This window comes from Dromiciops gliroides, chromosome 2 (genome assembly GCF_019393635.1).
Source record: "Dromiciops gliroides isolate mDroGli1 chromosome 2, mDroGli1.pri, whole genome shotgun sequence".
Taxonomy (NCBI): domain Eukaryota; kingdom Metazoa; phylum Chordata; class Mammalia; order Microbiotheria; family Microbiotheriidae; genus Dromiciops; species Dromiciops gliroides.
Window position 1 is genome coordinate 658,171,555 of NC_057862.1, and position 131,521 is coordinate 658,303,075.

The 131,521-nt window shown below is 40.7% G+C and overlaps 2 protein-coding genes and 2 non-coding genes across 13 annotated transcripts; 3 read left to right on the forward strand and 1 right to left on the reverse strand.

The window, feature by feature from the left end:
• Window positions 1–4,524: 4,524 nt before the first annotated feature.
• Window positions 4,525–102,654, forward strand: CNOT1 (CCR4-NOT transcription complex subunit 1). 9 transcript variants are annotated; one of them, XM_043981414.1, is made up of 49 exons: window positions 4,525–4,754; window positions 20,152–20,426; window positions 37,138–37,245; window positions 38,080–38,178; window positions 39,001–39,069; window positions 39,159–39,213; window positions 40,637–40,840; window positions 43,350–43,518; window positions 44,857–44,983; window positions 45,093–45,203; window positions 47,124–47,294; window positions 47,733–47,860; window positions 52,127–52,367; window positions 54,794–54,913; window positions 55,818–55,940; window positions 56,182–56,333; window positions 63,747–63,897; window positions 65,046–65,247; window positions 66,613–66,759; window positions 68,077–68,201; window positions 68,496–68,782; window positions 69,312–69,390; window positions 74,333–74,563; window positions 74,665–74,805; window positions 76,211–76,390; window positions 78,271–78,387; window positions 78,955–79,065; window positions 79,541–79,618; window positions 79,878–80,055; window positions 80,840–80,970; window positions 83,578–83,874; window positions 84,387–84,527; window positions 84,630–84,734; window positions 85,393–85,512; window positions 87,101–87,292; window positions 89,069–89,211; window positions 90,214–90,322; window positions 90,436–90,605; window positions 90,883–91,135; window positions 93,990–94,238; window positions 95,247–95,410; window positions 95,665–95,782; window positions 98,396–98,497; window positions 98,915–99,088; window positions 99,331–99,480; window positions 100,267–100,447; window positions 101,283–101,415; window positions 101,828–101,962; window positions 102,319–102,654. In XM_043981414.1, exons 2-49 carry the CDS (start codon window positions 20,325–20,327, stop codon window positions 102,395–102,397), a joined length of 7,152 nt encoding a protein of 2,383 aa, XP_043837349.1. In that variant the 5' UTR covers window positions 4,525–4,754; window positions 20,152–20,324; the 3' UTR covers window positions 102,398–102,654. The 9 variants fall into 9 exon arrangements, with proteins under 9 accessions (XP_043837349.1, XP_043837353.1, XP_043837351.1 ...); XM_043981418.1 differs by having other exon boundaries at window positions 90,883–91,114; XM_043981416.1 differs by having other exon boundaries at window positions 66,613–66,744.
• On the forward strand, window positions 64,198–64,333 carry LOC122745085. Its single transcript, XR_006355375.1, has one exon. It is a non-coding gene; the product is annotated as a small nucleolar RNA SNORA50 (small nucleolar RNA).
• Window positions 77,529–77,669, forward strand: LOC122745082. The gene has a single exon (XR_006355372.1). It is a non-coding gene; the product is annotated as a small nucleolar RNA SNORA46 (small nucleolar RNA).
• A 1,412-nt stretch (window positions 102,655–104,066) lies between the features above and the next one.
• Window positions 104,067–109,515, reverse strand: SETD6 (SET domain containing 6, protein lysine methyltransferase). 2 transcript variants are annotated; one of them, XM_043981424.1, is made up of 9 exons: window positions 109,417–109,515; window positions 109,144–109,230; window positions 108,739–108,883; window positions 108,517–108,658; window positions 107,358–107,552; window positions 106,741–106,861; window positions 105,431–105,611; window positions 105,134–105,276; window positions 104,067–104,985 (listed from the first exon to the last, which is right to left on the reverse strand). In XM_043981424.1, the coding sequence occupies exons 1-9, from the start codon at window positions 109,441–109,443 to the stop codon at window positions 104,674–104,676; spliced, it is 1,353 nt and encodes a 450-aa protein (XP_043837359.1). In that variant the 5' UTR covers window positions 109,444–109,515; the 3' UTR covers window positions 104,067–104,673. The 2 variants fall into 2 exon arrangements, with proteins under 2 accessions (XP_043837359.1, XP_043837361.1); XM_043981426.1 differs by lacking the exon at window positions 107,358–107,552.
• Window positions 109,516–131,521: the final 22,006 nt, after the last annotated feature.

Sequence of the window (131,521 nt, forward strand, 5' to 3'; positions counted from 1 at the left end):
GGGATCCAACTTCAGCCAATATTTTGAATATACTGACAGAATCAAAGTCTGGGGTCTTAGTTCAGCTGATTCCAGATTATGCTCCGCATTCTGATTGAGGATGCCTATACCTCTTTTATGATGCTTATTATAAGCAGATGGGGGGCAAAGTGAATGGGATTGTGGATTTGGAGTCCTGGAGACATGAATTTGAATGCTGCCTCCGACACTTTAAATGAGTGAGCTTGGATGAGTCACTTAACTTCAATGTGACTAATTTTCTTCATCTGTAAAATGGGCATGATCACAGCACTCCCCCCACCACCGTGGGCCCCCCCATTCCCCCCCATTGGCATGAGGATCAAATGAGAAAACATATGTAGAGCACTTTGCAATCTTAATGCATTCTAGAAATGGTGGCTACTCTTATTCTCTTGCCTACTTCATTTTTTGCTGGAACAGAGTTGCTTGTATCCATAGCTGTGGGACTACTAGGTTCTCTCAATGCATCTCACTCTCTCCTGCCTCTGGGACTTTGCTCATGTCTTTCAGCCCCTCACCCATGTCTTTCAGCCCCTCACCCCTCTTTCCTTCTCATTTCTATCTCTTCTTTTTTTTTAAATTAATAAAGTATTTTATTTTTTTTCCCATTACATGTAAAGATAGTTCTCAACTTTTGTTTATACAAGCTTTACAATTTCAGACTTTTCTCCCTCCCTCCCCTCCCTCCCCCCTCCCCTAGACAGCAGGTAATCTGATATAGGTTTTATATATATATATACACACACACATAATAACATTAATCCTATTTCTGAATTAGTCATGTTATAAGAGAAAAAACATCACAGCAATGATGGAAAACCTCAAAATAGAAAAAAAACAACAGCATCAAAAACAAAAGAAATAGTATGGTTCATTTAACATCTATACTCCGCAGTTCTTTTTTTTTTTCCCCTGGATTTGGAGATCCTCTTCCATCACGAGTTCCCTGGAACTCTTCTGTGCCATTGCATTGGTGAGAATTTTTATCTCTTCTTGCTAAAATCCTTCCCATTCTTCAAGGGCCCACCAATGTACCCAGCCCAGATGCCATCTTCTCTATGAAGACTTCTTAGGCTCGTCTGCCTTCCTGTGAATTCTTGTCATAGTTTAGGTCCTTTTCCCACTGAAACTTATCTCGCCTTTCTGTTATAGTCATTGTAATTTATTCTTTTGCTTTTATAAAGGGGATCCAGCCTTGGTCAACATCTGCCACATTGGATTATTCTCCAAACTCTACCAAACTGTGTGTTCCCTGAAGACAGGAACCTTGCCTTATTCTTCTAGGTCTCCTTCCCCTACACAATCTTGTCTATATTAGTTACTTAAATCTTTGTTAAACAAATGTGTCTTATCCTTTCTACTGTTTAATTTATCCATCTATCTATCCACCCACCCATTCATCCAACAGATATTTATTGAACACCTACTGTGTGCACAACAGGATGCTAGTTGTTGGGGGAGATAAAGTTGAGATTCCATGAGGTTTCTGTTTTCTTGGAGTTCACCGTCCAGTCATAGGGTAAGACACCCACTGGGAAATTAGCTTATAGGATGGGCGGAAGGATCAAGAACTCAGGGGATGAGCTTTATCCTACTGAGCTAGACTGGTCTTTGGACAACAAATACTGTCCATCCCAAGGCTCAAACTGGAAGCTTCTGCCTCTTGGTAGAGTTTCCTACAACTTGTGTTCCATTCATTGGTCTAGCTCCCAAGGGCTCAGGGTCACGTTCTGCCATTTAAAGCCCTTTACAAACTGGCATCAAGATGGTACAATGAGGGGTAGTTTGGTGGTACAGCAGATAGTGCACTAGCCCTGGAGTTCAGGACCTGAGTTCATAGCCAGCCTCAGGTACTAGCTCTGTGACCCTGAGCAAGTCACTTAACACTGCCTCAATTTCTACATGTGGAAAATGAGCTGGAAGAAGAAATGGCAAACCACTCTAGTATTTTTGTCAAGAAAACCCCCAATGGGGTCATGAAGAGTCAGATGCAACCAATCAACTAAACAACAAGAATAACAAACTGGCATCTTGTTATTTTTGCAGGCTTCTGATACTTGCAGTTGGCTTCATGCAGCTGCTGAGCTAGCTCCACTAAGCCACTTGCTGTGCTTTAGAAAGGACTGTCTGGCTTTTGCCCATGCCTGGATTGCTCTCCTAAGGGCTGCCTCTTATCTTCCCTTGCTTTCTTCCAGATAGCTCAGATCCCACCTTTTGCAGGGGGCTTTTGCCCACCCTCCAAGCTGATAGTATCTCTTCCTCTGAGATTACATTCCATTTACTCTCTACATAAGTTTTATGTATCTAGTTCTTTACACATTGTCTCTCCCCCACTGGAATGGAAGCTCCTTGGGACCAGGGACTGTTTCTACCTTTGTTTGTATCCTCAACACTTAGCATAATGTCTAAAGCATAGGACGTGTTTAATAAATACTTGTGGACTGACTCTTGCCTCCACCCCATGATGAGACATCAAAGAGTCATAGTAAGTACTTGATAAATATTTGTTTGAACAATGATTGTGTACCATAGAACTATGAGCAGTTGTCCATTAATCAATCTGCTAATTAGCCTTCCCTACTTCTGAAAGGTTTGTATATCTGGCTCACTGTATAGTTTATAGAACACCGGACCGGGAGTCTGGAAGACCTGAGTTGAAATCCAGCCGCAGGCATATCCCTAGCCATGTGACCCTGGTCAAATCACTTCACCGATCTCTGCCTCAGTTTTCTCATCCGTAAAATGGAGATAACAGCATCTACTTCTCAGGGTTGTTATGAGGATCAAATGAGATAATATCGGTAAAGTGTTTTGCACATCTCAGAGCACTATATAAATGCCATCTCTTATTCTTGTTTCCAAGCAAAAGACTTGTTTATAACACAAAGGGGGAGGGAGGGAAGACGGGGTTGAAAGCAAGAATTTTCCCCAGTGAAGATGTATAATGAAGAGATTGTACCTGGACTTTGCGGGAAAAGGACTTTTGGAGTGAGGTGTTGGGGAGGAGACAGAACACTCTGTACTCAGAACTGTTCCTTGCATAATAGCCTGGGGATGGATGCCTACAACGACCCTAGCATCTACTATTAATGATGTCAGGGTAGGAGTTATTTCTCTGACACTTCCTTCTCGGGGACAGAAACGTTTGGTGAACACCGTCTCACAACAACTACTCATCGGAACGCCGGTTTTGCAGGGGGATGGAAGACCTGGGGCTCACCCAGGGAACGGTAGAGTCACGGAAAAGAGTCTTCGGTTTGACGTCAGAGGGTCTGAGTCTAAATACTAACTCTGGCCACTCGCAGCTGTGTAAACCTGAACAGGTCACCTCATCTGTTTAAAAAAAAAAAAGTGGGAGGGACGGACTTGTTGAACTGAACTGGATTTAGGGGGTGTCCGCAGCCCTCCCCAGTTTTAACTTTCCATATTCAAAAGGTCCCTTCCCACTCCGGGGGAATCTGGGCAGATCTCTATGAACCTCGGTTTCCTCTTTTGGAAAACAAGAGGCTTTGATCAGCTGATCTGCAAGGTCCCTTCTACCGCTCGCAGTCCTGGGGTCACATTATAAGGTCATCCAACCCACCTAGACTGGAGACGGGGAAGACCCGGGTAGGTCCAAGGAAAACTCCGGAAGCCCGAATTCTTTCTCTTTAAAGGCCAGGTGTAAAGCACAACAGACCACAGCTACCAGCATGCTTCGCTCCGAGGACTACTCCCCCTACAACTTTTAACCTCTGAGGAAACTACATGTCCTAGAATGCAACGCACAAGTATGAATTCCTCAACCCGCCCCCGCCCGAGGTGGCGTTGCACTATGGGAAATGTAGTCCGGAGGTGTGTGTTGGGCGAGAACTGTCGAAAGAAGGTACTCGTAATGTGGTTGCTTGGAACTGGGGATGTCTCTCATCACTCCAAGAGGAGAAGAGGAAGAGGGAAATCCAGACTATCATTCTAGTGTCTTGAAGGGGTCACTTGAGCAGTGTTACTTTTGAAAGAAGTGAAGAGAGAAAAGTGCTGTTGGTGCAGAAGAAATTCCCGCCTATGGTCACTTTATTCTCCCCATATCCCGCCCGCTTCCCCCCCCCCCCTCATTTATTGTTGCTCGGGGTTGCAGTGCCGCAATCCTATTGGCCGAACCTCTCGAGAGCAGGCGGGATGTCCGCGAAGCCCCAAATCGAAGCATAGGCGCACTCTGATTGGCTCGATTCACGAGCGCAGGCGCGAGCGGCGACTCCAGTTCCCTAGGGACGGGTGAGCGGCCATTGGCCAAGGTCCGCGAAGAATTAGTTTGGATTGGTAGTTGGTAGAAAGAGCCGGGCTTCTTCCTTACTTTCCTCGAGTGATAGCATGTGATTGGTTTAAATCCGCGATCCCGAGTCGCTGATTGGATATAAGTCACAGATCTGGAGCCGTGATTGGTCCAGGTCCAGGACCTCCCGCCCCGTGCAGGCAGCGAATGGTGAAATGGAAACGGGGAGGGGAAAGGCCGCGACGTGAGCGCGCGACCTCCGGCGCCATTTTGTCGAGAAACAAGCGGAGTTAACCGAAGAAGAGGGGGAGAGAGAGAGAGAGAGGAGAGGAGAGAGAGAGAGGAGAGAGGGAGCGAGCGACCGAGCGAGAGGCGAGAGAGTGGAGAGAGAAAGAGAGAGAGAAGGCAGGGAAGAGGGACGAGGAGAGGGAGAGCCCGGGACCCAGGAGTCTGCCTGTGTCCAGCGCCCCCGGAGCCGCCTGAGGTGAGCCCGGCCGGAGCGGGGCCCCGGCGAGTCGCCCGCCGCGTCAGCTCCGGAACGCGGACGCGGGCTGGGGGAGGGGAACGGGAAGGGGTGGATGTCCCGTGGCCATAGGAGGCGCCTCTTCCCGGGCCGCGGAGGGAGGTCGGCGGACGGGCGGGCGGGGAGGCCCCGGGGCCCGGCCCGCTCCTCCTCCTCTCGGGGCCCGGCGGGAAGGCCCGGGGGCTGGAGCTCCGGGCCCGGGCCTGGGCCGGGCCGCGCCGCCGCCCCCGGCCCGGGAAGGAGGGGGGCCCGCCGCGCCACGCACGTTGTCAGCGTCGGGGGCCCGGCGGGCTGAGTTACTCTGGAAAGGAGGGCGGCCCCCGCCTCGTCTCGTCCTCCGCGACACCCGCGCGTCCCCACGTACACGCGCGCGCGCGAACACACACACACACACACACACACACACACACACACACACACACGTGCCGCCCCCTCTTCTCCCCCCCCACGCCCCTCCCTCCCTGCGAGCCGGACACTTGTAGGCCTAGGTGCACTCGGAGCCTCTGCTGCCCATCCGGGGCTGAAGCGCCTACTGTGTGCCGATCCTTCAGGCCCCTTTCCGGACTTTGCTTTGTAGCAGACAAGCCAACCGGCACTCAGTAAGTGCCTACTGTGTGCTGATCTTTTGGGTATCTTTCTGGACTTTAGACCAGTCAACTGGCACTTGGTGAGTGCCTACTGTGCGTATCTATCTTTCAGTTCCCTTTCTAGACTTTGCTTTATCGTAGACAAGTCAACTGGCACTTGGTGAATGCCTACTGTGTGTATCTTTCAGGTCCTTTTCTAGACTTTGCTTTTTATAGTAGTCAAGCCAGCTAGCACTTAGTAAGTGCCTACTATGTGCCAGGTCCCTCTGTGGACCTTTTTAAAGTAAAGCCCTGGCACTGAGTAAAGTGCCTACCGTGTGCCGGGGCTTGGGAATACAAAGAAAAGCAAAAAAGGGAAACACTCCTGAAACAAAGCTGCTTGTCATATGACTGAAAGGCAGCTTTAAACACCATTGCCAGGGAACTTTATCCCCTTTTCTTCTAACACCTGAGTCAGGTAAGGGGAATCTCAAAACCTATCAATCTTCTCCCCCCTCCTCTTTACCCCCTCCCTTGAATCCGAGTGATAGCTTCTTTTTTCTGCTTACCGTGCCATCATTAGGTTGTTTGGGTTTGTCTGAGAATTAAAAAGAAATAGGAGATACTTTGGTTACAGTGAGTGAGGATAGGATAACTTAAGATTTTTAAACTGATGAGTTTTGGAGAGACTGGTTTTCTGTGATCTATATTAGAATTATTTATATTCCAAAGACTGGTCGTACATAGTATATTAGCAGTGGGTTAATGTGACATGGCAACTGTTAATAGCTCACATTTCAGGAGACTGAATCTTGTTACATTGTTTTTCTGAGGAAGATTGAAACTAAAACTACCTATCTGTAGCTCCATTAGGTTTAGGCCTTTCTAGACTATCTCAACTCTAATGTGGTAGCATTTTGATAAAACTAACTTACAGTTCTTTTGGCAACAGCATTTTGGGTCTTGGGCTCTTTAAAGGAGGTTTAATAAGTATTAGGTACCAAAAGTGAAACATCTGCAAGGGGTAGCTGAAGTGGTTCTCTTGTCAGCTTTGGATCAAAAACAGTTGAAACACAGACATCCCTTGAATGTTTTACCATTTCAAAAATGCCAAATTTTCTGTTATTTAAAATATACTTTAAATGTAGTAACCACCTAAAACACATCCTCACCCCCATGCCCATTCACCCACGCCTTGACTGAATTTGAAAATATAGCCTCTTTTTCTAAGTGTTAGTTCAGTTTTGTTAAGGCAGATACTGAGTTCTGAGTCTTACTGCCTAGTTTCATAAAATTTGTGACCTCTCAGAATTTAGACAAGGAAGGAAATCAGGAAATCTGTAGCATTCTTTCAAAAAGAAAGAAATTTATTTGCTATAATGCTAGCACTGTGCTTGTAGGCAGCTTTCTTTAAAAAAAAAAGTAAAAATATTTACACTTTTTGAAGTAACGAGTGGTAGGCTTCCATTTTGAAATGGTACTCTTCAGGAACTTGGTATATTTATGGTACAAAATGTGGCTTTTGAGGAATCTTAGAAAAATGTATTGACTAATCTGCATTTCTGCATTTACTATGCATTCCTGACCTTATTCTAAATCTTCAAACCAATTTGAATTTCTTTCTGGGAAACTTCAAAATGGCATCTTACTGAGACTTGAATCAATCTCAGCTATGAAGAAAGAAAAACCAGTAATGCTCTTTCTACTTAAATCTTGAATCTGTGGTTAACTTTTTAAAAGCAAAGATTAGGTATAAAATCAACTAAATCTTCATATTTGCATAGACTCACAAGTGTTCGTTATATTTTAAAGTAAAAGCAAATAAATTAAACCTGGCCTTTGAAAAGTGTCCTGTGTAACGGACCTTGTAGTTTTTAAGTTGACTTGTAAGGATTTTTGAGCAAATTGCTACAATTGAAGGATAGCAGGAATGTGAGGAAGTTTTGTGTCTATAGTATAGTAACTGCTTAAAACTAGAATCCATATTTCTGGGTTCTATCAATGATTGTCATAGTTACTAAAAATTCCTAAACTAGAAAATGGATCAAAGGATCTATAACTAACATGGCAGCAAAGTTTTTTTTTTTTAGTATCAGAATTTCTATCTGAAAATTACCCATGTATTCTCAGTTTTTACTTTCTTCAGCACTTACCATTCTGCACAAATGTGTTTAGGATTAACAGCTAAACATTTTTTCACCCAGACAACTAATTTAGTTGTAGGTTGGGGATTATTTGTAACTTAATAAGGATATAGTGGTTTGGGGAAAGACAAGAGAAGAGGTGTCAGCTTTGGATCAAGATAGACAGTTGGTAGTTTTGAGATGCAATGCTACTTTAACTTAATTTAAATTATTTTTGTTTAAAATTTGCCTTTAAGTTTATTATTTTAATTTTTAATTGGCACCTGACACCCCCCCAGAGTCTTTCTATCATTTTCTTAGGAGCAGATTTGTATTAAATTGTAATTGCACCGAGCCTTTATTACTGCATGTGGATCTGTGAACTTTTATCCATGTGAGTACTTCCTTTTATAGTGAAGATTGAAATCCCTCCCTACCTCCACCTTCTCAGCCTGTGTAACTCTTGTCCCAGTGTTTTGGTAAATCCTTTTGGAGAGGTTGAACTGATGTGATGGGGCCTTCCTGTAGCTCCCTTGACTCTTGGGTTGCTTCCACCGGGTTATTCCTCAGTTTTATCCCCTGCACTTGGCATGGTGCCTGCCACATCACTAAAGTGCTTCATGACTTCTTGTTGATTGATTGACCTGCCTCTTCCCTTCCAGTCAGTGCTGACACCCTTTACAATTTACACTAATGCTCCCTCAGGATTCCTTGGTAATATGCTGCTGCTTACCCTCACCACATGCCTCCTCTTTACTCTTTGGATGACCTGCAACTTTAATACTTCTAAGGTAGTGATCTAAAGTCATGGAGTTGTGTGGCATCACTTGAAGTCTATTGATAAAAAGATGGGCCTTTGTTTGAAGTTGTTTGCAGTTTCCCAATTACAATCCTGCTTATCTCTTTCCTCTTTAATTCCGGGCCCATTTCATAGTGTTTGTCCCAGAGGTATATACTGTTCCAACTGCTCGTTATAATCTGGACAGTAGATGTCCTTCTTGTATTGATAGTTAGAACTCTGAACCATCATGGATCTGGAGTTTGGCATAACTAGCACAATGTGATATTTGTAAACAAGCAATTGTATCTTCCCATTACATAGACTATTTCAGATACTTCAGTTTGGACTCTGGGTATTTGCTGTTGTTCTCTGTAGTGTTTTATGTTTATTCTCTGAAATGCTGTTCTGGAATAATGCCAATTTCCCATACCATATCCCTCTCTTTTTGTCATTTAACTTCACTGGACCCAAGTTTCTTTATCTGAAAAGGAAGAGATTATACGAGATAACCTCTAAGCCCCCTTTAGCTCTAACTCTGATACTATGTTAGTCCTTCATTCTCCAAGAGGAGGACCCACAGGTCACAAGGGTGATGTTTTGACTTGTATGTGAATTGGATTTAAGTGAGGCAGAGCTTCAGAAAGGCCTTGCAGCCTCTCTCTCCTCCGGTCATTGAAGTGTAAGGGCAGGATAAAAGTCAAGATGACTGGTGATGGATAGAGCCCTGGGCCTGGAGTCAGGAGGCCCTGAGTTCCAGTCCAGACTCAGGGTGATCCTAGGCAAGTCATTTGATTTCTGCCTCAGTTTCCTCTACTGTAAAATAGGGATAGTAAAAGCAGTTACTAGGGTGGTGTGAGGATAAATGGGTTAATATTTGTAAAGCCCTTGGCTCAGTATCTGGCAGGTAGGAAACACTGTATAAATGCCAGCTGTTGTTGTTAGCCATTTCATAAAAAAGAGGCTAAATACTTGGGTCCATCAAAATTATGTCATACTTCTCTCCATTTTTCTCTTGGATTATGGTGTTCCTTTGATTAGATAATCTTCAGGACCTCTCTTTACTTAGCACACCCAGCTCAAATTCTATCTTGAATTTTAGACCAGAGGTTCTTAACCCTTTTTTATGTGTTTTAGACCCTCTTGGCTCTCTGGTGAAATCTGTGAACCACTTCTTAAATAATGTTTTTAGATGGATAAAATAAAATACATAGGATTACAAAGGAAGCCAATTATATTGAAATACAAAATATATAGTTTTTAAAAGTTCATGGACTCTGGGTTAAGAACTCCTGCATTAGACCCACAAATCCTAAGTTGATCCTAATTCTAGATTTAACTCCTACTACTCTACCCATCACACTCTGCTTTAGCTATACTTTTTCCTCCCAGCCATTATTCCTATTATTCTTTCTGCCTAGCATGTTCTGCCCACCTGTTGAAATCCTACTGATCTTTCAAGTACCAGTTCAGATACAACTTCCATGACCAATCTTGTTCCTTCCTTGTCTCTTTCAAACTACAAATCAGCTCTGCCTCTGTATTATTGTAGCACTTTGCTTGTGTGTCTTTTGGCCCAGTCTGTGTGGAAGGTTCACATCCCCTCTCCCTGACCCCTTGAAGATAGGGTCTCTTTTCTTTTTTTCTCTGCCCCTGGAGGCTATATAGAAATGACGGAGTTTGAAAGTTTAAATCCTCTTCATCTGGGCAATCGTGTAACCTTACCTTCCATGAACATTGCTTCCTGTCTGTAGAGATCTTACTCCTTCCCCTCCCTCCCCCCAACGCTGACTTCAGTTTGTAAACTCTCTGAGAGCAGGTCCCTTGCTCAAGATAAGGGCTCAGATGTTTGTTGGATATTGTTCAAATTTTGTGAGAATGGTATTCTCTCAGAATCGGTGCACTTTAGTATTACCTGGTTATGAATGGCTTTTTTCCTCATGTTGTGGTATTGTAAACTTATTGATGGCTTTTTGAATAGTCTGTCTCTGGAAGGAGTTTAAAGTAAGAATTAATGACTTGAGTTGTTGAATGGTCAAAGAACTGATCATAAGGCAATTTGTCTAGGTTGCCACCCAGACAAGAAAATGTTTATCATTACCAAACTAAAAAGTTCGGAGTATGTGGAGTAGGATGATTAATTTGTATGTCAGAAGCAAGTTTTGGAGAGGATGCTTTTATGTTACTGTGCACCATAATGCTTGGTATTGTAACACATTCAACTAACCACACAGTGAATCCTTCCATATACCGTGGAGAATAGAATTAGCTGGCATTGACATTGTGTGCATTCTTAAAATAAGATGAGAATTAATCTTGTTATTTTCCCTTTTTTTGAGTTCTATTGTAACAGCTGCTGATCTGGTACTATCCCAAGTCCTAGACTTTTGCTAGATAGAGGTTCACAAACATGCTAATGTATGAAAAGGCAGTCTTTTCAGATGAGTATGAGCGTGTAATGCTTAATTTTATTATAATTTGTGACTTCTGAGAAAGGCAGTAGGTTAAGGTAGAAGTTACTTAAGGGAGAAAGGATTGCATTAAATAATAATAGTAATATAACAACTTAACAGACAAACCCTTTGTGAGGCAGACTAATAATGTTTCCTTGATTCAAATCCAGGACTCCTGACTAAGTGTTATTTATTTTCTACAGTTCTGCCCTGCTTCTGTTTCTAAGTGGATTTCTAGGTTGACCACTTTCTTGAAGAATACCCTACAGTTATTGACATCTTTCAGTCTTATACATAATATGTTGTTGGAAAAGCTAGTATAAAAAATAAATGCTGGAAAACATGCTTTTTAGATATCCCCCACTCATCTTAGAGGCAGGTCTCTTAACCTTTCTGGCTTCCTCATTTCTTAATTTACTTAAGTTTCCTCACATTTTAAAGATTATCTACTATGTTAAATAAAACTGATTCCTAAACCGTGTTTATTAGTGCAGATACAGTGATCAGCCTTTTAGGCTTTTTTAGTTGTCTGCAGCACTGAAAGGTCAAATCACTTGCTGTATTGCTTAGCCATATGTGTCTGAGGCAGGACTTGAACCCAGGTCTTAACTCTGAGGCCTGCTGTGTCATCCTCGACCTACTATGTCATCTTGCTGTGTCTTGCAAAAATATGTTAAGATACACAAAGTACCACTAGATTGAATAATTTTCTATCCAATTGTATAACCTGGTGTTAGAGCTTAAAATTTAAAAAAAAATACTGGTTTGTATTTTTAGTTGAGTAAAACAAAATGCTTGAAGTGGCGTATTCTCTTTTCTATAGAACCATTTCTTGCTGGCAAATTCTTAATTTCATGTAAACATTTATCTACTTAAGCATGTTTATTCTTTTTTTTGCAGGGCAATGAGGGTTAAGTGACTTGCCCAGGGTCACACAGCTAGTAAGTGTCAAGTGTCTGAGGCTGGATTTGAACTCAGGCCCTTCTGAATCCAAGGCCATTGCTCTATCCACTGTGCCATCTAGCTGCCCCAGCATGTTTATTCTTTATAGTTCCATCCCCCATCTAGAAAAAAAAAATAAGCCATTTAGGGCCTTTCACCTATGAACATAAATTATTCTTGGCCAACCATGTTTGAGTTATTCATAATTATCTCTCCGTTAGTAATGGAAAGTTAAATATAGGAACCACTTTGATAGCCAGTATGCATTTAAAAGGGGAAAAAAAAGAATGGAAACTGGGGATTGTAGTGTTTAAAGTAGTTTTGTGCAAGACTAAAAAGAAAGTTGAAAGTGTCAGTTACTGCACTTTTTAAAAGCAGTACAATTTTTATTTCCAAAGTAGTAACTTGTTTTACACGTTTTTAGGAATTTAGATAGAAACCTTTACTTAAGTAGTCAAGCCTGACTCCTAGCATCTTACATCTTTTGCCTTTTCTCACAGCCTTACTGCCTTAGTCTACATCCTTATCATCCGTGGATTATATCTTCCAGCATCCAGTTTCTCTTCTCTTTATAATCTGGTGTCCATACAACTGTCACATTGTTATTCTAAAGCACAGGCCTGATCATGTCACTAACCTGCTCAAGAAACTTTTGGGGTGCCCTCTTTCCTCTAGGAGAAAATAACACACTCCTGGTATTTAAAGCCCTTCACAATTTGGCTCTAGCCTTCCATTCAGACTGATTATACATTTATATCTCCCTCCACTCCCCCAGATCCAGACAAGCTTGATTGATACTCCTTGTATATGATATTCCCTTTCTTCTTGGCACTGTCTGTCCCCCATGCTTGGAATACTTTCCTTATCTCCACTTGTAGCTCCCTGCGAAGCTTTACTCAAATATCACTCTAGTTTTACTAGTTCCTGCCCACCCCTAGTCACTTTGTATTTATTTTGTATATATATCTTATCTGAATGTGGATCTCACCAACTGAATGGCTATTTTCACTTTTGAATTTATATGTCCAGCACCTAATAGTGCTTGGCCGATCGGCATTTAGAAAATGCTTGTTTATTGGTGCTTTGTTTGAGACCCAGGACTTTAGTGGTAACTGTAGGAATGAATGGACTGATTAAGAGAAAATTTTTGAAGAATATGGTATATGAAATGGATTAATCCATAAATAGACATTAAGCCCTTATGAGGTAGCAGGCACTGTTTGGAGCTGAGAATACAAATTCAAAGGTGAACTGGGTCCATGCTTTCAAGGAGATTTTACTCAGGGTGCCTAGTGCAGGTTGGTAGTTGAAGAATACAGGATGTGTACAGAATAGAGTGATTGGGAAGGAAGTCTCTAACAATGGGAATCAGTTAATGATATTCGAAGGAGTCACTACTTGAGTTGCTTGTTTAGAATGGAGGCAGCAGTTGTGAGACAGCTGCACTCATGGCAATGATGAGGAGCTAGCACATTCTAGCTTTGGGGAGTAGCTGGTGTTAATTCCTCAAGACAGGAGATGAAAGTTAAGTGCAAAGAGGGGAGAAATGACCAAGAAGAGGAAGGCCGGAACCAGTGTGAGGTGTCTTTGAATGCCAAGTAGAGGAAATAGGGAGCCCCTGGAATTTATGGAGTAAGGAGGGGAGTGTCATCTGGTGAAACACACACTTTGAATGTTCTTGGCACTTGTGGAGAGGGTAGACACCAGATCAAGATTTTTGTTTGGGGTAATAAGGAGAATAGTCTCCTGTTCACTGAACAAGGCAAGGGAATTGAGGTGTTTGGGGATTAAAAAGTAGAAATATTTATCTCTGACACTCAGTGCTTACTGACTTTAGGAATTTGTCCTGTCCTCACCATCTTCCCCCCGATGCAACCTCCCCAACCCCCCAACAACATTTTTTGGATAGATGAAAACCGGGACTTTAGACTAATTGAGGCAGCATGGGATAGTGAATAGGGTACCGGCCTTTGAGTCAAAAAGACTGGGTTTATATCTCTTCTCAGACACTAGCTGTGTGATCCTGGGGAAGTCAACCTTGTTGTGCTTCAGTTTTCTTAATAAAATGGAATGTTGTGGTTGGTAACCTTTAAGATCCTTTCCAACTTGAAAGCTATGATCCTATGGCCAAACAAAAGATTTTATCCTAGATTTTCCTCCCCCACTCCAGTTCCAAAAGTGAGGGAATGAAGGAGAGAAATCCATTTCTCTGGATGAGTAAGTTTCTAATTAGCACATGTGATTTGTGAGAGTTAGAGTTTTATGAACAATTATGTACCCTAGTAAGTCGTAAATGAAACTTGTGAGCAGAAATCAGAAAATAGCCTGGATGTTTAGGCTAAAGATGAATTTTGTATGTGTGTGGGGGAGTTTGGGGTAGGAAGAGAGTTAAAATAAAGGTGTAAGGCCAACTAGATTTTGGCCCCACCAGGAAGAGAACAAACAGAACCTGCTGTAATTGTTGATTGTTCTAATGAACTAGAAATATGGATAGCCCCTGATTTTAAAGGTTAACAATGATATCTTCAACTTCATGACACATGGTACTAAATGCTAGTCTTTACCCAACTAATGTAATTGTTGCTTCTGGTTGAGGAAATATTTTTCAGAGGTTTAGTCAGTTCTTTCAGTCATATCTGACTCTTTGTGACCCTATTTTGAGGTTTTCTTGGCAAAGATACTGGAGTAGTTTGCATTTCCTTCAGCTCATTTTACAGATGAGGAAACTGCTGCAGACAGGGTTAAGTGACTTGTCCAACATCACACAGCCAGTATCTGAGATCAGATCTGAATTCAGGTCTTCCTGTGTTTTTTTTTTCACTGTGCCATCTAGCTGCCTTTTTCAGAAATTACATCCATTCTTTTGTTGAGTGCATACAAGTATAGGTTGGGAAGTCCTAAGATGCAGTTAGCAGCTGTCCCTTATATAAAACATGTCTGTTAAGGAATGTCGAGCATTTCCCTGATGTATTTTAATCTGGCGTGATGTAAATGCAAATAGGGTTCATTGTCTTGGGTGTTCTTGTTGAAGGAGACACGTTTTCAGATGATCCTATATCAAATCAGTTCTAAAAACATAATGTCCTGTGTCCAAGTTGAATGCTAACAGTGTCTTAAAAGGGTTATTTAATTTATTATTGTTTCTAGTGCCTGCACTGACTGGGTGGCTGAGTAAGGGAAAAAAGTAGGGAAAAAGTAGATAAAGCTGCTTGAAAAACTGTCTTTGCCTGATTAACTTCAGTGTCATGCCCACCTACTTCTGTTGCCAGTTGGCTTCCTTGTCCATACCATATGCTCAAACTATCTCAAACGTCACCAGTGACTTCCTAATTCCTAAATCTAATATCTTCACATTTCTTTTTGACTTCTCTATAGCTTTTGACACTGTTGATTATCCCTTTCTCTGAACTCTCCTTCTCTCTCCTCCCTTGGCTTCAGACGCATTACCCTTTTGGTTTTCCTCCTCTCTATACACTTCTCATCTTTAAGTTTTTTTATTCCCTTGGTCTTCTATATTTTGTTTTGTTTTTGTTTGGCAGGGCAATGAGGGTTAAGTAACTTGCCCAGGGTCACACAGCTAGTAAGTGTCAAGTGTCTGAGGCTGGATTTGAACTCAGGTACTCCTGAATCCAGGGCCAGTGCTTTATCCACTGGTCTTCTGTATTTTCTCCAGTGACTATGTCAGTAGCTCCTATAGCTTATTTTTCATTTGTCTACAGTTGATTGCTAAAACTTTATCTTCAGCCTAGTCTCTCTTCTGAGCTCCAGATAGATTTATCCAGTTATCTACATAAATACTTCAGAGTCCACTGTCCTATCAAACTCACCATTCATACTCTTAAGCTCACTATACTTGTTACTGACAACACCATTCACTCATTTTCTTGTATTTAAAACTTTGGTGTGATGCTTCTCATAATCAGTCTGAGCTCTATTTCTTTTCATTCTACTATCTCCTTGTTACTTGAATGTCTTTTTTTCTATTCCTACTCTTAATGCATTGCCTTCCTTTACTATACCAGGTTTCTAACATCTTCCTGTCTCTTCCCCATCTTATTTATTCCTCACTCCCCATTGTACTAATCTTCCAAATATAATTTCTAGTTATTCTGGTGAAATATCTCCAGTGGTTCCTTTTTGCTTAACAAATAAAAAGTTCATTCAAGGTTCATGTCAACTGGAAGCAACTCTAATACATTTATAAACTATGGTTGTATATGTCATATTCTATTAGACTAAGTTTCATTAGGGTAGGTATCTTATTTCCCCCAGTACACGATAGCCTTTGTACACGATAGGTACTTAATACATGTTCTTTGAATTAAATTGAATAATCACTAAAATACAGCTTTGCTAACATAGCATGGGCACAGCTAGGTGGCACAGTGGATAGACATCTTTCTGAGTTCAAATCTGAGACATTAGCTGTGTGATGCTGGGCAAGTCACTTTTTTTGTTTGTTTTTATTTTTATTTATTTTTATTTATTTTTTTGTGGGGGCAATGAGGGTTAAGTAACTTGCCAAGTGTCTGAGACTGGATTTGAACTCAGGTCCTCCTGAATCCAGGGCTGGTGCTTTATCCACTGCACCACCTAGCTGCCCCCGGGGGCAAGTCACTTTTTTTTGGGGGGGGAGGTGAGGCAATTGGGATTAAGTGACTTGCCCAGGGTCACACAGCTAGTAAGTGTTAAGTGTCTGAGGCCAGATTTTTTTTTTTTTTTAGTGAGGCAATTGGGGTTAAGTGACTTGCCCAGGGTCACACAACCAGTAAGTGTTAAGTGTCTGAGGTCGGATCTGAACTCAGGTACTCCTGACTCCAGGGCCAGTGCTCTATCCACTGCGCCACCTAGCTGCCCCTGAGGCCAGATTTGAACTTGGGTCCTCCTGACTCCAGGGTCGGTGCTCTATCCACTGAGCCACCTAGCTGCCCCTAGGGCACTTTTAACCCTGCTTGCCTTAGTTCCTCATGGGTGAAAGCTACTCTTAGTGTTTCTACCAAGAAAAACCCAAATCAGGTAACAAAGAGTTGGACATGACTGAACAACATCAAAGCATAACATAAACCCTACATTCCTCCTTTTCCCACTCTCTGGAAGCAATCTGTTCCCTTGAGCTGGCACTTTTATCTTTCTCATACACTCTATTCTGTATTATATTTATTTGTGGACATGACTTATATTTCCTACTAGATTGTGAGCTCACTGAGGACAGGGTAACACACCTTAGTACCTTGTACACAATTAAGTTGCAAAAATTAAAATGAGTCTACCTCAATATAAGGAGTCTATCCTTGTCCCATCTTATAAACCTGTATTTTAGATTCAGTGAATTATATTAAAGGACAAAAATCTATATTATAGACTTCATAAGCCTCTGTCCATTTAGTAAGGAAAATACTGAGTATCTCACTTTTGGTATGGTACCTCCTTTATATAATAATTGTATTGTCTGTATAGTGGATGTTTTAAGAAAAAGATATTTCATTAAAAATATTGAACTGGTGATTTAAAAAGTATCTTTTGTAAGAATACTTCTTATCAGGGGGCAGCTAGGTGATGCAGTGGATAAAGCACCAGCCCTGTATTCAGGAGGACCGGAGTTCAAATTTGACCTCAGACATATGCCACTTACTAGCTGTGTGACCCTGGGCAAGTCACTTAGCCCTCATGCCCCAAGGGGGGGAAAAAAGAATACTTATTATCTGTAGATAAACTATCAAAGCAGTTTCTTAGTGCTGTGAATTATTTCGTAGGGGAATTGAGATGTGGATTAGAGAGAGCTGGGGAACATGACCATTTTAATTTGTAGGAAATGACAAGATAGACTCGCTTGTCTGGCAAAGATCTGATTTTAATACTATTGCACACTTAAAGGAATCTTGACCAGGTGGTTTGTTTGACCTATCATAGTCTTTGCTTTGAAGTGGCTTGGAGCTTGAAGTTTTTTATTAGGTTGAAATTTCATGAGCCATCTCTTTCAAAAAATGAGTCCCTTCTACACAATATAGACCCTAAAGCATTAGTGGATTACTTTGAACTGTTGCCATAATTCTATCTTCATATAGATGTGGCAGTTTACAAAGCATACTACAGTGCACACTGGTTGTCTATTTATATCCTTGTGAATTTGGTAATCTGAAATATTTCTTCCTCTCTACTTATTTTAAATAATTGGATATGAAGTTTCAAATGTAATTTCCCATAGAAACATTGTACCACACAGTAGTTAAGTTTTACTGGTACAATGCTCTATCCAGACTTTTGTGGACTGCTCTGAGAATTTAACTACCATATATAACGTTTCTAGAGATATATCTGAAGTTTCACAATGGACCTAAAACCAATTTCTGAGCACAGCCTGTGTTGGTGTTGCTAATTTATACTACTGATATTTTTATATTAGAATATCTTGGGGCAGCTATAGGTGACACAGTGGGTAAAGCACTGGTCTTAAAGATGGGAGGACCTGAGTTCAAATTTCACCTCACACACTTACTAGGGGTGTGACACAAGGCAGGTCACTTAACCCCAATTGCCTTAAAAAACCTTTGGGGCCATCTCCAGTCATCCTGATGTGTATCTTGCCACTGGACCCAGATGGCTATGGAAGAGAAAATGAGGTGGTGACTTTGCACAGCCCTCTCTCACTTAAATCCAATTCAGGGCAAATCATGATCTCACCCCGGATGTCATGGTCCTCTTTGAGAATGGAGGACAAACAACCAAGAAGACTACAATTTGGGTATCTTATTGCCTTCCAGTTAAAGAAGTAACTAGAAACAGCAGAAATATTTATCCCCTAAGGCAACGGTGCTTTGTACACCACTGGTCATTTATCCTTGTGCATATCTTCCCCCATTTCCACCCTTTACTCTTTGTAAACAAACATTTGCTTTGTGTCCACTGAACAATGTACTCTTTATAATGCAGCAGTAGGCATTTATTATGAAGCTTGGGCAAAATTCCTTTGAAGGGATTTTTTTTTAGTAATCCTCTACTCGCTCCTAACTCCTGACAGTCAAGAAAACTGAGGCCAGAGCCTTTAGGTGACTTGTCTAAGGTTAAACTGCTAGTTAGTGATAGAACTAGGTCTGAAACTCCAGTTCTGTGTTCTGCTTCGTTGTCTGCATTTCTGAGTTGACGCTTGATCAGATTGTCCCCATGATTCATTAAAACTGGATTCTACCTTTTTGTCTTTGAACTAATTATTCAAAGTAGTGTGTAAAACAAAATCAGGGAGCAGAGGGAACAGAGTAAGCTCTCTAGAGCCCGGGCAGCTCTGTATAGGGGAGTTTCTGTGATGCTTCAGGATGGTGTGATTAAACTGATGGGCTTCCTTTCATTTGAGCTGTTTGACTCTGTTCTTCCACTGAATAGCTTCTACACAGCTAAAAAGAATGTGATTCTAACGGTCCCGCTTTGCTTTTCAAATAGGTATTTTACTAACCTACATATAACTTTAAGCAAAACAACAATCAACTGACTCTCTTAGGAAGTGCTTGGGTAGACAAGTGAATTAAGTTGTGTATTTGTTGCTTTGCAAGCTATGAATTTTGAAAAGTTGAAAAGAGGCTTAAAATGGAATAAATGGGTCTCTATATTTTTTAACCTTTAACTGAGTGGAATAAGTATTTTCCTATTACATGTGAATTGTAACAGAAATGAGTTAAATTGTTAACATAATGGAAAACAATAATCTTGGTGAGTGGTAGGACTTTTGTTTGGTAGAACGCTGGAGTTATTACCATTATTCAATGGTATTGCAAATTGTTTATGTCTCAACTGAGTCCAGAGTGCTTAATGCTATCATTCTGCAGAAATTTAGTGAATCCTCTTTAAGAATTGAAAAGAAAAGCTAATTTGGTCTCATTTCTATTTTCTTTCCTTGCACCTACCCAGTCTTTGTATCTTTTATCTATATGTATGAATTTAAATAGCATGTAAGTCCCAAGCACAGTACATGTGACGAGGATACAAATAAAAGGAAAACTGTTCCTACCCTCTGTAAGAGAGTTTTAATTTTAAGAGTGGGATTCTATACACATAGGGAAGTGGTACCCAGGGTAACGGCATTTGGATTCACTTTGCAGGGATGGTGAATGGAGTCACAGGGCAGTAGATTAAGATACTGTTAGGAGGAACAATTTGGGAGGAGCAATTTGATCCTGATTCTAAAACTGAAAATGGGGCTGGGAAACAGCTTGGTAGCTTGCTTTTGAAGAAGACAATGTACTCTCAATTTTTCCCCTTTGTGTTTTTTTTTGTTTGTTTTTTGCAGGGCTATGGGGGTTAAGTGACTTGCCCAGGGTCACACAGCTAGTAAGTGTCAAGTGTCTGAGGCCGGATTTGAACTCAGGTACTCCTGAATCCAGGGCCGTTGCTCTATCCACTGCGCCACCTAGCTGCCCCCCACTCTCAATTTTTAAGATTTTTTTTTGTGGGCTACTTTTATTTCTAAAAAAATAAATATCATTTGGAATTTTGAATCTCTTTCAGGTGCCATGTTTCAGAACAGAATAAGATCCTTGGTAAAGAAGAACTGAAGAAATTCTACAGAAATCAGATATAGGCTAATTACAAGAAAGAATTAACCTGTCTCTGAGGTGACTAAAGGGGAATAATGGTGATTTTGCGCCGGGCTCGGCCGCCTGCTTCCGCCCCAACCAGCAATGAATCTTGACTCGCTCTCGCTGGCCTTGTCTCAAATCAGCTACCTGGTGGACAATTTAACCAAGAAAAACTACCGAGCCAGCCAGCAGGAAATACAGCATGTGAGTAAACCCACAAGAGAGTATGCCATGTGATAAATGAGGGGGAAGTTGAAAAGCTCTTTGGGTCTGCTTATTTCACTGTTCTTATGTATCGAAGGGTACCACTGCTAACTTTTTTCCTAGTTTGCTACTTAAAATTCAGATTGTCTGAGAATTCAGTGCTTGAATCTCCTTTTTTGCTTCAAGGGCCAGCCTACTAACTTTGATTTGAATAGCAGTTTACTTGACAGAACTCTTAGTAGAGGTTAGATCATGAATTGTTTTTAGGGGAGTTAACCTCTGTGTCTCAAGATATAAAGCGTAATAGTTTTCTTCAGGTACAAATCTTCTAAAATTTGTTTTCTAACTTAAGACTTTTGAATTTGCCTTATTCTCCATTAAAAATCCCAAAATGACACTTTATAGCTGATGTTTGTTATGTAATTATTACAGACAAAAGTACAAGAGCTTTTGGGCTTTAGTAGTTACTTTGGCTGCCAGAATCATTTTACTCTTTGGCAGTATATGGGATGGGGGTCTTATTGCTAAAGCAATAAGATTGAAAAACTGCTGTTGAGCTATATTAGTTTTTAGAATTGGGATTAGTCACCTATAACTGTATGTAGCACAAAAATTATTACTGCATTTAGTTCAAGAATGAATTACACTTAAGGTGACACTTGTATGAACATCTTGTTTTGAACCTTATGGATGTAGCAGGAAAAGGTGAAGTGAGTGGCATTTTGCTAATAGAGCTCATTTTAATTTGTGGACTTTTCTCTGAATCATGCCTATACTGTTCTGTAATGAAAGTATTTTCAACTTGTTTCTGTTTGCAACTAAATTTTTGTTGGGGTAACTAAGCAGATTATAGCTCTATTTTCTTGATCCTGTGTATATCTAGTATTAAGGGATGGGGTTATTCCATGTAAGTGACAAATGAAATATTCTTTGAGTGCCAAAATATTTTTTATTGGAATTCTTTCTAAAATTTTCCTGCCTTAATATGCTCAGTGTATGTTGGCTAATTTTTCTTAATTTTTTTGGTTTTAGACTGAGTTTCCATTATAAATATCTATTATTTTCATTACAAATATCCGTAATTAAACTGTCCTATAATATCATGATACCTTCAGAGCCTGTTGAGATATACTTATATACACACACACACACAGAGTCTTGCAGCAAAGGCTAAATATCACTTGCCTGGTAAGATGTAAAGGCAATGCTTAGTCAAGTATGGACTGGATTAAATGCTTCTTCCAATCTCCAAATACTGTGTGTGTGTGTGTGTGTGTGTGTGTGTGTGTGTGTGTGTGTGTGTAGTTCATGTTGTTTGGGACTATTAATTAATAGTAATAAACTAGTATTGATATCTACCCTTTGGGTCTGGCTACTCAGCCAGTTCCAAATCTCCCTACTTCTATCATTCCTGAAGAGTGGGATGAAAGACTGTCAAATGCTTTGCTAGAATCTAGGCAACTCAGTAGACTGTAGTAGAAGGACGGCCGGAGCTTCAGGCTTCAGGTACTAGTTTTCCTGATTATTAGCTGTGACACTGAGCAAGTCTTTACTTTTCTGAGACTCAGTTTCCTCATCTGAAAAAAGGGGGTAGTAGACTAGATATAGTCTCTGAGGTTCCTTCCAGTTCTAACCCTATAGCCTTTTATCTGCAGGATTCTTCTGATTTGTCAGTCAAGTACCTTATCCAAAAAGGAAATGAGGTTAGTTTCTTTCTTGACTCTGCAATAATTTCTTCCTTTTGAAGATGTTCACTAACTATCCCTCTTATATGTGCCAGAATTTTTGTCACAAATTCAAGTCATGGTTACCAGTCTAGTTCACAGACCCCATATTTCATCTTTCCCTAGTCCTTCGGCCCCTCTCTAGTTCTACATGATCTTTTGGAGGTCATTGACAAGGGCCCAGGAGTTAGACTAGTTCTCCAGGATACTGTAGTGAGGGGTTCATAATGTGAATTCATTAAGGATAACTGAATGCTCTCTTATATGTAATGAGAGGTCATCTGTGGATGAGCCGTTTTTGTTGGGTTCTTCCCAGACCAGAGTAAGGATTGAGCACTTGTGCCTTTACTCTCATCTATTTTAATTGCTCTGTCTGATTTGGGCAAGATAGCTTTTCAAATTTGTTCTCTGCTTCCTTTGCCAGCCTTGTTTTGTTTTGAGCTTGAGTGCTGCTGACTTTCCTAGGCTTTATTAATTCTATGTTCTTTTGCAGCTTTTCTGGTCTGTCTCAGTCTCAGTTCTTAGTGCTCTCCTGTGTCTTATTTTACCACCTTCTTGGGGCTGAGAAGAATCATTGAAGTGCCTTCCATCCTAGAAAGTGTGGTGGAGGCAGGAAGGCTATCAGTGAAAGTTGAAGTGAATGGTTTGATGACAGTTATTGTGGCTTTTTGTCTGTTTAGTGGTAGGGCAACTCTTCCCAAACTTCTCCTCAGTACTCTCGAGGCCAGTCACCAGCCAGTTGCACAGAAATTAAATGGTGTAGATCATGTTTTCATCATTTTGCTTATAGAGCTCTCTTTTTTTATCTCTCTAGTCTATTTTTCTCATTCGTGGAATAGATCAATACTAGTCAACCTAATAGAGTTTTTGGAGGAAAATGCTTTAATGTTAAACTTTTCTCTCTCTTTTTTTTTTTTTTTGGCGGAGCAATGGGGGTTAAGTGACTGAGGCTGGATTTGAACTTAGGTCCTCCTGAATCCAGGGCCGGTGCATTATCCATTTTTTCTTTCTAAATTTTTTTTTCCTTAAAATAGTATTTTATTTTTTCCAGTTACATGTAAAGATAATTTTCAACAGTCATTTTTATAAGATTTTGAGTTCCAAATTTTTCTCCCTTCCTACCTTGGCCACATCCTGTCCCCCTAAGCAATCAGATATAGGTGTTTTATATATATATATATATATATATATATATATATATATACACAATCACATTAAATGTATTTCCGCATTTGTCATGTTGTGAAAGAAGAATTAGGAAAAGGAAAAACCTCAAGAAAGAAAGAAAAACAAAACAAAATAAAAAGTAAAATAGTATGGTTCAATCTGTATTCAGATTTTGCAGTTCTTTTTCTGGGTGTGGAGAATATTTCCCATCATGAGTCTAAAGGGGGTATTATTTCAAAAAGGAACTTATAGAGACAAAGATAACACTAGGCAAAGTTGAAGAACAAGACACAATTCCTCTAACTTCCTTGTCCAAAATTGAACTCATTAGCTTTCGCTTAAAACCTTTTCTTCTTCCTAACTTCCCCATACTGTTGAGCTCCACCATTCTCCCAGTAACCGAGGCTCACAACCTAGGTGTCATTCCTTTACTCTCTCTGGCCTCCACTCTCATATCCAATCTGTTGCCAAGGACTCTTGATTTTACCTTTCTGGCTTGTGTCTTGTGTCCTTTTTTATTCTCTGACACTGTCCTCATTCTGGTGCAGGTTCTCAACACCTTACAGCAGGACTATTGTAAAAGCTGCTAGTAGGTCTGCTTGTCTCAGGTCTCTCCCCACTCCAGTCTGTCCTGCACTCAGCCATCAGTGATATTCCTAAAGTGCACGCCTGATAATGTCATTCCCTCCTCCCTCTCCATTACTTCGAGATCAAATATATTGTCATCTGGCATTCAAAGCCCTTCATAAGTTGTCCCTCTCTCTAACTTTCCAGGCTTCTTATATCTTTCTCCTCTTCCTTCCCCCCCCCAACACTCACACATTCTGTAATTCAGTGACACTGGTCTCCTTGCTGTTATTTGAACAACATACTTCTGACTAATGGCCATTTTCACTGGCTGTCTTCCATGCCTGGAATTCTCTGCTTCTTTATCTCATTTCCTTGCTTCTAGAAGTCCAGCCTTTTGCCAGGAAGCCTTTCCCAGTCTCCCTTAATGCTAGTGCCTTTCCATTCTTGATTATCTCCAATTTATCCTATATATGGCTTGTTTTTACATTATTGTTCTCTTGTTTACTCCATTAGATTGTGATCTTAACAACAGGTACTTTGTGCTTTTCTTTGTATCTCTAGCACCTAGCATGTTACCTGGCACATAGTAGGTGATTATTAAATATTTATTGACTAACAAAACACCATCTCCTGGTCACCACTTCATCCAAGTGTGTTATCTTCCCCTATTAGAATATCAGCTTCTTGGGGGCAAATTATCACCAGTGCTTAGCATAGAGGGGGTGGCACATAACAGTCACTGAATGTTTTTTGTTCATTCAATGTAGAAGAAAGTGTCTGGATCAGTCTGACTTTTCTTGCCTTTGAATTTTATTGTGCAGTTGGTCACAGTGATCCTCAAATGGCATTTTACATTCACTTGGGGAGGGGTGAGAGCATATAAAGACATAACAGCTAAACTTTATCAGAGAATTGTCTAGTTAAGATCAGTGCATAATTTCTGGCAGTCATTTAGGAACTAAATTTGAAAGAGCTCTGTGGTCTGTTAGGCTGTTGGCTAAGCTCACCAATAAACCTGTATCTTATACATGACATCTTAAACTGCTGTATATTCTGGTGTTCCATGAGAATGGTAGGAAGAAATGGGTTAAGGATCAATGAGATAACACAGTGGTTTAAGTTATTGAGAATAGAAGAATGATACTCTTTTTATTTTTTATTTTAATTTTTTTTTTAAGTGAGGCAATTGGGGTTAAGTGACTTGCCCAGAGTCACACAGCTAGTAAGTGTTAAGTGTCTGAGGCCGGATTTGAACTCAGGTACTCCTGACTCCAGGGCTGGTGCTGTATCCACTGCACCACCTAGCTGCCCCATGATACTCTTTTTAAACTATTTGAAAGCCTAGCTATCCTGGATAGATAGAAACCTAACAGTTTTGAACTGGGTTCCTTTTTCCATGAATAATTTTACATGTCCTTGGACCCTGGCCACCTCTTTCAGAGCTTCTTGCAGCCACTGCGCCCCCCCCCCCCAGCTTCTTCATGTTGCTTTTTCTTGCTACATCACTTTTTTAGGGTGGGCGGAAGATTTTTGGAAGCATATATCATGTCAAACGCTTTGTATTTGTAGCAGTTAAAATAAAATTCAGCCAACTTGTAGGCAAATGGAAGTTGGTAGGGAGTGCTTTTATGGGTAAGAGTGGTAGAAGAATGTATTCATATTCTGTTACCTATATTATTTGCTTGTGACAATATACAGTAAAACGAGAAATTTTAGTGCATTTTTGTTAGGGATAATACATGGATTCACTGAAGGATTTTTATTTTATTTTATTTTATTTTTTTGGGCAGGGCAATGGGGGTTAAGGGACTTGCCCAGGGTCACACAGCTAGTGTCAAGTGTCAGAGGCTGGATTTGGACTCAGGTCCTTCTGAATCCAAGGCCAGTGCTCTATCCACTGCGCCACCTCGCTGCCCCTCACTGAAAGATTTTAATGAAATAATCTTGGTGTTTTGGAAGTTACCATAGGTTTACCAGTAGAGTATAGCCCTGAAACACTGTAGGATAATGGAGCTGGAGCTGGCATGGGGACGTCTAGTTATATAGCTGTGAAATGTCGAGTCCTAAAGAGGTTAAGGATCTTCCCAAGATCACTTAAAGTAGCAAGCAGCAGAGAGAGAATTTTAACTTTGCCCTTTGACTCCAAACCAGGCTCTTGCCTACACTGCTCCCCTCAAGTCAGGGTGGGGAGAGAAAGAGAATGAGAACGAATGAGTTGTTATGAATGTTGTCTCTGTTCGTAATTGCCACAGATTGTGGAAGAAGCACATAGTACAGGGAGAAGAGTCCTGACTGGAGACAGTAGACCTGGGTTCAGATTCCATCATGGACACTTATTACTTGTGAGACCTTGGGTAAGGAACCTTTAGGTCCCAGTTTCCTTATCTGAAAAATGAGGGGGTTGGACTAGATGACTGCTGAACTCTTCTCGTTGTAAATTTGTAATCCTCTGATTTAGAAGTAGAAAGGAATTTTAACTGTCTTGTTGAGTTCCTCTTATTACATACAGGAAATGAGGAAATAGGCTCAGAAAAGTCAAGTGTCTTGCATGAAGTCACACAGGTGATAAATGTGAGGTCCTCTCAATACAAAAGTGGCATTTTGTGTTTGGCATTGAGTTGAATAAATTTTTGACACTCTTTAATTTTTGTCATGAAACTACCTTTAGCATATGAGATTAAACATACTTTGACTAGTCCATTTCCCCAAATTTAGCCTTGATTATATAATCTATAAGGTTTTCATTGGTGTTTAAACAAGTTTCTATGGCCATTGAAACTTGCTTTGCTCTATCTCTTGGGCAACTTAACCATTTTATGACCTGTGGCTAGATCATGTTGCAGCATTTCCCCTCCATTTGGAGAAGGGAACTTCTCTAATTTTGGAACAATCCTGCTTTACAGTATATTGGTATAGTTATCAGAGTTTATCATTTCCTCAATGGGGACAAGATTTCCAGGCTAATGACAGTTGAAAAAAAATTCCCCAAACCTTTTATTATTATACCTATGTCTCAAGGACAAACCTGTACTGACAATGCCTTGAGTGAAAAACTGAGTTTCATCAGTAAAAATTACTTTTCCAGTCTTCAGTATTCTAGTCTTTGGTTCTTCTAACTATAAGCCTACACTGCGTTGTAGAAACAGCAATAACAATGACTCCAGAGGCCAGAGCCCTTTTAAATACTTTGCTTGTTTTCTGAGGATTAATTAGGCTGTTTGCAACAATAGTTTGTTCTTGGCACGTTTTTCATTTTCAGCTGGACTTTACTTTGTGCTTTGGTGTGATTGATCCTGCTTCATTATGGGCTTGAACGATCCTTGAAACACTTGGCTTCTCCCCTACCCACAGTCAGTGTAACACCTTTAAGTCAATGAGGTGTGCTCTCTAAGAGCTGCTACCACTTTTGTAGTAAAAATGCAAAAATTTGAAGTAAAAAATCACAAGAATTAAGATACTTCAAAAGAGAACAATGAAACGTATGCACATTGCATGATACTCACCATTGAACTGATAGAATTGACTAAAACTGGGAAAACTAGTTTATTCTAATTTCATGCCCTCAGGTTCAAGTCATTCTCTGTCAGCCTCGTGTCAGAAGTACAGACACCATGATCATCACTTTAAGATAGTGAAATCAGCAAAATTATTGCTTGGCCCCGGTAACTTGCACACTGGTGTACCTCTGAGACAGGGTACAGATGGACAACAGGATGGGTCCAGCATTGAACAGAAGGAGGGGAGTGTGCTTTGGAAAATTGGAGGACTTCTATACCGACAGCAAGCTTCTCACAAAGTGAAGCCACATTTTGATTTTATTTGTTTAAAACACTCTGACGGGCAACCATTTGCTCTACAACCATGAGACATGGAATACAATTGCCTCAGAAGAATTAAAAGGAATATCATTCTGAGGGCAAACGAGAAGTGGGTGTGAACAGGCTAGATTATAAGCAATAAGGAGCTCAGAAAAACAGTTGCAAAAACATTATCAAAGATTATATGAGAGGAAAAGAAAATGGGCTGATTACATGGTCAAGAATAAGGCATAGGTGGACAGTCAGAGTGCCTCATCACTAACCTCCCAACATTGGGAGAAAAGGATGAAGGCCTTCTGTTTGTTGGGTCAACCCCCTCTGAAAAACTTAGTGGGAAGCCTGGAAGAGTCTCTTAGGATTGGCAGTCCAATCGCTCTCTCTTTTTTAAAGATTAAATTATAAATAAATTATAGCAAAATAATGAATTTAAAATAATAATCCTCACATTACTCAAAGCCAAACTTTCTCAGAGCTAATTTTAAACTTTAAAAAAAAAATTCCTTAGAGGATCTATACTAGATATGATATTTTATATAAATCAGTGATTTACTTTATGGCTATGGCAGAAAGTAGTTTTTAAAAAGTTATTTTCCAAGAAAAACTAAAACGTGTCATTGGGAAGTGAATAATCAATCATCAGTTTAGCAGCTTACTCGTGAATGTTTGGGTAATATATTTTAAAATCAACCATCAAAAATACAATCACTAGGGGCAGCTAGGTGGCGCAGTGGATAAAGCACTGGCCCTGGATTCAGGAGGACCTGAGTTCAAATCTGGCCTCAGACACTTGACACTTACTAGCTGTGTGACCATGGGCAAGTCACTTAACCCCTATTGCCCTAAAAAAAAAATACAATCACTGTATATACTGCTCCCTCCCCTTGATGAGGGTGTGGTAGTATTTAAATAAGGGAAGGGCCCTTAGACTAAAGGCTTTGTCTAATATTTTCCAAAGGAAGAATGTCATGCTGGATAGAGGGCTGACTCTGGCCTTCCAGAAGATTTGGGTTCAAAGTCCTACATCTCACATAACCTAGGTATATGTCTTTATGTGTGTTCTACACAACTTTTATTTTAAGCAGTGTTTCCCAATTGACACCAGTGGAATATCCCTTCACATACATATATAGACTTTAAAACTAAACATTAAATATTTTGTGTGTGTGTGTGTGTGTGTGTGTGTGTGTGTGTATCCCTAACTTGTTAAAATCAGTATTTGTTGTTGTAAAATGTCCAGGATAAAAAAACTAATAAATTTTTAAAAATTACTTATTTGTTTCTATTTCATGGTCTTCATCTTACTATTTAGAGAATAGGAGGTACCTAAAATTTGCAAGTGATTTCTAATTTTAGAATGAACCAGTCCATTTCTTTAAAAAAAAAAAAAAGAATTAATTTTTTCTCAATTACATGTAAAGACAATTTTTAACATTCATTTTTAAAAAATTTTGAGTTTTAATTTTCTCCTTCTCTCCCCCCTCCAGATTGGTAAGTGATTTGTTATACGTTGCAGTCATGTGCAATCATGCAAAACATATTTCTGTATTAGTCATGTTGTAAAAGGAAACACAGACCAAAAAAACTGAAAAAAATAAAGTGAAAAATAGTATGCCTTGATCTGCATTCAGACTCCATCAGTTCTTTCTCTGGAGGCTTTTTTCATCATAAGACCTTTGGCTAATTGGCTAATTGTCTTAGATGGTTGTATTACTGAGAATAGCTAAATCATCACATAGTATTGCTGTTACTGTGTACAGTGTTTTCCTGGTTCTGATCACTTTGTATCAGTTCATGTATGTCTTCCCAGGTTTTTCTGAAAGGATCCTGCTCCTCATTTTTTATAGCACAATAGTATTCCATCACAATCATATGCCACAACTTTTTTTAGCTATTCCCCCAATTGATGGGCATCCCCACAATTTCCATTTCTTTGCCACCACAAAAAGAATTGCTATAAATATGTGTGTACAACTAGGTCCTTTTCCTTTGATCTCTTTTGGGGCACAGACTAGTAGACTAATAGTAGTATTGCTAGGTCAGAGGGTATGCATAGTTTTGCCCTTTGGGCATAGTTCCAAATTGCTCTCCAGAACTGTTGGATCAGTTAATTTCTATAGGTACATTTAATAAACTGAATTATTACTTTTGTAATACCAGAGGAATCAAAGTATTTAAAGGACTTTGACCAGTTTACTTCTGTGACTTTGAAAACTCTTTCATAATCATTTATTGAATAGTAACTTTCAGGTTAGGGCAGAATTGCTGATTGTATTTAGGGATAGGGATTGACCCTGTCATTTTATTAATATAAGGTGACAAAATTCCCTTTAGCTGTTCAAGTTGGCATCTTCTCTGCAACAGCACAGACTAATTAAAGTGTAATTAGGGGAATATTTAACAAAATAAATAAAAATACTATGAAATGGTAATATGTGGTTTTCCAGGCCAGTCAGTTTTGGTCCCCAGGTATCCTAACATAGGATTTAGTGATCTTGTTTCTATTTTTTTGAAACCACCAGCCTAGATCGTTGAGTTTAAGTGACTTGTCCAGGGTCACACAAAGCAGTATGGGTTAGAGGTGGGACTTCAGTGTAGTTCTTCCTAGTGGTGAGGCCAGTTCTCTATCTCCTGTGAAATAGATGTCCAAACATTTTGGCTATTAAGAATTGGCCTTGGCAGTTTGCTGATGAAGAAATCAAAGCTATCTATTGCCATATTTTTAAAATGCTCTAAATCACTATTGATTAGAGAAATGCAGATTGAAACAACTCTGAGGTGTACCACCTCACACCTGCCAGATTTGCTAATATGACAAAAAAGGAAAATTATGAATGTTGGAGAAGCTGTGGAAAAATTGGAATCCTCATGCATTGTTGGTGGAGTTGTGAACTGATCCAACCATTCTGGAGAACAATTTGGAACTATGCCCAAAGGGCTATAAAGCTGTGCACATCCTTTGACCCAGCAATACCACTATTAGGTCTTTTTCTCAAAGAGATCATAAAAAAGGGAAAAGGACCCACATGTACAAAAATATTTATAGCTGCTCTCTTTGTGGTGGCAAGGAATTGGAAATTGAGGGGATGCCCATCAGTTGGAATGGCTGAACAAGTTGTGGTATATGAATGTAATGGAATTCTGTTGTGCTGTAAGAAACAATGAGCAGGCGGATTTCAGAGAAAGCTGGAAGGACTTACATGAACTGATCCTGAGTGAGATGACCAGAACCAGGAGAACATTGTACACAATATCAACAACATTGTGTGTTGATCAACTGTGATAGACTTGACTCTTCTCAGTAATATAGTCCAAGATAATTCCAAAGGATTCAGGATGGAAAATGCTCTCCAAATCCAGAAAAAAAGAACTGTGGAATCCAGATGCAGATTGAACCATACTATTTCTGCTTTTTTTGTTTTTCTTTTTTGAGGTTTTCCCCTTTTGTTCTGATTCTTCTTTCACAGCATGACTAATGCAGAGATAAGTTTAATGTGATTGTACATATATAACCTGTATCAGATTGCTTGCTGTCTTGGGGAGGGGGGAGAAAGTGGAGGGAGGGAGAAAAATTTGAAACTAGAAATCTTATAAAAATAAATGTTGAGGGGGCAGCTAGGTGGCTCAGTGGATAGAGCACTGGCCCTGGAGTCAGGAGTACCTGGGTTCAAATCTGGCCTCAGACACTTAACACTTACTAGCTGTGTGACCCTTGGCAAGTCACTTAACCCCCATTGCCTCACTTAAAAAAAAATGTTGAAAATCATCTCTACATGTAACTAGAAAATAATAAAATACTTTTATGATTAAAAAAAAAAAGAATTGGCCTTGGAACTGCCAAGTTGTTGAGGGAATTAGCAAGAAGTAGTGTATGATGTAACCTATTTGCAAAATGTAACCAAAATTTACTTGAACATATAATATGCAGTAACATTAAAAATTAAATTTTCTTTTCCATGATGATATCTATTCAACTTTAACATATCTTGGCAATCTTCATTTTTTTTTAAAGTATAATTGTTTTTTTACATTTTATCCATCCTAACATAGTACTCAAATTGTTTTTGTCAGCACATTAAGAAAATACTAGGTACAAGTGACTTGTAATTAGTTCTAATCTGACTTTTAATTGACCTTTTTGTAGCTTTGTGTAAATTGCCTAAATTTCTTCACTTATTAAGAGTAGCAGTAAATGTAACTTGTTTATAAGCCAGATGTGTACTGTATTTGGATAATGAATGAAGGAGTTGTCAGCAAGCATTTGAAAAGTATTGTTTATGCCACAGCCACTATGTTAAGTGCTGGGGATCCTAAGAAGGCAGAGAAGTCACTCTCCTCAGGGAGGGGGACTTGAATGGGGAAAGGCCTCTAGAAGGTGGGGGAACTGAAGCAGTGGTTACAAAGAGGGAGAACAGTCCAGGCATGAGAGTCAGCCAGATGTAAAGGCAAATGGAGTGTTGTATGGGAAAAAGTGCAAGCTGGATCATAGTCCATGAAGGGCTTTGAGGTATAAGGAGAGAAAGGGGCCAGGTTATAGAAAGCTACAAATGCCAAACAGAGAATGTGATATTTAATCCTGGAGGTAAAAGGGAGCCACTGGACCTTATTGGGTAGAGGATGTCAGGTTACACTCCATTTTAGGAGAATTACTTTGACAGCTGGATGAGTATAGATTGAAATGGGGAGAGACTTGAGAAAGAGGGACCACTTGGAAGACTTTGGCAATAGTCAAGACTGGAGGTGGTAAGGGCTTGAACTTAGGACGATGGGTGTATGAGTGGAGAGAAGACATGCACATGTCTAATACTCTATACACATATATGATGTTGTGAAGGTAAAAATGGCAAGATTTGGCAACAGATTGGATTTGTGGAGTGAGAGTGAGAAGTTGAATATGATATTGAGACTGACGGCCTGGGTGACTGAGAAAATGGTGGCACTCTTGCCAGTAACAGGAAATAAGTTGGGAGGGTTTGAACATGTTCCATTTGAGAGACCCATCAGGGCATTCAGTTTGAGATGTTCAAGGTGTAGTTTAGGAGGGAGGTTAAGGGTGGTTATGTGGGAATATAGATGGTGGGAATTACTTACCTAGAGGAGGAGCTGATGAGATCACCCAATGAGGTAGCATGTAGAATGAAAACAGAAGGGACCCAGAATAGAGCCTTGGAGGGCACACATGGTCTGGGATAGAGATCAAGAACAAGCAGAGGAGACTGAGCTGAAGTTCAGGGATTTGTCAGTTACTGTGTAGGATTCAAACTTGGGTCTTCCTGATTGCAAATTGAGCATTCATTAGTGTATCACCTGACTCGGCTCATTTTTGCTGTCCTTGTGTCTTAGTGCTCCTTGGACCTGTAAGTGAGTGAGATATTAGTGACGTCTTTGTCTGTGCTGAACTTCTCTATGCTTGTCAACTGCCAATGTATGAACAGTAAGATTGAAGTTTTTCTCTTAAGGTCTTATTCAACTTTTAACTTGGCACATCAGACCAATGATTAGGCTTCCCCTTTTAAGCCAGAATATTGTAATGATTAGTAAGCTCACAATCACAGAACACCTTCTGGTCTTTAGAAACTCTTTGCTTATGATGGCACAGTGAGGTTGGTAGTGCAGTTATCTTCCCTTTTTTAGAAATGAGATTGACTCAGTGAGGCAGTGATTCGCCTGACACACAACTAATCAATGTCAGTTGAGTCTTAGTTCATAGGATTGTAAGTATAGAGGTAGAAGGATCACTCTCTCTCTCCTCCCTCCCTCCCTCCCTCCTCCTCCTCTTCCTTCTTCTTTTCTCTCTCTCATATACCTATATATCTCTATATATCTTCGGTATTCAGTTGCTTTTTAGTCCATGTCCAATTCTTTGTGACCCCATTTGGGCTTTTCTTGGCAAAGATACTAGTGGTAGTTTGCCATTTCCTTTTTCAGCTTGTTTTATAGATGAGAAAACAAACAATTAAGTGACTTGCCCAGGGTCATGGAGCTAGTAGGTGTCTGAGGCCAGATTTGATCTCAGTCTTCCTGACTCCAGTCCCCGCACTATCCACTGCACCACCTAGCCGCCTGGAACAATAACGACATATACACACACATGCATACATGCATACATGCATGCACACACACATGCAATACATAAACATGCATACCTGTGCATATATCCGTGTTCTCTCACTTTATAGATGAGGAGACTAGAGGCTCTCTCTTGTAAAATGCTGTTTGTCCTTCCTTCCTTGAAGAGGACCAATGATATCAGGAAGTCGAGGTCTTGACTTGCAAGTGCATTGAATAGTCACCAGCTTCACCATTTGGGTCCAGTGGCAAGATACAGATTAGGATGACTGGAATTGGCCACCAGATGGAGTGGGGAAACCTTGGCCTTTTTAAGCTAAGGTCTTTCTCAGGTTTCAGTGTAAAGTGTTATGGAGTTAGTGGCAGAACTCAGGTGATTTGACTTAAAATCTAGTGCTTTACCCCTTTAAGACAGACTGACTCATTTTTCTGAGGAAATGACATGATCAAGGAACATTTGTTATAGGCCTTTACAACGGACTTGAATAGTGCAAGCTTTACTTCTTGAACTTGAATTTTTAGCCCCCATGTTTTACAGAGCCATACAATTCAATATCTAACTTCATATACTCTCTTCTTTTCGTAATTTCTTTCCTTTTTTTTGGCGGGGCAATGAGGGTTAAGTGACTTGCCCAGGGTCACATAGTAAGTATCAAGTGTCTGAGGCCAGATTTGAACTTAGGTCCTCCTGATTCTAGGGCTGGTGGTACTCTATCCACTTCACCACCTAGCTGCCCCTATATTTTCTATAGTAAAGAATAGGATTATCTATTTGCAGACTAGGAGTAATTAATGTAAATTAGTTGTTGGAAGAAGGATAAAGTACCTTACTCTTGTTTTACCAAGATCATTTTCCTTGATGTAGAAAACAAGAAAAACAGGTGTGTGGTTCAGCATTTTCTTGGTGACTTGCTGACCTTGAAGACTTTGAATGCTAGAATTGATTTAAAGATTTGCTAGATTATTTTTCTTTTTTGATATTTTTATACTGTAGTTTGGTCCTGGTTGGCAGATGAGAAACTCATGAATATATTAAATATGCAACATTTCTTGTATGTTGAATGTGATGTAGGTTGTTACTCTCCTGTCATTGCATATTAGGCTAGATTTCTTCAGAGGGAAGACCAAAATGAGACAGTCATTTAATGTTAGGGTGAATATAGCATAAAGGTCAGCAACCATTTCAGAGGGGCAGGGGGGGAAATGAAAACTAATTTGCATGCATGCAGCCTGTCCTGTTTAGTCAGTTGGCAGTCTTTCCTCTTGACTTTGGTCTTCTTCCAGTCCAAGTTCTTGGAATAGATAAATCTCTTGCCCTCTCCAAATCTGACTGGATACTAATTGACTTGGGAGCATTCTGAATGTTAAAGTTTAATATAAAATTACCTTGAACTTGGGTTGGAACAGCTGAAAACTTCTAAGAACAATGTTTTAAACTGCCCAGGTTTTAGTGGCACTAGATGTGCCCTTTATCCTTTGCCTTTTCTTTTCCTCACCTTGTCCCTTCCTTCCCCCCCCCCCCCCCCAAAAAAAAAAACCAAAAACTGCTTCAGAGGCTGTTAGGGCTACTTGACCACTCGGATGAGATGAGAATTGACAACTTTTTTCCTTCATTCTTTTGGAGGGGGTGGCAATGAGGGTTGTGACTTGCTCAGGGCCATACAGCTAGTATCAAGTATCTAAGGTAGGATTTGAACTCGGGTCCTCCTGAATCCAGGACTGGTGCTTTATCCACTACGCCACCTAGCTGAATGGAGGGCCAGTGGAAGTGCTTCATATCTTAACCATCTTCCATACCTCTTTCTGCCCTGTCTAGACCCTGGGCACTGTCATCTGATTCACCAAATGCAACTCAAAGTTCAGCCTTGACATTTGTCTCCCCACTGCATCCTTGGGGCCCTCAGGCCAGACTTCCTTTTATGTATGGTCTCTTCCAGTTTAGAGGATGAGCTTCTGGAGAGCAGAAATTATTGCACTTTTTATTCTTTGTATCACCAAGTGCTTAGATTAGTAGTTGGTCACATAGGAAATGTTTAAATGCTTTTTGATTTGTTCAAAACTACTATATTTGAACCCATAGCTTCTTTTTTCTCCTATCTTAATAGTATTTTCCCCCCAGTTACATGTAAAGATAGTTTTCAACATTCATTTTTTATAATATTTTGAGTTCCAAATTTTTCTTCCCTCTCCCCTCGCCTGATATAGGTTATATATATATACAGTCACATTAGACATATTTCCACATTAGTCATGTTGTGAAAGAAGAATCAGAACAAAAGGGAAAATCCTCAAAAAAGAGAAAAACCAACAAAAAGTAAAAAAAACAGTATGGTTCAATCTGCATTCAGATCCCACAGTTCTTTTTCTAGATGTGGAGAACATTTTCCATCATGAGTTCTTTTGAATTGTCGTGGATCATTGCAATAGCTTCTTTTTTGAAGTTTGTTGTTGTTTGGTCATTTTTGAGTTATGCCTGACTCTTTGTGACCCCTTTTGGGATTTTCTTGGCAAAAATATTAGAGTGGTTTATCATTTCCTTCTCCAGCTCATTTTAGAGATGAGGAAACTGAGACAAATAGCATTAAGTGACTTGTCCAGGGTCACACAGCTAGTAAGTATCTGAGCTGGATTTGAACTCAGGTCTTCCCGACTCCCAAGCCCAGGACCATATCCACTGCGCCACCTAGCTGCCCTTAAAAAAATTTTTTTGGGGGGGTTGGGGCAATGAGGGTTAAATGACTTGCCCAGGGTCACACAGTTAGTAGGGCTGGTGCTTTATCTACTGTGCCACCTAGCTGCCCCCCTAGTTGCCCTTTTTTAGGTAGACAAGTTTAAAAAGTTAGGACAAGGGGCAGCTAGATGGCACAGTGGATAGAGCACTGGCCCTGGAGTCAGGAGTACTTGAGTTCAAATCCGGCCTCAGACACTTAACACTTACTTGCTGTGTGACCCTGGGCAAGTCGCATAACCCCAACTGCCTCATGAAAAAAAAAAAAGAAAAAAGTTAGGACAGGTTACAGGGTTGGGAAGATGTTTAATTTAGCTAAATTTAGAAAAATGATATCATTATCCAAACATGGCCCATGTGAAATGTTACTGGTTTAGTTTTCTGTACCTTCAAGATTAGAGTAATTGCACCGTATCTCTTGATGAAAATGATTTTAAGATTCCCCCATTTGTCTGTGATGATGGAATGATTTAAATACAGATTTCATTATTTATAAAGTCAGTAGAACCTGTATCTCAGCTTCTTCTGTAATTGAATATTCATTGTAGATTGAGAATTGTTTGTGACTTGGGTTTTAAAGGAAAGAAATGTATTCTTTTTCCTGTTCTGAATGAAGATATATTCATTGGTTTCTTCAGATTGTGAATCGACACGGCCCGGAGGCAGATAGGCATTTATTACGCTGCCTATTTTCTCATGTGGATTTCAGTGGCGATGGTAAAAGTAGCGGCAAAGATTTTCATCAGGTACTTGTTACATATAATCAAATTGTATTTTTTTTTAACCACACAGTTTTCAATTTTGGCACAGAATATTCAGTGACAGTGATAAATCAGTTAAATTCCTTTGAAGATAATCCTCTTTAATAACTGGGAGGGGGATTGATAGGGAATTTTAGTTCACATAGCTCTACAACAGTGGGCTTAGTGGCTAAAGAAGAGGCAGTGATGCTGTCTGGGGTATAGAGCTTTTAAGGGTCCTGGATCTAGTTTAGGGAACGTATGTTTTCTTGGGACTTTTGTCACCTGAAAGTGGAGTCGGTGCTAACTGACTCTGGGATCGTCCTAAGGGAGGTAGGACACTCTCTGCCCCCAACCCCCCAATCAGAAATTAGAAAGCAGCAACTCTTCTTGTGGAGGACAGAGGGAGTGCCCTGGTAAGGAAAGGGGACACTCCATCTTCTGCCTCCTAATCTCTTTATCCCTTTGGTAATGAATCTGAAGTGGTGTTGGAAATCTTTTTGCTTAATACAAGTATTACTGCATGGACATAGTGGCATTTGTACCGGTTGTAAACATTACGTTTAAACAATAGATTTGTCCTTCATCTCTGTATTAAGAGAAGTGTTCACTCATCTGCTTAGGACTAGTATCGATCATTGCATTTATTTAGCTGTCTTTAGTTTTGTTTTTCTAATACAGAATTTTTAAAAGTTGCCTTAAGTAGTGAGGGAAAATATTCTAATAGATTTATATAACTTTTATTTTTTAAAATGTGAGGAAATCATGTGCTTATGTTATGCATTTGAATGGTTATTTAAACAATTTGAATAGTTACTAATTGTTCTTTTTTTTTTTTAGACTCAGTTTCTGATTCAGGAGTGTGCATCACTGATTACAAAGCCAAATTTTATCTCGACACTGTCCTATGCCATTGATAATCCATTGCACTATCAGAAGGTTTGTATGCCTTATAATTTTTATCCTTTGAACTGGATAATTAGGTTTTTTAGAAGAGCCAGTTTATCTTTCTCAGATGTAAAGATCTCAGTAAAGATTACAATGCGTTAGTATTATGCTGTTGTTAAACACCAAGTGATACAGGATCTTAGATTTTTGATCTTAAAGAGACCTTAGGGGTCAGCTGGTCAACCCTTTAATTTTGTAAATTAGGAAATTTTATTCCGGGACAATGCGAGTGATGTTCCTGAAGTCTCACAAGTACTAAAAAGACGTGGGATTCAAACCCAGTTTTCTCATTCCACATTCAGTTCTTCTTTCCACAGCTTTCATGTTAGCTTTCATTGTTGTTAACTGTTGGCATTGTGACCATGTCTCTCTAATGAAATGCAGTGATAAAATAGACTGCTTCAAAGTTTGGATTGTGTTCTGCAGTTGCCTCCTGTTGTAAAGAGAAGAGGAAACATGACCAGCTTTAAAGAGTTTTGAACTTATTGCCAGAAGACCTGGACTCTTTGGGGGGGGGGGGGGAGATGGGGGTTAAGTGACTTGCCCAGGGTCACACAGCTAGTAAGTGTCAAGTGTCTGAGGCCGGATTTGAACTCAGGTCCTCCTGAATCCAGGGCTGGTGCTTTATCCACTATGCCACCTAGCTGCCCCAAAGACCTGGACTCTTAACACTTTAAGTTTGTGAGGGTTCTAGTGGCAGGCCCTCTATAGAATAGTTTTGCTTAACTTCACTGGTACCCAGAACAAGGAATAGATAGAAGTTTTAGAAAACTTAATAAAGTCATTCATGTGTTACAATTTCATTGGTTTCAGAGTCTAAAGCCTTCACCCCACTTATTTGCCCAGCTGAGTAAAGTTCTCAAGTTAAGCAAGGTTCAAGAGGTAGGTGATTTTGGATTGTGAAGGTAAGATGGGTTAAGTTGGAATTAGCATACCAAGGTTTTTACCTTGATCTCATTTTCTTGTTTCAGGTCATTTTTGGTCTTGCTCTCTTGAATTCTTCCAGCTCTGATCTACGAGGTTTTGGTAAGTTGAATAAGGAATTCCTATTCTTTAAAAGTAAATAGAACTTACCTAGGCCACTTCATTGGATGTTTTGTCTTCTTGTCTAACCTTGGTTGCCTATTGGATGTTGAAAAAATAAGTAGTCACTTAATGGTTGAGTTCATCTTGTGATAACCCTAGTTCTTAGCAGTACTTTGAAAGGAAGTCAGACTGTAGGAAATCTGAGATGATCATCTTGTAAACCCATTTCTGTGTGTCCCTGCTGATTACTGGAAGCCACGGTACTTTGAATATTTTCTTTAAACTTGATAGACTGTTTCTTATATTTGGTGCTTGCTTAACTTTGAAGAACCATAGCCATGACTTCTAACAAAAGTTTGAGCATTATTTAATTGATGTCTTTTTGTATCAGTCATTCCCAGCTATCACCTACCCCCATCCTCCAGTAAACTGTCTTGTAATAGCTAACATCTATACAGTGCTCAGTATGTGCCAGGCACGGTGCTAAGTGCTTTGTAATTCTCTCATTTGATCCTCACAACAACCTTGGGAAGTAGGTGCTGTTGTTATTCCCGTTTTACAGATGAGGAAATGAAAGTTAAGTGACTTGTCCAAGGTCAGACAACCAGAAAGTCTCTAACTCATTCTTTCTGACTCCAGGCCTTACCATCTATCTGCTGTGCCATCCAGCTGTCTCAGAGAAAAACTTAAGCACAACCAATCAACATATTGACCATGTCTTAATAACCTGCTTTTTCCTTTTCATGTTTTTTGTTTGTTTGTTTTTTGGTGAGGCAATTGGGGTTAAGTGACTTGCCCAGGGTCACACAGCTAGTAAGTGTTAAATATCTGAGGCTGGATTTGAACTCAGGTCCTCCTGAATCCAGGGCCAGTGCTCTATCCATTGTGCCACCTAGCTGCCCTCCTTTTCATGTTTTAGTTTACAATATTTGTGTCTCTTTGGGGGGGTTGTGGGGGATGGGATGGAGACTTTTTAAAAAAGCATTAGTGACCAGGGCCAGACTGTATGGGCCTTTTCTTTTTTTTTTTTTCTTTTTTTAGTGAGGCAGTTGGGGTTAAGTGACTTGCCCAAGGTCACACAGCTAGTAAGTGTTAAGTGTCTGGGGTCGGATTTGAACTCAGGTACTCCTGACTCCAGGGCCGGTGCTCTATCCACTGCGCCACCTAGCTGCCCCCTGTATGGGCCTTTTAACATAGCTTTATTTTAGGCTCGGGTACCCTTTAAAATGTAATTAGTTGTATGCCAGGGTCAGCCTTGAACCTGGTCTGCTGTGACAGTGTTAGAGTTGGGGGCAAGAGGAAAATAAAGGGTGGGATTTTGAGAGGCAGCAGAGAAGCACTGGGTTCGTAGGAAGGGGTTTGGTTTTTGTTTTTGTCTTTTTTAATAGCACAGAAATAATGGCTTATTGGTTTCTCCTTCTAGCTGCCCAATTTGTCAAACAGAAGCTTCCAGATCTTCTGCGTTCTTACATTGACGCAGACGTCAGTGGAAATCAAGAAGGTGGCTTCCAAGATATTGCCATAGAGGTCCTCCATCTCCTCCTCTCCCATCTCCTTTTTGGGCAGAAGGGAGCTTTTGGGGTTGGACAGGAACAGATCGACGCTTTTCTTAAGACACTGCGTAGAGGTAAGAGCCTCCTCTGCCTGTTTGGTGTACTGCTCTGAATGGCAGTCCTTAGGCACCTTCATTTTAGCTGATTGGGGGCCGGGCTACAAAGGGAGACATCCTAAAAGCAGGGCAGAGCATTTTGTGCTAGGAATTCTTGATGGTGTTTCATTTTCTTTCACCTATCTTGTGATTCCCATACTGGGGTCTTTTACTTGGAGAGAAGGTTAAGTGATCTAATAAGCCCTATGGTGGAACTCGAATTCATACTTTAACTGGAAGAATATAGTTCTCCAGTTAGATATTCTAGGATAAGAGCAACAAAGGGCTTTGAAGAAGTTTAAGAACAGTGCTTGACATGGTGTGAACTTTGGGAGCAGCTGTAGTTAAGTCTAAACAAATCTGCCCTGAACGCTGAACACGAGAGCAGTCAAGAGGTTGTCATCAGTTCTAAGGCTTTCCCCACGTTTTGTTTTTCTCTTGGTAGTTTAGATAATTAAAACAAAGTAATAGTTTTTAGTCTCAGCATGTGGTCCTGAATGCTTCGGCTTTGGAAAGGGTCCTCATGGTAATGGGGCATAGATGTTGTTGTCATTGATGCTGGCCTTTCTTGGTGTCGCCCAGGGTTTGTGGGTGCCATTTTGAGTTGCATTATTTCATCTTCTCAGTTAAAGGAAGCAAATGGGAACATTCATACTTCTCTTTCCAGATCTGGGATTGGAAATCCATTGGCAGTTTGCTAATGGGGAAAACCAAGTGATATTGTAAATGTTATCAAACTAACACTGACTGGTTATTTTTAATCTAATTAAAATGAAAGCTCTTAGGCTAGAGTACTATAAACCAAAGTCATCTTTCTTCCCTGAATGCTGCCCTCTCTGAGCTTTGATAGTCCTCTCAAGGACATTACCATCCTCCCATTAACCCATACTTGGGACCACAGGGTGATTCCTACAGCTCCATGCAGTCTAGTCCTGCATTTCTGTTTTTTCAGCATTTCTCACTCACAAGTACTAAAAAGACCTTCTCTTTACTCAGATCTTTCTCCTTGGTTTAGGCCATTACCACTTCTCTTCTGGGGCACTGAAATAGTAACTGGTCTGTATCCACCCACTCGACCACCAAAGTGATTTTTCTTTTCTTTCTTGATTTCTTTCCAGGGTCACACAGCTAATAAGTGTCAAGTGTCTGAGGCTGGGTTTGAACTCAAGTCCTCCTGAATGCAGGGCTGGTGCTTTGTTCACCTAGCTGCCTCCTCAAAGTGATTTTCTTACAGCATAGCTTTCTGTTCCCTCCAAGATCAAACAGAGATTCTTATTTGGCATTTACAGCCTGCCCCATACCTTTCCAGTATTTTTAGACTCCCTTCTTTGTGCTCCAGCTTGCTTTCTGTTCCTCTCACATGCTGCTCCAATTTCCCATTTCAGTGCCATTTGTCCCCCATTTCTAAAATGTTCTCCCCTCATCTTCACCTCTTCCCTAGCTTCCTTCAAGATTTCATCTCAAACCTTGTCTTCTTCAGGAAGCCTTTCCCAGGCCTCCTAGCTACTACTGCCTTCTTTGAGGTTATTCTCCAATTATTCTATTTATCTGGTATTTACCTCTTGTCTCTTCTGTTAGAAAATAAACTGCATGAGGGCAGGGCCTGTTTTCCCTGTCTGTTCCATTCCTAAGGCATCTTTTCCAAAGGAAAACTAATAGGAGTGCATTTGTATGCTTAACAGGGTCATGGGCACATTTTAAATGCTTAATAACTGCTTCATGACTGACTGACAAGAAGCATGGAAAGTAGGAAGTTAGGTATTAAAATGAGCTCAGTAACTCATCCTAATATTCATTCTAGGATTGATCAATACAGAGCCTTGTTTTGACTATGAACCTGTAAATGACTGGAACCGAGTTTTTTTGGGGAAGTGGAAAATAGCTTGTTTAATATTCGATTAACATAGGAATTATCTGGGGCAGCAAAGTGCCACAGTGGATATAGTACTGGGCCTTAAGTCAGGAGGATCCAACTTTGTGAGTTCAAATCTGGCTTCAGACATTTCCTAGCTGGGTGACCCAGGGCAAGTCTCATATCCCTGTTTGCTTCAGTTTCTTTATCTGTCAAATAAGCTGGAGAAGGAAAAGGCAAAGCACTCCTGTCTCTTTGCCAAGAAAACTCCAAAGGGGGTCACAAAGCGTTGTACACAACTGAAAAATGACTCAACAGCAATAACAAAGTAATTGTCTTAAGGTAGTTGGGTGGCTTAGTGAATAGTGTGCTGGGCTTGGAGTCAGAAAAACCTGAGTTCAACTCTAGCCTTAGGTAACTATCTGTGTGATCCATGTCAAATCCTAACCATTGCATACTTCAATGTCTGCAACTGTAAAAATGGGGATAATAATAGCACCTACCTCACAGGGTTTTCAGGATCAAATGAGATAATTGTAAAGTGCTTAGCACAGTGATGGTTGAATAGTAGTTGTTATAAATATAAATATAAACATTATTATTAATTAGTTTTTAACCATCCCTCTTCTCAAACAGATTTTCCCCAAGAACGTTGTCCTGTGGTGCTTGCACCACTACTTTACTCTGAAAAACGGGACATTCTAATGGACAGGATCCTGCCTGATTCTGGAGGGATAGCTAAAACCATGATGGAGAGCTCTCTGGCAGACTTCATGCAAGAAGTAGGCTATGGCTTCTGTGCAAGGTTGGTAGTAATAGTATTACTTTAAAAAATTATCTATGAATTCCATTACGGATTTCTGAAATATGTTCCTGGTATTATAGATTTTGCTACACATGGCTTTACTTTGATTGTATTTTTAAAAACCAAAAACAAACCACTGATGCCTTTTATATTTCTGAATGTATCCCTTTTTATTCCAGAAAGTTAGCCCTTATAACAAAAAATAAAGGGAGGGGGGAATTTGGCAAAACCACCCAGTCTATTGAAAACATCTGACATTATTTGTTATCCTGCACCCATAGTCTAACTCTGTCTCTGCAAAAGGGGAGAAGAGGTGCCTCCTTTGGTGCCAAACTTAGTTATCAGTTCCTAGCATTCAGCTGTGAATATTTTGTAGTTTCAGTTTGCATTATTTTAGTCTGTATTTCTTTTTCATGCTTCTGGTTACTTCACTTTGTGTCAGTTCAGATCAGGTTTCCCTTGTGTCTTTGTATTCATGAATCATTGTTTATAGCTGCTAATGATAATAATAATAATGATAATAGCAGGGCCCTAACATTTATATAATGCCTACTGTGTTCCAGGTACTTGCTAAGTGCTTTACAAGGATTATCTCATTTGATTCTCATTACAAGCAGAGGAAGGAGATATTATCCCCATTTTGCAAATGAGGAGGCAGACAAGTTAAGGGACTTGCCCAAGGGTCATAGAGCTATTAAGTGTGAAGACTGGATTTGAATTTAGGTCTTCCAGAGTCCAGCCTGGTGGTCTCTTCACCAACCCACTGGTCCCCCCCCCAAAAAAAAGCAATGTTGCATTATATTCATGTGCCTGCCATAACTTGTTTAGCCATTCCTATGAGCATTTACCCTTTTTTTTAATGTCCTTGACCTCTTTCATTCAGTTGTATGCTTAGCAATGAAACCTTTGAGTCAGAGATTATGAACATGTTAAACAGCTTCTTTCCATAATTCCACATTGTTTTCTAAATATACAGCAACAGTGCATCACTATCCCTCTCTGCTCACAATAATTCCCAATGTTAATTGTTTCCGTTTGTGGTTATTATTTTTCCCTTATGATTAGTTAAGTCAATTTTGTACTGCCAATCTAGCATTATTAAAATAATACAAAGTGGGTCAAAGTACCTAGGCTATATAATTTATGCAAACACCCCTCAAAAATTGTTGGTCATACTTTTCCATGTATTTGACTTTTACAAAGTTAACTGAAAAGTTCCATGGTTAGACTGTATCCCCAGCACTTAGCATCATGCCTTGCACACAGTAGGTAATTAACTAATGTTTATTGACTGGTTCATTTTTTAATATAGCATCTGTTTTAATGTTTTTCTTTCAGTATTGAAGAATGCCGCAATATAATCATGCAGTTTGGTGTTCGAGAGGTTACAGCTGCTCAGGTTGCCAGGGTTTTGGGAATGATGGCTCGGACGCATTCAGGGTTGACAGATGGCATTCCATTACAGGTGAGTGTCAGAGACCAAACGTTTTACCAAATGACTTTTAATAGTCTAGTTTCTTCATCCAGCCATTTCTTATGTTTTGATTTGCTAATGAAAAGTTCTACTTTTTCAGTCTATCTCAGCTCCTGGCAGTGGAATATGGAGTGATGGAAAAGATAAAAGCGATGGAGCACAGGCCCATACCTGGAATGTTGAAGTCTTGATTGATGTTCTCAAAGAGTTGGTGAGTTTGTTGCCATTGTTAAATTGAAGTGTTCTGTGAAGTAGATTCCAAAGGAAAGAATTATCAAGGAGTAAACTGCCTTAGTTGGAGGATAACAGCAGTATTCATTCCCAAGGCAAATTTTCCCTTTTTTCACATTTCCTTTACTACATTCCCCTAGCAAATGAATAGGAAAAAAAGTTAGGTGATGGAACAGATAGGATTGTAAATAATGGAATGAATTTGTGGAAAGGAGATAATCAAAGACAGTTGGATAACAGTGATCATTCCTTCAGTAACACAGTCCTTTGCCGACTTCTTTTGGGCACTAGAAGATAGTGCCAGGAAAAGAGGATGAGTAAGAAACAGAAGGAATCACCCAGGGAAGCCTTCAGAAGTATTTTCTGAAGAAAAGAGTGAGGTTTTGAGGGTAGGGATGATGAAATTAAATGAAGGTCCTAGTTTGCCTATATAAATAAACATCCCTTGGAGAATAATTGAGGGTGTTAATGGAGTTTTCTCAAGAAAAATATCCAAAGTCATCAAACCTGTACTTCATTTTCCCTTACCATTAGGTTAGCCACAGACTATTGTGACTGGTAAAACTAACCCCTGGTAATAATATTCTCACACCATATTACTATACCTTGAATAGTCAGATTATTCTGCAATGTTAAAATCCTCCTTAGGACCTAAACTAAATGACATTTTAAGTATAATTGAAAGGAAGTTTTGAAATGTAGGAAGTTTTTGGAGTTCTTGGCATCAAAAAAAGGTCATGATGATAGTTTTAGGTTGTATCTTAATTTAGATTTATACTTCCATTCAGTTTCTTCTCTCTGTCCCTTTTGCCTCCATATTACAGTATACACCTGTCGGCCAGCTTTTAAGTGTATTTCATAAAATTATGAAACAGTCCTTTCATTTTTGTCTTGTAAGTGGGATAGTAGCTGTTTTCTTGTAAAGCGAGATGAGGAAAAATAGTCATCTGGAAAAGGTCAATTTTATGTGAAGTTTATATTTGAAATTTTGGTTTTCTTTAAAGAATGTTGTTATTCCGATTAAATTATAGCTGTAATCTTCTATTTGATTTGATTCAGTGTAATACATGCATTTATTTAAATGCTTGTCATAATCTTTGGTTAAGAGGATTATGTAATATAGCTTATACAGAATGTTGACTGGATCTTCAACACCATCACTGTGACCATTGTGCTGTTTTTGAGCTTTATGAAATTGGTTGGTTGTGATAAATATATTTAAAATTTTTTCATTCTTCATAGCTTTCTTTTCAGGGTAAAGGTGGTAGAATTTTGACATAGAGAAAATGGAGGATGCCTAAAGCACGTGAATGGGAACTGTGAATTGGAAAGCCACAGCTTTCCTATAGCCTGTTTTGATAATTTAAAAAATTATATCCTACTAAAGTTGAGGGCTCCCTCCTCTAGCCTCTCTTTATATTGAATTAGCTTGATCTGGTAATACTGTTTTTGTTTGTTTTTTTTTTAAATAAAAGTATTTTATTATTTTCCAGTTACATGTAGAGATAGCTTTCAGCATTTGTTTACATAAGATTTCCAATTTCAAATTTTTCTCCCTCCCATCCCTCCTCCCCCAGACAGCAGGCAATCCGATATAGGTTATGTACGTACATACACACACACACACACACATACATACACACACACATGCATACACACACAAATACACACACATACACATACATAACAACATTAAACATATTTCTGCATCAGTCATGCTATAAGAGAAGAATCAGAGCAGTAAGGAAAAACTTCAAAATAGAAATGGTAATACTGTTTTAAAGCTACTATTTGTAAGGGGGAAAAACCCAAACTACAAACTTCCCCCAACTCTAATTTTAGATGATTTGCAAGTTGTATTGCAGGCTTATTTGTTTATATATTTCCCTCCTGGTTTTAGAATCCAAGTTTGAATTTCAAGGAAGTAACTTATGAACTGGACCATCCTGGATTTCAAATTCGTGACAGCAAAGGACTTCAGAACGTGGTATATGGCATTCAGAGAGGTCTAGGCCTGGAAGTCTTCCCAGTGGACCTTATTTATAGGCCTTGGAAACATGCAGAAGGCCAGGTAAGCCTATATTACATAATTTTTACAAGAGGAAAGTAATGATAGTGTTTAACTTGTGGATAAAGTATTATGTACCTATATTACTTGATTTCTTGTAAACGATAAATAAACTTTCTTTACTTTAAAAGAATGTGATTGCACTTCTATTAGCCTCAGTTTAAATATAAAGCATGCTCAATCTAGATACAACCATCCAGCTGTTTGCACAAGAATCCCCACAGCAAATCATTGCAGTGGTTTCCTTGGGATTTTATAGCCGAGTCATTTGTAGGAATGTGAAGAGTGTCTGGAGAGACTCACATTTTTCCATTTTCTTGTACTGTTGAGTATGGTATTATAGTGCTTCGTTTATGTAAAAGGCATCTTAAATTTGGAGGAATTCAGCCAGCAAGTCCTAAAGGAGGAGGTACAGTAAAATTTGTATTTTTCTTGTCCTAGCTCTCCTTCATTCAGCATTCACTGATAAATCCAGAGATCTTCTGTTTTGCTGACTATCCCTGTCACACAGTTGTCACCGACATCCTCAAAGCACCACCAGAGGATGACAATCGAGAAATTGCCACATGGTAAATCTTGTTTCTTATTTTCCTACAGTGAGAATTGGATTTCTCTTTCTTTTGAAATGGATAGCTTTTAATAGTCAACAGATTCAGTGCATTGTGTATTAGCAGTAAAGGATCTAGGTACTTTTGTAGTCTGCTTGTTATGTAAGGTGGGTTATGTGAAGAGTGTTGTTACCTTTGGCTGTTTCCTTCTGGTATAAGAGGAAAGTTGTGCGATATTTTCTTAAAACTTCCTTTTATTAGCATTGTATCTAGGTATTTGCTTTTGAGCTACCTGAGGTTAGGCTTGTTCCAGAGTTGGGAATTTGAGAGTTAACAAGTGGTTATTGGATTTGAGGCCAGAATTTCACACTTCCTGAAATAGTGTTAATTATTTCTTTTCTCCTTTCCCTCTTTATTTGCTTTCTCCCTCCCCCTTCTTCCCTTCTTTCTTTTTTGAGGGAAAGACAAAACAGCAGCATAATTATAATTTAATTGGTGGTAACATATAGGTTCATTTCAACTAAGAAGATGAAGTTGCTGATTTATCGGGGGTGGTTGAGATGTATTTTCTGTTGGATTGTTTCTCTTGTCCTGTTAATTGTTTCTTAATTTACATAAATAGCTAGACTTTTCTAGCTTCTTTTTGTTTAGGAAGATAACTTTTGTTCCTTCTCTCCCCCGACCCCACAACTTCTCCCCCCCCTTTAAAAAAATGGAAGAAACTTTTATCCTAAGGATGTGTATAAAATTAACCTTTTAGGAAAGATGTCTTTGTATCCACTAAAGTCCTCTTTTAAGTTAAAGACGTTTTAAAACTTAGATCATCATTCCTTTTATAAAATGAATGAATGAGAAACTTAACTTTCCTTTTTCTCTCTGATGGCATTTGTTATTCACTCATATCTATGTTTAAAGCTGGTTTGGGCGGAAAAGTCTCTTCAAGCTTGTGTGTATCGTGTCCCATTTCCTCCCCATTTTCCTATACAGTTTTAAAAAAACCTATTGAGGGCCACATAAATAAAAGGTAACATATAACCTACAATTATTTTGGAAATCTTGCAGCTTTTTTTTTTCTTTTTTGTTTAAAGTAGTTCTAGGTTTTAATCACTTGGGGATGTTAACACTATTTCCCCTTTCCCCCTCCCCTTAGATAATAATTTCATTGTTGCTTTGTGGTAAAATATAGGCCTCCAGATCGAAGAAACAGATGAATATTGCAGCTTTTTCCCCGCCATAAAATTATCAATTTAAATTTGAGAACACAGTTCCTTGAAATCCTCTTTTTCCGTTTTCAGCAGAGATGCTTTGCAAAATTGAAACTATCAGGAGCAGCTAGGTGGTGCAGGGGATAGAGCACCGGCCCTGGAGTCAGGAGGACCTGAGTTCAAATCCGTCCTCAGACACTTAACAATTACTAGCTGTGTGACTCTGGGCAAGTCACTTAACCCCAATTGCCTCACCAAAAAATAAATAAATAAATAAATCTGGCCTCAGACACTTAACACTTACTAGCTGTGTGACCCTGGGCAAGTCACTTAACCTCAATTGCCTCTCTTAAAAAAAAAAAAAGAAACTATCATGGCCTATTTTACTATTTTACAGAGGAAAAAAGGTTTCATAGACTTGTATTTCTGTCTTGAAATTGTCAGGCTATTTCCTGCAGGATTTAAGCTCTGTTTTGGGTATAAAATTGCCTCTTGGCAATTAAACCTGTGAGATAAAACAGTTAAATCAAAAGATTGATCACTTTTGGTTTAATGTTTGTTTTGATTATTCTGTTTTTTTGGATTTTTGCTAACCACCCTGGTTGATTTTTATTTGTTTATTTTTTTGTGGGGCAATGAGAGGTAAGTGACTTGCCCGAGGTCACACAGCTAGGGTTAAGTGTCTGAGGTCAGATTTGAACTCAGGTCCTCCTGAATCCAGGGCCGGTGCTCTATCCACTGCGCCACCTAGCTGCCCGGCCATGGGGGTTTTAATAGATACTTTCTGTATAAATTAATCACAAATCATTGAGACTTTGTAATCATATGCTTTAGAGGTTTAGAAGAAACATAGAAGCTTATATTTTTGATTAAATTGAGTCCACTTAATTCACAAATCTCAATACCCCAAATTTGAAATGATATTTTCTTAATTATGAGGTTTTACTAAGTGTACCTGAATCTTTGTACCTTCAAAATTATGTTTCTCTGGTGTTATTTCCTGTGCTTTCTCTGCTCCCTGCCCCTGCCTAACAAATTGACACTTCCCATTACCACTCCATATGTGAGAAGCACAGGTTTATTGAATTTCAAGAAGGCTAATGTTGCTGTGGTAATTCAGTGTTACATGAAATATCAAACAATGATGTCTTTCATAGAAAATTAGAATGGATTCCGGGGTAAATTGTGGGCTTGTTTGTTCCTAAACTCAGGCCTCCAGAAGTAGAAGCACAAACTTGATTTTCTTAAGCAGCGATACATTTAAGAATTTTAAAGGGCATTAGTGCAGCTGAGCCCTTCTAATTTAGAAGTTTATCACTTGTAGCATAGAATACAAAACTTAACTTTGCCCTAATGAAGGGGTTTGCTTTCCAAATATTGTTTAAAAAAGAATGGTATCTCTGCTTATTAGGAAAACCTTTTTATATACTTAGATCATTCTCTGAACTTCATATTTGCCAATGAAAAATAACCATTAATCATCTTAGCTATGTCAAATATTTTATAAAACTTTCATTCATATTAGTGTAGATATCTAGTACTTGTTACTATAGGTACTTTAAAGAAATTTACAGTTACTTCCCAGTGATAAGATGCAGCATGTTATAAAGAGAGAGTGCTGGACTTAGAGAAAAGAAGACCTAGATTCAGATCTGGTCTCTGCTGTGTGAACTGGGCAAACCACTGAAACTGTCTAAGTCTTAGTTTCCTCTTCTGTATAATTGTGGGGAGGGGGGTCCAAATCAATGAACTCTACAGTTACTTTCACCTCTAAATCTGTGGTCCTATAATTCTCTCATGACTTGTCTTTCATTATCAGTAACTAAAGTCAAGCAAAGCAAATAACCACAATCAAGTATTCAAGAAGTGTCTGCTTTGTGTGTGTGTCCACAGGCATATATACACATCCATATATGCACATATACATATGCATGCATGCATGCATACATACATACATACATACATACATACATACATACATACATAAAATGAAACATTCCATCCTTGTAAAGTATCTTACATTCTAATGGGGGAAACCAGAAGTACATATATGTATATACAGAATAAATATTAAGATAAAAATAAACTGAAAGTATATATAAGGTAATTTGGAAGGGTGGGCATTAGTAGTTGGGGTATTGGGGAAAGGCTTCATGTATGATCATGAGGAGGAGAGTGACTCTGAGGTAGAGGTGAGGCTGGCCTTCATTCTAGACGTGGGGCATAGCCAGGGCAAATGTAGATGAAGATAACAAATGGTGTATTGGGTGTGTAAGGCCGTTGTGACTATACTGCAAAGTTCAAGAGTGGAAATGACGACATTAGCTTGGGGTTAGGGGGTGTCAGGTTTAAATAGCTGAAAAGAGGACTTAATTTTTCCCTAGAGGCCATAGGCAGCCACTGGAGTTGTTGAGCAGGGTTTGCGTGGTCAGATTTGCACTTCGTCACAATACTACGGGTGTGTAGGATGGATTGAAGTGTGAAGAGACTCAAGGCACTGAGACTAGATGGGATGCTCTTGCAAGAATGTAGCTGAGCAAAGATAACAGGATGAATCAAGATGGTAGCTCCTAGGAGTGGTGAGAAGGGGTTGGATTTGAGAAGTATCTTGGAGGTGGAGATGGCAAGACATGGGACAACAGAGACAGAGGTGTTCAATGATGTCAAAGTTAGAAACTTGGGAAGGATATTGGTCCCTTTGAAATAGGAAATTTTGGAAGAGGGAAGGGATGTGGGGGAAAGATGTTTAATTTGAGATGTCCAGTTTGAAATGCCTAATAGGTAATTTCTGACAAGATACTGAAGCTCAGGAGAAATATGGGGCTCAGAGATCTGGGGATCATTGGTATACATATGATCATTAGGCCCTCTTTCATGGGTGAAATGTTAGCATAGGTTTAACCAAAATAATTGCTTAAGAAATATGGAATTTTGCTTTCTTGTTGAATATATAAGCTTTTAAGAGAGTAATATTTTTATACCATAGAATTGGTCTGAGTAGCTGAAAAATGTAGTTTTAATTTGGAAAAATAATATTTTGTATGTGAATTCTAATATGCCATTTAACTTCTCTTTTGGTTAGGAAGAGCCTGGACTTGATTGAATCTCTCTTGCGACTGGCAGAGGTGGGGCAGTATGAGCAGGTCAAACAGCTCTTCAGCTTTCCCATCAAGCACTGTCCAGATATGTTGGTATTGGCCTTACTACAGATCAACACTTCTTGGCACACACTGCGCCATGAACTCATTTCTACCCTGATGCCAATTTTCCTTGGAAATCATCCCAACTCTGCCATTATTTTGCACTATGCCTGGCATGGGCAGGTAAGAATTCACCACTTTGCCAATCAATTTTACTTAATTACTTTTCATTCAGGAAAATTCTTATCTTTTAATTGGATTCTCCATCCATGTCCTGAAACTTTATGGTACTAAATGACTTAGGAAGACCTGCATTCAAGATATAAGACTTCTAGCTGTGTGATTCTGGTCAGGTAGACCTCTCTTTGCCTCAGTTTTGTCAGTTGAGGTTCCTACCAGCTCTAGATCTGATTTCATTTCTCTCATGATAGAATACCTTTGTTTGATAGGCAGAGCATTTTCTTGAACATTTTCTTCTGACTCATCCTTAAAAGTCCATATTTCTGTTATTTGTTGTACTTGCTTCCCAAAAGCTTGTACCTCTTTCTCCTTAAATTCCTTGTGCTAGCTCATAGCCAAATGGGGCCCACCCACAGTTCTAAGACATGTGTTGTGATTCTACCTGTTACACATGCATGCACAGTGTTAATCTTTGAGCCCATTTCTCAAAACTGGTTTGATTGAGTAGAGTATAGAAAGCATGTATCCTTTATTATTTTTCATAGTAATTACATTTTTTAAAGGAGCTAGGAAATCTTGTCACTGTTAGTCCAAGCCTTTCACGCTATATTTTTGTATGACCTTTTTACTTGGAGATATTGAAGACTGTCATAAAAGATGTTTCAAGGCACTGTCAATAATTATGTGCTCTTTAGTTTGCTTACTGCTTTATAGGCAGTGATGCTTTACCCTTAATGTCTACATTCTGGTGAATAAGAAGTACGGCATTTTTTTTTTTTGAGAGTTTTTTTTTTATTACAGTTTTGTCATTGTTTTCTCCTCATGTTCTGCTCACTTCATTCTGCATCAGTTTATATGAATCTCTACAGTTTCCTCTGAAGTTGTGCCCTTCATCATTTCTTAGAGCATATTAGTATTTCGTCATATTCATATGTCACAATTTGTTCATCCGTTCCTTGATTCACAGACTGCCCTTATTTTTCAATTCTTTGCCACCACCACCACAAAAAAAAAAATTTGCCATAAGTATTTTTGTACATACAGGTTGTTTTCTTTTGATCTCTTTGGGGGCATAGCTCTAGTAGTGGGTAGCTGGCTTAAAAGGTACACACAGTTTAATAACTTTGTGCTCAGTTCCTAAATGGCTTTCAAGAATGGATGGACTAGCTCTACCCAGAGTGCATTAATGTCCCTGTTTTCCCTTTTTGTCAATTCTGGTGGGGATGAGGTGGAACCCTCCTCAGAGTTGTTTTAATTTGCATTTTTTTTTTAATCAAAGTGATGTAGAGAATTTTTTTATATGTTTTTTGAGAGTTTGGATTTCTTCCTTTGAAAATTTACTTATAACTTCTGACCATTTATCTACTGGAGATGGGCTTTTATTCTTATACAAAGAAATCAGTTCCCTGTTATCTTAGAAATGAGACCTTTATCAGAGGGGAAAAAAATCATGTTTAGACAGGTTAACAAATTTTCAATATACATAATTAAGGTATGTTTATAATTTAAGAGCAAATTATTGAAGAGTATTAAATAATAAAGGTGCTATAATTGTGTGCTTGGGCCAGCTTTGATCAGCCTTTAATTTTTTTAAGATTGAAAAATTTTTAGGATGTATTTTTCTAGTCACTGAAGTAGAAGTTTATGATCCTGAGATTTGTGGTACTTGAGTGAATTTACCACAGGTCCCAGAGTGTTCTTTGCCTTAAAATTGCTTCTGTTTTACTATTGTGGTAGACTTCCTTTTAGTTGAATTGAAACTTCGAAGCAGAGACTCTGTTATGATTATAGAATTTGTTGTCTTAACTAGGTTCAAACAAATTTCTCATGATTCTACTAAGTTTTTTGTTTTTTACCAGAATGTTCATATATTCTGAACTCTTTCTTTCTTTCTTTCTTTCTTTCTTTCTTTCTTTCTTTCTTTCTTTCTTTCTTTCTTTCTTTCTTTCTTTCTTTCTCTCTCTCTCTCTTTTTCTTTCTCTCTCTCTTTTTCTTTCTCTCTTTCTCTCTCTCTGTCTCTCTCTTTCTCTCTCTCTCTCTTTCTTTCTCTCTTTCTCTCTCTCTCTCTCTCTCTCTCTCTCTCTCTCTCTCTCTCTCTCTCTCTCTCTCTCTCTCTCTCTCTCTCTCTCTCTCTCTCTCTCTCTCTCTCTCTTTCTTTCTTGGCAATTTGTGTTAAGTGACTTGCCCAGGGTCACACAGCTAGTAAGTGTCAAGTGTCCGAGGCCGCATTTGAACTCAGGTTCTCCTGAATCCAGGGCCAGTGCTTTATGCACTGCGCCACCTAGCTGCCCCTAATCTGAATTCTTTCTTGGGCTGAATTACCATGTGCTCATGCTTTTAACATGTAGATGATCCCTGGTAGAAATTAAAATGGAGTTGTGAGTTGTTGATACAATGGCCTTGCTCCTGTGCCTCTTCCCCTCTTTTAGGGACAGTCTCCCTCAATTCGCCAGCTTATCATGCATGCCATGGCAGAATGGTATATGCGAGGGGAGCAGTATGACCAGACCAAATTGTCTCGGATTCTTGATGTGGCCCAGGATTTGAAGGTGAGTTGAGGGCAGTACTTTGTCATTGTCTTTTTTGGTTTATTATAATACTGACATTCATTATTCAACTACAAATAATGTCTCTGGGAATAATTGACAATACAGCAAGCTTTGATCATATCAGGAGTTAGATTTTTTTCCTTGTTAGTACAGCCAGCTTGTTAATTTTGCTCAGCAGGTACCGCACACTTAGTTTTAGCAAACTTTTATTTGTTATCAGAAGGTGATGGTAGTAGTGTGCCTCTAGAAGGTCTAAAGTTTTTTAACCATTTATTGTATTCTAGCTTCTGTGGTCTTTAAGCCATCTGAAGGTTTTCAATTTTTGGTTATTTTTATGTGTGATGTTTTTGTTACTGTTTCTTTGAGGTATCTATTGCCTTTCTATGGACTTTCATTTATTTGGGATGCAGCTTTTGGTAGCATAGATGGTCTGATAGGACCAGCAGGGCCTTCTGAAAGGTAGTTATATTTGTTGCATCATTATTGCTCTCTGGGTGTTTTTATATTTCTGATGTTTTAGTTGAGCTTTTGTTAGAGTAAAGCTTGTGCAGAGATGTCTTAGATGGGATATAGATTATGGCTTCAATTTATCATTTGAGTAAAAAGTCGTTGTCTTATTCTATGCTGTCACTTAGCTGCAGGTTTTCAGGTATTTTGGAAAGCACAAGGTCAAGTTTAGTTGGAAGGTAGTGTCATGCTTTCACATTTAGAACATTAGTTCTTATTGTAAGCAAGACATAATGCTATACCACTAAATAGTACCAAACTATTTTTGTTGTTGCCAAGAAAATAGTAGCAGCATGCTTTAGACTTGTTTGTGAAAATGAGAGGGATTAGAAAGAATAAGACAGAGAGGGAAAGTTACTGTTCTTTTGACTAGTAGTCTCTAATTTTTTTTCTTTAGGCCTTGTCAATGCTGCTAAATGGTACTCCATTTGCCTTTGTTATTGACCTTGCTGCACTTGCCTCTCGTCGGGAATACCTCAAACTTGACAAATGGCTCACAGATAAAATTCGGGAGCATGGGGTAAAGCAGGATTTTTCCTTTCATTTCTGAATTTTAATTCTGGTGTTGAAAAATTGTTAAAGAAGTGATCTAGTTATGTAGCATTGAAGATGTGGAAAATGTTTTTGGTCTGATAGTTTAGTTCCTCATCCCCTGTCCCCCCCTAAAAAAACCTATTGAGCTGTAGTAGCTTAGTGCATTATCTTTTTGTCTGATAACCATTGAGATAAGATTCAAATAGATGAGACTTTCTCTTTCTCAGGAGCCCTTCATCCAGGCGTGTATGACTTTCTTAAAGAGACGGTGCCCTTCCATCTTGGGTGGCCTTGCCCCAGAGAAAGATCAGCCGAAAAGTGCTCAACTTCCTCCAGAAACACTGGCAACGATGCTGGCTTGTCTGCAAGCTTGTGCAGGGTGAGAATGTTTGTGGGAAATGTATTTGCAATGTGGGGATATAGCAGGTTGTAACAGTGGTTGTTTTTACACATCACCTAGTCCTGAGTACATTTCTTCCTTCCAGGTATGGACTTGTTAAACAATTTCTTGTAATATAGACTAAAAAGAGCAATTCAGCAAAGTTAATGACCACACTTGATGTTTTCGGTGTTCTACATCTTATGGTTATAATTAAGTATTTAACATAGTTTCTTTTTTCTTTTTTTATAGTGTGGTAATATCTATTACATTCATGTACAACACTTTGTATGGACATTCCCCAATTTTACTTACTCATTTACTTACCTATTCCTTCCTTTATTCATTTTTTTTTTTAAATTTTTTTTTTAGTGAGGCAATTGGGGTTAAGTGACTTGCCCAGTGTCACACAGCTAGTAAGTGTTAAGTGTCTGAGGCCAGATTTGAACTCAGGTACTCCTGACTCCAGGGCCAGTGCTCTATCCACTGCGCCACCTACCTGCCCCCCATTCATTTATTTTTGCGGGATAATGAGGGCTAAGTGACTTGCCCAAGGTCACATAGCTAGTAAGTGTCAAGTGTCTGAGGTTGGATTTCAACTCAGGTCTCCTGAATCCAGGGCCAGTGTTTTATCCACTGCGCCACCTACCTGCCCCATTCCCCAATTTTTTAAACTTTGTTTTTAGATATTTTCTATTACATGGTGTTTTGCTTTGAGTATTTTGGGGGTACATGGGAACTTTTGGTCTTTGGCTTCCTTGGGGTCTGTGCTCTGGGTTGAATCTCTCTGGATCAGAGTCAGGACAAGGTAGCCATATTATGCAGAATCATTGTATTACCTCCTTGCTCCACCAGCATTGTGTTGGTGTGCCTGGGATACCACAATCTTTCCAACATCAATAATAGCTTTTTTGAAAAAAACTTTGTGGAAGCAGTTTTATTATACTTAGGTGAGACCTAGCCTTTCTCTGTACTACATTTCCTTTTCTTTTAATACTTTCACAGTTTGAAGGCAAAGACTTTCTCACAAAACCTAAAGTGAATTACTGTCTTCATCTAGGATATATTCATAATTAAATAGTATTTTGACTTTTTGGGGGGCTGAACTCTGTTGTACTTTTTCTTGTTCTTGACCCACAGTACTCCATTTGCTATGTCTGCAGTTGCAGGGTCTGTTGCCCATGCCTAGAATGCAGATAGATGTTTCTCACCTCTGTCTCACGGAGTCACTTTCTTTAAGACAGCTCATTCATCACCTTTTACGTGAAGCCTTTCCTCATCCCACAGCTGCTAATGCCCTTCCTTCCAAACTACACAAAACTAAGATTCAAATTTAGGGAGTCTTCTCCAGATCTTGCTTTTTGTCTTGTCATGGTGCCTCCTAACAGGATTGATGATCATTTTGATATGTTGTGATTAGGTAGAAAGTATTTCAACTGTGGTATTTGGCCATTCATTATGCTGTTTTTTTTTAACCATATACAAAAACACTGGGGACCTGCAGTATGCTTAAGTTTGTATGAGTAGTGAGTAGTCCTAGCACATTTATTCAGCAGTTTGAACTGAACTGGAAAAGGATTCAGGAATTACCAAAATTGGCTGGAAATCCTTCATTTTAGGGACAAGTGATAGCCATTCATGTTAACTCTACATCATTACTTAAAAATGATGATGTTTTACCTCTGTTACTTTTTTCATATTTATAGATTTGCATTAAATAACTCAAATTTAGTCCCTGAAATTCAGACAGTAGCATATTAAATGGGACAGTGGATCTGGCCAAGGCAAATTCCGGATAGAAACACTAAATTTTTTAATGAGTACCTGGCATGAACGAATCCTTTAAACATATTGCATATTTACCTCTCTTCCCCATCTTCCCTTCCATCTGATCTGGTGCAACAGTGCCATCTTTTGAGCAGTGTAGGAAGTTTCCTTGCCTATTAAAGTCTTTTTCAAAACTCATAAGATAATGGACATCCATTTTTATTTTAAGGTCATAACTCATTCCAATCTTGGCAGTCTTCCTTAGGAAAGTTGATGAAATAGGAGAGTTGGAAAGTACCTCAGTGACCATCTAGTCAAACCCATATATGAAAAAATTATTTTACTCTAACATGCCTGACAAATGGTTCCCATCTGCTTGAAGACTTAAAAATGAGAAGCCTACCACTCTGCTAGGCAGCCAGTTCCATTCTTGGACTGCTCTAACTGTTTGAAAGTTTTTCCTGGCATCGAGCTTATATTTCTTTTCTTACAGTGTCCAACTATCATTAGTTTATATAAGTCTTCTGGGGCAACTAGGTGGCACAGTGGATTGAGCACCAGCCCTGAAGTTGGGAGGACCCAAGTTCAAATCTCACTTCAGACACTTACTAGCTGTGTGACCCTGGGCAAGTCATTTAACCCCAGTTGCTTTAAAAAAACAACCAGGGCCACACCCAGTCATCCTGATGTAAATCTTGCCATTGGACCCAGATGACTCTGGAGGAGGGAATGGCACTAGTGAGCAATTCACTGTAACTCATGACATCACCCTGATGTCATGGTCATTTTTGAGAATGAAGTAACAATATGAGTCTCCTCAGTTTCTCAGAAATCATCACTTTTCTCATTTCTTATTGTATTTCACCACATTTATATGCTGTCACTTCTTCAGCTGTTCTTTAATTGATGGGCATTGACCCCCACATCAGTTTCTAATTCTTTGCCACCACAAGAAAAAATCTATAAATACTTTCAAACAATTGATATAAAGTTTGTCTTGTTTAGGACTGCGCCCTCCATTAACATTTCTTCTAATTCCCCATTGTCCCCTTTCCCCTCCTATTTCCATGTTGAGTGGAATTATTTCTGTACCTAACTCTGTGTTTTTTATCTTCTTCCTTCTTTTGACCAGTTCAGATGAGAGTGAAGTTCAGGTGTCAGCCATACTACTTTCTTTTTGTTTATATAGACTTATGCACCTCAGTTATGAGTTAATTTCCCACAAGTTCCCTCCCCACTTCTTCCCATTATATTCTTTTTTTTTTTTTTTTTGCTTTTAATATCAAGACATAACAAAGCCACTCTTGGGCCTTCTGTCTAATTATACTACCACTATGACCCCCTAATGATAATAGGTTTCAGAGGAGACATATGTCATCTCCTCCTATTAGAATATAAGCAGTTTATTCTTGTTTAGTTGCTCATGACTGTTAATTCTTGTTTCCCTTTTTAGTTTTTCTCCTTACTCCTCTATTTGCTCATCATAGTTTTTGTTTTTTAGTTCTGGTCTTTTCACCAAGAATGCTTGGGAGTCCTTTTTCATTAAAGGTCCCTTTTTTTTCTTCTATAGGATTTTGTACTCAGTGTTTCTTGGTAAGTTATTCTTGGCTATCGGCTTATATATCCTTTGCCTTCTGGGATATTGTCTTCCTAGCTCTCCACTCCTTTCCAGTGATGGCTGCTAAATCGTTTGTGATCCTGACTGTTGCTCCTTGGTGCTTGACTTTATTTCTGGCTGCTTGCAGTATTTTTTGGCGGGGTAGGGTGGGGTGGGGCCCTGGAAACTCTGGATTTTGGCTATGATATTCCTGGAAGTTTTGATTTTTAGTGTTTCGAGCAGGTGACTGATGAATGCATTCTGTTTCTAGTTTGCCCTTTAAATCTAAGAGATCTGGCTTTCTTTTATGATTTCTTGAAATAGGATGTGTAGGCCCTTTTTTTGTTCATGGCTTTTCAGGTAGTCTGATTTTAAATGCTCTCTCCTTGATCTGTTTCCCAGGTCAGTTATTTTGCTATGAGATACGTGACATTTTCTTGTATATTTAAGTCTTTTGACTTTGCTTAATATTTCTTATTGTCATTAGCTTCTATTTGGTCCATCCTAATTTTCAAGGAGTTTGTCGATTGGGCCAGATTTTGTGACTCTTGTCCCTTTCTAATTCTTACTTCTATAGCTCTCCTTTCTCTTCCAGTTTTTTCCCCCTCTAGTACTCGCACTTCATTTATATAAACATTTAAAAATTGTATTTTAGTTCTTGCTTTGTCTCTTCCAGGAATTCTAGTTGAATTTGTGCCCAAGCTTTGTTTTTATTTTGAGGCTTTGCTTGTGGGTGTTTTGGACTCATTCTCTTCTTTTGGGTTTGTCTTGAGTGTCTCTCTTTGTGGTAATAGCTTTTTATGGTGAGATTCTTTTTTTGTTTGCTTGTTTTTCCAGCCTGATTCCTGACTTCTGACTTTGTTTGAGCCAGGTTTTGCACACTTTTGGAGGGAATGTTTGGGTTGGTCTTGCTGCTGTAGGTTCAGAATGACTGAGTTGCAGACACCCTTTTGTTTTGGGATTCCCACACTTCAGAATGGAGTAGAAGCTGGAGCGTGTGGGCACTCGGGCGCTCACACAAAGACACACACCCCTACACCCCCTCCTCCCCATTTCAGTGAGCCCATGGCTGTGGCTGGCTTCTGGACTTGCTTGGCACAAACAGCTAAGAGCCTGGATTGCTCTTTGTCCAGGAGTGCCATGTGTGAGCTCAAACCCCTCCTTATCCTGCATCTGTGACCTTTAATGGAGAGCTAAGTTGCCCGGTGGTAGCCATTCCCACCATGTGCACTTATATGTGGGGCTACCTGCCCCAGTGCTGCTTGCTCCCATGCTCAGGTCCTGGCCAGTGATACTGGCTCACTGTGACTTGTTCTTGGATTTCCCCATCAAGATGAGGCCTGGTGCATTTATAGATCTCTCTAGAGGGCTTTGTGGAGGGAGGCTTGTTCTATATTTTCTTACTTCTTGGACATCTTGGCTCTAACACCTTTTAAAAAATGTTTAGGGGCTCTTTTATTTTATTATGATTATTTCTTTTTATGATTAACATTGTATTTGGAAACAAAAGCATCCCAAAAGTCCTCCATGTAGTTTTAATAGTCCTTAATGCTATTTAGGGTATTTAAGCTAATAAAGCTTAAAACATCAGTAAATCTTTTGGGTTCCCATTGTAACGCCCCCCCCCCCCCCCCTTAATCTTTCCTCTCCAGGGATCTACCATCTTTTATAACTAAGAATTGAAAAGAGAAAAAAAAAGCAAAATTGGGCAAACTCCCCAGGGCGTTCAACCACAGCTAACAGTCCCAATTCTCCAGAGAAGGAAGGGCTTTGTATTTTCCTCAGTTATAATAACGTGCTCTTCACTTCATTTTTATTCATCTTATCATTTATCTTGTTACCTGAACTATTTATCTTGAATGAATTAGCTTTTGGAGATTCAGATAGTTAATAACAGCTAGACTGAATCACGGGTATTTGAATTTGTTATTTTAGTCATATAACAGTTATCATGCCTTTTTTCATTATAGATATTAAGTTATTTAGGCCCTACAGAAAGTCAAGCCTAAATTTATAGTATTTATAATTACTTGAATGGAATCTTGTTTCTTCACGTGTTGTCCGAGATCTTTTTAGGAGTGGTTGAAAAAATTAAGATCAACTGAATTTAGATAAGGGTATTGAGAGGGGATTCTAGCAAATAAGAGAAGTTATTGAGATCACATGTAGCCTACAAAGTAATCAGCAATGAATGGACCTCGAAGAAAAATTAAAAATTGAGATGAAGGACATTTAATATGTCAGAAGTAATTAACATAACAATGAAAGGACAAGAGAGAACAAATAAGTTACTAATTTGTATAGGAGTTGATGAAGCAGAGCAGCATTTTTATCTTCTTTTGGTTTTGCAATACTTGAATAGGTATCTATTCTATGGCTTATGTTATTAAGGCTTAGAAGAAAAACAAATGCACAAAATATATGAGTTTTGTATTTGTTTGAGGAAAGTAAAAAAGTTCTTATAGCCTAAGAGACTTCAATAACCTGTTGTTTCTGCAGTCCATTTCTTTGATTTCAGTGAAAAGTAAGTCTGGTAGTGGGAAGTTTCTTGTCTCATTAGACGTTAATCTGTCATAATATTAAGCTGAAGGATGAGATAATTTATGAAGTAGTTGTAGACTTTTACATTTATGGGCCCAACAGGATTTTGTTCCTCTCAAAATAAGTAGAGATTTTTGTTGGCTGAAATCTGCTGTGTCATTATTATGTATTTCTCTTCTTACTTAGCATTGCAAATTGGTTCTAAAACAGTTGTGATCTTGGACTTATGTATATTTTATGGAAAATAGCTTGGTGTGGTTTTTTGTTTTGTTTTTACTCATTGTTTGGTTCATAGTTTCCTTCAATTATTATTCTCTTTACCATTTGACTCAATAGCTGATTTATGTGCCATCCCTGTTTTGTAAGGAAAAAACTTTTAAAATCCTTTGAATAATTTCCAACACCTTCAGTGTATCTTACCTCATTCCTTTCCCTTTAAACATCTAAAATTCAGCTTTTTCATTGCCATAATTTAAAACACTGTCATAAAACCAACAATCTCATTGTTACTTTAACTAAAAGTTTGCCAGTTATTATTCCCATGTTTTCCATTAACCAATGTTTTGACCACATATCGCTTTAGAAAAAACATGGGCTTTGTATATGTATTTGAAGGCCTCATTTTTATTTCTTTGTTTAGTCTCATTCTAAATAACTAGTTAATTTTCTCCTATGCACTTTCCTTTGAATCTCCTCCCTCTTGATATGCATTGTTTTTAGTTCAAAGGTATATTAAAACATGTCTTGGATTTTTAAACTGTCATTTCTGGTAGTGTTGTAAAGAGCAACCTTTCATAGACTCATTTGTCTTTGAAATTTAGAGCTAGACAAAGTTTAGAGGTTAAAAACATGTAAGTCAGTTTTATGATAACCTCTACCTTTAGATGATAGCAGTACCATTCTGAGACTTGGGGAAGGGGGGGCTAGGATAAAGTAAACAAGAGTTTCTGGTAAATGCTTAATGAACAAAGTGAGTGGAAAAGGGAAACAAACTTCTTTTAGAAGGTAGTGATGGCTTTTTCAGTTTGGGAGCACAGCTTTAAAGGTAGGTGGCTCTCATCTTTCTTCAACTGTTCTCCTGGTGGAGGGAGGTCTTCCTTAATAAAGCGCTGAGAGAACCATACATAGGATCTTGTATAAACTCATCAGTTAATATTTGGGTGGCATTTGCTGTGGTGTCATATATAGATGTAGAATGTGCTTGTGTATTGCTGCTAAGGTTATGCATTTTGACAAAGTGGTGGGTATGCTACCATCTCTGTAGAATTGCATTGGAATTTTTAGATCCTTTGTCTTTATACTTAATTTATAAAGGTTGGTAATTTATTGATAGCTATGACTTGTTTTAAATAAATGCCATTGTACTGTGTCACAAGCAAAAGATCCTTGTCCAAACCTTGTAACTTGATATACCTATTCTCAATGTTTCAGGGAACCAGAGTAGTACAGGACGTGTTAGGAATATTAGATGCTGCATTTGACTTTCTTTTCTTTTCTTTTTTTTCCAGGAGTGTTTCTCAAGAGTTATCAGAGACTATCCTGACCATGGTTGCCAATTGCAGTAATGTTATGAATAAGGCTCGACAGCCACCACCAGGAGTTATGCCAAAAGGACGTCCCCCTAGTGCAAGCAGCTTAGATGCCATTTCTCCTGTACAGGTAGATAAGTTTTGATAACATGCTACCATCAGTGAAGGTACTCTTTTCGCCATCCATATTGATTAAATAAAGTGGATTTTTAAAGCAACAAATAATAATCAGAGTGGGGGAAAATTGAATTATAGTAAACTTAATTTAATTTGCTTGTCAAATTTAAAAGTAGATTGGTATCAGGGCATAGTTAAGCATTGTTTTTAATCTTTATAATATGACTGTAAAACTTTGAGGTTATTTTTTAGACAAATGGATAAAGATTTTGTTTTTTTAAAAATAAGGGAATTGCTTAGACTCATGAGGAATAAGCACTGCCTTTGAACCTGATGTGTCTTGTTTGTAGCTTCTCAGGCCAAGCAACAGTGCTAGAGCATAAGGACTTGTTATAACTGGGGCTCTTCAGGTTTCAACTGAACTGCTCTTTTAAAAACAAGGTACATTTAAGTTATTTCCTGCCCCGATCACCCTTCTCCTCTGAGAGCAACATACTTCTCAGCTACATTGGGGAGACTGGGATTTAAAACATTTTTCTTCAATGAATGACTCATTAACTATCAAACTCGAAATTCAGAAAGAAGGTATAGAATCAAAAACCTCTCCGAGTTGGAAAATTTTCTTTTAGATATTCTAAAATACCTCTTAGAAAAGAATACACACTGGTACTATGTTAAAAGCTTCCAAATTTTTACGATATTTATTATTTTTTGGATAAGATTCTTGAATGATCTTTTTTTTTAATTAGGAAAGGTATCTATGACTCATTGACAATGCAAAATTTACCTTCTGGCTTGTGCTTTAAGGGACTAAATGAGGGCTCAAAGGTATTAGGTCGTTTAAAAAAAAATCCTTGGTGTTAAATATAACAGCATTTCACTATAGTAACAGGTGAAATAGCCTTGGTGTGGTCAGCTTGGTACTCTGTATGCTTTATTTTATGTTTCCGGAATTTTGGCAAATCTTTTCTAAAATAAATGCCTCAGTCTCTACTTTTGAATAGTTAGACTTTAATAGTCATAAAATGTGTGGCTGCTTATTGTATTTTTGGAATGTTTAAAAACAATTTTTTAGAAATTCTAAACAAGGTTGCTTTAATAATGTCAGTTTGTTAGCTCTCTTGACTGAAGCATCTGGTGATACTCTGTCATCTTTTTTAGATTGATCCCCTTGCTGGGATGGCATCTCTTAGTATAGGAGGTTCAGCTGCCCCCCACACCCAGAGTATGCAGGGTTTTCCTCCAAATTTGGGTTCTGCTTTCAGTACCCCTCAGTCACCAGCAAAAGCCTTTCCACCTCTTTCCACTCCAAATCAGACAACGGCTTTCAGTGGCATTGGAGGACTCTCTTCACAGCTTCCAGGTAAGGAAACATTTATAGAAGCCATGTATTTTTTATTGGTATATGATGAGGGTCCTGATCACCTATAGTTACTGTGGTGTGTAAACTAAGTAAACTTGATAGCTTGAGATTACAAGTAGTTCCTGAACTTGGTAAGATAAAGAGAAACTTTTGAAAGTAACCTAATTCATATTAGCCTGTCGGGAGTCTAGATGGCTATATTTTCATTGTGGAGTAATTGATTAGCGTAATTTTTTGTTTGTGAATGTCATTTGAGTAGTTGTTTTCCCCTCAACGTTAATTGAAACAAAAATCTCTTGTCAGCTCAAAAGGGTATATACTCAGTGCGGATGTCAATCTTTTTATTAATCCATCAGTAACAGTCCAATTATACGTATTAAGATTGTCAACTTCTCTGTAATTCTTTCTCTTCCCAATATGTGCCTTGTTGTTAAGTTTCTCGCACATGCGTGTGTGTGTCTGTGTCTGTGCACATTCACCTTCCTGCTTTTTGGATAAGCAAAAGGGGTAGATTCTCAAGGGAAATAATGCAAAAGGAATGAAGGGGAATGGCACTTCATTTGTCAGATTATCCTATAAAGTACTAATTGTCAGAACTGTTTGGTACTTCTTAAAAAATAATGGAACAGGGTGCAGCTAGGTGGCACAGTGGATAAAGCACCAGCCTTGGATTCAGGAGGACCTGAGTTTAAATCCAGCCTCAGATTGACACTAGCTGTGACACTTACTAGCTTCGTGACTCTGGACAAGTCACTTAATCCTCATTGCCCCGCCCCTTATCCCCCCCTCAAGTGGAATAGACTAGATGAGGAAGAATTTTTTTTAAAAAATCATTTCAAAAACATATTCTTCAATAAGTCTGAGAACATAAATTACTTGAGGAGGAACAACTTTTTGCCAAAAATTGCTTGGACAGCGGAAAGCTGTTTGGCAGAAATTGGGTTTACACCAGTATCTTACATTAGATACCACTTTGAACTCCAAACAGATACATAAACCCTTTAATAATAGACTTTACATTCCAAAACATTTTTTGGCGACTATCCTAGCCCTCCCCATTCTCCTTTGTCTTTTCCTTCTTCCCTCACTTCCCTGGGTGTTTGTGTGTACTTCTGTTATTTAAATAGTCTGGAAAGATAAAATGGTGAAAATTATTTATTCCTAAACCAAAATACAGTATATATTTTTGGTCATCCATATTATTCTAAGTAAAATAACAGATCTCTGAACTGCTTACACCTAAATTTACAAAGGAAAGGTCCAGGCACTTTAGTAAAAATGCAGTATAACTTTAAATTTGAGAAAGATGAATATAGTTAAAAACACACGCACAATTATTCTTCTGACCATTTGCCTTCTTTTTAGTAGGTGGTCTTGGCACAGGTAGCCTGAGTGGTATAGGAACTGCGGCTTTGGGACTCCCTGCAGTGAATAATGACCCATTTGTGCAGAGGAAGTTGGGCACCTCCGGATTGAACCAACCTACATTCCAGCAGAGTAAGATGAAACCTCGTAAGTGGTAGTGTTGTCTGTGGCTGTGAATGTGACTGGACCATAGTAAATTTGCACTTGGGAGGTTGGGTCAGTTTCATTGGGCCTAGATAATTGGTAACAAAATAGTTGTTAATTGACAGTGCTTCAGAGGGAGGACATTAGAGCTACTGAATTCAGTACGGGTATAAGTTGCTAAAAGTAAAAATTTGTAGGCTGAGGTTAGTGAGTTAGAGCACAACCACTCTAAAAGCAAATTTTAGGAATAGATGAGAAAAGACTAGGGTTTGGATTTTTGTTTTTTAAGTTTGAACTTGGACTGCTAGGTGATTTAGTGAGGAGCCAGGAGGACCTGCATTCAGATCTTGCCTCACATAAGGACTTACTAGCAGTGTGACCCTGGGCAAGTCTCAATCTTTCTCAGCCTCCATTTCTCCATCTGGAGAATGGGAATAATAGTGGCCACTATCTCCAAGGACTGACTGTGGTAAGGAGGGAAATGAGACAAGCCACATAAAGGACATTGCCAGTGTTAGCTCTTATATTGATTGACAAGTTTAGGTACAAAAAGGAGTTTTTAAGATTTTAACTAACAGGTCTGTTGCTTGGGAGTTGGATGTAGTTGTACCCAATTTTAATTGGGTTTGAGATGTACTGATATATTAACTAAGCAGAATGCATTTTTTTCACTTATCTCTGTGCTGCTTTCTAAAACTAAATATTCCTGAAGGTAGAAGAGTAATTCCTTGAAACTTAGTCCAAAATGAGCTGTGGAATGACTCCATTGCCTCTTTAGGCCTAACAATAGTAGTGATTTCTGTGAGAAGTGCTTTTCATCAGCTGGCCGCCCTGAAAGCTGGTGTGAGAGATGTCTGCATGTCCGTGTTGTGTGGCATGCCAGCTCATTATCCTGCTCTGTCTTGCCTAAAGCGTAGGCCATTTGGATAGACTCTGGTCCCTTCTTTAAGGCATCAGAAGAAAACCTTAACATAAATTTGTAGCTTTGGCTTAAGGGTAAGTATCTCATGAGAGTTACCTATTAAATGAGTACAGAATGTGCTCAGGAAAAAAGCTGACAGTGCTAGGAATAGGATTTGGAATAGGCTTTTTCAGGAAGAATTCTAGAATATCCTCTTGAACAACAAGGTTTTATATGGCTGTCATTGTGCTTACATTAACATAACCATGTAATCCTTTAGTTTAGTGACATTTTGGTCCATTCTTTTACCTAAGTTTTAAACCCTCTTTGGTGTTTGAGGGTTGAGGGTGAGGGCTTAAGGGGAGGAAAAAAAGTTAGGAGAATCACATGCCCAGGAGTTGCTTTTCATTTTTCAATAGCGGACGTGTCTCAGGTGTGGCCAGAGGCAAACCAGCACTTTAGTAAAGAGATTGATGATGAAGCCAACAGCTATTTTCAGCGCATCTATAACCATCCACCACATCCAACCATGTCCGTTGACGAGGTGAGTATGCCGGCAAGCCTGGGAGCACTTGCCTCACCATCACTAAAATGGACATTATTGAACTAGTACCAGCAGCCTCCCCTTGATCCTTTGGTTGTATGTCTTAGGCATTTTTGTTACTTTTTTTCACTTCTCATCTCAAATTGTGTTTAAAATTCTGAGGAATTTTTGTTACTGCAACACAGATTGTCACCACATACTGTTTCTGGGCCTCAGTAGTTAGTCCCTGTTGCAGAAAGCATTACTTCATTGAATAAAGCTCTAGGGGTAACCATTTGGCTTTCGTTTTTGCAGGTATTAGAAATGTTACAGAGGTTTAAGGACTCCAATATTAAAAGGGAACGAGAAGTGTTCAATTGTATGCTGAGGAACTTGTTTGAAGAATATCGGTTTTTCCCCCAGTACCCTGATAAAGAACTGCACATAACAGCCTGCCTGTTTGGTGGGATCATAGAAAAAGGACTGGTTACTTACATGGCACTTGGCCTGGCCCTGCGCTATGTTCTTGAAGCCTTACGCAAGCCTTATGAATCCAAAATGTATTTTTTTGGGATTGCTGCACTAGATAGATTTAAAAATAGGTGAGTATTCTTCTTTTGGAATGTTCTCCCTCCTCTGAAGGTTGTTGTAGAAAGTACATAGGCTTACCAGGAAGAAAATTGGTCGGGCAGACCTGGATTCAAGTCCTGCCTTAGACAAATTCTACTTTAAACTTGTGAACAAATCGTAGAATTTTCAGTGTCTCTTCACAGTAAGTTAGTTAGGGGTGTTTTCATACCAACATGAAAGCATAGGTCCTAGATTCTTCCTGCATGATGCCATCTGGAATCTTCATTTCAGTGCCTATTGCTGACCAAAATCAGTGTGATGTGAAGTTGATAAATAGTCTCTGACTGATTGAAGTTAAATGTTAAAATTCAATAACATTCTGGGAAGTTAGGTTCCTGTATTATTATGATTATGACAGTGTTATTGGTCAGAACAGTAGGTCTGGTGAGTTTGTTTCTTAGGGCAGGATTGGGGGCCGGGATTGGGGTCATTATATCAGCTGAAGACTTTTCTTTCTGGCTCCTCGTGTCTGTTAATGAGAGAACTCTTTTTCTTTGACAGATTGAAGGACTACCCCCAGTACTGTCAGCACTTGGCCTCTATTAGTCACTTTATGCGGTTTCCTCATCATCTGCAGGAGGTAAGTGTGCTTGATAGTCAGACACAGAGAAAGGTATTTTAAGGGATTTTAGTGATTCAGTTTTAAGAGTCTTTTATATTGGATCACAGCATAGACAGGTTTTAACCAGTGTTTTCCTCAGCATCTAAAATTCTGAAAGGTTGGGCCAATATTTCAGGTTGACATGATCTGTTGATCCCTTTGTATAGTGTTTATCTTTTATTTACTATATAATTTGTTTCTTTCCAGTCTTAATAACCTTTTTTTTTCAGGCTTATGATATTTAAATGTTTTTTAAAAAACAATGCAGTTTTATGGTGGGTCATTAGCCTTGCCAATTAAAGGCATAAACTAGTATATAATTTATTAGTGCATATAGAATTCCGTCATATGATCCAATTTGTAAATGGATTGTTTCATTTTACCATAATACTGGTGTGGAATAATAAAATGCCAGAAATCCTTAATAGATTTATGTCAAAGTTTCAGATCAGATAAAATTTACTGTCTCTTGTCACTCCTCTCCACTCTCACCCATGGTGATCTTACCTATTCCTACTACATTATCACCTCTCTGCACATGGATTTGTAAATGTATATCCTGAGCCTTAACCTCTCACAAGCATCGTATACACATTTCTAACTGCCTGCTTTCCATTTTGTTAACTTGTCTAGATGAGCTAGTTCTCTTGGACTACTCTCCTACCTACTTAGGGCAGTGCCAAACTTGCCCCTTCTGTTTTCCCTATTAGAATCATAAAATTTGATGCAAATTAAAGCAACTCTGAGGTACCACCTGACACCTATCAGATTGGCTAAGATGACAAAAAAGGAAAATAATAAATGTTGGAGAAGCTGTGGGAAAATTGGAACACTAATTCATTGTTGGTGGAGCTGTGAACTGATCCAACCATTCTGGAGAGCAATTTGGAATTATGCCCAAAGGGCGATAAAGCTGTGCACATCCTTTGACCCAGCAATACCACTTTTAGGTCTTTTTCCCAAAGAAATCATGGAAAGGGACCCACATGTACAAAAATATTTATAGCTGCTCTTTATGTGGTAGCAAGGAATTGGAAGTTGAGGGGGTGCCCATCAATTGGGGAATGGCTGGACAAGTTGTGGTATATGAATACAATGGAATACTATTGTGCTGTAAGAAACGATGAGCAGGAGGAGTTCAGAGAAACCTGGAGGGTCTTACGTGAGCTGATGATGAGTGAGATGAGCAGAACCAGAAGAACATTGTACACAGTATCATCAACATTGAGTGTTGTTGCCAATGCAATGGTACAGAAGAGTTCCAGGGAACTTGTGATGGAGGAGGATCTCCAAATCCAAGGGAAAAAAAAAAAGAACTGTGGAGTATGGATGCCGAGTGAGCCATACTGTTTCTTTTGTTTTGGGTGCTGTTTTTTTTTTTTCTATTTTGAGGTTTTTCATAATTGCTCTGATTTTTTTCTTATAGCAGGACTAATGCAGAAATAGGATTAATGTTATTATGTGTATATATATGTGTGTGTATAGATATGTAGATCTCTATATCTATATGTATATGTATATAGATAGATAGATATAACCTATATCAGATTGCCTGCTGTCTAGGGGAGGGGGGAGGGAGGGGAGGGAGGAAGAAAAATCTGAAATTGTAAAGCTTGTATAAACAGGGGTTGAAAACTATCTTTACATGTGATGGAAAAAATAAAAAATAAAATACCTTATATGTAAAAAAAAAAAAAAGAATCATAAAATTTGAGAGTAGAAAAAGGCCTCAGCACCATCCAGTCCAGTCGTCCAGTGAAAAGGCTCCAGCTTCTGCTTGAAGGTTTCCAGTGAATGGAGCCACACCAGCTCTTGAGGCAATCCACTCATTGTTCTCCTGGATGGCTTTCATGATCAGGTTTTTACTGACATACCTGACTGTGAGAATTGGAATGGCACCCCCTGCTGGAGAGATTGCAGGGAAGCTCTGCCATGAGGAAAAAGCATGTGAAAAGAAACCATGTGACATCTATAGAACCACCTGTTAGTTGTGTCAATCAGGGTTACCAGCCAATTAGCTTGGAGCTGTGTGTGTGGACGGCCCTGTTTCCTGTTTTGCAGGAGGCTTCTGGAAGAAGCCCCTGAGGAGAGGTCTCTTGGGGTTGGAGACTCCTGCTTGGGAGCAGGGGATGCAGATTAGGGAGAGAGCAGGCAGGTCTAATTTTTTTTATCCACATGTTTCTCTTTACTAACCCCTAATATATTTTAATAAATACTTAAAAATCTAAACTCTTGCTAAAGTTTCTAATTTGGGGAGACCACTCAGATTTTAGACATCATAGCTAGAATTTTAACCCCTTACATGAATTTGCTGCTTTACAACTTCTTTAGATTTTTTTCTGGTTGTGTCCTTTGGAAAGAGCCCTTGAATACTTGAAAATAGCCATTATATTGTATGTCCTGTGTCTCTGTCTCTCTGTCTCCCTGCCCCCCCACAATTAAAATTGTGTACAGCTATATCCAACAGGTACATTACCTATAGCATTCTCCTGTGTCAGAGAAGAAAACTAAGGAACTAAGGTTACTTTGTCCTTATTTACTCTCAAGAAACCAATGCTGTCTGTCTCTTTGTAATCCCTACTGACTTTTCCATATCTTCAATATGCATCTATTTAAATTATCTGTTATAGAATTCTCCAAGGACTTGAAGTCACTAGCAGACCCTGTCATCATCTGTATGTCTCATTCCCATCCCTACCCCCATCCCAGTATCATTGATTTAATAGTCACATCCAGATCTTTGATACTCAAGGATGTAGTTTATCCAGGTCAGCAGAGCCCTGGGCCTAGAGTCAGGAAGATCTGATTTCAAATATGACCCCAGATACTTATTTGCCATGTGAACCTGAGCAAATCAGGACCCTATTTGCCTTAGTTTCCTCATCTGTAAAACAAGCTGGAGAAGGATATGGCAAACTACTTCAGTATTTTTGCCAAGAAAATGTCATGGACAAATGGTTATGCTGGTGGGGCAAACTACTCTTGGTTGATTTGCATGTATCACAAGTACCCTTTTATGTGAAAATGGTGTGTTGAAGTAGGGTTAAAAATGTTACTGGTCACTTGGGTTTTTTATATCAGCCTTCCACCCTGACATTGACTTCTGCCTTGTAACAAAGAAATCAATGAAGTAAATCCTATGAACGAGAGGACTGACAATATAGGAAATACTCCGCACCTGTGATCATCCCCCCACTTCTGGGGCAGGGGGTATGGGGTGTGTTCATTTTTCATCATTTGTTCTCTAACATCAAGATTGCTTATTGTGATTAATTTCATTTTGGCTGGTCATTGGTGTGTGTGTGTGTGTGTGTGTTTACGGGGCAATGGGGGTTAAGTGACTTGGCCAGGGTCACACAGCTAGTAAGTGTCAAGTGTCTGAGGCTGGATTTGAACTCAGGTCCTCCTGAATTCAGGGCTGGTGCAGGGCTGCACCACCTAGCTGTCCCCCGTGGTCATTGGGTTTTTGAAAGAAATCTTAGAGATAAAAAGATCTTAATGACTAAATCTTTTGATTAGGTTTGCTAAACTTTGCTAAAAGTTTTAATGTATTCTGTTTCATAAGCAAAAAGGACAATCAAATTCAAATGTTATTCCATTATGTCAATACTATATTAATAACAGGGTTTTTAAATTAAATTTTTTAATTAAAATTTTTTTTCCAATTACATGTAAAGATATTTTTTTGAGTTGCAAGCCAGCAAGCAGTCTGATGTAGGTTGTACATTATAATCATGTTAAACATTTCCACATTAGTCATGCTCTAAGAGATGAATCAGAACAAAAAGGGAAAAAAAACCACAATTGCTGGGTCAAAGGGTATGAACATCTTTATAGTCCTTTGGGCATAGTTCCAAATTGTTCTCCAGGATGGTTGGATCAGTTCACAGCTCCACCAACAGTGCATTAGTGTTCCAGTTTTCCCACACCTTCTTCAACATTTATCATTCTCATTTTTTGTCATATTAGTCAATCGGATAGGCATGAGGTGGTACCTCAGAGTAGTTTTAATAACAAGATTTGAGAGAGTTTTTCATTCCTCTTTCCTAGCTGCATTACAGTTAACTTTAATAGAGGGAAGGAAATTATGATGTGAAGGTAGCCTTATGTTCTGAATGGATTCAAATGGCTCAAGAAGTGAAGGGAGTTGAATTAAAAAACCCTAAAGTAAGGTCAATTCAAAAGATATTTATTTAGTGCTGACTATGCCTGGTTACTAAGTGTTGGGGATTCAGAGAAAGAAATAGACAGCATCTGCCTTTGAGGAGCTCATGCTCTAATTGGGGACACAACAGGCAAACAACTTTGTGCAGAAAGATACATACGGGGTAAGTTGGAGGTCGTCTCAGAGGAAAGGAATTAGGCATTCAGGAGGACTGGCAGAAGCAGGAAACGGTAGGGTGTTAGCCGAGGCGGGAGGGAAACCAGGGAAACCGGCAGGCAGAGACAAGAAGAGGATTCTCAGAATGGGCATAGCTGTTGAATGAGAAGGTGGACTGACTTGTGGAAGTAACAGCCAGGGAGACCAGTATCACTGCATAACTACATAGATGGAAGAGCATGTATCGAAAGCCTGGAAAGGGAGGAAGGAGGCAAGTTATCAAGGGTTTCAAACTGTGGAATATCTTGTATTTGATCCTGCTGGTGATATGGAGTCACTGGAATATTGATTGTGGTGGGGAAGGGAACAGCACTCAGGGGCCTGAGTAGGACACATTGGAGTGGGAGATAGACTTGCCGTTCCCAGGAGCAGGGGAGGAGAGGCTTCACCTGTGTGTGGTGGCAGTGCCAGAGGACAGAAAGGGGCTAATTGGAGAGATGTTGGAAAATGTTAAAATGAACAGATCTTCCTCTTTTCCCTTTCCCTCTCATATTGCCCAGCCTAACAAAGTCTTATTTCATTTTTTTCTCTTTTTTAAAGTACATTGAATATGGACAGCAATCTAGAGACCCTCCTGTGAAAATGCAGGGTTCAATTACCACCCCTGGAAGTATTGCACTTGCCCAGGCCCAGGCCCAGGCCCAAGTTCCAGCAAAAGCTCCTCTTGCTGGTCAAGTCAGCACTATTGTAACCACCTCAACAACGACGACTGTGGCTAAAACCATCACAATCACTAGGCCCACAGGAGTCAGCTTCAAAAAGGATGTGCCAGTAAGTGAAATTCTTTGTTGAGGTGTGACATGGTTACTTAGAGAAATTGTGATATGAATTTCCATGGAACCATTGTGTACTTTGCTTACTTTGCCTTCTAGCCGTCTATTAATACTACAAATATTGATACCCTGCTGGTGGCTACGGACCAAACTGAGAGAATTGTGGAGCCTCCAGAAAACGTCCAGGAAAAAATTGCTTTTATTTTCAACAACCTTTCTCAGTCAAACATGACACAAAAGGTGAGTGTGGTCTGGTTCTTTGTCCATAGTAAACATGAATTTTCCATTAATTAGGCCCTATAGTTTTAATTTGTACAGGATAAGACTCAGGCTCAGGGGGGATAGATGTGAGATCACACAAATAAGAAGTAGGAGAACCAGGATTTTAATTGCACCCCAATTCCTTTTTTTCCTTCAGTGTCATTTTAAGTCTGCCAATTTGACATAGGTTTGAAACTTATTACACAGTCTTTCAAAGGTCTGTTGAAATCTGATTTGCTATTTAGAAAATCCAGCTTTTCATCTACAGATGTCATCAACTTCTACTTTATTCTCATTAATATATTTATTAAATGCTTTATCACACATCATTCTCATTTTTAAGTAAAATACATGTAGAATATTTTCCTCTCTGAGTTTATACTCTGAGGCTGACATCACTGATAAGTACTTTACCTATAAGCAGGGAGACCTGACTAAATTGTTTTGTGTTTAGAATATAATGTCACAGGGGGCAGTTAGATGGTGCAGTGGATAGAGTACCGGCCTTGGATTCAGGAGGACCTGAGTTCAAATCCGGCTTCAGACATTTGACACTAGCTGTGTGGCCCTGGGCAAGTCACTTAACCCTCATTGCCCTGCCAAAGGAAAAAAAAAAGAAAAAGAAAGATAATATAATGCCACTAATATGTCAAAGTATAAACAAGTAGATTTTAATTAAACAAAAACAAGATTTCTAGAACTTGGAATCTCAAGCTTTGTATTTCAGGTACATCACCTCATTCTCTGAGATTACTTTCCATCCACTATTTACATTCAGGGGTCTCAAAAATCTTAGTGTAGTGTCAAGCTACCAAAGATTGTGTTTTTAAAACATACTTAATTATTTGTCTCTCCCAATCGAGTGTGAGTTTCTTTGGTCAATCATCATTAAACACTTAGTGCCTGCTATGATCCAGGCACTGTGCTAAGTGATAATTGCTGGAGGTGGAAATACAGATAAAAGTGGACAGTCTCTGCCCTCAAAGAGCTTACAGTCTAATGGGGAAAGATAGCACAGAAAAGTTGAAAAGGGGGTGGGGAGTTGGGTCAGAGGTGCAACTCAGTGGGAAAAGGACTGGAATGGTTTTAGATTTTACTTCTATTTCCTGCATGTAGAGCTGTGCCAGGCACTCAGATAGTAGGCTCTTCTTTGAGGTCTTGGTGACTCATCACCCCCAGCTTCTATTCAGGTAGTATTACAGGTGACATTTTTTTGTAAAACACAGTGATAGTAGCATTTAACATGTGGTGCCATTTTCCTGTCAGAAAATGGCTTCATAGTTATTTAAAGGTGACAATTGAATTTTTGTTCATTTGGGTCACTTAATTCCATGTTACTCCATTATACTTCAAACATTTTTTTGTGTCCATGCTTTCTGCCCAGGTTGAAGAACTGAAGGAAACAGTGAAAGAGGAGTTTATGCCTTGGGTTTCACAATATCTTGTCATGAAGAGAGTCAGTATTGAGCCAAACTTTCACAGCCTTTATTCAAATTTTCTTGATACTCTTAAGAATCCTGAATTTAATAAGATGGTTCTGAATGAGACTTACAGAAATATCAAAGTGAGTAGTAGATCTTTTATAATTTCTTTTATTTATTAATAAATGTCTGTTCTTGTAACATTTTTAAATCAGAAAATGTACTTTTTAATAGTTTGTGCTTTAAGTAGATAAATTGTTCCTTGTTTCTAGCTAAAATAGGTTAAAATTAATAATTATTCCTTTTCTTAGAAGCCTTCTTTTTTTGCATATTACCTCTCATGGCTAAATACCAGGATGATGAGAAATGCTTTTTAAATGTAAATGGGTCTCCAGAGGTCTTGCAGGACATCGCAATTATCATAACTTCCCATGTATATTTCTTTAGTATAATGAGAATATTCAGGGGCACCTCATAATTTTCCTAGGTACTTCTTACATCACCAAATTTATCTTTTTTTGTTTGTTAGGCATGTATTTTTAAAATTGGTCTTCTTGATTAAATTCTTCTTGCTAATAACTTTAGTTTTCTTCTTGTGCTTTTAGTAATTGATTTAGAAAATAGATCCATGATAGTTCTATAGTCTAAATATCTGGTATAAGGTCATAGTCCTTTTAGTTAAAGTTCGATAAGTGTTCATGTAGGAGCAGTGCAGATACCTATCTTATAAATACATTAAATTTTTTTTCATTTGGGTTTTATTAAAGGATAACTAGCAGGGTACTTTAATATATCTTGTATCTGAATCTGGGGGAAATGATTATAAATTTTCTAGATTCAGTGAGTCTGATACTTTTAAACCTATTTTAATGTAGTACTTGACTGACTTTATCATGGTTTTCAATCCAGGGTCGGAGTCAGAAACTGAGTAGCCTCTTCCTAATCTTAACGTGTCCTGCTGCTCTCTGAGCTTTATCAAGTCTTTCTCATTTTAGATGATGTCACAGATGCTAAGTCTCTAGTCCCTCCTCCCCATCCATACACCCCACAACCCCCACGTGTCAGTGTCACAGATCTGCGTCCACCCAAGAGACCCTAAGCTCTTCACCTTGCGTGACATTGGTCATTTGTGATATTATTGTTAGAAAACAGCATGGGAGTCTGAGGAGGGTGTCAGCTTAATCAGCATTACCCACTAAAAACAAGTCTGTTTACTTCATTTCCTCTTTGAGGTATTAGAGAACACTTTTCAGAAAGCACCAAATAAACTGTCAGTCTCAAAGCACTATTTTTTAAACCTATTGATGGACATTTTTACCACCTTAGGTTACGCTGTAGTGCTAAAGAATCCCTTAGCGCCTGTCCTAGCACAGCCGATTGCCCATTCAGCTCATGCTGTGATGGTGGTGTTAAGGAACATGACTGCTGAGTGCAGCTCTTAGAGTGCCTGTGATTTGGTTCAGTTAGTGAAGTCTGAAGCCATGAGGAGCTTTGACAGTGGCGCAAAGGTCACAAACTGCAAGGGTTGGGAAAGGATAGGCCCAGGGTAAGCAGCTATACACTTCGTTGTATAAAATTCTCACTATTTAGGGAGATAGTTAAACCTCTGGAGAATAGTAGAATGTCCTGGATAACTTGAAATGGCATTGTTCTAGTAACATATTTCTGTATTCATTCTCCCCTCCCCCTCTCCCCCTGCTACTCAGGTTTTTTTGGCACCTCTCTGTTCAGTGGAGTTGACTTTGGTTCTTCAAAACAGATTTTAAGTCAGATCACTGTAACAACTCTGTAATGTTTTCAGAGCACAAGATTTTTCTATTGGAAGAAGGGAATGTTTCCTTGATGCTATGTAAAAATATTAGGTGGTAGAGAACTTGACTTGGGGGTGGGGTTGTCTGAAAATGTAGCTCTTTCACTTGGAGCCTAAAAGGCTAAGTTCTGAATCCTTAATCTTTTAGGGTAGAGAAATGGTTGTTTGCATTACTTCAAGTGGATCTCATTTCTTTTTAAAAAAATGTTTTAGGTGCTTCTGACATCAGATAAAGCAGCCGCCAACTTCTCAGACCGCTCCTTGCTGAAGAACCTGGGCCACTGGCTGGGGATGATCACACTAGCCAAAAACAAACCCATCTTACACACAGTGAGTCTACTTGAAAAACTGTATAGCACAGACTCTCTAGCTTGGGCATGAGGCATTATGCTGGCAATCTAACCCTGTCTCTGCTACCCACTGAGGGTAGGACTCCAGGAGAGATAATTTGCCTTTCTGACCTCGTGAAAAGGGGAATTTGACCTAAATGAGCTCCAAATATCCTTAAATGTTATATCACGTGAATCTACGGGCTTGGCTGTAGCCAATCACCTTTTAATCTAAATTATGATTTATTTTGGTGGGTTTCTGGGCCATGTAGACACCTAGAATTTCAAGATCTGGACATGTGCTATAACAGTGCTCCATACTACTTAGTAATCTGTATTATTGTAGGTAAGACTACAATGCAGTTTTTTATCCCATGGTTATGTTCTCTTCTGGAAAGAAGACCAGCAGGATATAATAGATGTGTGTAAAAAAAGTTCACCCCATCTTTTCTCCTGTAGTTAGCTATTAATGTCTTTGGGCTATATGTGTGTTGGATGTATACTGAGATGGCTTAAATGTGAAGTGGTGGGTTTTTTTAACTTTTAAATATTTTCTTGTTTGTTCCAGGACTTAGACGTAAAATCTTTGCTGTTGGAAGCTTATGTTAAAGGACAGCAGGAATTGCTGTATGTGGTGCCCTTTGTTGCCAAAGTCTTAGAATCCAGTGTTAGGAGCGTGGTAAGAAAAATTGCCTATTTTTTAATGGGACATAGCTCTGATCACAATCATTACCACTTTGTGACTTCAGGCGCTTCTGACATCAGTGATTCTTTTACTGTACAAAGGGATGAAAAGACTGTTTAAGGCTTATCTTTTTAGTATCTCAGTATGCTAGTAAGAACATTAGACCTTATAGTCAGGGTGTCTGGGTATATGTCCTACATCTGGCATAAGGGCTATGACTTTAGGCAAACAACTTCTCTTCCAGTCCTCAGGTCTTTCTTCTGTCACATAATTGAGAGCTCAGACCTAGGCAAGGATAGAGTTTCTCTCTTTTTTCATATTCTGTTCTTTTTATGATATGAAGACGACTTGGAAACTTGGCATAGAATTATGACTTTTAGATGTACATGTATGATGGGTAGATATTTTTTTAAAAGGTTTCGTTCGGGGTTTTTTTTGTGTGTGTGTCAACTTAATGCTTTTTCTTTAGGTTTTCAGACCACCAAATCCTTGGACAATGGCAATTATGAATGTACTAGCTGAGCTTCACCAAGAACATGACTTAAAGGTAAAGGTATTTATTATTATCATTATATTGTAAATTATTATTCTCGTAGGACATAATGCAAGAAAATGATGCCTTTGTGTATTGTATACATAAAGAGCAGTAAAACCCAGTGTTTTGTGGTATAGTAGCCCTTGTATTTTGGTCACAGCCCTGCCCCTTGATGGCAGTCTGCAAGCTCTGTGGGGAGGAGAGATAAATTAGTGGGTAATGAGTGAAGCTGGAATTTAGATGTTTGAAATTTAATTCAACTGTGATGCAGCTAAACTTGAAGTTTGAGATTGAGGTTCTCTGCAAGAATCTTGCCCTGGACATCAATGAGCTAAAACCTGGGAGCCTCCTAAAAGACAAGGACAGACTGAAAAACTTAGAAGAGCAGCTCTCTGCCCCCAAAAAGGATGTCAAGCAGCCAGAGGCGCTTCCTCCCATCACAACCACCAGTGAGTACAGTTAGTAAAAGTACGTTTTCCCTGCTTTTTACATCAGTTAGATTATTCTTCATATCTGAAGCACAGTGAGTGATCCATGGTATTGATAGTGATATTCAGCGTATCCTGATGGGCTTTCTGAATATTCATGGAAAGCTTCAGGTGTAGTGATTCTATAGATTTCATTTGTTTTTTGTTTTTTACAAAAAGTTGAAAACACATGTGTACAAGTACATGTGTATGTATACAGCAACCACCTAAAATATTTGGCTAACTAAAAAGCTAATACTACTACTATGTTGAATAGGAGGTTACTGTCTGTAAGAATTTAGAAGTCACAAGTGGATCTGTAGTATATTCCTCAGACTCTTTGGGACCCTTTCTCCATCCTATAGTGAACAAAAGTGGTTTATTTCTGGATTGGGATGGTTCTAGCAGCCAAGGTGGCTTTGCTCTCTGTCCCCTGGGGGCCTGGGGACTGTTTGGAGAAAATAGCATTACTCCCTGTGCAGCCCAAAGCCCTTCAGCCTCTCACCCTGAGGCTTGACCGTGTGTCACCACATAATATGGGCCGGGGGCCTTGAACTTTTCTGGGAAAGAGTTAGTTGTATTTTCCCTGAGAATGGGCCACTGCTCTAGAAGGGACCACAATTTATGGCTTTTTTCCAGATTAGCAATCCCCCTAATTAATTTACTTTGAGTGGCGAAATGCAGAGCTACCCAACCTCTTCTGGGAAATGCGTGGTCTGTTTTCTGAGCAGCTCTAATCTTAAATTTTATCCCTTTCTGTGTTAAGCTACTTCTACCACACCAGCCACCAGTACCACCTGTACAGCTAGTGCTCCTCCACAGCCTCAGTACAGCTACCATGACATCAACGTCTATTCCCTGGGAGGTCTGGCGCCACACATTACTCTCAATCCTACCGTAAGTCACCAGCATTTTTAAAGGTCGTCTTCCCTCCCTGTTCAGTTTTTTTCACCCCTACCCTCCCCCCCAAAACAAAACAAAAAAGGTCTTTGGAGGCATACGGTGTTGCTCAGTATTCTCCTTTATATAGTTTTGTCTTTACCCTTTCTTCCCTGAATTGCTTTATTAATGTTGTCTGCTAATAGGGCTCAAGAACCATAGTGTGTGGAGGGATGCTCTAGGTTTTGATAATGTTATAGTAGGAGGCTAGGGATTAATTTATTATGGGGGGGGGCATACCCAGGCCATTTTGTTTCCCTTGTATACTGCCTCCTTTCCTTGTCAGAGCAACAGGTACTTAGGCCAGCCTAATTTATCTGATCTGTTTTTTCCTTTCCAACCCTAATGTGGTCCAAGATATTTTGGGGGAATGAGGGAAAAAGATGTAGAACTTAGAATGGGAAAGGGAGATGAGAAAATAAAGGAAATGGAAGGTAGGGAGAGACCAGTTTGCTTAATAGTCACTAAAGTATGTACGTTCTCATCATTTTTCTTGTTACCTTGGTGAGTGCCCCCAAAGGGTCAGAATGCTAGGTCATTCACCTCTGATTCAGGAAAAGTTCAGATCCATTAAAGAGGAATCCAAGGAGCAAGACTGAAGTAGGAGGCTGGTTTGGGCAGAAAATTGGTGGGTAAGGTAGGCCATGTTCTCTATGACTCACCAGTGTGAATCATTGGATATTATCTGCCTCTACACCTAACGAAGTGCTGAGAAACACCAGCAGTTGTGTGACCTCCGGTGACCCTGTCAACTCATCCCTTAAGGGAATTAAATTGAGAACCATGAGAATTTCTTTTTTTTCCAAGTCATCTTATAAACTTAGTAGCATTATTAGTTTAAATGCAATTTTCATTTCTTTTCCTACCGTAATTCATAATTTGCTGTAATACAAAATAAGCAGAACAGTTTATTATAAAAGCCATTATGAATTTAGGATACTAAACTAAATCTGTCCTTTTGTATGTTTGGCTAACTAGCTTTTCAGTAAATCTGGTTTCTATCTACTTTCCATTTCCTTTGCTCTATTCTACCAGAAGTGTTTGAACTCTTGGCATAGCCGTGAGTGTTCAGTCAGCTTACTTCAGTCTCATCGACTAAAACTCAAAGTTGGAAATCATTGTGTCCTTGTGCTGCTTTTGAGCACAACTTCTTTTACATTTCTGTACTTTAACATTTAACAAGTAGTTAATGTGGATTGTGGCATTTTAAATGGCTTTTGGCAAAGGTGAGCCCCAGGGTGAATTAAATTATTACTTAATGTTGGTTCTCAGGTTCTCCTCTCCCACTTGGCTCTTCTTGGCAAGCCAAATCAGAAGGTCTTCTGAGCCTGGTCTTAAGTCTCTACCTCTTCTGGCAGATACCTGGAACTGAGCTTATCTTTGTATATATTCACCTTAAAATTTTCATCCTCATTTTGAGGTAGGGGTTAGTGATTTCAGCTTCTAGCTGGAATCGTAAATGTAAAGTTTGTTTGGTAGGCAATCTGTAGACTAGGACAGTCACAGAAGTTTCATGTCATGTTCTATTCACCCCTCTCTTCATGCGCTTGCAAAGGCGCTCACATACACACACAACTGCTTCATAGATATTGCCCTATTATGGCAAGAAGTGCTTATCTTTCTGATTATACTGTATGGAGTTGTTCTAATCATCGTGGGGAAATAAAAATGTTCCCGGTGAAAGAAGCAGTTTTGAATAAGTTAGACTTTAAAATATATCATTTCCCTTTCCCCCAGGGGCCATCCTTATATAAACCCTTCAAGATGATCTAATGTAATCTCAGCCCCAGAAAGGTTATGGGGCTTCTCTGACATCACACAGTGAGTGAATAGAGCCGCACAAGATAGAGCTCAGGCACCTCACTTAGAATTCAGTGCTCTTGACTGTCTCATAGGTTGAATTCTTTTACATCATTTCCAGAAGTGTGGGTATTTATGTTTGTTGCGAATGGCTTTCATTAGCAAGCAAACAGTTTTTAAAAGGGGCCAAATTTGCATGATTATGGTATGAGACCAATCTTTCAGGTGATGATGCTAAAAGCTTGAAATTGAAACTTTGGTACCTGGTACATTTGTTCTCTTAGAAGGTTGGTCTGTCTGTTGTAAGGCTAAGAAAGTATGAAGGTCCCCAAAGAAGAGACAACTGTTTTCTGCTTTGCCTTTTGTTTAAAAAAAGAAAGAAAGAAAGAAAGAAATGCATCCTAGTCACAAATTTCAGTCGGGGAGAAAACTTTGCTTTATGTGAATTGAAATTTGTCTCATTAAAATTGGAATTTGGTTTAAGTGAAGACTTTTAACTGGCACACCAAGGGAGAATTGGTTTTTTAGTTTGAGGTTTTTTGGTTACTGACTTCTCAAGTATTTTCAGATGTTTTCTAATGTATAATTTCATGTAGAAATACACGAGTCATTTTAGTTATAAGTGTTTTCATTCGCTGTTTGGCATTTGTTAGTTTGATAAATTTAACTTTGAAAATAATTCAAAAAATGAGTCACAGTTATTTGTAAATAGGGTTTGGTTTTAGTTACTTCACTAGGAGTTGATTTAATGTTTCTTCGTTCCAGATTCCATTGTTTCAGGCCCATCCACAGTTGAAGCAGTGTGTACGTCAAGCTATTGAACGTGCTGTCCAAGAGCTTGTCCATCCAGTAGTGGATCGGTCAATTAAGATCGCCATGACTACTTGTGAACAGATTGTCAGGAAAGACTTTGCACTGGATTCTGAGGAGTCACGCATGCGAATAGCAGCTCATCACATGATGAGGAACTTGACGGCTGGCATGGCTATGATAACTTGCAGGGAACCTTTACTCATGAGCATAGCTACCAACTTGAAAAACAGCTTTGCCACAGCACTACGAGTAAGTGTAAAAATAAGATTATAACAGCTAATGATGTAGTAACCTTGATGTTGGAGAAGTAGGACTTCTCTCTAAATCTAAATTGAGATTCCCTTTCTTCTAAAAAGTTCTATTTTGTGTGTTTCACATTTGATTTTGTACAGCAATAGTAATGAGAATTGATTCTTTTCTTTATTACATTTAGAAGGCTAGTTTTGGGGCTACAAGGAGTTGGGGTCATGGCTGTGTCAATTCATTTAGCAGTTAACTTTCTTCAAATAACGATTTTATAATTTACTATTGACAGTTTTGACAGATGCTAGATTATTCATGGAAGTTTCTTTTTACTGTTTAAAGGACTGCTTAATTAACAGCTAATGATTTTTGAGTTTTAAACTATTTTCTTAGTATAAAATAACTTTTACAAAATAAATAACAAATGCTTTGGTTCAGAATAGTTACTCAAAACAATTTCTACATTAAGTGGCCAAGAAAATGCCACAAAAGCTATAATGTTTTATCTTTTGTTGTAGGCTGCATCTCCCCAGCAGAGGGAAATGATGGAGCAGGCAGCAGCACAGCTAGCTCAGGACAATTGTGAATTGGCATGCTGCTTTATTCAGAAGACTGCAGTAGAAAAAGCAGGTCCAGAAATGGACAAGAGGCTAGCAACTGTAAGTGTTTGGGCATCTGCCTTTTTAAGAACTTTCTGTGAAGTAATACTTTCTAAAAAGAACCTTCTAACAAAACTAACCTAGTAAGACTTTTGTTTTTAGGAATTTGAGCTTCGAAAACATGCAAGGCAAGAGGGGCGCAGATACTGTGATCCTGTTGTTTTGACGTACCAGGCTGAGCGAATGCCAGAGCAGATCAGACTGAAGGTCAGAATTTATAGCTATGTCTCTTTACCCTCACATGCTTTTCATGTAGAAATAGAGTGGTAATTTGGAATGGGAGAGGGGAGTTAAACTGTTTCCTTTTCATTTGAACCACCTGCTGCTCCCAAGTTATGTGTATAGGACTTAATTGTAGGCCTCTTTTGATGGAATTGACCTACGTCCTCTCATGATTGGAAAAGTGTTGAAATATTTAAATTGCCCACCTTTTGGCATTTATCTTCTGTTTTATTCCTACTTTTGTCTCCCTCGTAATCATGGTCTTGTGGTGTTTATATGTTATTAGTGCTAGTTCCCTGTTAGTTTTTTTTGTTGTTGTTTTGGGTTTTTTTTTTTAGGGGCAATGAGGGTTAAGTGACTTGCCCAGGGTCACATAGCTAGTAAGTGTCAAGTGTCTGAGATTGGATTTGAACTCAGGTCCTCCTGAATCCAAGGCCAGTCCTTTATCCACTGCACTACCTAGCTGCCCCCCTCCCTGTTAGTCTTGACAGGAAGGTGAGAATCTGCTGACTTTAAAAAAAAAAACCTTTTTCAAATGGTAACTTTTTAATATGTTACTTTTGTAATTTTCCTGGCTGAGAATACTTTCCATCCTATGAAGATGTGATTGTCATTATTTTCATTATTATTTTTTTTCAAAAAGGTTGGTGGTGTAGACCCAAAACAGCTGGCTGTTTATGAAGAGTTTGCACGCAATGTTCCTGGCTTCTTGCCTACCAATGACTTAACTCAGCCTACTGGATTTTTAGCTCAGCCTATGAAGGTAAGTTGTTGACTTTACTTGAATTGAAACTTTAATCATTATGAATATATGAATATACTCCATTAGCTAGTTCTTGGATTACTCAATTCTGGAGCCTTAATTTTGATGATTTTTTTTAAAAAAAATTGTTTTCTACCACTTGTTGTTCAGTTATTTCACTAGTGTATGACTGAGTCAAACAGGGTGAAGTGACTTATCCAGGGGCACATAGCTGGCAAGTGCCTGAGGCCAGATTTGAATTCACAGAGATGAGTTCAGGCCCCGTACTATCCACTGTACCTGGCTTTAGATTTAGATAAAGAAGTTAATGTTTCTAATTTGAAAGTAATGGATTCATCACAGGACTTGGTCATAATTCATACTACAATTTTGAGTTTCAAATTCTTTTTCTTTCCTTTTCCCCAAGATGGCAAGCAATTTGATATGTTATATATGTATAATCATATATAACATTTCCTTATTAGTCACATTGTGAAAGAAAACACAGAACACCTCTTCTCTCTCTCTCCCCCCCCCCCCCCCCAATAGATAGATGGATAGATAGAAAGAAAGAACGTTTCAGTCTGCGTACAGATGCCATCAGTTCTTTGGACATGGATAGCATTTTTCTTAATAAATCTTTCATGATTGTTAGATCATTGTATTGCTGAGAATAGCTTAGTCATTCACAGTTGATTGTTGTACAGTGTTTCCCTGCTTCTGTTCATTTCGCTTTACATCAGTTCATGTAAGTTATCCCAGCTTTTTCTGAACCATCCTGCTTGTTTTTTATAGCACAATAAATACTATCACAATCATATCACCTCGGTTTCCAATTCTTTGACATCACAAAAAGAGCTGCTATAAATATTATTGTACAAATAGGTTCTTTTCCCTTTTTAAAATTTTAAATCTCTTTGGGATACAGACCTAGTAGTGGTATTACTGGGACAAACGGTATGGATAGTTTTATAACCTTTTGGATATAGCTCCAAATTGCTCTATAGAATGGTTGAAGCAGTTCACAACTCCAACAGTACATTAGTGTCCCAGTTTTCTGATAGCTCCTTCAACAATCATTTTCCTTTCCTGTCTTATTAGCTAATCTGATAGGTTTGGATTGATACCTCAGAGTTGTTTTAGTTGGCATTTTTCTAATCAGTAGTGATTGAGAGTATTTTTTTATATGATAAATATGATAGCTTTGATTCCTTTGACCAATTTATTAATTGGGGAATGACTTGTATTCTTACACATTTGACCAAGTTCTGTATATATTTGTGAAGTGAGTCTAGCCTCCCAACTCTTGATCAGCTCTCTGACTTTGCTCTAATAACTGATTTCTGTGTGCCCTGGATTTTTTTATCTGTAGAATGGAAACAGTAAGTGGTACTACAAATTTACTCTCAGCGTTTTCTGAGGAAAGTGCCTCATAAAATGTAAACTGCTTTTACTTCTGGTCATAAAACAGCATTTTAATTTCTAATTAGACACTAGTATGATAAACCACCTTTAAATATGTAAGGTAAGGCAACAGACGTGTGCTGTGACAGTACGGTACAGTTGGGACACTGTCTTTCATGAACTTTTCCTGCTTCTCTTATAACAGCAAGCTTGGGCTACAGACGATGTAGCACAGATCTATGAAAAGTGCATCACGGAACTGGAGCAGCACCTGCATGCCATCCCTCCAGCCTTAGGCATGAACCCCCAGTCTCAGACTCTCCGGAGCCTTCTGGATGCTGTCGTAATGTCACGCAACTCTCGGGATGCCATTGCTGCCCTGGGCTTGCTACAGAAGGTCAGCTACTTGGTGAATTCAGATAGGTTTTGTCCCAGTGAAAACCTTTTCTGGTTATTGGCTTAATGGTGATAACACATCTATAGAAAGTTTTTCCCCCCCTATATAAAGTCAAATATTAAATACTCAACATAGATTTTTTTAAAAAATTCAATACAAATAGAATCTATTTTTTTATTTTTTTTCCCGTTACATGTAAAGATAGTTCTCAACTTTTGTTTATACAAGCTTTCCAATTTCAGATTTTTCTCAGTCCCCCCCCTCCCCTAAACAGCAGGTAATCTAACATAGGTTACATATATATATATATATATACTCACATATAATAATATTAAACATATTTCTGCATTAGTCATGTTATAAGAGAAAAATCAGAGCAATGATGAAAAACCTCAAAATAGAAAAAACAACAGCACCAAAAACAAAAGAAATAGTATGGTTCATTCAGCATCTATACTCCACAGTTCTTTTTTTTTTTTCCCCCTTGGATTTGGAGATCCTCTTCTATCATGAGTTCCCTGGAACCCTTCTGTACCGTTGCATTGGTGAGAAGAATATAGTCCATCACAGTAGATCAACACACAATCAACATAGATTTTTAAAGTAAAGGCTGGCAATCAAGTTATTGGTATAGTTAGGGACTGCAAAATCTAAAGAGAGAAGATTTTTGGGGTACACAGGTAAAAGAACTGGGAAAGATAAGGAGGGATAAGTTAGACAATCATTTGGCCAGAGCCTTAGGCATGAGAGAATTTGTACCAGGTCAGAGGACACATGATTTTCTGAAATGAAATTAACCTACAGACTTTTATTGGGCAGCTACTGGGTATTAGATGCTGAGAATACAAGCACAGAGAGATAATCCTTACATCAAGGTGCTTACATTCTGTCTCTGAATGGATACAGAATATAAAGAAAATACACAGGAGGGAGGGAAGAGAGCATCAGCAATTGGGGATCCAGGAGAGGCTTCAAACAGGGGTCCCTCTTTTCCTTCAGGTCCTCTCTCCAGCCCACCTTTTGTGGAGTGGCGGTGAGGAGAAAGAATGTATTTTGGGGGACAGCCAGTGAAAAAGGCAAAGAAATGAGAACTATATGGAGTTTTGTGTGTGAGGAACAGTCAAGTTTGACTGGATCACAAGAGACTGAGGGGAAGAGAGGAATGGCCAATGGGGCTAGACAGACAGGTGGGGCCAGGTTGTGAAAAGCTTTTAAAGCCAAATAGAAGAATTTGGATTTTATCTGCATGGTAGGAGGGGAACCACTGACATAGTTAGATCTGCTCAAAAGGGAAACTACTTTGGCAGCAATGGTTCAATTAGATGGACTAGGGAGAAACTTGAGACCGATGGTGCTCAATTAAGAGGCTGTTGTAAAAATTCAGGTGGTAGCTGTGTGAGTGGAGAGTGGATGTGGAGAAAGAAACAAGATTTGGCAACTGATTGGATATGTGAGGTGAGTGAGAGGGAGGAGTCAAGAAAGATTCTAAGGTTATGAAGTGGGGGACTGGAAAGATGTTGGTGCCTTTGATAGGAAAAGATGTGCAGGTTTGGGCACAAAATTCAAGGGAGAGGATATGAGGGAGATGATATTTAAAGCGATCAGGGTGGAAACAGTAGTGAGAGGTGAAACAGAAGGCATGTAAGAGGAAGTTAGGGAGAGCCTTGTGACTCACTGATTGACAAGCCCTTGGGAATAAATTGTGGTTTGGGGCTAGGTTTTGTTTCTGGCTGCAAGTATATGTGGAATGCTGATTTTATTCTTCCTGTTCTGTAGGCTGTAGAGGGCTTGCTAGATGCCACAAGTGGTGCAGATGCGGACTTGCTGCTACGTTACCGAGAATGTCACCTCCTTGTACTGAAAGCGTTGCAGGATGGGCGTGCATACGGGTCTCCATGGTGTAACAAACAGATCACAAGGTCAGTAGCCAGATGTAAATGCATTTGTCCTTCACGTGTCCAAGGTTTTAAATGTCCTCTAGACAACCCTTTGGTACCAGATTAATGTACAGACTAATTAATTGGCTTCTCTTTCAGAAATGCCGAAAATTATTTAATCCTTAAATTTTTTAAGCTTCTTATGGAAAAGGGAAAAGTTAATATTTGTTTGAAAATGAGCAAATGCTTTGAGTAGAGCATTCTACAGTTAAATAATTTTATGTAGATACTTCTGGTTTACAGGACTTGATGTAAAGTCATTCTTTGAACAAAGAGTCATTTTCTTACTGTGGGTATAGTTTTGTTAGGTGCTGGGGTGGGAAGAGAGATAAAGGTTAATCGAGGCACTCTCTTTCTTTCATAGAGCTTATGATACCTATTGGGGGGAAAAACAGCTCTCACACACAACATAAATGAACCAGCACCTGGTTTTGTAAATAATCTGTTGTCTCCCCCACCCCTGTCCCCCCCCTTGGGGGGAAGTTTTGCTACTATGGGGCATCAAAGAATTCGTTAAGGAGAGATAGCATTTGAGGTAGACTTTAAAGGGTGGAGGGGAGCCCACTGGATGAAGGGTGCTGCCAGAAGGAAGCCATTCGTGAGCAAAGGTGTGCCAATGACTCTGAGGATGGACTGGGTCTGCTGTGGTTATACTATGATACCATAAAAAATGTGAAAGACCATTGTTGACTTGTTGGTACCCCAGGTTTCTTGAATTTGGCACACATTTTCTTTTTTCTTTTTTTTTTTTTTTTGGTGAGGCAATTGGGGTTAAGTGATTTGCCCAGGGTCACACAGCTAGCAAGTGTAAAGTGTCTGAGGCCAGATTTGAACTCAGGTCCTCCTGAATCCAGGGCCAGTGCTCTATCCACTTTGCCACCTAGCTGCCCTACACATTTCCTTTTAGGTATGAAAGAGGTCCTCTTTCTTTACCATCCAGTATACTAACCTTATGTCAGTAAAAACAAATTTTAACTTTTCTAGGTGCCTGATTGAGTGTCGGGATGAGTATAAGTATAATGTGGAAGCAGTAGAATTGTTGATTCGCAATCATCTAGTTAATATGCAGCAATATGATCTTCACCTGGCTCAGGTAAAAGGGGGGGGGGTGGTCATGACCTTGAACTGAGTAGGAGAATCTGTCCTTTGGGAAGCCTTTTTGCCCAGACTGCTGCCCTGCTGATTCTGTGGTTTCTTTCTAACCAGTCAATGGAGAATGGTTTGAACTACATGGCTGTGGCATTTGCTATGCAGCTGGTGAAGATACTGCTGGTGGATGAAAGGAGTGTGGCCCATGTGACCGAGGCCGACCTGTTTCATACCATTGAGACACTAATGAGAATCAATGCTCATTCCCGAGGAAATGCCCCTGAAGGGTGAGGATCACACAGTAGGCTTTTAATTCTCTGAGGCTGCTTCAGAGCAAGGGATTTCTATTTCAAGGGGGAGCATCTTGCTGCCAAATGGACTTTGTTTTATGTTGGTGCCTAAGTGTGACCACACAGAACGGAGGCAGCAATGTGGAAGAACTGCACTAGTGAGCAATGTATTGGAAAGGAGACTTTGGAGTGATTTTGGGGAGTCTTTTGAGGCGCTGTGCTTGTGGGATCAGAAATGCCTCACACAACCCTCACTCTGCATTTCTTGCCCCAGGTTGCCGCAGCTGATGGAAGTGGTGCGATCAAACTATGAGGCTATGATCGACCGTGCACATGGGGGCCCCAACTTCATGATGCACTCGGGCATCTCACAGGCCTCTGAGTATGATGACCCCCCGGGCTTGCGGGAGAAGGCGGAATATCTGCTGCGGGAGTGGGTGAACCTCTACCACTCAGCCGCGGCCGGCCGAGATAGCACCAAAGCCTTCTCTGCGTTTGTTGGACAGGTAGAGCTTTTGGAGAGAAAGGTGCTTTTTATTCGGCATAAGTGGGGTGTGGCGCTTCCAATGTCACTGATGGCCAGGAAACTGCTAGTGTAGTTAAGGAATGCTATTATTTTTCTGCTTATGTGCATACTTTCAGCAATGTCCTAGTTTGTTAGGGCTAGAGTATGTATGACTAATCACATGCTGGCTGATGAGGCTGCTGAGTAAATCTAGCCAAAGGTGTGCTTTATTATGAGATCCTTAGCAGCCCTGAGCAAATAGGGCAGTTAATGGGGTCATAGACTAATTTTAATTTCCTGAGTTAAAATTCTCTAAAGCAAAACCTTAGTTCACTAAAACAAAACCAAAATACTTAAGATTGGCAGTGCTTTTACTAGCATGCAAGTTAACTCTAGCTTATTATTCTACACTAAATTTAAGCAGATTGGTTTTTTTTTTTTTTTTTTGAGATATTTTATTTTTCCCGTTAGCAGATTGGTTTTAGGAAGTGATTTTTGATCATGTGAGGTGGATTTGTTCAAATTGGAACTCTTAACTGCAAGTGTCAAGAATAGGGCACTGCCTGAATGATTGACAGTGACCAGTGAAAAGGAGAAATGCAGTTCCATTTATCGCCATGGTGTAACATAAGTTTCCCTGTTGCTTATTCCCGTTGGGTCCTTCTAACTTTTTTTTTCCAAGTGCCCTCCCTTGCCAAGTGTTCACAGCTTTCATATTAATCATGTTGGTCAGTAACAGCTTGGTAAGAAAGGGTCCCATTTCTGAGAGTGCCATGTAGCATCCTTTCCTTGGCTTCTCCTCCTTCCCAAGTTAAGAAAACTACCACAGGGTAGAGGTCAGACAGGACCACATCTTTGTTTTTTTTTTAATTAATAAAGTATTTTATTTTTTTCCCGTTACATGTAAAGATAGTTCTCAACTTTTGTTTATACAAGCTTTCCAATTTCAGATTTTTCTTCCTCCCTCCCCCCTCCCCTAGACAGCAGGTAATCTGATACAGATTATATATCTATATAATAACATTCATCCTATTTCTGCATCAGTCATGTTATAAGAGAAAAACCAGAGCAATGAGGAAAAACCTCAAAATAGAAAAACGGTACCAAAACAAAAGAAACAGTACGGTTCATTCAGCATCTGTGCTCCGTGGTTCTTTTAGGGCCACATCTTGATTACTGAAAAGGCATGTGGTAGTTTAGATTTTTAATGTATTAAAAATGCAATTTATTTTGCCAGGTTAAATGTCAGTCGTATTTTGTGACAAACTTGCTTCTTCAAACCCCAGGAGAGGGTCATGTATAAAATCTCCCTCACCCTAGGGGATATGTAACGTGGGTCCTGTGAAAAGCTTTTTTTGCCAAGTTTATGGCTTTCCATATGGACAGAAGCACTGAGGATCCATTTCCTTTGTTCTATTTCATGGCTATGGCACCTGTCACGTGTTTGCACTGATCTGCCCTCTTTTTCAAAAAGGAAATGGTTGCATTTCAAATTCTGTTAATGTAATTTCCCATTTACCTTGTTCCCCTTGATTTTGCAGTTCCTAGACACTCTACTTCCTCTACCCCCAAATAAAACATACACAGAACCAAACACTACATTTTGTTACCTTGACACCTGCCTTTTTTCATTTTCCTTGCTTATCCAATTTAAATGTATTAAAACCAAAATCCCCAGTCCCTTGGGGTTTTTTTTCTTTTTGGTTATAGCTGTATTGTTTGGAGCAGAAGTTTTCCTTTATTGGTTGAATTAATTTAATAACCTCATCCTGCTTCACCTCTAGCCTGTGTGCAGTGTAATTTGCAAATCCCTTTTCTTGTTTGTTAGATTTTTCTTTCTTCCGTTTTATTTTACTTGTATTATGTGCCTATGATTATTAATATGTATCCAGCTGTAGTACTGCAATTTAAAGAATGAACCCTCTTTTCCATTGGTACCTTCTGCTTTTATTAAAGTAGCTTTAAAATTAAACTTTGTAGAGTTCCTAAAGATAGTTGCCAACTAAGGCATTTTTCTGATGAATCAATAATGATCTCTAAGAAGTTGATACTGTTAATCTGAAATTCCTATAGTCCTCCCAGGAAAAAAGGACTTGCTTTAATAAGCTATTAAAAGTTGATTCTTGGTCATTTCCATAGCCGGTTGGGCAGGTAGCTATTATTCTCAAGCTGCTGTATCTGCCCTCTCCCTTAATTTCTATATCCACTGGGGCAGCTAGGTGGCACAGTGGATAAAGCACCGGCCCTGGAGTCAGGAGTACCTGAGTTCAAATCCGGCCTCAGACACTTAACACTTACTAGCTGTGTGACCCTGGGCAAGTCACTTAACCCCAATTGCCTCGCTAAAAAAAAAAAAAAATTCTCTATCCACTTTGCCCCATTAAGTTGGGGCTGGTAGCTGGAAGAGTTGATAACTTGGCATTCCAGATGGGAAAGCCATTCTCTTGTGGCATCTGAAACTGACTAAAGTTGGGGCTTTTAAGTAAGAAGAAATGGCAGTTCTGATTTCGGAAGACTGTAAATCTGAAGTCATTCCAGTGGTACAGAAATGACCTTGTGTTCTCAGAGGCTGTGACCACGGGGTTTGCTCTCTGGCAGGTCCAACCAGTTTGGGGACGCTCCCAGTCAGTCATGCTGACAGTGGGCACTGTTCACCAGAGGAATCGTGTAGCTCAATTCAGGCTGGCCTCCAAGTGATGGACACAGGCTGCCTCCACTGTTGGAGAGGGTTTATGAGGAGGTGCAGCACACTTGTAAATGTCATCTATGGATCATTATTAAGTCATCGCTTTCTTGAAATGTTGAAGCCATCTAGAAAGCTGTTTTTTGAATCGTTTTGCCTTGTATTTAGGCCTTGTTTCTTGTCTCCACAACAGATGCACCAGCAAGGAATCCTGAAGACTGATGACCTCATAACAAGGTTTTTCCGTCTGTGCACTGAGATGTGTGTTGAAATCAGCTACCGAGCTCAGGCCGAGCAGCAGCATAATCCTGCTGCCAACCCCACGATGATCCGGGCCAAGTGTTACCATAACCTGGATGCATTTGTGAGGCTCATTGCACTTCTGGTCAAGCACTCAGGGGAGGCCACTAACACAGTCACCAAGATCAACCTATTGAACAAGGTTGTCTATCCTTCTTGACTATCACCTCCCTCTCTTTGCTGTTGGCTATGGGAAATGGCCTTAGCCTCTGGCTAGTTAACGAAAGTTATGGGAGTCATTGGACAGTTACCATAAGGAAGGAGTAATTTCTGATGGACTCAATCATTTCCCAGTTCTGATAATTTCACTTACTGTGTTACCAAGTAATAGTCAAAATTTAACTGATTTGATAGTCTTTAAAAATCAGGTATTTCGAATAGAAACTGATTTCTGAAATTTCAGATTTCAGGTTTTGCTTCTAGATTGGAAATTATTAGACTCAATATGTATTGGACATTTGATTCCCCTGGTCACAAAGGCCAGATTTAGAAATCTTGTGTGGCTCTTGACTTTACTGGTTATGTAGTCAATGAATGTTGATTCATGAGCTCAAACAGTATTGTGTTTAGCCAGATAAAACTGTGTCCTGAAGTAAAATCCCTTCTCTTGTATTTAGTTTCATAGGTTGTTACTACTATATAAAACCCAGGTACTCAAATGTCAGTGAGCCAGTTTTGTGAGGGGTTTGGGGTTGTTTTGGGGGTTGTTTTTTTTTTTTTTTTGAGGGGGCGGGTTTGTATCTAGAAGAATTTAGGCAAAAATCTGTTTAACAGGTACTCACTGTTGTGAGGAATATATAGTAAGTTGCTTAATTGAGACTTACCCAGGTTTGGGCGGGGAGGGGGGGGCGTTGTTTCTTTGTTTTTGTTTTTGTTTGTTTTGTTTTTTGGGGCAATGAGGGTTAAATGATTTGCCCAGGGTCACACAGCTAGTAAGTGTCAAGTGTCTGAGTTCAGATTTGAACTCAGGTCCTTCTGAATCCAGGGCAGGTGCTTTATCCACTGCACCACCCAGCTGCCCCCCAAGTTATTTTTTCCTATGGAGTGCAAGTGGAACTTCAAGAATGTATGTTTTAAAAATCTGTAAGAAAAAAAGTCTATATATGAAATTTGTTCTATGGTCATGTACTGATATACTTATCATCTTTAGGTTCTTGGTATAGTAGTGGGCGTCCTTCTGCAGGATCACGATGTTCGACAAAATGAGTTTCAGCAACTTCCATACCACCGAATTTTCATCATGCTGCTCTTAGAACTAAATGCTCCTGAACATGTTTTGGAAACCATTAATTTTCAGACACTGACAGCTTTCTGGTAGGTGCTTGATCATAACATTTATTAGAGCCTTTTGGTTATGTCACTGCTTTGGTATAATTTTTTGGTAGTCATTTGTCATAGGTAACTTGCAAAGAGATGAAGCCACTTTTTCAAGTTATCTGATATTCTTAAGTTAACGTTTGGGGGGATACCACTGCATTATTTATTTTGAACTTTTTATAAACTGTGCTTGTAATAAAGGCGTGTTTATGAATATATATATATATATATATATTTTTTTTTTCTTCCAGCAATACATTCCACATCTTGAGGCCTACTAAAGCGCCAGGCTTTGTGTATGCTTGGCTTGAACTGATCTCGCATCGGATATTTATTGCAAGAATGCTGGCACACACACCACAGCAGAAGGTGTGGCTGTAGTCTGTCTCCTACAGATGAAGACAGTAATGAGTCCCTGTGGGGTTTAGGATTTAGTGCAGATTTCTCTTAGCTAGATGGCTGGGGGTAGTGTTGGCAGACTGTTCTTTGAAGGAATGAAGGTAGTAGAGCTCTTAAGTGGATTTCATTTTATTTCTTTCGGTTAAACTTAACATAATCTACATCAGAGAAGTATCTATATTTTACAGATGAGTAAATTGAGGCTGAAAGTTGATGATGTTCACCATATTCACCCAGCAGTTATCAGTTTGGAACCTGGTTCTTCTATTTCCAAGTTTAACTCTTTCTATCATGTTACTGGCCCTCAGTTCTCTTTGAACAAAAAGATTGTGCATATCCTCTGTTCAGCAAAGTCTTCTTGGTACATACAAGGTAGTAGGAAAGTCAAGGACTCTGCCATTAGAAATGGAGGTAGTTAGGGAGACACAAAAATAATTAAGTTAAATAAAAGTGCAAGGCAGAATGGGATTGAATGCTGAATCACTTGTGAGGTATTGAAGTTCATAGAAATTTGACTTCATGAAAGACAAGGAAGGATGAGGTTTCTATCCTGGGACCATAGGATTTTAGAATTAGAGGGGATTTTAGTGATCCAGTGGCATTTTAGGCCTCAGTTTCCTCATATAGAGAGAAAAGTGACTTATCCAAGGTCACCAAAGTAGTTCAAAACAATAAGGCCATTTGAACCAAGGGACTCCAAATCAAATGCTCTTTGGGCAGGGCTTTCAGATGGTAGCAGAAATGTCCTTCAGAGTATAGAAGCAAGCTGAGTTTGAAGAAACTCCCTTGTTATCTGCCTTTGATCTGTAGGATTTAAAGATTCCTGAGTTGGTGGGACTTGAGCTAAAGCTTGAATGGCTATCATTTCCATAGGATGAGAACAGGGAAGGGGGCATTTTAGAAAGAGCTATAAACAAGAGTATGCTGGAATGGATGCTGCATGTTCTTCCGTATAAGGTAGCATGACTTGAGCAAGGGAGTGGTGGCAGTCAAGAATTAGGGTCACACTTTGGCGGGGGCAGGGCTGGAGGGGAGGCTTTTATAATGAACCAGGGTGAATTAGGGCTGAGAGGCAATGACCTAAAGTGAGGAAGAGGTCAGATTTAATTCTGGGTAATGAGTGAGGCTTGGGTGGCTAAGACGATGTTGATAGGATTGAAAGTTTAAATAGGTTTCATTTCAGATTAGAAGCCATCCAAGTGGGAATGCCTAGCTAGACTGACATAGAAATGGTAAGAGGCTGGTAGAATTATCTGGACTAAGAAGATTAGACTTTGGAGAGTACGGTGCACAGGGACAAAAGTCGTGACTGCGAATTAGCCGTCTTGGGAGGAGTTGGCATCGATGGTTAGGGAACTGAGTTAGGCAGTCACTGGCCAAGGAGACAGAAGCAGAAACAAAAACCAACACGGTCTTCATGAAACTGTTACGCTGATGAGGGAACATGAGATCTTCAGTGTTAGATCATGAAGGACATTGACTTGGTTTGCTTCAGAATGTCATCCTAGTAGTTTAGATCAGGGTTTGTTAAACTTTTTCCACTTGGAACCCCTTTTCGTCCGAGGAATTTTTATGCAACCCTGGGTATATAAAGTAGGTATACACACCCAACTTTTACTGCCAAATTTTTCGTAGTCCCCCACATTCAGTTACATGACCTCATATGGGGTTGAGGCTCACAGTTTAAGAAGCTTTGGATTAGATGTAGAGAATAGTAAGAAATAGGGAAAAACAAAAGACTAGATAAAAAGAAAATAAGTCATATTTCCTTTTGCCACAAACAGAATAGAACAAGATTGGCAATTTAGTGTAGGTAATTGGTTAAAGTTTCCTGGTTTCCTGGTTTGTTTGATTTTTTTTAAAAACAAGATAGGGTGGGACTTGCACATGTAAATAAAGGCAGTGAATGAAGAGGGGATTGCTCATGATGAAATGGTGAGGGAGGTTAGAGGGGGTGGATCCTAGACAAGGTTGGGCAAAAGAAAATGTGATTGATAGCCTAGATTGAGAGGTTAGGTAAGGTTATTTGCACAGTTTTAGGGGGGAAATGGGACTGGAATTGGAAACTTGCTTAGGATAGTCTAACTTTTTTTTTGGCAGGGCAATGAGGGTTAAGTGATTTGCCCAGGGTTACACAGCTAGTGTCAAGTGTCTGAGGTAGGATTTGAACTCAGGTCCTCCCGAATTCAGGGACAGTGCTTTATCTACTGCTGCCCTAGTCTAACTTTTCTTAAAAAATATTTTCAGTGTCTCACTATTCCTTAGTTAAAGGTCATTCCCTTGCTTGACCAAGGCTTTTAAGAACTATATACTAGATTTTTTTAAAGAACATGGATTAGGTAGGACTTTTAAAGATCTTGTTGAAACCATTTTTTCTTTCAGAGTAGGGGCAGTTATGGATCTTAGCTAATAGTTTAGGTAGATTTTAACAAACAATTAAATAATTATTCCTGGGTTAGTTTGTGAGTAATCCATTTGTAGCCTGAGATTCCCTTTATAATGAATGCTAAGAAAGCTATCTAGTCAAGTGAGTGTTTTGGCTTTACCTAGTTAATCACTCCTTTTCTTTATCTTGTCTCCTAGGGCTGGCCTATGTATGCCCAGCTATTGATTGATTTATTCAAGTATTTGGCTCCCTTCCTTAGAAATGTGGAACTCAGCAAACCTATGCAAATCCTCTATAAGGTAATTTATTTTGGTTTGTCAAATACTTTTGAATCTTCTAAAGCCTCAGTTTAACCAGTGGGGCCCATAGAAATAATCTTCAAAATGAAAGTGAAAAATCAGCCTCTTTTTAATGATTTCTGAATGTGTTAGGAGCATGTCCTCAGTGTGGGAGCAAACAGTAATACGTCTAAATTATGACTCATTTCTTTTGAATGAGAGTATAAGCTCTCCTTCCTTTCATCTGGATCAAACTTGGAACCAGAAGAAGAGTGAGTGTGTGTGTGTGTGTGTGTGTGTGTGTGTGTGTGCGCGCACTCAAACACATGCCCCCCCCCCACACACTCTTACGCATGCATGTACCCCATGCATGTCTGGTGCTGAAGCTGCTGATCTTTTCCACTTTTTCCTCCCTGTAACCCTTTTCTAAATACACAGGGTACTTTACGAGTGCTGCTGGTCCTCCTGCACGATTTCCCAGAATTTCTTTGCGACTACCACTATGGATTCTGCGATGTAATTCCACCCAATTGCATCCAGTTAAGGAATCTGATCCTGAGTGCCTTTCCACGAAACATGAGGCTACCCGACCCATTCACTCCCAACCTAAAGGTAAAAAGCTATAATGGTGGCAGCTCCTAACTCCTCTGCCACATTTAGAGCTGCCTGTCTACCATGTGCAGAGAAAGGTCGCGGGGATTGCACATCACTGAGGCGTCCCATTCTGGGGTGGCTTTTTGTGCTCAGCTTCCATGGGCACGGCCAGCATTTTAAGAGTTCCGTGTTGAAGTGGGTATGTTTTAGAACTGCTTTCTTTGCTTCTCTGAAGGTCTTTCTGCCTCTGTCCTTGACAGGTGGACATGTTGAGTGAAATCAACATTGCTCCTCGGATCCTCACTAATTTCACCGGAGTGATGCCTCCGCAGTTCAAAAAGGATTTGGATTCCTATCTTAAAACTCGATCGCCAGTCACTTTCCTGTCGGATTTGCGCAGTAACCTGCAGGTTAGGTTTGCACAACTCTTTAGTGTACTCTGTCCTCTTCTCAGTGATGATGCCATGCGGTGATCACAGTGGGTGCTTTAAAAATGGTTCACTCCTGTGTTGTCGGGCAACTTGGTTTTCAATCAGTACTTTCACAGAATCATCAAATTTGAAGTTTGGAGGCCACCTAATCTCAGTCATTTGAGAAGTTAGGTGAGCCCGTCTGTAACAAGTGATCCTCCGACTTGGCACCTAATCAGAAGGCCGGAAGCTCCCTTGGTCCTAGACACAGTTCATTCCCCTTTTGGCCTGGATTATATTTTTTTTTTAGTGTTGGTCAGATGACATTTACATGGCATTATGTCTAATTAAGCATTTATACTAGTGCATAGGAGTGGAGGCAGCAGTGCTGAGGTGTGTCCTATGCTAACTATGCCCACTGTGCTCCATCACTTGGAGTCAGACCCAGGTGCTCCTCTCACTTTGAGTACCTGCCTTCTAGCTTTGACAGGACACTTAATTTTCTTGATAGAATACTTTGACATAGTCTCCCCCTCTCCTGTCTCCTGGAACCCTTCTTCCAGGTCTTTTACTCCTTCCTCTTGATGGGGTTGGTGCCAGCATTCGGAATGTTAACCTCACCTTGATTGTGTTGTGGCTTGGACAATGAAGAACATTGTCAGGGATAGAGCTTTGATCACATGGCCCTTCTCTCTATGCCTCAGAAATAGAGGTTTGGGCATTTCAGCAGTGAAGCGACCTAATGAGAATACTTAGTGATGCCTTAACGTGGGTTTTGCTCCCTAGGTATCAAACGAACCTGGCAATCGCTACAACATCCAGCTGATAAACGCACTGGTGCTCTACGTCGGTACTCAGGCCATCGCCCACATCCACAACAAAGGCAGCACGCCGTCCATGAGCACCATTACTCACTCGGCGCACATGGACATCTTCCAGAACTTGGCTGTGGACCTAGACACAGAAGGTGAGTGAATGATGGGTGATAGATGGCCTTTCGGCAGTAGGGCAGTGTGCCTGTGAGGAAAAGGAGAAGGCGTAGGTATGCTGAGGAGAGGCTCTCCTTGTAATCGGGCATTGTGGATTGTAGAAGATTGCAGGATGGAGGAGAAGGGCGCTGGTCAGACCTTCTGGGGTCCGAGCCTTTATTTCTTCCCAATACATACAGGTAGGGAGGTGGAAAAGAGAGTTAGCAACTGGCTCAGTTGTGAATAATAATGTTTATTAGCCCCTTCATTTATCAGGCACTTAGGAAGTTTATGAGGACTTTCCTCACAACAGCTGCTGCTGCTTTTTTTTTTTTTTTGGCAGGGCAGTGAGGGTTAGTTTAGTAAGCCATTATTTATTTATTTTTTTCAGGGCAATAAGGATTAAGTGACTTGCCCAGGGTCACACTGCTAGTAAGTGTCAAGTGTCTGAGCTGGATTTGAACTCAGGTCCTCCGGAATCCAGGGCCGGTGCTTTATCCACTGGGCCACCTAGCTGCCCTGACAACAGCTTCTTAAGGACAGGTGGTGTGACTAGTGTTGTTCCTGAGGCCTTGGGAGCTTGTTTTACCTGTGGCCACACAGTAAATGTTGGAACTGGAGCTCAGGTCACGGCTTGCACTAGCCCAGTGCTCTTTCCATTTCCTGCCATGATTCCACCTGCAGATTATAATTCTAGCTGATTTCACTGAAAGCTTTCTAGGATGTGAAATTAGAAAACCGGGTGCCAGGCTGCCTGAGCAGTTGAGCATGCATCCCAGCCTTGAGCCCTTCAGTAGCACATAGAACCTTAAGTCTCATCATGATTGTCTACAGGTCGGTACCTCTTCTTGAATGCAATTGCCAATCAGCTGCGGTATCCAAACAGCCACACTCACTACTTCAGTTGTACCATGCTGTACCTTTTTGCAGAGGCCAACACTGAAGCTATCCAGGAACAGATCACCAGGTGAAAACTCACGCAGTCCCATAGTTTGGTTTTTTGACTTGGGGTCCCTGGATTTGGGCGGGGGGAGCTGGGGCATGGATAAATTTCAGGGTTTGATGAATTTGGATGGGAGAAAGATTACATCTTTATTTTCACTAACCTTTTAACTGAGATCTAACATGTCTTTTATCTTGAGAGGTCTGTAGAATTGCAGACTGCCAGACAGTTCTGTAACACAAAGATGGTTCAGAATCTGTTACACAGCATCATCCCTAACCCTCACCCCTGGTCCACTGCTGTGTGAAAGTGCAGATTAAATCTTAAGTGACCCAAGTTGTAGAAATGGTAACTGAAAAGTTGAATGAATCTACATGCTCTTGTTTCTTTAACATTTCTTCTCTACCCCCACTCCCCCAAATGTCTTCTGTCACAGGGTTCTCTTGGAACGGTTGATTGTAAATAGGCCACATCCTTGGGGTCTTCTCATTACCTTCATTGAGCTGATTAAAAATCCAGCATTTAAGTTCTGGAACCACGAGTTTGTTCACTGTGCCCCAGAAATTGAAAAGTGAGTTGCATGTGGTGTGATTTTTGAACTGGAAAGGGATAACTTGAGAATGGTGCAGAACAGTCCACATTCTCGGGTGGGCTTGACTTTCTTGGGGGCTGTCAAGAAGAAATAGGTACTTGAGGTATAGCAGGAAGGTGTTCATGCCCCATTGGGAAGTTTTTGGAATTACATTTAATGTGTTCAAGCCTCAGATGTCTAAATACACTCATTGTATAGAGAGACTAAAGAGCCTAAAGGCTGTGAGACTTTTTATGTTGTGGCTGAGGGTACATGTGCCAAGACTCCTTGCTAGTTCCCCAGGGTCCCTTAAACAGGACCCAACTCCTCTTTAACGTCTCATTCTCTTCCTTCAGGTTGTTCCAGTCAGTGGCACAGTGCTGCATGGGGCAGAAACAGGCTCAGCAAGTGATGGAAGGCACTGGTGCCAGTTAGGCGGGCTGCCTCTTGTGCTGTGAGTGAGCCAGCCTGGAGGGCCCCAGGCCGCCGAGTGTCACAAACTGACTGACTGAAGAATCCTCCTGGCTTTTGCTGACCTTTCCAGCCCCCTTGGGAAGAGTCTCCCATCTTTGTGGGCACGTTCCAAAGTTTAAATACATTTTTTTTTTTTGACTCTTGGCCAAAATTTAGAAGATGCTGTGAATATCATTTTGAACTAGTGTAAATACATGGAACCGAAACATTTGTCTGGACTTTTTGGGTTTGTGCAAATTGTGTTAAAGGCAGGTGGATAAACTGGCGCCTGTTCAGCTTGTAATAAAGGGGCAGCTGCTGATGCCAAGCACTTGTCTAGGGCAGGTCTCCTTGTCCTGACATTCCCGGACTCCCAAAGAATATTGAAAAGCCAGTTTAATATTATGTAACTTATTTTTTTCTTTATGTGGACAGGGGACCTTTAAAATCACTAAGTTGTTAAAAATGTGGATGTGTTGGAATATGGGGTGCTATGGGAATGGGGGTGGGGGGGAGGGCTTGGGATTAAGGTCCGTTTCTCTCTCTCTCTCTCTCTCTCTCTCCCCCCCCCCCCCCTTTTGTCCTCCCCTCTTTTCCACCTAAAGCTGACAGCAGGGAACACAATAGTTGGAATAACTTCTCAGTTCTGCTGGAGAAGACATACTTTGGGCCCTATGGGACAGGGTCAGCTCTTTATCAAGAGAAACCAAACCAGGTCTATAGCATTTTCCCCTTGATCCTGACACTTGTAAATTGTGGGGGATGGGAAGGGGAAGGGAAATAAATCTATGAACTGCCCCCCCCACCCCCCTAGCTCCACCCCACCCCCAACAGCCACACAGTCTAAGTTTGTACAAAGAACAAAGGACCAATACAGCCCATTTTGTAAGGATTTTGAATGTTTTGTAAATGTATTGGTCCATGTGTTGTATTTTGTAGCCTTTATAGTTCCTGGCCTTTAGTTCTCCCACTTCTTGTATGTATATGCATACTGTAGTTCTACATTAAAAGTCATGACATGCACTCCAGTCCACTGTGGCTTTCTCAGTAGTGGTCAGTGCTCGTGGCAAGGATTAAAAACAGTCTGTCCCTGCCCTGAACAGCCACAAGGCACAGGACAGGCATATGTAGACTAGGACCCTGGCTCTTTTTTGGATTCGAGAAATTGTCAGACTCCTAACTTAGTGTCTCCCTGTATATATTATTTGTCACTACCATTAGTGACACTGAATAGAGGTGATGAACAGTCTGTGAAGGGGTATAGTGTCGAAATCTTAGGGTGTCATTATTTTTGAAAACTTTTATTCTGGCTAGCTAAGCTCATGGGCATGTTTGTCTCTTCAGAAGGCAGGCAATGCTGCTGTACCTAGTGGTATCTAGAAGTGACCAGATGGGCTGATTGCCCTCAACATTGTCTGTTTGCACGTCTTCACCCACCTTGACAGCCTTAGGTGTGGATGAATTCATTGCAGGACATTGTAATACACTGGGGGGGGGGGAGGAGACTAGTCTTAGGCCTTATATAAATTTCTTCTAAGCTGATGACATCTCTAGACATTGAGGTCCTCTATCTTTATAATAGTCAAAAGCCTAGGTAGGGCAACTATGAATTAAGTTTATTCCTGCAAATCATGCTAATTTAAAGAAAAACAACAGTGCCATACTTTTATATTTCATGATCTATAGTTGGGAGACTAAAGCAGAAATGACCTAGGAAAATTAGGCCTGGCTGAGGACCAGAATTCAGCTCTTCCTGCTGGCCCATAACTACCTGTGTGACTACCTTGGAGAAATCATTTAACTTTGCTGGACCTAATTTTTCTTGTCTATAAGACGAAGGGAGGGTTGAATTAGATGGCCCCTGACATGTTCATTAGGTTTGAAGAGATGGAGCCAACCCCACTTAAGCTTGAATTTCAGTCATTTTCACTAAAGGCAGTTATCAGATCACTAACTAAAGCATTTTTTCCATGCCAGCCCTGTAAAAGTAGGTAGTATGATCCCTATCCCCATGCAGTTTATCTTCTTCTGTCTCCTATGTTCCAACATACGTTGGCTTCCTTATTCCCCCAAGTAAGGTTTGAATCATTGCAGAACTAAGGAATTTTATATAGCACTAACCTAAAGTCAATACAAAATACAGCAAAGTTCAGACCGTAGGAGTTGGATCCAAACAACCACATGAGAAGCGATTTCTGCTCATTTGCCTCCCTGGTTTGAAGAGGGAAGCGGGGGAGACCAAGAAATGAGGCCAGAGGCTAGGAGCTGGTCAATTCCAACAACTGATGCAAGATCTGTTTCTGCCCGTAGCGCACCTGCAAGGCCTGTTCTTCCCTCCAGCTTAGTTGGGCCCTAGCTGCCTTGTTGCAAAGTAGTTCTTGTTCACTTTTGAAGTCTGTGGCATAAGCCTGCAGGGTCAGCAGAGTACTGTTTAGGAGGAGTGTCTTCCATGAAGCTTTGAGTTTGGGGATAGTTTTATTGGTCAGTGTTAAGCTGTCCTCACCATCATCTTCCTCCCAGCCATCTTGTTCCTTAAGTTCCCTGAAGTCCTTGGCTGGCATGCAAAGCACCTGTAATAGGAATAGAGAAAGTTAATTTGGATTCCTTCCAATTTAAGAACCATACTTAGTTTTCAGACTCCTCAAATTACTATTAGGCAAATCCAATTCCAAACTGGGTTCACCCCTTGGTTAGCAAGCTTGATCAATTCTGTTTCACCTTGAGTGTAGCAGACAGCTCCTCCTCAGTAAGCACCTCCTCTCTACCGATCACAAATGCACCCTCCTCGCCTACCATCTCCAGCTGGCACAAGAAATCCCAACGCTCACATATTAGACGTCTCTCTGCCTCCGTTGTGGCTCCTATGGAGAAAATAAGTAGAGGAAGAATTTTCTAAGAGTCCTTCCCTTCAGTATTTGTATTTGGGAAGTATGTTAAGAAACTGAGAAATGGTGCTCTCTGTAGCCTCTTCCTTGCCCTGCCCCTTCCCCCCCCATTCCCAGAAGGGGTACACACCCTGTAGGGCCGCTGCACGCACCGTCGCCATCTGAATGTCAGCCGTGTCATCTGTGTTCCCAGGATATGGTTCAGCAAAGCCATACATGTGGAGAAGTTGCCAGTTAGCCATCTGGCCATAGGTGTTAAAGATCTCTTGGCCTTTATGGATTGGCTGGGTGGCTACCATTCTTAAATATTCCTGCAGAAGAAGCAGAGAGCTGAGGATCCATATCTGTTAAATCACCTCCCTCTTCGGGGAACCAGACCAGATGATAGCTCAAATTCTGTTCTTCTATTATTTTTGTTAATCTAGAGGAAAACATGCATTGAACTATTCCCAAGATTTGATAGCAAGAAGTAATAGAGAAAGGCAGAAATCGGAGTTAGAAAGTTTGGGTGCCACTTGCCAGATAGGGTTTTGGCTAAGCTCCCACTACCCCACCTGTAAGAGGAGAGGAGGTGAATCCCTCCTAGCTCAGCACTTTGACAACTTTAGGATTAGTTTAGTTTGCTTTGGTTGCTGTTTGCTAATGCTTGAAGAAGCTTCTCGGCCTTCAAAAAAACTTGAGTTGGATCAAAGAGGAATGAAACATAAAGCAAGAGCCAAGAAATGACCCAACAGGAGGGAATAATGAGGAAACCAGGCAACCCGCTGATACGTTTTTCTAAGGAAACTACTGTAGAAATAATCATAGCTCACATTTATATAGTGCCTACTGTGCTAAGCATTTTACAATAAGCATTTGAACTTGTCTTACTGTATGCATTGTGGTGTCCCCTTGCTGCCCCTGCATCTGTAAAATTAGATACAGCAAAAAACAGCAAAGGGACCTAGCCCTAGGAACATGGCGCTCTGTATCTCACTGTCAAGAGCCAAACATGGCATTTCACTTGAATCCTAAGTGAATAGCATCCTACCCCTAGAGCTGGAAGGACAATGAGGCCCAGAAAGTCATGATGTGCCTGAAGTTTGCAAGTTTTTCATTCCTGCCCTCTGAAATCCCTCAGATAAGCTGGTCTGCATTTCTACTGTTTTGTTCAACAGAGGTTGGTGATGCCTCTGGAGCAGTAGTGACCAGTGACCAGAGGAGAACAACAATGGAATAAGAAGCCGGTCCTATTCCTTGGGTCTGCTTTAAAGAAAACAATTCTGACTTAGAACCTAAGGGCTGATGACATTCATTAGTATACAAGTATAAGCATTAAATATGCTAATACCAAGCTGCTTCTATTCATATACTCATGTATTTGGGGGGGTAAAATTAAACTACCACTGCACAAGAACAGTAATTATGTTGGCCCATCTAGTCTAAAATGTAACCACTCACTGGAGAGTATTCCAGATTGGCATTGTGGTCAGCCACATGGTTCAGGATATCTGCAGCTGGCACCATCATAGGGGGATTGGGCTCCTTCTCATCCTCCTCCTCTTCAAGGGGCTCCTGAAAACTACCACAAAGAAAGAAGAACTGAAAATGTTGCCACAAAGGAAGGTGAGGCACAGGCCTACTCCAAATTGATGATGGGGACAGGAAGATGAACTACTCTTCCCATCACTTCCCACTAGATCGACACCTCTAGAGCAGAAAAGTCACAAGGTCTTATGCTTCAGTCCAGACAAGGAGATCTTAACCTTGTTGTGGACTCCTTAATCATTTGTAAATGCACAAAATCTATAAGATCACAAAGGAAACTATATTAAAATAGTTAAATCTTAACGCAGGTTTGTTGACCCTAATTAGGGTAAAAGCTCATAGGATAAGTGGCAGAGCCCAAGGTCAGTCAATGAGCATTAAGTGCTAGACACCAAAGAAAATAACTAAAAATAATTCCTAACTTGAAGTTTGTTTTATTGTGGGTGATTGTCAAGAAATGGATTCTCCCAGCTCCTCCTTTAGCCCAATCCTGTATCCCTAAAGCATAAGCTACCCAGAATGCTGATCACCTGTAGGCCATGACCATGGCCACAAGTTGGCGGTAGAGCTCCAGAGACTGGGCCTGGAGGGGAAAGATGTCTGGATGGGCTTCCAAGAAGGGCAGGACAATGGTGCCATACTCATGGCTGATATTGGCCAGGTCCCTTTCCACAGCTTCAGGCACACCAGTACCCTGCAGTAGCTGGCTGCGCTCTTCCTCAGACCTAGGGGGAGAATGGGTCAAGGGCCCTCATGAACACCAGGGATGCCAGAGCTTCCATCGAGTCAAGCCCCCTTACTTTAGAGACTGGGAAATGACCCAGAAAGAGCAAGTGACTTGCCCCAGGTCACAGGCCTGACGGGGTCAGAAATGTTGGGTTCATTCTGCTTCTGCCACTTAGTTGTGTGTGCTCAGGAAAATGCACTCTCAGGGCTTCAGCTGCCACAGCTATAAAAATGAAGGTGGAGGCAGCTAGGTGGTGCAGTGGATAGAGCATGGCCCTGGATTCAGGAGGACCTGAGTTCAAATCCAGCCCCAGACGCAATACTAGCTGTGTGACCCTAGGCGAGTCCAATTGCCTCACCAAACAAAAAAACAAAGGTGGCTGAACTAGATGGCTACTAAAAGTTCTCTAAAACCCCTACATCTGTGATCCTGCTGCTCAGCTCCGAGTGTCGGAGGGCGTGGGTGGCCAGTCGCAATGTGCTTGGTCCCCTTCCTCTAGACATTTGGGCAGCATTGCTTGATGAGCAATCAAGGCATGAGAAGCAGTGCTTAAAAGCAGGCTGCTGTCCACTGCAAGACAATCCATGCTGGTCCCTGAATGCAAGCAGACCACAAGGCTAGGAAAAGTTGGGCTAAGGCCAGGCCCCTGACCCTCAGTGAGTTTATGCCACAAAGAGGGTCATTCCCCTTTGACCCTCAGTCTCGTTCTCCGAAATACCATTGGATTTACTGAGCTCCAAGGTCTTTTCCTCCCACCAAGAGGAGCTTCTAGTTATTTTTACCAAAAAAAGACAATCGCAAAATTAGAAAGGGGAGGGGGAAAGATGGAGAGGAGAGGAAAAGAAGGATGGGAGGGAGGAGGCAGGCAGAGTGAGGGGAGAGAGGGAGAGACGGGGCAGTGTGAGGCCCCCTCCCCCCGGTTCTTCCGGCTTTCATGGCCCCCTCCGACCCCAAGATCTCACCAGAACATGGGGTGCTGCAGGCTGCTCAGGGGCGGCCAGAGGGAGAAGTAGCACTTCCATGGGGAGTCCTCTGCCAGGTACTCGTAGAGGAGGGCCAGGAGAAGAGGTACCCAGCCGGACTGGCTCTGCAGGGCCCGATGCTCTGCATGACAACCAGGACCCTAGTCACTGCTGGGCCCTGGAGCACGGGGTCCTCTCCCCATCTCTCCCCCGGCTCCCTACCTTTCTCCAGGAGGCTCCGGATGCCGGTGGTTTCTTGGGACAGGAGCACGGCCCGAGGTACCACGAAGAGCAGCTCCCCGCGCTGCACGTCCTCCAGGGCCACCATCCCGTAGCCCGACACGGTTCCTTCCCGGCTCACGGAAACCTGAAGCCCTACAGATTGAGGCTCCGCCCCCTCCCGCGGCTTCCAGTAGCCACTCGCGTCCGGGCCCCCCCTTCCCCCAGCAGCCAATGGCCCGCCCAGAAACATGAGCCTCGTGGCTCTTAGGCCCCACCCTCTCCACTACTCAGGCCTCGCCCCCGCCAGCAATTTCCAATGGCCACCGATGCTCGGGTCCCGCCCCCTCATTAAACTACCAATGGAGACCGCGCTTCCGCCCAGAAGCCCGTCCCCTCCGGGCTCACCTTGGGACTCAGCTCCAGTCCGACCCTGCGGCACCAGTCCAGGAAGGCCGGGAGAGGGTCATCTCCGCCTCCGGAGGCTCCCTCCACCTAAAGAGAGAGAGTCAGGGTTCGGATCCCCTGGTTCCTCCGGTCACGGAGGCCTCACGCGTGCTGGTTCGGCCCTGGGTCCTTGCAGGTGGGGGAGAGGGCGCTCCTCGAGCGCGAGACAAGGTGGGGCCCTCCCCCTTCTTCCCCACTCCACCTAGCCCCAGCTCCGAGTGCCTTATTCCTTACCCTCGGCCGCTTCGCAGCAGTCGCCATTGTTTGGGCTGCGCGTGGCTGCCGCGCTCCCGCCGGCCTTCCTCCTGGGGAGGCCCGCCCATCTCTTAAAGGGGCCCGGACTACCCCTGATACGGGAGCCCGAGAGGGCCAAAAGTGATGTCCGGGGCGCGTTCCTGCTGCCCCGCCCTCTCTCGCTATGCGCCTGCTCCGGGCGGGGCAGCAGAAGCGGAGTGGGAAAGAGCTCTAGTGGAGTGTGGGGTGGCTGCTAGGTGGGGGCCTCCCCTTTCCCACAACCCCCATCAGGTGGGCGGAGCAGGGAGGGAGAACAAGCACTGATTAAATGCCTGCTGTGTACCGGCCCCATCTCATTTTGATGCCAAGAGCCCCTTGTGGATCTCCCTGTCCCCACCCCCTATGCAGCCATCTGGGGGACCTCGCCTCAGGGCTGGCCACCACCCTCAAATAATATACATATACATATATGATACATGTGTGTATTTCAAATCCAGACTGCAGGCGAATGCTAGCCGGGTGGCCCTGGGCCAGTCACTTCACCCCGTTTGCCTCAGTCTCCTCATCTGTCAAATGAGCTGGAGAAATGCAAACCACTCCTGTGGCTTTGCAAAGAAAACCCCCAATCGGGTCACGAAGAGTCCGGCAGGACTGAAACACCTGAACAGCTACAAAAGTGCATATAACACATACAGACATACATATGATACACGATACACACGCATATATAGTTACAAGTATACATGGTTGGTGGGTTGTTGTTTTCGAAGAGGACCCAAATGACATCATCCGAGTCCAGGTCCAGTGTGCCCGACTGCAGCCCATCGGACCAATCCGAACTTGAAGGTAGACCACGATGTCAGGCGCAAATAGTCCATGTGAACATTTGGGGTGGAGCTGCCCCTCAATTTGTGCACCTCACGTTTCTTTGGAGCTACTGTGATTCTGCCTTGCGCATAGAGCAGAGCGCCTTCTTTGATGCTGGCACACCACGCTGGGAGGGCCTGGGCCAGAGTCTCGCATTCCATTCCAAAGTTCGTCAGGGAGACTTTGCCTATTCTGACCTCCATGGGGGTGCTTCCTTGTGTGAGGTCTCCTTAAAATAGTCTTTTAGGCAAATGTACTTTTGGCTTTCAAACGACTAGCTCAATGGAATTGCACTTTCTGCAGTTCAGCTTGGGAAAGGGCCTCAGTGTCCATACTTTATCTTGCCAGGGGATGTTCACAATCTTCCCAAGAAAATTCAAAAGGAAGCAATTCGGTTTCCTCACATGGAGCTGGTGGAATGATCAGATTTCACAGGAATACAACAATGAGGTCAACAACACAGCAGCTCTGGATCTTCAGTTGGGTAGTCAGTCTAATACCTCTTCTCTCCCATGCTTTCCTTTGGAGCCTCCCAAACACTGAGCTAGCTCTGGCCATGCTGGCGGCAACCTCATTATCCATGTGCACATGCCCAGAAAGTGTAGTGCCAAGGTAAGTGAACTTAACCCCAGCATTCAAAATTTCTCCATTTTCTGGAACTGATGGTTCCATGGATGGATGGCATGATGCTGGCTGGTGGAGAACCTCTATTTTCTTGGTGTTAATTTTTTTTTTGGTGTTTTTTTTTTCATTGGGCAATGGTGGTAAAAATGACTTGCCCAGGGTCACCCAGCTAGTAAGCTTGTTGTTAATTTTTTAGGGCAAAATGAGCACAAGCAGCAGCGAATGAATCCATACTTTGTTGCATATTAGCCTCAGAGGCTGCACTGAGTACACAATCATCTGCTAACAAAAATCCTGCAACAACTCTCCCTCCCCTTTAGTCTTGGCTTGTAGCCTTTTGAAGTTAAATAATTTACTGTCAGTGCAGGAGCTGACCTTGATGCCCCTTTTTGTTTTGGTCTGGTTTTGTCCTCATTAAAGGAATCTGACAACATTATTGAAAACATCCTGCTTAAAAAAAAACAAACCAAAAAACATGGAAGCAAGCACACCACCCTATTTCACTCCATTGGTGACTGGGAAAGCTTGAGAGTATCATCCATTATCCAGAACCCACGTGAGCATGCTGTCATGACGTACAATACTGATGAACTTCTCTGGGCAATCAGATTTTTGGCATAATTTTCCACGAGCCCTAACAACTGTTGCAAAGACTTTGGTCAGGTCAGTGAATGTTGTGTACAGATCTCTGTTCTGCTCCTAGCATTTCTCCTGGCATTGTTGAGAAGCAAATACCACATTGACCATTCCTTGCCCCTTTCTGAAGCCACACAGGCTTTCAGGTAGATGGCTATCTTCCAGGTGAAGAATTGGCCTATTAAGGAGGACTCTGACAAGAATCTTGCCAGCAGTGACTAAGAGAGAGAAAGAACCCCTTGTGATTGTTATAGGACAACCTATTTCCCTTTCTTTTATAGAGAGGAAGGTATCCTTGAACTCCTGGGGGATAACCTCCTCCTGTCATATAACCTAGAAAGCTTCAGTCAGCTTTTGAATGAGCAGTGAATCTCCTGTCTTATAAATCTCAGCTGGAATAGAATCAGCACCAGATGTTTGCCGAATGAGAAGAGCCCAACAGCATTCAAAACCTCTGCTTCAGGTGGAAGTTGGTCTAGAGAGCTACTTACTTCAACTTGAGATATACAATGGCTTTAGCATTGATTGGTCATGGTCTGTTGAGAAAGCTATGGAGTGTTCAGCTTGTCACTCTGGGGTCATGTCCTGATCACTAATCAATGGGTCTCCATCAGTGCTGAGCCAGCCAACATTGGCATGTAATAGCCTTTATCATTGTAAGGAGAACAGACATGATGCAAGAGTGAGGAAGGCAACGTGTGGTGCAGAGTGCTGGATGGATCATAGACCTGTATTCTCCAAGGGAAGCATTCACATTCAACAAAAGTGCCAGCCCCAAGGCCAAACGACTATCAGAAGACTTAATAGCAATCCGGGCCAAAACACTGGCAAACATCAAGATTGCCTTGATGAAAATGGTGGGGAAATTCAAAAGCTGCTACAGTGTTTAACTCCACCAAAAGTAAAGTACAAGGGGCAGCTAGGTGGTGCAGTGGAAAGAGCACTGGGGTCCTGGAGTCAGGAGGACCTGAGTTCAAATCTGGCCTCAGACACTTGACAGTTACTAGCTGTGTGACCCTGGGCAAGTCACAATCCCAATTGCCTCATCCCCTCCCCCTCCCCCCCCCCCCCCCCCCCCCCCCCCGAAAAAAAGTAAAATACAAGCAAAGCTTAGATACAGGATTTTTGGATCAGTAAGAAGGCAGATGAAATTCAGTTTCATGCTAATTGTAACAATTCAAAGCCCTTTTATGATTCCCTGGAGACTATTTAGGGGCCAAAGACCTATGGTGCATCTCAACACACACACACACACATACACACACACACACACATATAATACACGGGTATGTATATTCACACATATATACATATGCACAAACATATTTATGCATTTTTATGGAACTTTAAGGTCTACAAAGCACTTTACAAGTGACTCATTTAAAAAAAATCAAAATATCCATACTAGAAAGGAGCTATTATTATCCCCATTTTACAGAAGAGGAAACTTAGGCAGGCAGTGGTTAAGTGACTTGCCCAGATTCACACAGCTAGGAAGTGCCTGAGCTCTGGATCTTCCTGACTCCCTAGTGCAGTGCTACTTAGCTGCCTTCATCATAAATGAACTCCAGTGTCTCCCTCAACTCTCTAGGATCCTCTGACATTTGAATCATTTCACCACATGGTCTCTTCCTACATTTCCAGTCTTCTTACACCTTATTCTCTTCCTTGCAGTCTGTATTCCAACCATACTGCCTTACTCACTGCTGCTCCTACTCACACAATGGTCCATCTCATATCTTCATGACTTTGAATTCCTTGTCTTCCATGCTTGGAATTCATTCCTCCCTCACATCTGCTCCTTGGAATCCTTGGTTTCCTTCAAGATTCAGCTCCAGGCCAGCTTTTCTTCATCTTTCCAGCTGCTAGGGCACCTCCTCTCCAAACTATCTTGTGTTTGTATTATCTATGGACTTGATTGATTGATTGATTGATTGATTGGATAAAGGCAAAGAGGACACACTTATCAAATTTACAGTTACAGATACAAAGTTGGAAAGGATAGTTCAAATGGTGGATGTCAGACAGGATCCAAAAAGATCTTGGTAGATTTGAACCCTGATGAATTTAATAAAGTGAATTTTATTCAGAATCAGGGATGGGAAGAATTTTTATAGTGTCTACTACATCGAGTCTTTTGCAAGTAGGTGCTGTTGTTATTATCCCCATTTTACGATTGAGGAATCAGAGTTGAACACAAGTTAAGTGACATGCTAGCTATTATGATTATTCTGCTCGGGGTCACACAACTGGTTAAGTGTCTGAGGTAGATTTGGAATTTTGGACTGCCTAACTTTAGTCCCAGCACTCACTCTACCTACTGTGCCCTAGCTGCCTCAAAAAGTAAAATTTCTACTAGAGTTCAAGAATTCAACTTCACAAACAGAAGATGGAGAGATGTGGTTAGATAACACTTTGTCTGACAGAGATCTGGAGATTTTAGTGGGCTACAAGCTCAGGGTAAACCAACAGAGAGGGTTAGAGCATCTGAAAAGGCCAGTGAGATCTTGTTGTTCAGTTGTTTCAGTTGTATCTGACTCTCCGTGACCCCATTTGGGGTTTTTTCTTGGCAAAGATACCGAAGCGGTTTGTTATTTCCTTCTCCGGTTGCTTTTATAGATGAAGAGACTGAGGCCAACAGGATTAAACGACTTGCTCAGGGTTACACAGCTGATAAGTATCTGAAGCCAGATTTGAATTCAGAAAGATGAGTCTTCCTGATTTTAAACCTAAGCTTAAATTGCTTTAAGACAGGGAGGTGACAGTTCCCTTCTGCTCTGCTTTGGAATATCTTTGGACCACATCTAGAATAGCTCTGAACGACACCTGGAACTTTTCTGGACCATGTCTAGACCACCTCTAGACTACGTCTAGAGCATCTCTGGACCATCTAGAACATCTTTGGACCACATCTGGAATATCTCTGGACTTTTCCGCCTCCACAGCAGCCATCTTCTCATGCTGGAGACCCTTCTATCCCTGTGGCCACCTCCTCCCACTGGTGAGTTCCTCCCCCATAACTTCCATTTGAGGAATTACCCACCCATGCCAGCAATCCCCATTCCCAACCCCAATCAGCTCCCGACTCTCTGGACTTTTCCTCCTTACCCCAGTACGTGTGGGTACATAAGGAAGGAGACAGAGCACTAACAACTCAGGAGGTCGGGGAAGGCTTCCTGTAGGAGGAGGCACCCCAGACAGATTTAAGGATTCTGAGAGGTGGGGGTGAGAAGAAGGTACATGTTCGGCATCCCAGGGAACGGGCCAGGAGAAGAATAAGAGCTAAGACCCGGAAATGGGACCAGTCAGACCATGGAAGGGCTTTACAGCCCAGGTCGAAGAGTTTGTATTTGATCCTGGAGGCAAGAAGCAACACCCGAAGGTTATGACCTGGGGAGTCACGTGCTCAGGCGGTACTTTAGGATGATGATCTCAGCAGCTGTGTGGAGAAAACGGGGAACATCGAGACCAATTAGGAAGCTATTAAAATAGTTCAGGCAAGAGGTGGTGAGAACCTGAATTAGGGCAGTTGTCATGTGAGCGTGGAGAGGCTATGTATGAGATGCAGTGAGACGGACCCAGAATACGTGTAACTGATTTGATAGAGGAGGCAGCATGGAGCATCAAGGAAGACGCGGACGTTAAGGACTTGAGTCGCTAGATTTTTCTCATGGGGCTCCACAAAGAATTAAGGACATCTGAAAGAGGGGTTTTATCACTGATGGGCATATACAGATGGTATTCTTATCAAATTTGCAGAAGGACCAATGAATGAAAAAATACTTAATTAATCCCTGTTCTCTAAGCACTGTGGATACAAATACAAAAGACAGAGAGTCCATGGGTTTACATTCTAAAATGAGGGGAACCCCTTCTAGGAAAGTGGTGGCCAGAGGAAAGTGTTCTGGTCTGGGGAATTGAAGAGTCTATGACTGGAACAAAAGGTTAAAAGATATGAACGTTTCAGAGGCAATGGTAGTGTTGATTTTATGGAAAATAAGCAGGGTGAAGAGCCGTAGTTCCTGAGCAGCAGCTGGAAGTGAGTTCCTCCTGGTCATGATGTTCTCTGGTTTGGAGGGAGGACAAGAAGATGGGATGAAGAACAAATACAAGATGACAGAGACAGGATCCAAAAAGATCTTGATGGATTAGAACACTGGGTCCAATGTTTGTTTGTTTTTTAAATAAGAGTAAGAGCCATTCTCCATTGGCCAAAGGATATAAACAGGCAGTCTTCAGATGGAGGTGATTCTGAAACTGGGGGGGGGGGGGTGTCACTATTCAAACCATTTCTCCTCCCATAGCTCTCTTCATTCTTCCCATTCCCAGCCCACCCCTAATGTCCCACCCCAGTGAATCATGTGCTCTGTAATTTATTGTCTTTTTTTTTTTTTTTTTTTTGCGGGGCAATGAGGGTTAAGTGACTTGCCCAGGGTCACACAGCTAGTAAGTGTCAAGTGTCTGAGGCTGGATTTGAACTCAGGTCCTCCTGAATCTAGGGCCAGTGTATTATCCACTGCACCACCTAGCTGCCCCCTAATTTATTGTCTATGATAACAAATTAGCTTTTTTCTTAAATCTTCTTTCCTCCTCCTTCTGTCTTCTGGCTCTGAGACCTGTTCTTTGAGGTTCACTCAATCCATAGCTACAACCCAATCAAAGATCTGGCAGCTATTGTCTACTGACCTCCGGAATCCTCCTTTTCATCCTTCAATGAGTCCAGTGCTGAGCTTTCTCTCCTCTTCAACTGCTGTCCTCATGTTAGGGTACTTCAGCATACATGTTGTCACTCCTTCAAATACCCTAACTTCTTAATTCCTCAACTTACTCATTTCCTATGACCTTGCTCCTCTTCTCCACCTCAGAGATACACAGAGAAACAGATATACACAGAGATGATTGTGTCCCATATCTTACCCTCACCCACAAATGTTTTGCTTCTATGTTCATGAACTCTGAAATTCTCTTTTCTGATCTCAGACTGTTTCATTCCCCCTCTCCTTCTGCCTTGCTACCCCACACCCTGTTCTTGATCCTTAGCATGATCTCTAATTTCTCCAATCCTTCTCCCAAGGCATCCCCCCTGCCCTAGCCGCACCTCCCTTCCCCATCTTGACCTCTTGGTAAGCACTGTTCTCTTCTCTCAAGTCCCTTGCCTCCTTATCCATTTGTGGACAGTAGGAAAATAGTCAGAAGATGGGGAGAAACTGAAGATGAGTAAGAGAGCATAAATGGTGGAGGGGCCAGTCTGCCGGAGAAGAGTGGATAGAATGGGATCACTTGTGCATGTCAAAGAGAAGGACCACCTCTTCATGGCAGTTGGGTCAAAGAAAAGTGTCATAAGGCATCTGGGTGTTGTGAGATGAGAAAGAGGGGAGAAGAGGGAGCTCTCACTGAATCTCCCCCATCCTTCTAAAACCCTCACCTGATCTGCCCTTCCGTCACAGCGATCCTCCCGTCTCTCTCCTCCCCTTTGTGACTAAAGCCCTCATGAAAGCCTTTTACAATTAACGCCAACACTGCCTTTTCCACAATTTTCTTTCGTTCTATAGAGCCTGGCTTCTGACCTTATCATTCCACTGAAACTCTTCTCTCCAAAGTTACTACTCATCTCCCAATTGCCAAATCCAGTGGCCTTTTCTCAATCCTCATTCTCTTTGATGTTTCTGCAGCCCTTGACCCTGTTGATCACCATTTTCTCCATGATACTCTCTCCCCTCTAAGTCTCCGTGACAGGCTCTATCTTGGTTTTCCTCCTACTTATTGGACCCCTCCTCCTCAGGCTTCTTTGCTGGATCTTTATCCAGGTCTCACCCACTAATGGTGGGCAGGAGTCTCCTAGGGCTCTACCCTGGGCCTTCTCCCTTTGTAGTATCTCAGCTCCCATGGAGTCAACAATCATCTCTATGTTGATGATCCTCAGATTTACTCATCCAGCCCCAACCTCTCCCCTGTCCTCTGCATTTGCATCTCCAGCTCCCTGGACATCCTCAACTGGATGTTCAGCAGACACCTTAAACTCAGCACCTAAAATTGAACTAATTTTCTATCTCCTCAAACCTTCCCCTCATCCTAACGTTCACATTACTATTTTTTTCTGATAAAAGTATTTTATTTTTTTCCAGTTACATGTAAAAATAGTTCTCAACATTTGTTTATATAAGCTTTCCAATTTCAGATTTTTCTCCCTCCCTCCCCCCTCCCCCCTCCCCTAGAAAGCAGGTAATCTGATATATATATATATATATAGTAATGATTAGAATGACGCCACCTACTAGAGACTTGCTGTGGGAAAGCTCCACCATGAGGAAAATGCCTCAGAGGCATTGTGGCTTTTCCTTGGCGTCAGGAAATGACGTTTGCTCATGGGTGCTGTCTATCAAGGCTACCAGCCAATCAACTTGAGGAGCCTCCTATGGTCTGGGAGGAGACAGGAAGGAGGAAAGGGAGCCTGCTCAGAGAGCGCTGGGGCTTTTTGGCTTCCTGACTTGATGGTGGTGGCGGCAGAGGACTTCACAGGAAATTTGAGGAAAGATAGGAATGCCAGGCTGTTAGAATTCTGTTCTCAATCTTTTTCTTTCTATTTTCCAATAAATCCTTAAAAACCTAAACTCGTTTTATCAGTGATTTTTAGTCAGTTTCCCCCAAAACTGGGGGAACAGATTAGAATCCACATTTAGAATCTTAAATTACACAATATATATATATATATATATATACACACACACACACACACACACACACATATATATATATATATAATAACATTAAACATATTTCTGCATTAGTCATGTTATAAGAGAAGAATCAGAGCAATGAGGGGAAAACCTCAAAATAGAAAAACAACAGCACTAAAAGCAAAGGAAATAGTATGGTTCAATCAGCATCTCTACTCCATAGTTCTTTTTTTTCTGGATTGGGAGATCCCCTTCCATCATGGGTCCCCTGGAGCTCTTCTGTACCATTGCATTGGTGAGAAGAATCCAGTCCATTACTGTAGATCAACACACAGTGTTGATGATACTGTGTACAATGTTCTTCTGGTTCTGCTCATCTCACTCATCATCAGTTCATGCAAGTCCTTCCAGGTTTCTCTGAACTCCTCCTGCTCATTGTTTCTTTTTTTTTCTTTTTTCTTTTTTTTAGTGAGGCAATTGGGGTTAAGTGACTTGCCCAGGATCACACAGCTAGGAAGTGTTAAGTGTCTGAGGCCAGATTTGAACTCAGGTACTCCTGACTCCAGGGCCGGTGCTTTATCCACTGTGCCACCTAGCTGCCCCTCATTGTTTCTTACAGCACAATAGAATTCCGTTACATTCATATACCACAACTTGTTCAGCCATTCCCCAATTGATGGGCAACCCCTCAATTTCCAATTCTTTGCCACCACAAAAAGAGCAGCTATAAATATTTTTGTACATGTGGGTCCTTTTCCCTTTTTTATGATCTCTTTGGGGAAAAGACCCAAAAGTGGTATTGCTGGGTCAAAGGGTATGCACAGCTTTATAGCCCTTTGGGCATAATTCCAGATTGCTCTCCAGAATGGCTGGATCAGTTCACAGCTCCACCAACAATGCATTAGTGTTCCAATTTTCCCACAGCTTCTCCAACATTCATTATTTTCCTATTTTGTCATATTAGCCAATCTGATAGGTGTCAGGTAGTATCTCAGAGTTGTTTTAATTTTCATCTCTCTAATCAATAGTGATTTAGAGCATTTTTTTCATATGGGAATAGATAGCTTTGATTTCTTCATCAGAAAACCACCTGTTCATATCTTTTGACCATTTCTTAATTGGGGAATGACTTGGATTCATATAAATTTTATTTAGTTCCCTATATATTTTAGAAATGAGGCCTTTATCAGAAGTACTGGCCATAAAATTGTTTCCCAGCTTTCTGCATCCCTTCTAATTTTGGATGCATTGCTTCTGTTTGTACAAAAACCTTTTAATGTAATCAAAATCATCCGTTTTGCATTTCATAATATTCTCTATCTCTTGTTTGATCATAAACTGTTCTCCTTTCCAAAGATCTGAAAGGTAGACTGTTCCTTCCTCTCCTAATTTACCTATGGTATCACCTCTTATGTCTAAATCATGTATCCATTTTGACCTTATTTTAGTATAAGGTATAAGATGTTGGTCTATGCCTAATTTCTGCCATACTATCTTCCAGTTTTGCCAGCAGTTTTTGTCAAATACTGAATTCCTATCCCAGAAGCTGGAGTCTCTGGGTTTATCAAACACTACATTACTAATGTCATTTGCTACTGTGTCTCCTGTGCCTAGCCTATTCCATTCATCCTCCACTCTATTTCTTAGCCAATACCAGATAGTTTTGATGACTTCCACTAACTGATGCTAACCCACCTTCCTGTGCATTCGTCCATATTACTATTGAGGATGTCACCTCAGAGTCATCCTCAACTCCTCACCATCTCTGACCACTCAGAGCCCATCTGCTGCCGAGGCCTTTTGATTTCACTTTTGCAGCATCTTGTGAAACCTTTCCTTCTCTCCTCTGAGGCTGCCCCCACCCTGGTCCAGGCCCTCACCACCTCACACCTGGATCAGTAATAGCTGCTGCGGGGCAGGTTGCTGCCTGCCTCAAGTCTCTCCCCACTCCAACCCACCCTCCAGAGATTCAGCCAAAATCACCAAAGTGATTTTCATAAAACACAGGTCTGACCATGTCACTGCTATTTAACAAATGCCAGCACATCTTCTCACTTCCACTTTCCTGTCTTTTTGTTTTGTTTTGTTTTGTTTAGTGAGGCAATTGGGGTTAAGTGACTTGCCCAGGGTCAAACAGCTAGTAAGTGTCAAGTGTCTGAGGACGGATTTGAACTCAGGTCCTCCTGACTCCATGGCCAGTACTTTATCCACTGCGCCACCAAGCTGCCCCCACCTTTCCTGTCTTCTTACACCTTCCTCCTCTCCGTGTCCTCTGCCATCCCTTGGCACTGGCCTCCTCGACTTTTCTCCAGCACGATGCTGTCTCCCAGCTGTGCCTTTTCCCTGGGTGTCCACCCCACTTGGAATCCTCTTCCTCCTTATGCTTTCCTTCTGGCTTCCCTGACTTCCTTCAAGTCCCAGCTAAAATCCCACCTTCTATAAAAAGTCTCTCCCTATTCTCTGCTGGTTATCTCCAGTTTATCCTGTACAGTCATGATAGCCAGCATTTATGTATCACTTTAAGGTTTGTCAAACACCATGGGTATCTCACATTATCCTTCTAACACCCCTGGGAAGTAGGTGCTATTATTATCCTCATTTTATAAATGAGGAAACTGAGGCAGTCAGAGGTTAGGCCAGATTAACTCTGGTAGATTGCCTTTTACACTGTAAGCTCCTTGAGGGTGAAGGACTTTCTTTTTGCCTTTCTTTATATCCCTAGCATGTAGCATAGTGCCTGGCTCATGGTAGGGGCTTAATAATGCTTATTCAGCCACCTATTAGACATGACCTCTGAGAAGGTCAAGGACAGAGGGAAAGGACCTATATATTCAAGAATATTGATAGTAACACGACCTAGAAACAAAATAGGTGCCCAATCAATTGTGGAATGACTGAGCAAACTGGTATAGCAATGTATTGGAATTTCATTGTGCCAGAAGTAAGGATGAATAGGACAAACACAGAGAAATATGGACTTACATGAATTGAAGTAACGTGAGGCTAGTAGAACCAAGAGAAGAATCTATGTGAGGACCGTGAGGGGAGATAACTCTCAAAGACCACAGTGCTCCCCCCACAGCAGTGACCAAACATGGTGGCTCAAACACTGAGGGTAAAACATACCTTCTGCACCATGCACAGACTAGGGGTGGTCTCAGGTATGACAAACATGTTGATTTTTGGGGTCTTAAAGGTGCATATTTTTTATGAGGGAGCATTTTTAAATTTTTAAATTTATTTTTTTTCTCTTTTTTTATTCTGAATAGAATCATATTTTCCAAAATACATGTAGAAACAAAATTTTAACATCAATTTTAAAAAAACTTTGTGTTCCAACTTCTCTTCCCCCCTCCATTCCCGTCCCCCACCCACAAGAACTCAATTAATTCAAAATAAGTTATACATGAGTAGTCATGGAAAAATTCCCATATTAGCTAGTTGTGAGAGAAAACAGTCAAAAAACCCCAAACTTCAAATTAAGGAATTGTCAAAGAGGAAATGGAAACACATTTAAAAAATTTTGTTTTCATCTGTTTTCAGATACTATCAGTTCTTTCTCTGCAGATGGGCTGCAATCTTCATAAGTCCCTCAGGGTTACATTGGATCATTGCCTTGCTGAAAACAACCACATGCTTCCCAGCAGATCATCCCCCACCATTGCTGTTATTTTGTATACAGTACATTTCACTCTGCTTCAGCTCATGTAGGTCTCTCCAGGTTTTCCTGATAGCATCCTATTCATCACAACCTCTATATGGTACCTTAAGCTTGACAGAGAATCTTCTTCACAAAAGCCCAGCAAAGTAGGTACCATACATTTTGCCATTATAATCAATCATCATAACTATTTCCCTCCATCCCACTCCCTTCCCATGACATTTACTCTATCTTCTTTTCACCTATTCCTCCTCAGAGGTGCCTTACTTCTGACTATCCTCTTCCTCGCTCTGCACTCCCTTTTTTCACTCTTCCTTCCTTGTCCACTTCCCCTCCTATTTTCCTGCAGGGTTAAACAGATTGCTCCTCCCAATTGGGTATGAAAGCTATTCCCTCCATGAGCCCACTCCAATGAGATCAGGGTCCCTGCGCTAATTCTTCGTTCTAAATTTTTCTTCCTCCCTCCCTCCTCAACCCTCTCTATGAGATCAAGCGATTCCATATGTCATACTGGTGCAGTAATGCAGAACATCTTTATCTTCCTTGAAAGTGTTTTGCTTTTTACTGCTCTCTCCCCCAATCTGTCCTTTCCTCCTTCCCTTCTCCCCCCACCTTTTCTCCATCCCTCCCCCACCCCCGGGAAAAAGTATATTACTATACCTACTTGAGTATGTATGTTAGTCCTTCTTTGAGTCAATTCTGATGATATTAAGGTTCACTCACTCCCCAACTCCTTCCCTCTCTTCTACTCTCCTCCATAAGCTTTCTTCTTGTTTCCTTCATGTGAAATACCTCTCCCCAGACCATCTCTCCCCTTCTCCCTCCCCCAGTTTATTCCTCCTACACCTCAACCCTATTTTAATGATGTCGTCATGGATTAACTAGGTGGCACAGTGGACAAAGCACCAGCCCTGGACCCAGGAGGCCCCCCAAACTCAAATCCAGCCCCAGACATAAGACACCCCTCCCCATCTGCCCTACAAAGAACAAAACATAAATGCTTTACAGATATCATCCCTTCATATTCAGTTCAGCCCTGTCTTCTGCGAATTTCTTGTGAAGAATTTTTGTATTGTTTTGTTTTGTTTTTTGGTGAGTCAACCAGGGCCAAGCGCCTTGCCCAGGATCACACAGCTATTAATTGTCAAGTGTCTGAGGTCACACCTGAACTCAGGTTCTCCTGAGTCCAGGGCCGGCACTCCATCCACTGCACCACCCAGCAGCCCCTGAATTTCTTATTGAGATAGTTCTTATGATTTCAAAGTATTATCTTCCCATGTAGGAATGTAAACCGTTTGATCTTTTAATTTCGCTCATGAAGTCTTTTTCCTGTTTACCTTTTTATGCTTCTCCAGGATCTTGTATTTGAAAGTAAAATTTTCTATTCAGTTCAGGTCTTTTCATAACAAATGTCTGAAAGTCTTCTTTCTCTTTGAAATTCCACGTTTGCCTCTGAAAGATGATGCTTAGTTTTGCTGGGTACGTGATTTTTGGCTGTAGTCCCAGTTTCTGTGCCCTCTGGAATATCATATTCCATGCCCTCCGGTCCTTTAATGTAGAAGCTGCTAGATCTTGCTTTATCCTTATTGGAGCTCCACAGTATTTGAATTCCTTTTTTCTAGCTGCTTGCAGTATTTTCTCCTTGACCTGGGAGTTCTGAAATTTGGCTATAATATTCCTGGAGGTTTTCCTTTTGGGATCTCTTTCAGGAGGTGATCGGTGGATTCTTTCAATTTCTATTTTAGCTTCTGCTTCTAGAATATCAGGGCAATTTTCCCTGACAATTTCTTGGAGGATGGTGTCTAAGCTTTTGTTTTGGTCATGGTTTTCAGGTAGTCCAGTGATTTTCAAATTATCTCTCCTAGATTTATTTTCTAGGTCAGCTGTTTTTCCAAGGAGATATTTCACACTGCCCTCTATTTTTTCATTCACTTGGATTTCCTTTACTGTGTCTTGGTTTCTCATAAAGTCACTAGCTTCCATTTGTTCAATCCTAATTCTTAGGCAGTTATTTTCATCAGACAGTTTTTTAATCTCCTTTTCCATTTGGCTTTTCAAACTGTTGACTTTTTTCTCATGACTCTCCTGCATCACTCTCATTTCCCTTTCCATTCTTTCCTCCTTTTCTCTACATCTTCTTTCTATTTCTCCTACTTTCTCTTCAAAGTCCCTTTTGAGAGCTTCCATGGCCTGAGACCAGTTCATATTTTTCTTGGAAGCTTTGGATGTTGGAGCTTTGACCCTGTTATTATCGTCTTCTTCTGAGGTTGTATTGTGGTCTGCCTTACCCTCAAAGAAGTTTTCAATGGTCTTCTGCTTTCTCTGCCTGCTCAACCTGGCTTACTCTTTCTTGGCTTTTAACTCCTACTTTAAGTGTGGCTCTGCTTCCAGGACACACTGTTCAAGCTACAGCGTGGCCCGGGCAATGGTTGGGCTTCTTCTCAGCCTGCCTGGCCTCGCTTTCACTTGATTTTAAACTCTCCACTGGGGGGGGGGGGGCCCCGCTGCTTCTCAGCTCCACTCCTGTTCTCAGCTTCAGAGGGTCCCAGGTGTTTTGGGTTGAGGGGGGGCAGGATTTAATCTCACCTGGCCTGTTCTCAGGTCTGGAGATAACCTCAGGCCTATTTACTAAGAAACCAACCAGCAAAGCTTTCTGTGGTGTGGTTCTCAGCTTCGATGAGACTGCTCCCCTACTCCCCTCCTCCACCTGGGTCTCCTGCCGCTCAGGATTTCTCTGGTTGCCCGCTGGGGTGGGACAGTCGAATCCTTCCCCCCAATCCACTGGTACCCCTGCACTTACCACCCCCCCCAGGCCAGGCGTTCAGTCCGACCGCGCTTGGTTCCAGAAGACACAGGTGCTGCAGCCTATTCAGAGGCACTGGGACAAATTCCTCTGGCGGGTATGTGTGTCGGCCGGATTGTGGGGTTAGGCTTTATTCGTGGCCCAGCACGGCCCCCTGAAATCTATCTATAGCTGGAGAAAACTCTCAGCCCGTATTTTTGTGTGTTTTTCTGCCCCAAGGGTTCTTTTATTGCTATTTTGGGGGTTATTGTATCAGGAGCCCTGTGAACTTAATGTCTTTCCTCAGCCATCTATGAGGGAGCATTTTTAAAATCATAAAATTATTTTATTATTTTCTAGTTACATGTAAAGATAGTTTTCATAAGATTTTTAGTTCCAAATTTTTCTCCCTCCTTCCTTTCCCTCCCCCCTCCCCAAGACAGAAAGCAATCTGATATAGGTTATATAGGTACAATCACATTAAACATATTTCTGTATTAGTCATGTTGTGAAAAAAGAATCAGAACAAAAAGGGAAAACCTCAAAAAAGAAAACACACACACACAAAGTAGAAACATTATGGTTCAAACTGCATTCAGAATCCACAGTTCTTTTTTTCTGGATGTGGAGAACATTTTCCATCCAGAGTCCTTTGGAATTGTCTTGGATCATTGTATTGCTGAGAAGAGCTAAGTCTATCACAAGTGATCAACGCACAATGTTGCTGTCACTGTGCACAATGTTCTCCTGGCTCCACTCACCCCACTCACCATCAGTCCACCCAAGTCTTTCCATGTTCCCCTGAAACTCTGCCTGCTCATCATTTCTCACAGCACAACAGTATTCCACCACATTTATACACCACAACCTGCTCAGCCATTCCCCACCTGTTGGGCACTCCCTCGACCTCCAACTCCCTGCCACCACAAAGAGACCTGCTCCAAATATCCCTGTACATGTGGGTCCCCTTCTGAGGGAGCATTTTGACTCCAGGGAAGGAGGGAGGGATGTGAAGTAGGTGGGTTGTTGGGTAGTAAGAGATATGGAAAAAAGGAGGGAAATGTTATATTTTATTTTGTTTTTAATTTATAAGTAGTTCTTTGTTCTCCCTCCAATTTCTTTCCCTATATAGAAAGAAAAATAAAACCTGTGTGATAAATGTGCAGTTAAGTAAAACAAATTTTCATATTGACCGTGTCCACAAAAAAAGTATGTCTCATTATGCTTCTTGAGCCTGTCAGCTCTCTGTCGGGATGTGGGTAATAGTCTTCATCAGCCCCTGGAATCATGGTTGGTTGCTGTGTTGACCAGAGTTCTTTGTCTTTTTATTTTTTTAAGTTATTTTATCTTATTCATTGAAATTCATTTAACTACAAGTGTTTGCTCTACAAGTTTAGGTGGTTGAGTTGATGTTCAATATTGTTTTTGATGAAACTTAAGTTTTTAAAAAAGAAAAACTAAAATGCTTAGCAAATTGAAAAGAAATTCAGACAGACAACAAAACATGGCAAATTTAACCTTCAGAAACCTTTCCATTGATTGTTAGACAAGGTTGTCTGTCTGGAAATGGGCTGAAAAGACCTCCAAAGTTTGAAAATAGTGTGAGCCTTTCAAAACCAAATGAAATGTCAACACCTTTTAATAAAGGTCTATAAGTAAGACATTTGTAAAGTTATTTACATTTGAAATAAATGCTAGATCCAGAAGAAATTGTTTTGTTTTGTTTTTGCCGGGCAATGAGGGTTAAGTGACTTGCCCAGGGTCACATAGCTAGTGTCAAGTGTCTGAGGTCAGATTTGAACTCAGGTTCCCCTGAATCCAGGGCTGGTGCTTTATCCACTTCGCCACCTAGCTGCCCCCTTGGGAGAATTTTTTTTAAAAAACCTTTTTAACATCTTAATATTCCAACCATTTTATGTGCATGTCTTATCATCCCACTTGCAAGGCTCTTGGTCTCATATATTTATTAATTCTCTCTTTTAATCAATCAGTAAACACGAAGTGCCTATGATGTGCCAGGCACTATGCTAAACCCTAGAGATACAAAAGGCAAGAGTCTCTGCCCTCAGGGAACTTACAATCTAATGTTTATTTTAGAAACTAGACTTTAATTAGACATGATGTGACAATACAAAAATTCTTCTTGAGGAGAGGGAAAGAGGTAGTGTGGTAGATACAGGAATGAGCCTGAGTTCATATTCAGCCTCAGACTGTAGTAGCGTGACCCTGGGTAAGTCATTTAACCTCTGCCTGCCTCAGTTTCCTCATACTAATAGCACCTACTTCCCAGCATTGTGGTGAAGTTCAAATAAGGTGATATTTGTAAAGCACTAAGTTGTTTCAGGGATAAAGACTTGATCTTGGATAAGTAAAAGGTTTTCCACATAACTGGGAGGGTCCAGCTGAGATTAACTAATGTAAATGTGCAATGCACCAAGTCAGCATGGTGTCTCTTCATCATTCAGCTCTGTGTGAGTAGAAATAGAAAAGGCAGATGAAATGATGAGCAGGATGCTTTCAGGTAAACCTGGGAAGACTTACATGAACTGATGGAAAGTGAAATGAGTAGGACCAGAAGAATGTTGTACACAATAACAACGATCTTGTACAATGATCAGCTGGAAATGACTTAGCTCTTCTCAGCAATAAGGTGCCCCAAGACAATTCCAAAGGACCTGTGATGAAAGGTGCTGTCCGTCTACAGAGAAAGAAGCTGGTGGAGGCTGAATGCAGATTGAAGATACTTTTTCTTTACTTTCTTTTTCTTTTTTCTTTGTTTTCTTTCACAGCATGACTTACATGGAAATGTGTTTGGCATGACTACACGTGCATAAACATGTCAATTGTGTGCCTTTTCAATGGTGGGAGGAGGCAAGGGAGGGAGAATTTGGAACTCACAATTTGAGAAAAGAATGTTAAAATTGTTTTTACATGTAATTGGGGAAAAATAAAATATTACATGTTAAAAAAAAGGCAGATGGTGGGAGTAACCTAGGATTTAGAACTGGGAAGTCTTGAACAAAGGGAAGGGTTCCAAGAAGGAAGGAGATGCATAGTTTAAGCTGGTTAACTCTAGGGTTAAGATTATAAAGGCAAGAAATTAATGGGAGGGGGCAAGGACAGATAGACTTGGCATGAGAGGACTGTAAAAACAAAGGGGAACGGAAGAACTGGATACTACAGGGAGGATGAAGAAGAGATGTAGCAGAGTGGCAGAGAGAGACCTCAAAGGACGAGAAATGATGAGAGAAGGGAATTTCAGAGTTGAAGGTGAGGGAGGAAGCACAATTATGGGCGATGTTGAGGCCCATCCCAGTGGGTGGCTGAACTCTATAGTTGCAGGTCCTAGAGGTTAAGGGACTAAGAGTCCTGCATATTTAATGAGACATCAGTGAGAATGATGAGTTCACCAAGGAGGGGGCAGGAGCTGGAGAGAAAGGAGGCTAGTAACCCGAAGTTCAGTAGTGGTGGTGGCTGTGGTCATGGTCCCAGCAATAACACCAGATCACCTCTAGCCCATTAAGTTTTGCCAAATGCCTTATGTACATTTTCCTGTCCGTGGGGTGATAAGGACAGTAGATGACAGCAGCTGGGGTAGCCCTGAGGGATGATGTGAACCTCAGAGGGAAAGGGACTGCTGAGTGACTGTGGGAGGGGAGAGGCAGGAGTAGGCCAAGCCCTTTCCCAGGTCCAGTGTATCATGAGCATCTTCTTCCAGTGGGTCCAGTTCCAGTGACTCATGTCTCCTGAGGCTTTGGGGGGAGGGGTCCTCTTCAATGCCACCATCACATGATGCCACTAAAGCAGAAGACTTTGTCTGCAGGGCAGACGAGAGAAGAGACCTGGATTCAAGTCTGTGCCCAGCTGCCAACCCGCCTCTTCCTCTTCCACATCAAAGAAGATCCCTTTCAGCTGTGCTAACATCCTTTGAATCTTTGGCTATGTTTATAAAAGAGGAAGATATTGTGTGTGTGTGTGTGTGTGTGTGTGTGTGTGTGTGTGTGTGTGTGTGTGTGAAGAAACTCATCTGTGGGGAATCTAGTTGCTTTTTCTGTTTGTTTTGTTTTTTGTGGGTCTTGGTCTAGGTTTGTTTTCTTTTTTTTCTTTCTCTTTTTTTTTGGTGGGGCAGTGAGGGTTAAGTGACTTGCCTAGGGTCACACAGCTAGTAAGTGTTAAGTCTCAGTCAGGATTTGAACTCAGGTCCTCCTGAATCCAGGGCCAGTGCTTTATCCACTGTGCCACATGGCTGCCCCCCTAGGTTTGTTTTCAAATGATCTTTCTCCTTAAGTCTTTTCTCTGATCACCCCATAGGTTTTCCTAAAATGTTCAGTCTTAGGTTGTTGGCCTTCTCTCAATAACTATTGCTAAGGATGGAACCCTGTCCTTCCTTCTTCTTCTGCCAGAATGTCCTTCAAAGCTCAGCCCAAGTTTACCTTTTCAACCTTTCCCCAAAAGTTTCCTTGACTACTTAGTTCACATTGTTCTCTCGCCTTTTGGTATTTGGCAGTTAGGTGGTGTAACAGATAGAGTTCTGGGTCTGGAGTTAGAAAGATCTGAGTTCAAATGTAGCCTCAGAATTTCCTGTGTGACCCTAGGCAAGCTGCTTAACCTCTGCCTGCCTCAGTTTCCTTATCTGCAAAATGGAGACAATAACAACACCTATCTCTCAGGGTTGTTGTGAGGATTAGATGAGATGATAATTGTAAAGTGTTTGGCAGATAATAAGGGCAGCTAGGTAGGTGGTGCAGTAGATACAGTGCTAAGCCTGGAGTCAGGAAGACCAGAGTTCAAATGTGGCCTCAGATACTTACTAGCTGTGTAACCTAGGGCAAGTCACTTAACCGTTTTTTCCTCAGTTTCCTCATATGTTAAATGAGCTGGAGAAGGACATGGCAAACCACTCCAGGATCTTTGCCAAGAAAACCCCAAATGGGGTCATGAAGAGTTATACACGACTGAAAAACAATTGAACAACAACAAAGCGCTATATAGATGGTAACTACTACTATTTACCCGTGTTATGTGTAGCTAGGGTCTTATTTTCCCTCTTAGCTTGCAGAGGAACAGAGGTACCTCTATGGTATTCAGCTCTGAAATTCCCCTCCATAATTATACTTTTTTTTTTTGCAGGGTAATGAGAGTTAAGTGACTTGCCCAGGGTCACACAGCTAGTAAGTGTCAAGTGTCTGAGGCTGGATTTGAACTCAGGTCCTCCTGAATCCAGGGCCAGTGTTTTATCCACTGCTCCACCTAGCTTATAATTATACTTTTCTTGTCCTTCCAACTCTCCCTCTGCCACACTCCTCCTAAATCTCTTCAAACATCCAGTAATCTCTAGGCTTTCCATCTTGTTCTGTTCTTTCTGTCCTGTCATTCCAGCTTCCATTTCTTTCCCCATTATTTTCCTGCCTTTTTATAGTTTTGACTCTACAGTTAACTCTTTAACTATGTTCATGAAGGTTTGCAAAGCACTTTTTATATTATCTCAATGGAACCTGGGAGCCAGGTGCGATTATTATCCCTTTTTATAGATGAGGAAATGGAGGCGATAGGTTAACATAGACTAAATGATTTGCCTAGGGTCAGAGAGCTAGTTTATGAGGCAAGATTCAAACTCAGGTCTTCCTGACTAACTTCCGGTCCAGCTCTCTAGCCACTGCACTGCCACATTGCGTATATTTTCTAGGGATGGGGGAAGACACAAGCATAATTGCAGGCATCAGGGAGGTTGGAGAGATCAGTGAGTGGGGATGATAGGAAAGCATGGGGTCCCTTGAGCAAGAAGGGCCGCTTCTTCATGTGAGACAGACACTGGCACAGGAGACGGTGTCAGAAAGCACTGGGGTGATGGGAGATGAGGAGCAGGGAAGCAGAGGGATCGTGATCAGTGAAACAATGAGGCCCAGGGTCTCCACTGACAGGGTAGGAACCAGGAAAGCCCTGGGAGGCTCGTAAAGATATGGAAAAACCACGGTAGCGAGGCTAGCAAGTCAACGAGGTGGGTATAGACACATCACCCAGCAGCATTGAAGACCTAGCCACAAGGCAGATAACGAGGGCTAGATTTTCAGTCAGGAAGCCCTGCCTCAGCCACTGACTAGTTATAGAACGGGAGTATGCATTTATATTGCACCTGCTGTGTGCTAGGCTCTGTGCTGAGTGCTCTACAATGATTAACTCAGTCGATCCTCGTAACAACCTTGCCAGGTGAGTGTTATTAACCCATTTTACAGGTGAGGAAACTGAGGCAGGTGGAGTTTTTTTTTTTTTTAAGTGAATTGCCCAGGGTCACATAGTGTCTGAGGCTTATTTGAACTCAGGTCTTCCTGACTCCAGGCCTGGTGCACTATCCAAATGGATTGCCTCACTTCCCTGTGTATTGCTCATAGAAAAATCACAAGCTCCCAGCCTCAGTTTCTTCATCTGTAGGATGAGAATAAAGGCACCTCTCTTACACGGTTTAGAAGATAAAATGAGATTTGTAAAGCACTTTGCAAACCTTAAGCACCGCATAAATGTGAGCAAAGAATGGCTAGGGCTCATCAGGGTGTGATTGTTGGCAGGGGAGGAGAGTGCAGCCAGCACAGGGCTCAATAGCCTGGGAGAGGACCAAGGGATAGGTGAGCATGGTGAGGACAAAAAAACAGGGTTTGGAGTGGCAGGACAGAGGGAGAGAGTGAATGGTAGCAGGTGATTAGACATTCCGATTTCAGCGTTCATGAACACGGGGGAACGGCAAGGTCAAGAATACAACCATCTATGTGTGTGGCTGAGGGAGAGGAGATCATCCTCCAGAAATGTGTAAATTGAGGAGTGGGGAAGTTAGGTGTTTGGGGGATTATCTGTCTGTCCAAGTCT

Bases quoted from the DNA above. Each gene is read 5' to 3' on its own strand.
- CNOT1 (XM_043981414.1), top strand. From the start codon at position 20,325: ATGAATCTTGACTCGCTCTCGCTGGCCTTGTCTCAAATCAGCTACCTG. The intron at 68,202-68,495 runs GTGAGTATGCCG...TCGTTTTTGCAG, and splicing joins CAACCATGTCCGTTGACGAG to GTATTAGAAATGTTACAGAG. The intron at 69,391-74,332 runs GTAAGTGTGCTT...TCTTTTTTAAAG, and splicing joins TTCCTCATCATCTGCAGGAG to TACATTGAATATGGACAGCA.
- SETD6 (XM_043981424.1), bottom strand. From the start codon at position 109,443: ATGGCGACTGCTGCGAAGCGGCCGAGG. The intron at 105,612-106,740 runs GTGAGTGGTTAC...CTTCTTCTGCAG, and splicing joins CCAATCTGGAATACTCTCCA to GAATATTTAAGAATGGTAGC. The intron at 104,986-105,133 runs GTGAAACAGAAT...TTCCTATTACAG, and splicing joins AGCTGTCTGCTACACTCAAG to GTGCTTTGCATGCCAGCCAA.